Source organism: Polyodon spathula, chromosome 25, assembly GCF_017654505.1.
Source record: "Polyodon spathula isolate WHYD16114869_AA chromosome 25, ASM1765450v1, whole genome shotgun sequence".
In the NCBI taxonomy this organism is placed as follows: domain Eukaryota; kingdom Metazoa; phylum Chordata; class Actinopteri; order Acipenseriformes; family Polyodontidae; genus Polyodon; species Polyodon spathula.
The window spans coordinates 7064724-7175502 of NC_054558.1; the positions used below are offsets into that span (position 1 = coordinate 7064724).

At 41.5% G+C, this 110779-nt stretch overlaps 4 protein-coding genes across 14 annotated transcripts; all 4 read right to left on the bottom strand.

The window, feature by feature from the left end:
• Window positions 1-20136: 20136 nt before the first annotated feature.
• On the bottom strand, window positions 20137-27861 carry LOC121299963 (renin-like). The gene is made up of 9 exons (XM_041228256.1): window positions 27758-27861; window positions 26385-26532; window positions 26130-26253; window positions 25474-25592; window positions 24178-24374; window positions 23626-23748; window positions 23038-23182; window positions 21627-21725; window positions 20137-21344 (listed from the first exon to the last, which is right to left on the bottom strand). Exons 1-9 carry the CDS (start codon window positions 27817-27819, stop codon window positions 21183-21185), a joined length of 1179 nt encoding a protein of 392 aa, XP_041084190.1. The 5' UTR covers window positions 27820-27861; the 3' UTR covers window positions 20137-21182.
• A 6671-nt stretch (window positions 27862-34532) lies between these two features.
• LOC121299969 (metastasis-suppressor KiSS-1-like) lies at window positions 34533-39775 on the bottom strand. The gene is made up of 3 exons (XM_041228265.1): window positions 38199-39775; window positions 36260-36460; window positions 34533-35473 (listed from the first exon to the last, which is right to left on the bottom strand). The coding sequence occupies exons 2-3, from the start codon at window positions 36357-36359 to the stop codon at window positions 35181-35183; spliced, it is 393 nt and encodes a 130-aa protein (XP_041084199.1). The 5' UTR covers window positions 36360-36460; window positions 38199-39775; the 3' UTR covers window positions 34533-35180.
• A 284-nt stretch (window positions 39776-40059) lies between these two features.
• Window positions 40060-43932, bottom strand: LOC121299968 (vesicle transport protein GOT1A-like). Its single transcript, XM_041228264.1, has 5 exons — window positions 42338-43932; window positions 41934-42025; window positions 41430-41608; window positions 41148-41211; window positions 40060-40899 (listed from the first exon to the last, which is right to left on the bottom strand). The coding sequence occupies exons 1-5, from the start codon at window positions 42360-42362 to the stop codon at window positions 40858-40860; spliced, it is 402 nt and encodes a 133-aa protein (XP_041084198.1). The 5' UTR covers window positions 42363-43932; the 3' UTR covers window positions 40060-40857.
• Window positions 43933-44031: 99 nt separating this feature from the next.
• LOC121299959 (pleckstrin homology domain-containing family A member 6-like) lies at window positions 44032-109865 on the bottom strand. 11 transcript variants are annotated; one of them, XM_041228237.1, is made up of 25 exons: window positions 109681-109774; window positions 71946-72029; window positions 70036-70132; window positions 69715-69819; window positions 69183-69255; window positions 65561-65661; window positions 60880-61061; window positions 59495-59947; window positions 58793-59324; window positions 58338-58424; window positions 58095-58148; window positions 56547-56615; window positions 56280-56360; window positions 55881-56030; window positions 55376-55471; window positions 54396-54507; window positions 53727-53866; window positions 51441-51522; window positions 50688-50797; window positions 50382-50558; window positions 49926-50078; window positions 49700-49833; window positions 48479-48621; window positions 47601-47708; window positions 44032-46113 (listed from the first exon to the last, which is right to left on the bottom strand). In XM_041228237.1, the coding sequence occupies exons 1-24, from the start codon at window positions 109719-109721 to the stop codon at window positions 47611-47613; spliced, it is 3354 nt and encodes a 1117-aa protein (XP_041084171.1). In that variant the 5' UTR covers window positions 109722-109774; the 3' UTR covers window positions 44032-46113; window positions 47601-47610. The 11 variants fall into 11 exon arrangements, with proteins under 11 accessions (XP_041084171.1, XP_041084176.1, XP_041084180.1 ...); XM_041228242.1 differs by having other exon boundaries at window positions 60880-60995; window positions 109681-109770; XM_041228246.1 differs by lacking the exon at window positions 109681-109774 and adding an exon at window positions 104706-104995.
• Window positions 109866-110779: the final 914 nt, after the last annotated feature.

Consider the following 110779-nt stretch of genomic DNA (forward strand, 5'->3'; position numbering starts at 1 on the left):
AGACCCTTGAGCAGTATAATTCAAGCTGCAAATAAATGTATTTCCAAAAAATGCAACACTGGCGACATACTGTGTAACCCCCACCTCACTCAACATGTGTTTAAAATATATCTGATTTTTTATTTTATTTTTATAAATGTTACAGCATTTTATCAGCACTGATTTATGTATAGTCTTATGATTAAAAACAATATTTGTTATTTTTTTCTTAATTTCACCAACAACATTAATCAGTTATAATTTATGCACTGTCAACCAACTATTAATTTTAATTTCCTGTTACTGTGGATGACAGACATGATAACAATATTTGTTTATTTGTTTTTCTGCTGGATTTAGTTAACTAGAAAGTGAAAATACATTTGGAGATTTAGTGCTCCTCTGTCGCTATCACTAAAATATTTTTCGGAAGTGTTCAAAAAAATAATAATAACAATGTTTAATACAGCATGTTAAAATATAGGAAGAAAAAATGAGAGAAGAGTGATATAATGAGTTGAACACATGTCTGACCATCCAGTTGATTTTGACACCATGGTTGTGGGCTGCAGATGCATAAAAGATGTTATCGCTGCTTTGGGAATTGCTTTACACAGCACATGTGGGTTTAATTGCTGCTGGCAATCAACCATTTCCTCAGCCTACCATTCAATCTTTCAGAGCTTTACTGAATTTTTAAAGGCAAAAAAAAAACAAAAACTGTTTCTGTAGCCTTGCCCTAAGTCTTCTTGTATGAGTTGAGATAAACGACTCTGTTCTTTTCAGACTCTACCAGCAAAGAGATGAATTTTCATCCAAAAAAAAAAAAAGAAGGTGGGAGGTTCTTCTACGTAAATCTGTTGGCACATTATTTGTGTTTTTCGAATAAGGGCCTGTATGGTGCTTAGATCAACTGCTCACGTCTATGTTTGTCCACTGCATAATTAAAGCTGTTTAGCTTTTGATCCGAGTCAATCTGACAGAATGTAATGATAAAACTGATCTCTGGTTAGTGTAAATGATTGTGTGTCGCCAGTTCTTTAAGATTTCATACCTACATGAATGCCTCTGAATGTACAAATTAGCCACCATCTGTCACATCAAGATGCAGCTGAAGACTTCTCCTCAAATCTAAAGTGAAAAGGTAGCAACATAAAAACAGGAATAGCAAATTGGATTGAATAAAATCACTCTTCAGCTGTATTTGTTGGAGCGAGCCACAGAGGGTGACAGAGCAAAGAGAATGAGAGAAACAGGGCTTCATTATTTCTCATAACTGTACTTTGCCTCCGAACAGACACCTGAAACAATACCAAGCATGGGTAAACAGTGCATTCCTGGCAATGCACAACCAGGAACTGTGCTTTACATACCAAGAATGAGATAAATAGTGAATACCCAGCAATGCACTACCAGCAACTCTGCTTCACACTCACGGACAGTCTAAAAGGTGGCACATACAGATTTAGGGAGCGTTCCACCTAATTCCGGGACAGTAAAACCCAGTTAAGAGAAGTTTCAGTTTTTAAAAATGTGTTTGTTTAACTTTGACCAATCACTCAATGATAACCACAAACTTTATTACACATTCCTCATTGCTGCTGTCTGCTATTATTTTTAGTAAAAATATCACCTAACTATTAAATTGATACATTATTGTTATTTAAACAATTCTGCATTATGCTAAGGTAGTCTGCATTTTGTTTTTAGAGTGATCCACTAGACATATTTCAATCAAAAGCATATTTTTTGCTATTAACAGTTTGAAGTGGGCTGTTTTTGATTATGATTTAACTTTTTGACTGAGAAATAATAGCCCAGCTAGTGCAACAAAATAATAGTCGAACTAACTCACCCTGCACCCTTAGCAATGACGTTTTACTAAATGTGCCACTGAGGACCTTTATTTTGTTGGCTTGTGTTTGTGGCTTGCTGCGTTATTGTAAATCTTTTTTAACCAGCTTGACTGGCTTGATATAACACTTTGTGTTTGAAGAGTGATTTCAAATTCTGTTGCCACCTTAGCCCAAATAGTCATGAGGACACGTTACATGGAGCCACCTGCTCTTTTCAGATAATATCAGGAGACGTGAACCATCTGTACACTCAGTGCATACTGTACTGCACATAGCTGGCAAGAAGATGTTTCAGTCTAGGACAACAGCCTGCTCCCCAAAGTAATCATGTACTTCCCAACGCAGAGTAAGTTAGCAGAATCTGATGTTGTGCGAAGAAATGTAATTGCCTTGTAGAGGGTTTCCTGTGGGGCGCTGGTGTTCCTACAAAGACCTGGGGGAAATTGGGTAGGGGAGAGGAAACCTAGTGCACAGGTGAGACTGAGCACAAACACAATTCAGAAACACTGTGTCCCTAATTACTGTGTATTTACATAGCAGTTACATAGTAAATACATGTGAACTTACACATAATTACAGTGGTAGTGTGCATAGTTACAATGTACTTAACGTCTACATCTTTTTGCATGATAAAGTACACAATTTTATTAGAAAAGGGTTAGGGTTAGGGTTAGGTTTAAGTTAGGTTAGAGTTTGGGTTAGGATAGGGTCAGGGTTAGGCTTAGGATTATATCATAGACAAAAACGCACACCTTAAGTACATTGTAACTATGCTTAATAACTTTGTAATTATGTGTAAGCACACATGCATTTACTATGTACATATTATTTAACTACATGGTAATTAGAGGCATTTAATGTAAAGTTTTACCCACTTTATTTAAGAAATAACAGGCTAGCATGATGAGAATTCGTAAAATTCCTTCATTGGTACTGGGATAAGGAAAAAAACTAGGTCTATAATGCTTTTATAAACATCTTACTGGATCAGTGACTAGTCCAAGATCGGTGCTAACTGCGGACTGCAGAACAATGTTAAATACACCCCTGCATGCCATTAAATCAATTCAAACTATTAACACTTTGAATGAAAACATTTTCTCAAAGCTTCTCTTGTGAAGCACAAGGTACAGCTGCAGTGATCTGTGCATGTGATGAAGCCAGCAAGGCCTGGAATGCTTGGACTGATACAATGTCCCGGACTGGAATCCTCTCAATGTGAGCTTTTTTCCAGAATATTTTATACATTGTGAGTTACACTTTAGTTTAGAGGGGTGCCTTATAAAAAGTTGCATACCATCTAATAATATTAATTTTACTATTAACATGCGTAGGACATGATTAGAAATGAGACCATTTGAATTTGTTTTTCATGTCGGTTTACCTAAATGGGGTTTCATTTAGATTCAGGAATCTGATGCACTCCAGGCTGCCCAGCAGTGAACGGACTGAATCCGCTAAAGATGCTGCTGATTAAAATAAATAAAAACAAGTTATAGAACAAGGAGGGAAGGAAAACAGTTACCTGTAGAACAGTCAGCAGCCCAGGAGACGTGGAAGTTACTGGAAATCACCAGGGTTGGCACTGGTTTGTAAACTCTCTGGTTTCATAATGTCTGGCTGGCATCGTTGAGTGCAGTGATGGGCTCTGTGGTGGACGGCCAGCGCTGTCCCAGAAGATGCTTTGTTTTTGTTGTAGTTCCATTTATTCTGTTAGTTTTGTTCAGAAGGGACAGGTTCACAGTGGGGTTTTTATGCTTTTTAACATAGTTATTTGAATTTACAAAGTTAAAGTTACAAAGTTAATTCACTATCGGTTCATTTATTTTCTGGCTTCTTATATTTGATAGATGATCAGCTGTTGTTGTATTTTACTAAATATATTTCATGTATGTTTAATTACCTGTATGCATTCCATAACAAATGATCATGCTCACATGTTTAAGGCCTGCATTCATGCATGAATTAACAATACTCACAACCCCCGCTGGTGGAAGAGTAATAGGGTATGAATTAGTGAAGAATAAACAGTGGATTAACTAGGAACGAAGTGGAAAGGGAACTGAAATGTTTTTTTTTTTTTTATCACAATGAATTAACAGGGCTGAATTCACAATGAATTGCTTCAGAACTCAGAGGAGGTGCATAAGATTTTTAGGTGTTATTCCTGTGATATTGAGATGGAATTCATTATGAATATGCAGTCATTATTTGAAAGTGTTAATAATCAATAGTGACGGTGAAACAATCCATTTTAACTGCTGTTTGAAACAAGGTCTGTAATGATGAATCAACTGTATTTGACATGCGATCGTTATACAACCCATTCAAGCTGGGTCTACTACAACTCACTGCACACGTTTTTCTTTCTCTGTTTTATAACATTTGAGTTTTATCACATCTCTATGAAACGCAATGAGTTTTGTAAGGATAGTTACATCATTGTAGCTGGTTGCCCTTTGGCCTTTCATCTCCATCATGTGAGTGTTTTCCTTGTAGCTCTCGTTCCAGTATCCGGTCCCTCTCTTCATTAATAATACCCATCTGTATGATCTGCTTGCCCAACAATCCCTATTCATAGAGTTACATCCTCTTTGCTCCTATTAGTCAGCCTCTCAAGGGTTCCTTATGATTAACATGCCTTTCTCCTTTCGATATCATTAATCTGTCCAAATAAATATGGCCAGGAAAGATAAGATGCTTTATCACACAGTTGAATGTTTTTAAATCACATGCATGGCATCCAGATCAAGCCGTGTTTATCCCCATAGAGTCGACTGAAGACAGAAATGGCATCCACTCTTTTCCACAGTATGTTTACTGGTATTCCGGGTTATAAGAAATGCTGAAACGAGGCGTTGGTTTAACAGGGTGATGGTCCCAGCTTACCCACACCCACTATTATTCTCTCTGGAACACGAGGATTCTTGGAATGCAGGAAACAGCAACTTGCTCGTGTTCACAGGCATTAATATTTATTTTGCCGCTGGAAAAATACTTCACACAAATTACAAACAGGTTGTGCACAAAATGACAAGATCCCAAATCAACGAAATGCCCTCCTGCTGACAGGATCCGTTATTCAATAAATTGTTACACCTGGAATGATTTAACACAAATCAACGCTATTATTTAACATTCAGTCCATTTACAGAAAACATTCATGTATTTTACATTAAACATCGCCTGCACGTTACTGTTTAACCTGCATGAATACTGTCGATAAACTGTCACATTAATCTATGTTTACTCGATATCATTATTTGTTTATTTAGCAGGTGCTTTACAAGATATGAGACTAGGGTGTGTGAACTATGCATCAGTATACAATAATGTCTCACCTGAAAGAGCACAGGGAGGTTAAGTGACTTGCTCAGGGTCACACAGTGAGTCAGTGATGAGGCAGGATTTGAACCCGGGACCTCCTGGTTACAAACCCTTTTCTTTAACCACTGGACCACACAGAAGCCTAGGCAGATTGCGAAGAAAAGCTACATTTTTCCACATTTAGACCCATGACAATATAGGAGTTTGCAAATTAAAAGTAAATACAACTGCATTCTCCCAGCATAAATTTCTGGGTCTTCTTCAAATGCAGTCCTGTGCAAACTGATCTCACAGTACAGGAAATCAAGATCTCTTACCAACATGAAAATATTTGATGCTTGTGCTGTGGAAATATTCAGCCATTACAACTTAATTATTGAGCGTTATAGGTTCATCCAATTGCAAAAAAAACCCCAAACAACTGCAAAATAAGGGGAACCTGCCGTGTACCTGGAGCTCAGTGGCTACTGATTAGTAACAAGAATGTTCTGCACACGGTCTCTAGTGATCATGTTTTGTGGTGAGGCGAGAGGGTTACTGGAATGCAGTGATAGTTGGACCGTCAGGTTACTTGCACACAGCGTTGCTTAAATATCAAACAATCTTCCGCAGCTGCAGGGAACAGAAGGGGCTTTATTTTCTGCCTAAGATTATTTAGTTTTATTCTCTCCGGGAAGACAGGCATTTATCTATTTCCTTCCTTCCTTCATTATTAATAAACTTTGAAACTCAACTCCCCCTTGTCCTAATACGCACTAAGATAATAACTATTTCTTTAGACAGCTCTCAAAGGATGAGCTCTGCCAAACAATCAGAAGTTATAGGCTGGTCAACAGTGCGATTATTTTAAGGGCTGCTCTGTGTGACGCGCTCATATATTGCAAGTTTTATAACCTTAATAGTTTATGTAATTTGTGCAAAACCTGCGCAGGGGTGGACATCTGAAATGGAGTGTATGTTTGATTCAGGGAGCAGCATACTGTACTTTATTAGTTACATATATAGTATGTGCAGAAGCTAATGTACAAAGCATATGTATGGGACGCAGTATTATACTGACTGTCACATGACCCATTAGACTTGTATAAGATTTGTGTGAGGATGCAACTATTCGGCAACAATCATGGGAACGCAGAAGGAGCATGACAGTGGATGCAAGTTCAACTGTCTTCTCCCTCAAAGCAGGGGCTGCATTAACCACCGTCAAAACAGAACACCACCACAAGAAAGAACAACTCTGGTCGCAAGAGGGTCATGACTATGAAATCCACAGAGATGAGCAATATACTGTGACAAGCAACAGTGCTATGGTGGCCCACATTGCAAAAACCTTCAACACTGGACAAGATACAGCATTTTCCACATGAACAGGGCCCTGTGAATATTATGGTAACCTTGCTTTCAAACTTTAAACTTTAGGGACTATATTGGCTTTTTATAAACAGCATTGTTCATGTTCCATACATTAGGTTTCTGGGTAAATGAAATGGTTTTAATTATGTTTGTTTCACATGTTACTTTCCAGGAAAACTGGTTTCTTTATTATCAAGCAGCAATGTTTACATTTCTATGGGTTCTGTGCAACACACTGCAGTGGAGCAAATGAAGTTCTTTACAAGTTCAGCGTTCTTTCTTTGGCGATCACTTATGAGTCAATATGCGACTCCCACAATTCAAAGCAATTAATCTGGAAATGAAGGGTGCAATAAAAACAGACTCCTAAAACCCAAGCACACCCTGGCTGCACAGCATAGTTCCAAGAATGTGGGGTAAGCATCGTGAACATTGCATGCAAGGTAAGACTTGTTTTGGAGACACTCTAATCCTGCTTCATTGCCATTTCGCTTCTGTTAACTCCTACAAATTCTGTAAAGTCAAGCCATCAGTGGCAGCCAATTCTCTGTAATCCCTCTTGTTTTATCCTTTCTTTCCATATGTATACTGAGAGGCATGTTTTAGATTCTTGCCTTGGCAGTAGGATCAATCATTTGGCAAATAAACAGCTGCCAAGATTTACAAAAACATATTTTTCCTGCAGAATATTAGGATAATTTTCAGCTGCAAGTGATTTATGATCTTTTAGGCAACAAACTGTCTGGTGCATTCTGCCTTAGTTTACTTTCTTTAAATGGGGATTCATTAAAAGAAGGCAGCACTTGAGTTATTTGCTTGTTCTATCTAGAAGCCGAATAGAAGGGGCAGATCTGAGCAATATACATAGCCCCTGCACCACAGAGATAACACAGACATAAGCAAAGAAGATAGCTGCTTCCGTATCCAGCGCTCAAAGAATATCACAGACATTTGCAGAGCTTTTTGAGATGTTATAGTAATAAAATAATGACTTGGATCGCATTGAGGAGTTTGGTGATAAAGCGATATGTGAAAAAAAACAGTTGGGGCTTGGCTGGAGATGCAGTACTGAGTATCCTTTTGATATGCAGTGCTTTTAAACCTGTTTTACTGTGTTAAATAGCGCATGTAAAATAAACAGCGCATGTGAAAATAAATTGGACCTGACGTGCCTGACAAGCGCTGAATAAATGGACCGCAAAGTCAATGCTTTGATTTAATACCATTTTGGTACCCTTTCTGTTCTGTGCAGACCTAAATGCCTTTATTTTGAAAATGCTTTTTCCATTTCTTGCTGTCAATATGTCAAGTATATACAAACATATAATATATATATATATATATATATATATATATATATATATATATATATATATATATATATATATATTTCTGTTATTTTGTTTCGTTGTGAACTTATGCAACTCCCGGATCTCTTCCAGTGGTTCTAGAATGCCCTGCAGGAAGCCTGGGTTTCTTGTTGCTAATGGATCCTCTCCCGCATCCATATCAGCAACAAGAAATATTGGCAGGTCACTCGTTGCCTTTGAACAAAATCACAAAGCCGAGCTGTGCTGTAATAGTAATTATTACATGCAGGTGATTTATAAAGAAGATTACAGACAGGGTCTTCAATGATCTATAATAGAGGTTTGGTATCCAGTGAAAACTGGAGATATCAGCGTGCATTTATTCAGGAAATACTTTACATGAAGTGTCTCTAATCACTGTGTATTTACATAGTAGTTACTTAGTAGTACTTACACATAAATACAATGTTATTATGCATAGTTACAATGTACTTAATACATATTTTTTTGGCATGATAAACCTTAAACCTTACCCTAATCCCGCCAAAAAGATATACACGGTAAGTACATTGTAACTATACATAATAACATAATCATAAATAAATGCCTCAAATGAATTGCAGCTGGCTTTTTTATCCATGTGATATTACATAACTCAATCAGTGTTTGTTCTTATGATTTATTGTGTAATAACACAGTTGGGTTGAAATATGATCTTCCTCACTTCTGAAGTTTTGTAAAAAGAGAGATACAACTTAATGACTTCATGGAAAACAATTAGTTATTAACAGAAACCCAGATCAGAAATCCAACAATCAGTAGCTGTTTAGGCTTTTCTTCCTCTTTGAACTTCCACCTTGCAATGCTTGTTTAACTTGACAATTATTACCACAGATTTGTTACATATTTCTGAAGTGGAATTCAACGTGTTTTCCCTTCTTGTTTCAATCTGGCAAGGTAAAGCAATACTTTTGTTAGGCCTTGTTTTCTTTCTGTTTTCTTCTGCTTGCTTTCAACAGAAGTGTTTGCAGGACAACCATTTCCAATTGAAATGACTTTCTGACCCAGCCAAGGCATGTAAACAACAATCTGGATTCATCGGTTTTGGGTTGCTACCTTCCTGGTCCGTGATGTCACCACACACGCCACTCAAGCCCACCTGATCATGGGAAACAAAATGCGATTCTAATCTTCACATTTTCCAGTGTATTTAAGGACCACCCCTTGGATTATACGGAGGGGTGAAAGGCAAAGATCATCCCATATGAAGCCATGTTATTGTTGTTCATCGCCAGACTTCAAGCTGGAAACCCCAATTCCATCCCTATAGCGTGTCTGCTGGCTTTGCTATCCGTACCTATATACTTCTTGCTAAGCAGCTGATCTGGCTGTTAATAATATAATTTACAAGATCTAAAACCCTAAAGCTAGAGTGTGAGGATGCTTGTCTGTTCATGGTATCTATTAAATCATAGTGTGTGCCACAGTGCAACTGCTTGTTTCAAGAGTGCTGTTGCATGTTCTTTGAGTGTAACTCTAGCTATCAAGATACCTAACCCAATTATTATTAACTCAAAGTGCTGCCAGTGTAGGAAGGAATTGTATATGCAGAATTGTATTTAGGTGTTTGTGCATCACATTAATGGGTCTATATTTTCTACTAGGGACATGTCACAGGCAAATTTCCCTCTGTATAGAAAATGTAGGACATTTACAATTTTCCCATTGTGCAAAATATGGGCCCATGAAAGCAATAATGACAGGCTCTAATATGGATCAGATTTATAAATAGTAATATATGGGTTCAAAGCTCTAAAAGGCTAGGAATTTCACTTATAACATATCTGACTGATCTGCCATCATTACTGCATGATTTGGGAGTTCTCAGAAAACAACCCTATCTTTAAGTGATGGTAAGTTTTTCCAAAACACAACTATTTAGTCCATAGCCAAATAACACGGCTTTTGGAAACTCCTTAATCTAGTTTTATACTCTGGGTTTTTTTTCCTCTGAACAAACGATAGCTCAAGCCTGTGAAAGCTGAGAGGGAGTTAAACCACAGAAAGCGTTTGATGGGGATATCAGGAGAGTAAATCTCAAACCACAAACCCTCTGTCACAAAGACTGTGGTATAGGAAGGATCATTATTTTGTTTTATTTTATTTATTTATTTTTTTTGCACGATAGCTCACAACCAGATCAAAAAGGTTGTACCAACAATAGCAATGTAATGTTTCACTGTCACAAAGAAATGTGTGGGTAGCCGCTACACAGGTTCTGTTTATACCTCATCCTGTACTGAAACCCTTCTAGGTACAGTCAGTGCTATTTATCGCATGTGTTCCAAAGCTTAATTATTTTCCATAAACCGATGATCAGCTCCTGAGAAGGAAATCATGCAATAAACAGTAGATGGGCAGGGTAGCATTGGTAATCAGCAGTATCTCCAGCATGGATGATGAAATTTAAACAGACAAAAGGCGAATTTAAGAAACCCGTTTTCATTTCTGAGTAGGATAAGAATAGTTCATCTGTGGGGAAAGACTACAGCCAGCACAGCCCTTCATCAATCCGTCCCAAAGCAATAAATACACACCGTGCTCTCCATCATGCTGTATGCATGCCTGATCTACTGTCATCCTCTTCCGATGCTGAAGCTATTTCCCAGGAAGGGAAACCTGTCAGAAAAGCAACACTATTAAGAATAACGTGTTCACAAAAGATCTCAGCAGTCACTTTTTAAGAAAATTGACACAAACAGTGAAATAAGACACTGGACTGGATTTGTGGCTTGGTCAAATGTCTACGTTTTCTTTTTGCTGTCAAGCTGTCAGTCAATAAATTGAACTAGTCTGATGCATTCATGTCAAGACGATCCATGAACCCTGAGAACAATTTTGTAATTGTGACCTAGTAACACCTTTTTCTTCATTTTAACTCAGTTAATGTTACGCATTTAAAGTGCAAAGCTATAAAAAAGAAAATCATTGTGCAGAAAAATAGAGTTACCACTACAGGCAATTCCCAGTATTTAACTTCTGATTATATTTTTAAATAGACCCAGACAATTAAATGATGAATCAGACAGACCCCACCAACAAGAATGCTATCATGTGTATACTTCTATCTATCCTATATTTATACAATGCTTGCCAGCATGTTGAGTTTACTTTTTTTTATCCCCAGTGAGTTGTGGGTGAACCAGTCCATTACTCTTCCTTAATTAACACTGACATTGTGTGTATCTAACAAGCTTACAGTACAAAAAAGAGGAGAAGGTGCCAATACTGTCTCAGACAAAACTCGATGCATGGTCTTTACGTATATTAGATAGGGAGGCATTTACTTATCAGGCAAACCTGGGGTTGGAACTGCTTTTGCCTTTTATATCGTGGTAATCTGTGAATGCTTAGGATATCTGTAAAAGCGATTATGAAGGAGTACATGGACTCACAGAATTATTCACAGGCTGTTAGGAGATGCCTACTCTTTCTCAATCCTGGGAAGGACTGGGTCTGAGGTCTGGAAACTCCCGTCCAGCCCCAGAGTAATATAGCACACTCTGATCAGAACCCCTGGGTTTGTGTCACTCTCTGTTGGCCCTGTGGTGAGATGTTACAGCCCACCCTTGTGAATAAGCAACTGCCGTGCGTCAATTGCATTGCTTTTTGGATCCAACACACATTCCTGGTTTCTTTATGTTGGTTTTCAAAATCTCAAATTACAAATTGCAGATGACAATCAAATCAGGCCTTGGTATTTAGATTGGGAGCGCAGTGTGTTGATGTCATGTGTGATGAAAGTCAACCCGATGTAATGTAGGCAGCCTTTGCATTTGCCTATTGTGATGAAGACTGTACTGCAAGCAGGGTTTTTTGTCTGGCAGGCAAGAATTCTAAAGTTTGCAAATGATAAGCTATATGGAGAAGAAGAAAAAAAGGTGTTTTTGTTGCAAAAAAAAAGAACTCTCTATATATAAAACACACAATACAAAGCGCTCTCCTGTTCTATGTACTGTAACTACATATGCTAAGATGCGACATCTATGACTAAGAACATTTTAAAAAAATGACACTCCATACAGAAAAGACCAAAAAACGAACGCTCTTAAGAACAACAGCGTCGCCGCTCCTGTTCATTAGACTAGTCGACCCACCACTGGTATTGTTCAAACCGAAAGATTATGTTAAAACACGGCAGGGCAAAGGTTGGCAAGCAGCTCCCAAAACCCCAATCCACATGGAGATGAGAACATGAAGCATATGTGGGAGCTTCTGTAAATCAAGGGCAGTACATTAGGTCATTAGTTCTAGGGAACCAAAATGAAAATTATCCCGAATTGTCATCATGACCCACGTTATACCATCAGACACTTCATCTTCATCACCTCCAGCGGTACCAAACACAGACAGAGCTCTTTGAAAGAAAGCCCCTTCAGAATGCATATGAAGGATGATTATTGGGGCGCAGAAGATAGAATACGTACCAACACTCTTCAAAAATACACAACGTGATCAGCAAGGCAATACTGCTAGTCATTTTGGAGCATGTTTGCGAGGCCTTCCACATCCGTTAATATTTTTCATTTTATGATTAACTATTCAAACCTTTTCCATTTGGACGTCTCCCTGTATTTTAAACATTGTCACTCTTGCTGTATAGCTGGTTTCACAGTTTGTTTTTAACACGCTCAACTCTCTAACAGTCTTACCCTGTTCTGAAGTAATGAGCACTAGCCAATCAAACAATCAATTAAATTGTTTATTTATCCAGTTGAATCAATTGAGAAAGTTGTCATTTACAGTAAGGACCTGGCTAGAGGCTCACAACACCACAGCGAACAACATGAAAAGCACATGAGCAATCAGTCTTAAGCTGTACAGTGAAGAAGAACTTTCCAGTCTAAAGTCTGAAGGGTTCATTCTCAGGTTTACAGCACTGCCATCCTCTGTCTAAACATTTCTCATCTCTCCAGTGTTGGCTTTACTCAGCACTTTTATAATGAGTGTAGTGTAAACACTCCAGTCTGAGCTCTCCAGAGCTTTCATTAACAATGACATACATATTCTACCCCCTCCAGCAGCATAACCCTTTAAGATTAACTGCACATACTGGTGCTGCACGTTCACCACAAATTCTTGGCAAAACAAAGTGGAAAAAATGTGTTCTCAAGCATCTAATTTTGGCACTTTATTTGAAACTTAACATTTTTTTTTAAATGAACAGTAATTACAGCTGTTTGTATAGAGAGCAGTGCTTTAACAAAACCCGCTTCAATGAACAAATGCAAATCAATAATAAGGATATCTAAACATTGGATAATTGAATCTATGCTTCATATTACAAGTGCAAAATGGTATGCAGTGTATCCCTTCTGCAGGCTTTCCAGCAGGTGAGCTGCAAGACCAAACCAAACTTCTGATGCAACTTAACAAAGCAGTAGCACACTGTGCTGGTCACATATATTTGCACATGTTGGAACACTTGTTAGCCAATGAGACTGCTGCTTCTATTCGTGTCATTTTATAACACACGGTACAGTATCCCATGGTCCCTGCTGAAACTGGATTCTTTCTTGAACTTTGACAATCATAACATTCTCAGAACTCAATCACACCACTTCCTTCGCTCAACTCCCTTTTAGTTTATTATTTGAGATGGTTTCATTTATTGTGAAGACAGTGTGTATTGTTGAACTCTCTGGTAAAAGATTGTTATTTTTTTAGAGCCCTGAAGAGCCTGGGCATTAGTTGCAATATTTAATGTGATTATATCTGTATTGAAGATATATAAGATTGTCTGAGAGTTTCACGTATAGACTTGCTTCATCCATCTGTAAGAGATTCTGTGGTGCCTTTGTGTGATTGCCTTTAGTTTCCAAATATGGCATCATTATAGCATCAGCAGCAACCGACCTTGTTGCGTGTCCCACTGTTTTTCCAATGTCATGTGCCTTGAAGATATTGGCATATCTCAGTAGGTACAAGTGAAGTTTCCATTTCTTGGGAATATTGGACACACATGTACAGTATGTTGGTACAGTAACGCCATGCGGGTGGCAAAAAACAAAAGCTGTTTAGTGTTGTACAGTTCTGCCCAAAACTCATTTCACCCTCAACTTTTTTTTGTAAATGTAGATTTTTGTTTGTCACTGCGGTTCGTACTTATAAAGATGACGCTTCCCATGGGATACATATCACCATCTACATTACACGCTTCTTGAATATGAAATCATTATGGGCTTTTTGTGTAATACTCCATTAAAATGTGTTGTTTGTTAGGTAACTACTATTATGTGTTTTATGTTGGAGTGGTTAATAAAATAGGATATAACGTAGGTTTAAAAATATATATATATTGATTCACCTTTACTCTTTTGGAGGTGCTTCCCGCCAGGTTTTGGTGATGGTTGAACTGCATGCTAACACAATGTTTAGCCAGAGCTGGAGCTTTGTTGTGCTGGAGCACATATGACTCAGTGAAAGTACATGACAGATGGTAAAGCCACATTTTATAGCATGATTCGTAATTCACAGCCCAGACTGTGTATAATGAGTCACTGTAGTCATCCGGCCTCATTATACATGAAAAACCCTTGGGTGGCCAAACTGCGTGTCACAGAGTGCCACTGTCACAGACTTTTTTTCCTTGCATATCATCCTCCACGTACCCTCCAGTTTTCACGATGCTCTGACAATGCTGCACGAATTATGAATCGTCCTGTGTTACACGACCGATCGTTTTGCATGCAGTATCATAACACTCGTTTAGTTTTCTCTTGAGAAAAAAAAAAGTCTCAGTGGCAAAAATCGTTTTAGCCTCTCTAGTTTATATATAATAAACTGACAATCCCTTCCAATCCGGTTTACATGGTGCTGCATACATGCTTGCGGCCCTTTCCACAAACATTTGAACAGAGAGGAACCTTGTTAATCTGATGAGCCATGGCAAGACATCTAAATGTTCCTGCTCCAGGAACTCTATTTCATGTACTGATGTGTTGGGATTCTGTATGCCAGCTCATATTGGACAACCATGTTACAGTGGGATTTGCATTATTAAAAAGGAAATCAGTTGTCTCGTTGCATGTGCTATCTCCCATGTGTGAACACTGAGATGGAGCAGACTCAATTTTCTGGTCCGAGGTCGCCTCTGTTTTAATGAGTTGTTGATGCCTGCGTCGCCCAGGGCTCCTGATTCTAGAAGACATTTGATGCAAGCTAGCCTGACGTATCTTTCCTTACAGCCCCACCCCAAGAATTTGGCATGGTCTTGATGCTAAATGTTGATTCAATCAGATGCAGGAGTTGACAGAGTAGTAATAGCAGTTTATATGCAGTGCAGTAACTGAGGAATCATGGACTTTACTGCAGGACACAATGCAAGGCTTGAAGAGAACACAGAGCTCATTTTAGATTTGATTCAGCATTTATAATAGCTTTTTAAGGGTAAGGTCTGTGTTGGCATCCTTGTCCAAATCCATGCCGTGTTTTACACCCTCCACGTATGCAAGATCTAAGTTTTGTTTCTTCATTCTGTTTCTATTTCTCTCTTTCTGTGCTTTTACGGGAAATTAAGACAGGAAATAGTGGCTAGAACAAAAGCACCTGCCATTGCTGACGACATTCAACGGTTACTTCAGGATTAGCGGTGTTGTCTTAAATCGAAAGATACCGAAAGATAGATTTTCTTAACCAAGAATCATCAGACACATTTTATTTGCATACTGAACTTCTAGTAACACATATAGTACGTAATGCATTTGTCTCATTTCTACAAGTATTTCCACAAAGTGTCTTTCTCCTTCTTGTTGGAATGTTTTACTTTAAGACAGAGCTGTATGTTTTATATTTTTCCTAAATAAGAATCACATTGTTAATACTGTTGTTAGTGCACTGTACAAGTGCTGCTGTGAGAATCATCAAGCAGACTAACAGTTAGATTGCACAAGACTATGCAACACTGCAGCAAAATTCAGAGCACAAATAATGATCATTCCTAACACATCCAAATCTTAGCAATACATTTGTGACTGGGTGTAACAATCTGGAGGTACATGCTTCACACTGTAAGGGAACAGTAGGTGGTCTGCATTGTTTTGTAGACCTACAGACATGTCATTGCCTAAGCATATATTATTTTTTTCTTGTAGGAATGCAATCTGGTGCAGGTGGAGAAGGCAAAACATTAGGGTAACATGTGTAATAGATAATAATAAAAAAGGGGGAAATATGCACTGTATGCTCACAAAGTTTCAAATGCAAATGGTGTAAAAGCTTTTCTCATGGAGTAGATGTTATAAAATGTAAGCAGTTTGTCTAGTGAAATCAGATGAAAGTCACCACATGTATGTTTCTTTCTTATTTTACAGCCAACTATAGTGATTTATTTAGGCTTGTGGTGTTTTTAGTTATATTATGTTGTGTGTTGTTGCTGATGAGAACCGCACTGGTGCCACTCCGTCTCTGACTCGGGAATTGCAGCCTCGCTGCTCACACGCTGGATCTGCTGCTGATTAGTGATGTCACTGCCTGTTCCGTCTCTGACTCGGGAATTGCAGCCTCGCTGCTCACATGCTGTGTCTGCTGCTGACTAGTGATGTCACTGCCTGTTCTGTCTCTGACTCGGGAATTGCAGCCTCGCTGCTCACACGCTGTGCCTGCTGCTGACTAGTGATGTCACTGCCTGTTCCGTCTCTGACTCGGGAATTGCAGCCTCGCTGCTCACATGCTGTGTCTGCTGCTGATTAGTGATGTCACTGCCTGTTCCGTCTCTGACTCGGGAATTGCAGCCTCGCTGCTCACATGCTGTGTCTGCTGCTGATTAGTGATGTCACTGCCTGTTCCGTCTCTCTCTCTGCCTCGCTGCTCATGCTGTGTCTGCTGCTGATTAGTGATGTCACTGCCTCGTCTCTGCTCGGGAATTGCAGCCTCGCTGCTGCTGTGTCTGCTGCTGATTAGTGATGTCACTGCCTGTTCCGTCTCTGACTCGGGAATTGCAGCCTCGCTGCTCACATGCTGTGTCTGCTGCTGACTAGTGATGTCACTGCCTGTTCTGTCTCTGACTCGGGAATTGCAGCCTCGCTGCTCACATGCTGTGTCTGCTGCTGACTAGTGATGTCACTGCCTGTTCTGTCTCTGACTCGGGAATTGCAGCCTCGCTGCTCACATGCTGTGCCTGCTGCTGACTAGTGATGTCACTGCCTGTCTCTGACTCGGGAATTGCAGCCTCGCTGCTCACATGCTGTGCCTGCTGTTGATTAGTGATGTCACTGCCTGTTCTGTCTCTGACTCGGGAATTGCAGCCTCGCTGCTCACATGCTGTGCCTGCTGTTGATTAGTGATGTCACTGCCTGTTCTGTCTCTGTCTCGGGAATTGCAGCCTCGCTGCTCACATGCTGTGCCTGCTGTTGATTAGTGATGTCACTGCCTGTTCACATGCTGTCTCTGTCACTGCCTCGGGAATTGCAGCCTCGCTGCTCACATGCTGTGCCTGCTGTTGATTAGTGATGTCACTGCCTGTTCCGTCTCTGACTCGGGAATTGCAGCCTCGCTGCTCACATGCTGTGTCTGCTGCTGATTAGTGATGTCACTGCCTGTTGTCTCTGACTCGGGAATTGCAGCCTCGCTGCTCACATGCTGTGCCTGCTGCCTAGTGATGTCACTGCCTGTTGTCTCTGACTCGGGAATTGCAGCCTCGCTGCTCACATGCTGTGTCTGCTGCTGACTAGTGATGTCACTGCCTGTTCTGTCTCTGACTCGGGAATTGCAGCCTCGCTGCTCACAGCCTCGCTGCTCACATGCTGCTGATTAGTGATGTCACTGCCTGTTCTGTCTCTGACTCAGGAATTGCAGCCTCGCTGCTCCTGCTGTGCCTGCTGTTGATTAGTGATGTCACTCGGGAATTGCAGCCTCGCTGCTCACATGCTGTGTCTGCTGCTGATTAGTGATGTCACTGCCTGTGTCTCTGACTCGGGAATTGCAGCCTCGCTGCTGCTGTGCCTGCTGTTGCTAGTGATGTCACTGCCTGTTCTGTCTTGACTCAGGAATTGCAACCTCGCTGCTTACAACTGTAGCTGCTTTGTGATGACTCCATAGCAAATACTTACAATGCTTACAAAATACTACTACTATATTGACATGATGATGAATGATGATGACGACGACTCATGTAGCGACCCTAACGTCGAATTGAACACAATGTTGATCTCGTTAAACACCTGATGTACGTTTATGAATGTTATACTAATACTAATAATAATAATAATAATAATAATAATAATAATAATAATAATCAAAGTTAGGATTTAGATTTTTTTTATAGTTTTGTTTTTCACTCTCTTACAGGGGGAAGCAAGCAGAAGTCATTGAAATGATATCACACTCCTAATGATTAAAATGCCAAACTCCACATAGTTAAGCATATTTTGGAACAGTGTAATTTGCCCATCATTCAGGATGGATGTGAATGCAGAATATATTCCAAAATAAGATATGAAATTATTTAATGCTAGACAAGCAACATACACCTCATACTGGACAAAGACAGTAGAGTTTCATATTAAACTTTAATGGACTCATAAAAACAGACTAAGTGAAATCAGCAATTGGATTGACACCAGCTGGAGATGCTCCCTCGGAAGAAAAATTCCAAATATTTTGGAAACACTTTGAGAGTGAAGTAAACTCTTGGCGGTTCGGCTTTTTATAAACACCAGGGCCTCATTTCCAAAGGAATATGTTACATTCTGTGATTCAGAAAATGACTTCCATAGCTAAAGCTACACGAATGTGTAGATGCCTCTGTGTTTCATTGTGCTCACATGTGCCTCAGTTCTTTCAGCTACAAGCACTGGACTGGCATCTAATCATTTGGATTTTGTTCTTGTTATTATTAAAACTGTAGGTTGTCTGGCTCACTGGTAAAATAACTACATTTCTACTTTTCTCATACACTTCATATTTCTATGGGTTTGCATGCTGGCATGATGTACCATCATATAGTAGAGATCTGATTAATGGCAGATAATTAGACCTAATATAAGATGGGATGCCTTTGTAATTGATATAATAATTCCACCACAGTCCGAATCGTTGGACATTTAAAATTTGGGGTTGCAAAACATGAATAAAACTGAAAAAAATTAAATGAAAACTATTTATTTAACAACTCTAGACCTGTTTAATGAATATCGTTAATATTTTAATAAATCCAATATGTTAGTATCCATTGTTTGTTCCTAAGCCTCCAGATTTATCACACACAGATAAGCCCAGTACCAACAGGAAAACTACAGCTTATGACTTAATAAAAATCACAGTTTGCTGAGCCAAAATCCTGTTCTTGTGTAGAGAGCAGCTCCATCTAGAGGTAAAATGTGGAACTCCATCACTTGATAAATTACTCTTAAAATTCCATTCTATTCCACATGATCTTGCAATCCTTCCCTATGATCCAGCAAACGCACATGCACATGCACAAGCACAAGATTCCCATGGGGATATGATTCAGGCATCCTTTATGGGTGGGACAGGGTTTTACTGCTGTGCAAACCCATCTGCAGCCTCCTTCTGTCCAAAAATGCAACAGTCCAAGATTCAGTTCAAATAACACTAACACATACCTTAATGATAACACACCCCACCCCAACTGCACATCAGAATCCAATCACAGACAGTCGGATCTACAGCAATGCAAATGGACAGTGGCAAAGATTTGACTGAGTGCCAGAACGGTTCACTTTTGTCTGCTTCTCAGCTTTGCAACTTACATTCTTGCATTTTCTAAAGCCTGTCACAGGGTTCGTGAAACTGGAGTGGATTAAAGTCTGAGTGATGTTCAATATAATGACAACAATAATAATTGTTCTGAATTTGCTCCAAAAGGCTTTTCAATATGTTGCTACAGTCAGAACCCCTGTATTTGCTTATAAAAACGTACTTCACGAAATGACGGCCACAATAGAATTAACACATTTTGCATCTTAAAGCTGAATGAAACCAGCTAGATAATGTTACGTTAAAATATTGAATTGCATTGTAGTTGTCCATAGTATTTAACGAAAAAAATGACAAAAATTGACATTTTGAAATCTAACATGAAATACTATGCTACTATTATGGCTTTTGGTAGAATTTTGCGATATAATTTTGTAGTTTCTTTGATTACATGATGTTAATAAAAGCTCTAAATTATGTTTATATAGTTTTTATAGTTTCAAGCCTAAAATTCTAGGTGATGCAAAACTTTTGGCCATAGCTGTAGATCTACATTTTTGCAGGTAAGCCAGTTTGGAATTAAAATTGTGCTAGTGTGGTTTTGTTGAGAAGTGACCAAAGAACGAACACCCCTGAGCTTTCAGATTGAGCCCAGCATTAGAGACCATCTTGAAACTGTGTAGATAACAAGTCTCCATTGAGCTTTGTGCAAGTGCAAGTTTGCTGAAAATATCTGGGTGTAAGTGCTGTTTCAAAATTTTATTTGCTGTTATATACAATCGATCAAATTAACCCAAGACACTGCTTCAAACTTAGCACAGAGAGAAGAACAAGAAATGAAAGTTTAGAACAGAAGGTAGGAAGAACTTTTTTTTTTTTAGTGATGAAAGCTTAGCATAGCCTACAGGTGAAGTAGTAACGTTACGTTCTGAATAAATTAAATGGTACAATAATGGTCAAAAACAAGTATCTAATTCTAATAGTCATTGATAGAACTGGGCCTGTGACAAGGTGGAGGGTGGGGCAGCTTGAATTGAATAAAGATTGTAGAGAGACCAGGAGAAAGAAGAGAAAGTGATATATGGGTGACGTGATATAGAGAGGGGCAAAAGAAGCCAGCTTTCTGATTGTTTTCATACCATTATCATAGCATTTAAGTAATTTAATTGAACAATTTATTACATATGGGAATCACCATTTTTTTTAACTAATACTTAAATAAGTTAGCATGTTAGTTTTCATAGCAAAGCACTGAAATGTAATATTCTAACTGAGCAGGTATATTAAATATTGTCAACATAAGTATTACAAAAGACTCTGCAAAATCAAAAAGCTTAGCAGTGCATTCTATTCTAGGTATACTAAGAGCCCAATTCAGTGAGCTCTCAGCTTCTGTGAGAGAACAAGATAATGACAACAAGCCTAATACCACGGGATGTTTTCAGCACAGTTGTTTTGTTTGGTTATTTAGCATCGCTATAATGACAGTAGTGCCACAATTCCAATTTAATCTAAGGGGAAAACATGGACTAAGATGGTCTGCTCCGAGCACATTAGAGGAAGACTCTAAGAGAGGAAGGAGGTTGTGACAGCGAGAGGGTTGTTTTATTTTAATTCCAGAGGGAAGGTTCCTCTCCTCTCAGACAGCCCGAGCAAAGCCGATTCGGTTGTTCCTCCGGTCGAACTCCACATAGTAGCGGCTGATGAAGTTGGCACCGAGGACCCAGATGGGACCAGTGGGCGGGGGCACGTCCAGACCTGAAAAAGTCACCACACACAAGTCCTCCCCAAACTTGGAATGCTGTTGGCAAGGAGGGGACAGGGAGGCAGTCAGTTTCACATAGAGACGAGCAGAGACTGTTAAAACTGTCCTCAATGCTACTCAGCTCTATAGCATGCTTATAGTGAGTCCTAGTCTAAAGACTCCATTCTCAGCTCTCCAGCACTGTCATTACCAGCACCTTAATAATGAGCACTAGTCAAAACAGTCCATTCTCAGCTCTCCAGCACTGTCATTTGCCCTGCACCTGAACAGTGAGAGAACTATAAGAAGGAGAAACTAGGTTCAGTAGCATCAACATACCCAGTGAATGTAATCTTCTCCAGTCAGTTCATAGTCATGGCCTCCGAAGCTGAAGAAGATACTGGGCAGGGACTTCACTCTGCCACAGTCTACCGTGTACTGTAAACAGGAGAGGGCAGAAAGATAAGCAAGCAGTCCTGGACACAATAACACAATGATACAACAAATTATACAACTTATCAGGAACGCTAAAGAAGGCAGAGCCAGGACTGACAAATGCCTGCTTGTCCACAACTTTCACCTTCAAATTTATGACTTAATCTATGAATTTATGAATGGGTCCATTAGTATTCAGAATACACAATCCACTACTTTGCATATCCAGTGTAATGCATAGCGTAGCGTATTCAAAAGTTATGTTCTTCCCTGGGGAGTGTGAAGCACTGAGTGCAGCGCTTTGATTGGCTGAGCCTCCTCTTTTTTCTATGTTACTGCTCACAGACACTTTTCGCTCTCTACACTTATGCACATCAGTTACAGATTGTTTTCATGTTTATGAACTGAAGTTTGGCACAGTGGTGGAATGGGACCTTATGTGAACAGAGATCCGTCATAGTTTATGGAAATGAATGCGTAGCTCTTCAACAGATCCCTGCAAGGAGAAACCTCCGTCTCATCAAGCGCTGAGCTGTGAAACCAAACGGTTGATCCAGGAGGCCAGCACGCAAAATGAAAGCTCCCTTTCACAGCAAACCCACATTCTGGTAAAAGATTTCTAAAGCCCAGTACAACTGTAGGGATTAGAGAGCCTCCAAAAGTGACAAATTAACAGGTACACTTACTATAGAGGGCTGTTGTAAAAAGGAAAGGGGCCATGATATATTTATTCAACTACTTTCCCAGTGAGTTATTTAAAAAACACCCTAACCTCCACAATAACAGAGCTCATATTTATTCTGAGATGATGTATTCTTTTTATTATTTAAGGAATTTACCCATGACCAGAAAGATGTGTTAATTATTTACATTTATTAAACAAGCCCTTTGGCATTCTGGCACCTCCTTCTATTACAAAGATGAACTTTGTTGATAATAATTCATGGACCTGCAAAGGCTTAGGGTTTAATTAATAAGGTGCTGTTATTAAAGCAATGATGCCAGAAATAACAAGCATTGTTAAACAACTTGACTATGATTGATGAGTAATGGCTGTCATTCTGCCGCTATGAAGCAGCTTTACATGTACTATACCATGCATGTATGTGCTTATTACTGAAGGCTTTTGATATACTCTATTACAATTTCCAATGATTTTAGGGTGCACCAGATTATACACCAGCTAATTTGCTTCTCAAATCTAAATCTGTATTGTTCCATGGTCGCTCGGGTAATTGTACGACTGTTTTGCAATTCCTAAAATGTTCCCATAGAGCTACTTGAAAGAGTCGCTTGAATTGCCCTTTTCGCTGACCTCTCCCTCTGCCAGTTCACTCGCTCCAATGGTTTCCATTAGGATTGACACGGAGGAGGCGGGGCCTGTAATGTAGGAGGAGCCGGTGTCAATCACAGCCGTGCAGCCTCCTTTACAGAACAACAACTCCATGCCCACTGACACCCTGCAAGAGAGGGGGACAGGATGTGTCAGAGGGAGAGAGAGAGAGAGGGAGAGAAGGTATGAGAGAGGGGGGAGAGGGAAGAGGCTGAGGGACTGGGGCCAAAGAGATAGTGTCTGAAACAATGTGAGAGAAAGGGGGAGAAAAAGGCCTGTTTGAGATAATAGATCAAGTGCTTTTGCAGCATTTTGTGAAAGATCAAAATGGCGGTCTGCGTTGCAAAACTAGCTGCAAACAACACTTCGTATACTAACTTTCCAAGTTGCTTGTTACTAGTTTTGTGTCATCTTAAGTTACCAAACTCGTAACAAAAGGGTGTATATGAAAGGTTGCAGAAAAGACCGTGGTAAACCAGCAGGTTAAAAAGGAAGAGTTTGACAGTGAGAGCGCTGAGTGATTTATGGAAGCTGCTGTTGATATAGTACCTATATCAAAGTGTCTCCTACCCTTTCATCTGGATCTCCCACTTTCCTTTCTTGCTGGTGCTGAGGTAGTTGAATTCTCCAGTGTAATAGTTGGGGTCCGTGCCCCCCAGCACAATCTCTCCACCTGGCTTTTTGTGGGGGTCCCTGCCACACATGTGAAAACATTTTTTTTTTTTTTACAAGCCTCTTTTTGGAATGCATATTGCTTGTGTTTGAGGTTTAAACTCTATAGGGGGTGACTCTGTTTTAACCGCCAACTCACTGCGGAATGGGATTGACCCTGGGAAACCCACACAGTTCCCAAGAGTGGTTTGGATGCTATCAAATTCAATCTAACAATTTTAAAAAAATCATGTTTCAATTATTAGCTTGAACACATTATTTAATACATTATTTTAAGATAATTTCTATATTTCACTGCAGCATTTGTAATGTCAAAATAGCACAGTTCGCTTATAATTAATATTGTTTTTAATGTTATAACTTGTACTCACTAAGAGTTATGCCCTAAAGACAATGTGGTTTTGTAGGAAGCTATCTTGACAAGTAATCATAGAGGAATGTTAAACATACCTGCTATAATACACTGAAAAGACCTCCTCTTTGAGGCTGTGCTGAGACAGGATCTGGTCGAAAACAGGGGTGATCCCGTCAATGGCCGAGTTGGGGTATCCCATCCCCAGAACTCCATCAAACTTGGCAAAGATGAAGGGCAGAGCTGGTAGAACCGTAACTTCGGCAAACACCTGGATGACAGGGATACCTCCCACCTGAAGGGGGCGACAGGGAGTCGTGAGAAACATTACCCTTTTCACAATAATTAATGTACCTTATGCATATATATATATATATATAAATTTATAATTTCTCGAAAACAAATAACTTTAGGAAAAATCTTTTGTAGCAAAAGTTTTGTTTTTATGGATGAGGAAAACAAGTTACAAGAAATAGATATACTGTACAAATATTTATTTCAGCCTTTTTTTTTTTTTAACAAAACTCCAAAAACTCCAGAAGTTTCTAGAAATTATACATTTCCACTGGGATATGCAACCTTTGACTACAAGTGTGCATACAGTATATAGTGTGTGTAGTGCGTTAACTGAAAATAGCATTTGTAAAGTGTTCTAGACTACTGTTGGTTTATTGTCAAGAAAACCAAACTTGATTTAATTCATTAAAAACCTCAAAACTTTCCTAAATGCTGCTAAAAAATAAAGTTTTCCTCTGACACTGGCTTGTTAGACAGAGTCGATGGTAGCAGCTAATACTTCATTCTGACTGGATCCCCTGTCTATAATTTTTCCAAGTACCCTTGGTATGCTTTTCGCTTTGCACACGGGTATTGTCAAGGAATAGTTAAGATGATGATGCCAGGTGTTGCCTGCAGAGGTCAGGAACGACCTGACAGTAAAATATTGAACTCCACAGTAAATTCACGTATAACCCCACAAAGGTTAAGTTTTATGCGTTTTTAAATGTTATCACTACAGATTAAAACTTGCATATGTACTAATCATTAATAAAGTATTGACGATATAAATGAAAGCTTGGCATGGACCTTTGATTTGAGACCCTTCAAATAGAAAGTACGAGCAAGACATCTGAAATATTTTAACGCAGTGCTCTCTGTATTGCTTCAATGTGTGCAGACTGTGACAAGGTAGAGGCTGGGAACGAACCGGCTGCCCTGCGCACCGCAAGTGCGCGTCTTGACCACAATGCAAAAACGCTGGGGAAGCGTGAATAAAATCACCAGTCTGGATTGTGGAGATGAATGCATCGGCACAGCAGGACAATACAGGGTACAACAAAGGCGATAGAATAAATTCCATGCGTTTTGGGACCCTTTCAAGTTTCTCCGCTTACCACCACCAGGTCTTGACTGAGGAAGCCCCTGACGTTGCCAGAGCCGTACTGAATAGAGAAAGCCGTCCCGTTCGCTATGTGTGTGTTAGACTTGGAGGAGTCGTATCTGTTGTGTGAAACTGGGGAAAGCAAACACATTCCAGTTATTGATTTACTCAGGACTAGTGACACGGTAGATTGCAGATCCTTAAAATCTTTCAAATCTACAAATAAATCCAACATCCTGACCGATTTGCATAGTATATGGAATATGCATTTCGTAAAATACCTTATGTCACCCAATACTGCTCTCTAGGGGTAATTGGGGGTAAATGGCCGTAACTAATAAAACACAGTACTGTGTTTCACAGTATTTGAGCGTATCTTTCTAACACATAATGAATGGAAATGCACACCTATTGTGTCAGACGTTACACGGTGTTATGTTGAGCACTCAGTATAGATAGCAGTCTGTGGGACTCGTGTGTGTGTGTGTGTGTGTGTGTGTGTGTGTGTGTGTGTGTGTGTGTGTGTGTGTGTGTGTGTGTGTGTGTGTGTGTGTGTGTGTGTGTGTGTGTGTGTGTGTGTGTGTGTGTGTGTGTGTGTGTGTGTGTGTCAGTCTCTCTTATGTGTATCGGTATGGGCGGTGTGTGCAGCTGTGCTGTATGAGGACTCACAGCAGGCAGTGTACAGGGGAGAGCAGCTGTAAGAGGGCACCCACAGGTTGGAGGAACCGGTATCAAATACCACGTTGAAAATCTGGGGCGGGGAGCCGATACTAATCTCTCCGAAATACTGAGTCTGGAGCAAAGGGGAGAAAAAGAGAGGGACGGAGGGAGGGATCAGATTTAATACCTACATTTACAAACCTCTGTGATTTTTAAAATAAAGTTATTACAAAAGTAGCGAGAATAGCAGGTTTATCCTCTTACATCATAGTAGTTGGTGAGCGGGGTAGTCCCGTTGCTAGGGTGTGGATTCACGGCTTCCTTCAAGCGCAGTTCCGCAAAGACCTCAGCTGGCGTCACTCCCATGACGCGCAGGGTCTCCCGCACTGAGGGCATCTTCCTCAGAGCGATCCTGGAGAGTGAGGGGGAGAGGGGCTTGGGCAGGGGGTTAGGACCTGGCTAAGCATGCTGCTCGAAACGACAGTGAGACAGCTATTGCTTAGATCCGGAAGGTATTTGCTGTATTCCCAATTCCATCCAGGTCTCAAAGTAGTTCATTATTTCACTATACTGTATCTGTAAACCCTGGTATTATAAAAGGGCATATACTTCTGTTAACTATAAATATAATGTAGTCTAGATATGAGATGTACAGCCACACTAGCACAATTTTAATAATATAATTTAGTTCTTTTATTTAACAGCATGTAATCAAATACACTACAAAGTGATATCGCAAAAGTGTACCTGAAGCCATAATAGTAGTACAATAGTCCATGTTAGATTTCGAGAGGTCACATTTTTTAATTTGTCAGGTTTTTTGTTAAGTATAGGGGAACTACAAAGAGGTATGTAATTCAATATGTAAACATAACATTATTCAGCAGGCTTCATTCAACTTTATGATTAGTTAATTCTATAGGGTGATGCAAAACCTTTGGCCCTAGCTGTATTTCAGTTTGCTTGCATTGTAATACCAACAGGTGTCAATATAATACTGTATCAATACTGATTAGGATCGTCCAGACTGACTGTAAGCTGCCAACAGTACTTTTCCCTGTGCAATGTGTGTGATTTTTTTTTTTTTTATATGCCCTTCAAAATGTAAAATATAAAACAGTTCTCTCATCACATCACCCAAACAGTCTTCTCCAGCCTAAATCATTTTTAAAGGATAAAACAAAAAAAGAAAGAAAAAAAATTCTCTTTTGGGGTTAAAAATTAAATATTCTGAGATTGTGCGTTTGCTTTGGTCACATTCACTGCTGATGCTGCACATCTGTAAAACTACTCAAGGTTGATTTGTTCTGGAATCCCATTTGGTCTTGTGGAGTACGGCTGACTGTGCTGCTTACCTCCCAGTCCCTCGGCTCTAATCATCTAGGCCAGGGGTACACAATCTCGCTCTTTTGAAATTCAGGGCTCCCCTGGTCTTTGCCCCTCTCATATCCTATATTACACCATTAAATAAACATCCTTCAAGGTCTTAATCAGTTCATTTATATTTTACTTCAATCACAGCCTGGGAATGAGCTCAATACACTCCTCCAGTGTCTTGCAGTATTTCACTTTATAAAACCAGCAGCATGCAGATACACCTCTAAATGATTTGGATATAAATTAACAAATGCCCTTACCTTGTGATGGCTTGGCTTGAGCTTATCACCAGCGCCAGCAGAAAAGCAGCCCAGCAGCGCATTGCAGTTTGAGTTTGCAGTGTAAAGATTCAGAATTACCAAGATCCAACAGTCTGCGTCTCTGAAAACTGCCTTTCACGCTCTTCCTTTTATACCATCTCCTGAGTTTGACTGTGACCCGCAGGCCCAAGTTTTAGTGTGCCCCCCCCCAAACACCAGCCCCTCCTTGCTGGATCAGGCCCAGAGCAGGGCAACCTAGGGGTCGTGCTGAGACAGAAAGCAGTGACAGAGAGACCTGTCAGTGAGGTCCAGAGAGTGCACTGCTTCAACGGGAGGTACCCCTCATCACCTGGGGTTGGGGAGCTGGCAGTGAAACAGTGAAGTCAAAAAGAGATTGAGAGAAATGGATATTTTTTACCCCAAATGACCAACAGCCCAGAGGCGAAAGAGCTATTGCTTTTAAAGCTAGTGGTTAGAGCTGAGGGACTGGGAGGGTAGCAGTGTGGTCTAGTGGTTAGAGCTGAGGGACTGGGAGGGTAGCAGTGTGGTCTAGTGGTTAGAGCTGAGGGACTGGGAGGATAGCAGTGTGGTCTAGTGGTTAGAGCTGAGGGACTGGGAAAGTAGCAGTGTGGCCTAGTGGTTAGAGCTGAGGGACTGGGAGGGTAGCAGTGTGGTCTAGTGGTTAGAGCTGAGGGACTGGGAGGGTAGCAGTGTGGTCTAGTGGTTAGAGCTGAGGGACTGGGAGGGTAGCAGTGTGGTCTAGTGGTTAGAGCAGAGGGACTGGGAGGGTAGCAGTGTGGTCTAGTGGTTAGAGCTGAGGTACTGGTAGGGTAGCAATGCGGTCTAGTGGTTAGAGCTGAGGGACTGGGAGGGTAGCAGTGTGGTCTAGTGGTTAGAGCAGAGGGACTGGTAGGGTAGCAGTGTAGTTTCTGTGATTAGAGCTTAAGGACTGGGGCTTGGGGGTAACAGTCTGGTTTCTATGATTAGAGTTTAGGGACTGGGACTGGAGGGTAGCAGTGTGGTCTCTTTGATTAGAGCTTAGGGACTCGTAATCCAGACAGATTCTGCATTCCCCTAACTGAAGGTACATGGCTGTTGCCAGTAGCAATAACTTTACCAGGACTAAACAAACACTGTCTCCTCAGATGCATTGCTCTCTGGGCTGTCCCATGTAATACAGGGTTCCTGGGAGGGGTCTCAGTCTTGTTCTCACAGCTGAGCAGCTTTCTACTGGGATTAATCACAGGGCCTGCAGCTAGAAGGAGCTTGGCTTCATAGTCCTCTGATGCACAACACAAACTGGTATTATTCTGCTGATGTTACAGAAAGAGGAATATCAGGCTGTTTGTGTAACTTCTGGTACATGTCATGCTATCTTCTTCAGGAGCAACACAAAGACCCATATTTATTTCTACATGCTGGAGTCTTGTTTCACAAGTATTATATATATATATATATATATATATATATATATATATATATATATATATATATAATGTAGACATTTCCAAAAAATATGTAATAAAAGCAAACAGTTCAGCTGCACATGAGTAGATTTTAAAACTTTAGGAAGATTGAGCATGCTTGTATTAGAGGATCCATCCAGTGTTTTGTCCTCATTGTTTTCCAGTGAGGACAAAATGAATCCACTTAATTGCCCCTCTTAATCTTGTGCTGTGTGTGATGAATGAATGGCTTGTTTCTTGAATTACGGTGTTTCTCTGTTCCAGAGATCTGGAGTAACTTGAGTGCTCTGCAGAAGGAGCGAAGGCTGTTGTTTAGATTATGCAGACAGCCTGGATAAGTAGAGATTAAATAAAACAAGAACATAGAGGAGGCACACAATGAAGCATTTCCAGACTTTGTCCCTCTCACACTGGCACTCCTACCCGGGTCTGGACCCGGGCCCTGGTGTGAAACTGCGTACATGGGTCATACCCGGGTTGACCAGGGTTCCAGCAACCTACCTTAGGATGTGGGTCGACACGCTTTGAGACAAAATGTTTGACAGCTGTTCTTTACCTGATGAAATAACAAACAGCCATGCCTGCGTGAAGGTTTCACTTCTGCAAGGAACTTTTCTGTTTAGCCATATTTGTGTTGCTTGAGACACACCATGAGCCAGATCGCAGCAGGGGTGAAGAAACAGTTGCTCTAATCAACATTTGGGCCGACAGTTCAATCCACAGAAGCTTGGATGGAAGCGTCAGTAGCAAGCTGCATTGATACATGCATTGTTTACTTGCGTCTGTCACCCAGGTCAAAACTGCTTCATCAAAAGCAGTGTGAAATCAAGTAACCAACCCGCATGGGTCCTGATCTGGGTAGGTTCCGACCCAGGTAGAGCATGCCAGTGTGAAAGGGGATCGTTGATATATGAAATGGTAGCTGTATCAGTCCAGCGATGATAGACAGAGGGAAAGAGATGGGATACCTTTTATTGCACTAAATAAACAACAATTAATCACAAGTTTTCAAGACCTCAAAGGTATCTCATACAAGTGAAAATAGGAAAGACAGATTGATGTTTAAATGATAGTACAAATTAAATAAAAGTTTTATTGTTTGAAATAGCTGGAACCACCGAATTTTCTGCACTCACTCACTCACACTCTCTCTCTCTTTCTCTCTCTCGCTCTCTCTCGCTCTCTCTTTCTCTCTCTCTCTCTCTTTCACTCATCTAATTCCTGTGAGTTAGACTCAGTTCCCACAGCTCGCCCAAAGGTCAAACCCAAGGTCAGCGTTGTGTACACAAGCCTGCTCCGCTCCGACGAAAAGATGTTAATCTTCACGTCAAAGAGATGCAATAACAGCAGGGGCAAAGATTGCATCTACGCGCGGCAGTCTTTCCCACTGCCAAACAGTTCCAGACAAGCGGGGCAACAGTACAGAGAAACTGACTTTAACGAAACTTGAAGAACTCACATCTTCAACCAAAGAGCAAACACAACAACAACAACAACAGCCAGTATCCATGGACTGCATGCCCCAGAGGGGAACACTGTATATTATATAGCTTCCAAAACATGCTTATATTTTAAAGCATTTATTAGACCCAGCGGAAATACTGACTATCATTGGGCCTGGAATTCAGTGTAATGAGTATGGCTCGTTTAGATAGATCATTGCAGACTATAGATCGATTTCATTACTCCAAATAATTTAAGATTACTTTGAAAGAGAAAATTGCTCGTCTTTTCAATCTGACATAAACCACTCAACTGTTTCTGCTCTCTGGCAGGACACATGACACATAAACAAAGGAATTGTGGTCTAGTAACAAGGGCAGTTTTCAGTAGAAACGTTACTGCTTAATAAGCAAAGATCACTGAAACTATTATACTGGAATTAAAACACTGTGTCTCTTGTGACTTGAAAATATGTTATATATGGTGTGTCACTGTACAGCTTCCCAGACTGACTGAAGTATGTCAAGGCAATAACTAAGAAGTTTGGCTCTGAAAAATGATGCTGAATAATTCAACACTCTTACGAGATGTGGACCGGACTTAATATCTTATGGAGTGAGGGATTGCCATGATGAATAACCTGTATTAACTAAAGAATGAATTATAAATCCAAACAACAGGCTGTAAACCAAAATAATAGGTTTTAGTCGGCATTTGAATTTGAAGAATTTGCATGTTACTTAGCATTCTGTTTAAGCAGATGTCATTGATAACTGTTCAATCCCTTCTCCAAATCCATTCTGCCCATTCCAGGTTGTCGGAGACCGTTAGCCAGATGGCCAGTGTGAGGATTGCAGTGAGAGCATGTTTTTGGAAGGCAGAGAGTGGCACTTATGAGCCATCCTGTGACCCCAGGTCCCATGTGGCCCCAGGAGCTGGTTTCCCACAGTTAGAGCTTTGAAAGACCCAGGGAGCAAATCACAGAGGACACAGGCTCTGCGTCACTCCCCTGCACCGGCACACGCTGCCCAGACACTGCCCGCGGGCGTGGGAAAACACAGGGGGTTGGGGAGACGAGGTGAGCCTGCTTACCAAACCAACCCAACAAGACTGGAGAAGTGCCACAATAAAACACTTACATTGCATTCAGTAAACAATATACAGTACTGTACTGCATCACAAATTATGTCCCTGGAAAAATCACCTTAAAGAATCATATTTTAAATTCTATTTTATATTTTTGTAGTCTAATAATCTACCTGTATACATTTAATATAAGTACATTATTATTATTATTATTATTATTATTATTATTATTATTATTATTATTATTATTATTATTATTATTATCTAAAACATTTCTAATGTCTGAGTACTAGTATGTGAGATTAAGCAAAAATGTAGGACTATTCTATTATTCTATTTTTATATCCTTGGACAATTTTGGATTACCTTGTGTAAAGGCTTGACGATTGCCTACATCCTAAAGCCAAAATACTGTCTCTGATCTCCGGCTTTCTACATGACTTACACTGTGTGTCTGCCTTCTGTGCTCAGCAGAGAAGTGAGGACAGCGATCCTCCAAAGGCCAAGGCATTGGAGACAAAACCAGCCCTCGCATGTTTACATGTCTTAATAGAATATTAAACAAATTGTTCAGTAAAGGCTAAGGTATGTCTCATTCCCAGGGTCAGAAGTTTCAGAATTGCTCATTCTGAAATTGCTTTGTGATTGATAGCAATCTTAAACAGATGGGTGCACAGAAAATGACAAGGCCATTGCAAGGCTATGCTTACTAAACGTATGCAGTCCTTTTCTTCCATGTATTCATTCATTTCTTTTTTAAATTAAAATGAATAATGTACTTGGTCTCTCGAATTGAGGATCTTAAAAATAACCAGTTATGAAAACTCTTTCTAGTATTCTTGTCTGTACAAATATAAAATCTAAAAATAAAAAATCCACAGGGGGTGGTCATGTTTTAATAAATGAAATGATGTCAGTATTTTTGTAGATGTATACATCTGTATATTTTGTATAATGCTTACTCTCTGTAGTTTGGTTGTAAAACTAAACTGTATTTTGTGGGATAATAAAATAGCTGGAAATGGAGGATTGGGCTTATTCATTGACGGTGTAGCAACTCTGAAGCAGTTAAAATAAGTATATATTAACAATCGTCAATAAACACCGAGTGAATATATGTGAATACAAAATAGCTAAAACAGAACGATTTCACAATTTTACTGTTTCTGAGCGAGACAAAAAATGAAGGCTGGTCACCTCATGCTTATTTCTAATGGCTGCTTAGAATGAGTCGGATTTCTAGGGAGTGCACTGTGAAAAAGAGGACCGGTTTTTATTTAGCTAATCAAAGGGATCACCTTGACATGAACTTGCCGAAGAGTTCTCCGGTCAATAAAATAATGATCACAACAGCTAAGCCTATGTTAATCCTACTACCAGAGTACTGTCTGAAAATGGAGAAACATGTTAATATTTTATTGAGTGGCAATGCTGTGATAACATGCTTTACAGCCTGTTTACATACATGTCAATACAATTGTTGCTTTTAGCAGCTGTCCAATTGAGTCACATTCTCACAGAACCCCCCGATTGAGAAAGCGCTATACGAGCCAAGTGTAATCCGGGAAATATGATTCCTTGGTTCTGGAAACAAATAAAAGGAATGGCTTTCCTGGAAACATGTCTCCTTGTTTGTAATGAGATGTACAGTAACATTCATTATAATAAAAGAAAACATAATATTTAGTTCCATTGTGTATAAAACAGACTGGATCTACCATCGTGGGGATAAATCATTTCAGAAACAACAGGGAGATAACTGTATTCTCAGTGAATACAATCCACAGTCATGTTTTTTATACTAGTGAGGAAGGAAGTTGTTCTGCTAGATGTGTCCTCTTGTTGTAGCTGTTGTGTGAGAAGAAATACTGGACGTCACTTTTTAATGTCCTTGTTTTGAATTAGAAAAGAAATAACGGAAAACCAAGCATGTGTCATCCAGTGGCAGGCTGTGCTGTGCATCAACTGGAGCCTTTGTGATGTTCCACTTGTACATTGGTTCTGAGGATTAAGGGCTCATCTACAATTTTTTTTTTTTTTTTAAGGTGGTCAACAGATAAACCACTCAATCAAACATTTGGTAAAACTGTGTATCCGTCCTTGTTTCCGAGATTTCTTTTTTTTTCCGGCTGCTCCTTCCAGATTTTATTAATCCTATTCAGGACATCATATCTGAATTTCCATCTCTATAGTAGCAATGCCTATGGCTCTGATTGAAGTGGAAATGCTAGCTCAAGGTAAACTACACTGTTGTGACTCATTAGTAAAATGGTGCCACATGGCAGCTTTTTTTCATTGTGTTTGATAGTACAATACACACTATGCTATATAACAAAATAATAGGTTTTAGTCTGAGCAATTTGCATGTTACTTAGCAGTCTGTTTAAGCAGATGTCATTGATAATTCCCTTCTCCAAATCCATTCCGCCCATTCCAGGTTATCGGAGACCAACAGCCAGTGCTGATTAAAACACAGGCTTTATAATGTTTCAAACGTTACCCTGCGTGGTGTTGTTGACCAGGGCACGTCCTACTGTATGTAGATAAAGTTTAGTGGTAGTAGTTTGAAAACATAACTGGGGCACTGTCACGGATGGCTGGTGGATGACATCAGATCAGGAAGAGACAGACACTAGTATTGCGGGTTTGAAGCGCTGAGCACATATTTATTAAATAAAACAAAATTATTTGACAAACAAAACACCAACCAGCTGAACACAGTTTCCTTCATTTTTATTTTTTAATTCAGCAATTACAGTAGAAAAAAAAAACCAAAACATTTTTATCAATGTTGGACTGGGATAAACATTTTAAAAAACACACAGGGTGGTTATTCTGCGCTGACAGTGATAGAAAGCAGGACTTCTTATTTAAGAGGTAGCGCTGAAGAGCTAAATGTCTGATATGCATGCATAGGCACTGGAATGAGAGATCACCTATAAAAAACTTTTTTTTTTAAACTAAAAAACAAAATATTTAATGACTTCAAAATTGCTCTGCATTTAAGGGCACGGCATCCTACTAAAACTCAGCAAAACTAGTCCAGTTCCAATCAGGTGCAAAAAAATAAAAGCTTTGCTATAACTTCTGTTGAAGTGCCACATTTGTGAGCAGAATTTGAACTTTAATACATGCAGCATTACCACAGTGACCACTGTGAGTGCACAGACTGGCAGCCAGCTCTTTAAAAAGCTGTATTTAAGGGGCCTGACTTCAGGTAATACAGTCATGGGGGTGGTCTTTAGAATCAATCAGACTGTAGTTTTATGAAAACTGGCAAGGTTCTGTACAAAATGCAAGTGTGCCATTTTCTTTAGAACATTGTGGAACTATTTAAGGAGTGTACATTTGGGTTTAAAACCAGGGGATAAGAGTGGAGAACCAGTGTTGCAGTTTGAATGTAGTAGCAGCCACAGCTAAGGGACAGGTCAATTTGGGTTTGGGTTGGCCTCTGCTGCTCTCTGTGCTAGCAGGCCGGCTTGACGCTTCCCGTAGCGGAGACCGAATGAGTTCCAGTTGTAGGAGGACATGTCCTTCTCCCGCTTCTCTGCTGGGGGGAGGGGCCTCACCGGAGTGGGGAGTTCTTTCAGGGGTAGCTCCGCCCTGAACAGCAGGCTGGCCAATGACATGGGAGCTCTTCCAGGGGACAGGGGAGTCCCCCAGGAAAACGGGATCTTTTTCTCGCTCAACATGTCCCGCATAAGGAGTTTTAGCAGCTCTCCTGGAAACAAGAAAAATGTATTTACTTTATATTATTATTATTATTATTATTATTATTATTATTATTATTATTATTATTATTATTATTATTATTGTTATTATTATTATTAATTGGGGTTATTACTCCCTGAGGTTACAAGTCTCAATTACAGGGCAGATGACTGCAATCTAAAACAGATATAGATAAAGTACAGATATAGATTCAAGTACAATAATAAATCCCTCTTGCTTTGCTAGTGCTAGTTTATTGCTGTATTTTCATTTGCCCCACAAAACCAGTGTGTAAAACTCAACCCTGTCTCGATACAATATCAAACTGAGGCTACTGCTAGTTCCATATGTCTCAATCTGCAACCGGACATTGCACAAATGCATCATTGTTTTGTGTGATTGCTATTTAATACAGCAACCTGTGCATCTTTTGCAGTTGGAGTTATAAAACCCTTGTGCCCAGTACAATGTAAGCGCAATAGGTGACCTTCACTCTCAGCTTGAGTTCTACCACGAGTTCGAACCGGGACTGAGGGAGTCCCAATTGAAATGGATCTGATCTCAGATCTGCTGCTGATGGAAAAATCTCAAATGGCTTTCGTCAGCCCTTGAGGAAGATTCAAACTTAACATATGACTCTCAGGGTGACCATCTGGCTTTCCTTTCTCTATCTGTCTTGGTTTAGCTAGTCGATCGCGGATATTCTGGGTTAAAAGTATCCACTATGGAAGGGGTACCTGTGGCAGAGGCAAAGACCCATAGCTGCGTTCTGGGTTTGAAAGGTTTGTGGACCTACCTGCAGGTTTGGGATAGCTGATTGGTGGTGCAGCTCCCAGGGGATCTCCTTGCTGGGCTCTGACCAGCAACACCAACAGTGGGAGCACCAGTAAACTCATAACAGAGCCTGGGAAGGGCGTGGAGGTCCGCTGGTCGGTCTTGGTCTGGTCGGTCTTGGTCTGGTCGGTTTGGATAATCTGCTGCTCAGATCGTGTATTTCCTTGTAGACAAAATTCAGATACAAGCTAAACTCATAAGCACTTGTAATGTTTTGAATTTTCACAAAACAGAGAATTTTTTTTAGGTGGTCTTCCTGACATTAAATTGATCCTTTTTACCATTGCTGCAAACAGTCAAATCACAGATTCTATGGTGAAACTTCAAGTAAATGTTCCTGTACTAACCTTACATACCCAAACAACAGGGATACAGTCTTTATATATAACACTTTAGCCTTTATCTTGAGAGCATGGTTAGAAATAATATGCATTGGAAATCGTTTAACTATCCTAACAAGTTTTTCCATGCCCCAGTACAATCTCATTGTTGAGCGTTTGTGGGTTTTGTTCAGAGCAATGACAGAATACAACCAGTTAGAGTTGATCTCTTGGTAAAGTTTAATGAGAGTACACCAGTCTGAGCAAGCATTTTACAGTGTGGAGCTAGAGGCACTGTGAAGAAGAAAAAAGGGATCAAACATCACCTACTGCATCCAGTTTTGCATCACCCTATATGATTAACTTAGTTTGCTTCAGAAAGTCGAATGAAACCTGCTGAATAATGTTACATTAACATATGAACTGACACACCGCTTTGTAGTTTTCCCTATACTTAACAAAACACTGACACAAATTGAAAAATGTGACATTTCGAAATCCAACATGAAATACTGATGGAAAAATCTGTGCTACAGTTATGGCTTCTGTTATGCAATATAATTTTGTAGTTTCTTTGATTACATGATGTTAAATAAAATATTTAAATTATGTTCATATCATTTCATATCTCAATCCTAAAATTCTAGGTGATGCGAAACTGCATGCAGTGAAGGGTTTGAAGATTCCATGAGCTTACAGAAAAGATGATAACACCGCTAATCTCCTATTATATTACAAACCAGGCATTCCCTACCTTTTAAAAGACCTTGAAGTGTTTCTAAGTAACCCTAACGTGTATGCGTTACAGACTGCAGTAAAGCCCTTTGAGAATTGACCCACACTGGGCACACTGGGAAATTTCCCATATGAAGGCAGCACATCAAGCTGTGGCCAGCTGGCTGTGAAGATGAAAGAGACTATGGCCACGGCCACCCTGCTCACCTGGGAGCAGGGAGGCAAGGAGAGAAGGTCATATCAATTGAGAAGGGGAGAACAGCGCCGGTAGATGAAAGTAGTTCCCAGTGGGAGGGTAGGCACTCTTCCACCTCTAAAACGCACATCAAAAGGATATGCGTCACTAGACTGAAGGTCGATTTTACACCCTCCATACTACAGATCCATTTGTCTAGCTATAAAAAAATAGCCCTGCTCACTATTGGTGGCTTTTTGTTTTGGTGATTATTTATTTAGCTGGCATAAATTAACACAGATGAGGTCTACCAAATCACAAAAACCCTTTCATGTTTTTTTTTTTTTTTTTTTAAACTCAAATCTAGTGGCACCTGTTTTATAGAAACAAACTTTGCTGAACTTTTAAATCAGTTTAAATTCAATAGGAAGAGCATAGTGAATATACTTGATCAGCACTGGTACCCTTGAGAAAGTTTCACTCTACCTATGCAATACCTACAAGTGATCATTGCACTGTACTGTTGCAATGGCTGTCACTGCACTTCATCATTATTTTCTATACAAATGCTGTCACTCTTCTCCACTATACTTGCTTGCTTGCAGAACATACAAGAGAGCGAATATGAAGAACATGCACTTTGCAGATACCTGGTAGAGATGAGTGCTTACCTTTGTCCTTGTCTGCTTGGAGTACAGGGGGAGCCTCTTTCTCTCTCTGCAGCTGAGTCAATCTTTAGATCTCACACAGGATTCAGAACTGGCGTTTATCTCTGAAATGGGCTCCCTTTTTATATCTGCCCCAGCTTTGCGTCACTCCTGCTAGACCCTTCTTTGATTTGTCCACCGCTCTCATTTTTTCCCAGGGACTCATTTCGTTGCACTTGTTTTACAATTTGCTTGGCTTCTTTCTCCGAACAGGTTGAAACAGTGAATAGCGGATTGAAATAAACCTTTTTGAGTCTTCATAAAAAGCAAACAGATAAAATACCATAAAGTGTTGTTTCATCTCCATTTCTTTTTATAGCACCATACAGAGTTACTTTTAGTTACTATTGGATTGCAGACTGCAGTTTCTTTTAGTTATTTACACAGTGAGTGAATAAGTATTAGCTGAAGTGGTATTCGAACCCAGGACCTGCTTACATCTGTGGGTTTGTGATGGCTCTGCCCATGGGTGTCATCCATGACAGTCCTGATGTGAGTTACAGTTCTGATACTAACTAATAAAACCGAGAGAAATGGAGTGCCTTCTCTTAGCCTGAGCTCCCATTACTTCTGCCCCATTGGTTTGATACCTCCAGGGTTGCAGCTGGCTTGATGTTATACAGACGAGTGACATGGACGGAGGTGGTGTTTCTCAGCCCATGAAACTGTTAGTTGCAATGCCATAAACCTTATTGCTTTCTCTCTCATTCTGGAAGAATCATTTTTGACCATTTTTTTTTCTTTCTAATAATAACATAATAAAATGAAGGCCTGTCTTGCACTTTCAGTAAAACCGTCCAAAGGGAAAATAGAGGACTAGCCACGGTGGTTCCTAACTGCTGTACCTTCAGTGACTCTTCAAAAGGAACAGATATGCATTTACTACAAGTGGGTCCATTTTAAGCCTTGTGGGGACGTGTATAAAAGACCAGAGTTCTGTCACAATTTCAAAAGAAACTATATTTTATTGGCAGCGTCAAGCACCAGATCTCTGAGCTTATTAAGCCCCAAAAGCTTGTAGAGAGACATAGGGGAAAAGCAACATAAATGACTAGTGCATAAACAAATAATATGAGAGGGAAGCAGGGTCTTTACACTGTCACACTGCACAGTCGAAAGGATAGCTGTGTAAAGGGTAATGGAAGGTGGGAAAAGGCTATGTTAATACTACAGAAATAGTGAGATGTTTTCCACAGCATTTTACAGTGCTCTGTGGGAGGGGGGTGATCAGTCTCCCCACAGCTCTCTCTGCTGTAGTATTTGTTCCCACTCCCAGAAAGACAAATCAAAGAGGACACATTCAAAGTTTAATGACGCAGGTTAACACATTTGTGTATTAGAAATCACGTATGAGAAATCAGTTAAAGATTTGTCAACAATCCAGTTAATCTTGTGTTTAACCCTTTCATGCATGACAAAAACAGTTGGAAAAAAATAGTTTTGAACATAAAAAATATACTTTTTTATTGACATTTTTGTTTCTATTTCTTTTGCTTTTATGGAGAAAAAATTGCATCCTCATATACAGCTCTGGCCAAAAGTTTTGCATTACCCTATAGAATTAACAATTATTATTTTGTTTCATAAAGTCCAATGAAACCTGATGAATAATGTTAAGTTAACATACTGAATTATATATCGCTTTGTAGTTTTCCCTATACAAAATACTGACAAATTAAAAAATGAGACATTTCAAAATGTAACATGAAACATTGTACTGCTATATTGGCTTCCAGTAGACTTTTGCAAAATCCTTAGATGATGTTAAATAAAAGATCTAAATTATGTTCATATGATTTTTTTTTTTTTTTAATTATGTCTCAATTTTTCTATTCTAGATGATGCAAAACTTTGGCCACAGCTGTGAGGCTATGCAGTTGTGTCTTCCATATGTCCCCCAAGACTGGAAGAGGGTTATCTGTCCCCATATGAGGTCAAGATGCATGAAAAGGTTACATGTCATCCTGTGCTTAGAACATACAACATAGTTTAGATTTTTTATATGTGTTTAATGGTAGTTCTGGATACAATCTCTGGTTTTGCAGTTTATAATAATACGTTTATAATAAGTATTCACTTGACGTGGTTACATTAGTCAGGTTTTAAAAATCATTTTGCGACCTGGTTCTTATTTTGCCCCTTTTGAAAATCATGCTGTGTGTGTAGGGTTTTTTGTTACAACAGAAATAACAGCACAGACTGGGCAGACTGCACCAGATGACACTAAGAGACACCCCGTACACAAGGCATTAAATAACAGCGGAGCACAGTGAACAGTGCCACAGGTCTCTGTCGTCCACGACTGCTCCATCGCAGGACACAATCTGACACTTGCTCGACTCTCTGCTCGAAAGAGTCATTGGTTTTGTCATTTTTATTGTTTTAGGTTTATTTCGGATTCTTTTATGGATTCATCTTCTTTTTTTGAAGGCTTGGAGAAGTGCAGCTCCATGTTTCATTCTTCAACTGTCAAATTAAATAAAGTCACCCCTTCAATTCCCCATTCGTTATGAAGAGAGTGTATCTCAGTGTGCCTATCCTTCCTCTAATAGTAACAGCACCAGTTCTTCTTTTACGATGATGCTCTTTTCTTTGGTACTGCACTAGGTTCTTGTGGTCCAGGTCACACCATGGAGCTGCTGTTCCCTGCTAGCTTGTTAAACAGCTGGAGAGAAACAGAGGAAAGCTGGCGCTAGCCTGGTGCATGGTACAGTAACTACTGCTACAGGTACCATTCTGAAATGATGAGGAAAGCAAGCTTAACATAGAGAATCCAGTATGCAAAGAGCGCACACCAGTGCCACCTGGTGGTTACTTAGCAGCTCCTTGAAAAATCTCCACTGTTATTTTTCAAACAGCCTGGGCAGAGGAGAAGATTGAAACTCATCAGAATAAAATTTAAAAATCACTTACCAAGCTGAGGAATGGAATATTAACCAGCGAGCCAAGGAATCCAAATGCCACTGGGAAGAAGGTCCTTTGGGTTAAAACAAAGAGAAACTGAAAAGGGGAGATTCAGTCTTTTCAAATGTAACCCCTTAACTAATTGATTTAACAGTGACCACACTGCTGTGGTGCCCTTGTCCTCAACAGTTACAGCCGCAATCCATGAGACCAGGCTCATGTCAGCACTGTTTACCCACTCCGGGTCCTCCTCCCAGACCCTGAGTGAAACTGGAGACCCCTCTCACTCACTTGAAGAGCTGCACGAAGCCGTAGGTCTCTATCACCATACCGACAATGGGCCAGCGCAGCAGCACCAAGGCCACACCCCCCAGGAAGAAGGCGGAGCCTCTCAGTTTGGAGCGCTGGAAGAAGAAGTTGAACGTGCGATGCAGTCCGATGATCACAGCAAGCCCCGCCAGGAAGAGGATCTGCAAAAGCAGGCAGGAATCTCGTCGTTCCTTACTCAATATATTTGAGTACTACTGCTGCTCTATGTTTGTTAACAAGTTTAACTTAAAACACCTTCTGTTACAATGTTAATTGTTACAGGTGCCATTTTAAGAAGGGTTACCTACGCAAGTTGCAAGTAAGTTCGACTACACGCTTTCTGAGGTGTACTGGCAGTTCAGTAGGATAAAACAAATGAGAACACTTACAGTAATGGTAATCCCAATATAAATTATGAAATTGTGGGGCTGGCCGTACAAAGATCAGGCCCCAGGTATGGGGCTGGCAAACAAAGCAGTGACTTACGTTTCCAAAAGCCAGCAGGACTGAGTCGAAGTACAGCAACACGCCAAACAGAAGGAAAAACACACCGAACCCCATGAACCCCACACCCACCTCTGAAAGACATAGGGAGGGGCAAGGGGTAAAACACAGAATAGAGGGAGGTGCAAACAGACTGGAAAACTGCACCTTAATAATGCGCTCTGTCTTAACACACCAGTCCTTAACCAACTCCTTAATAATGATCACTTCTCAGCTCTCCAACACAGCACCTTAGCAAGCATTCCACTGGATAAGGGCTAGGGGAAGTGTATCATTTTTTAATGGATCGACAAGAACAGTCTTGGATGTGAAGACCAGCAGTGAAGTAACAAAAACGACGAGTGAAACTAAAACAAAGATTAACAAGAAGCGAGGGGAGTACTTACTCTGAAATTCTGTTATTGAAATCATTCTGATTTCAGTTCCTTGGAGAGAGTAGTGCTGCGTCGACACCCACAAACCACAGCTCTTGCACTCTGGCCCCCGGTGCTGTCATCAGCACACCTGGCCAATGATTAACCAGCACAGGGCAAGCCCTGATAGAGGGCTGTGGATGAAGAACCGGTGGAAGAGGCGAGGAACCATGGTTTGTTTCCCAGGCTATTTATTTTCACTTTGACTATGGGGAAGTTCATTTTTCTTGCCACAACACTATATATTCACTTCCTGTGCAGCAGGTAATATGACTTGTATCTGCTCACTGGCTTTATTGATTATAGCCTTTGCAATAAAATACATAAATCATTTGATAAATGCAAAAAATGATTGTTGTTCTTGGTGAAAAGCATTGTTTGTTTTTGTTAAACCAAATTTCAGTGATTTCACAGCCCCCCCTTGTGCCCATTCTGTAAAGGAACGCTAAGTAGTAAAACATATCTTTAAACGAGCAGAACTGGGCCTGCATGCACAAACATACCCTGGTCTAAGGTGAAACAGCTTCCTTAGTAAACATGGCTGTCACTTGTAGGCAAAATCTCTATCTCAGACCCTTGTCCTTTTAGCTTTCCTTTCTTTTTGCAAGAAGACAGTTCAATCGATACTCTTCCAGACACACAGAACACCTTAAAACAAAGAGAGACAAATTATTTTTTTCAACGCTTTTACCAAATCTGGTTCTGAGACCTACCCAAGAGTTGTTATTTTTGTGCCACTGTCCATTTAGCAGCTTTAATAAAGGAATACATTACAAAAATGCAATGCCAACGCTGCATACAATCACAATACACATAATTGCCTTCATCAAAGTTGTGGTTTTTACTCTGCTAGAAGGATTGTGGCTTTAGAATTGAGAACTCATACCACTGAATTGGGATTGATTTGTTTAAAATGTTCTGTTCCTTGATGAAGCAAGGAAATGCCACTCACTTGCACAGCTTTTTCAAAACTCACAATTAATGTTTGAAGCCGTTATTATCCACCTCCAAAACTAGAATGCCATTAGATGCCACAATATCATTTGCATACATCTTTGTGGAGAGCCTTTTTCTAAAGAGAAACATACAGTAGATTGATCATGTCAATGTCATATACATGAAGGGGTATTATATTTAGACACATCATATTGTACAAATACATGGAGATGTGCTGTCAACACTCTATATACATGGTGTGTATGCGTGAATGGAAGTATCTAGCGCCCCTGTGTGTGTGTGTGTCTAATATATATATATATATATATATATATATATATATATATATATATATATATATATATATATATATATATATATATATATATATATATAGCAATTTGGTCCTTTTTGCATTCTGAACCGATACTTTGTTATGGCTGTTTTTCATTTTTCATAAATACACTAATGGATGTATGTATGTGCAATGTTCAGCATATAGTATATTCAATACAAGTTGTACTATTGTATATATGATTTGTTATGCCATGGTCCTGGTTTAAAGCATTGAGAAGAACATATCCATGCTGAATGCTGTAGATTTAAATGTGATGTGTGCTTACCCATGATATGCATTCTAATTACAGCCTTGTACGAATGGTGCATGCATATGGTTTATGCTCTCATACATTATCTAGTAATTTAGATACAACACTGGGCACATGAGAGTGTTAAGGTTTGCTGCTATGATTTATTAAAACTCCTTCAAAAATAAAAATAATAATAAGGAATTTGTTTTGCTTTTAAATACGTACATCTTCAGGTTAGCTATAAACAATGAAAGTATTCACAGGAATTTAAAGACGACAGCTCTTTTCAATGTGACAGGTAGGCAAGTCAGCACACCAGAAGGGAAACAGAAATGGAGAATGCAGTTTAAACCCAACAGTTAAAACGTTGGACCTACGCCTGAGTTTTAGAATTGCTTTGCCTGGATTACAAAGGAATGGTTTTGGATTTAGGATAGGCCAACAGCTTAATTGCAAAGGTCACAGATGAACTGTCCGCAACAGGCATGGGGCTACTGTTGCAATATCTCATTTTTAGAGATCGCCTTTTTAAAATAATTCACTTTTCAATACCAGATTATTTTATTTTACCACTAAATCAGTGATGTCAGCTGGTTTGCACTAATCAGGGTTTGTGAATCTTGAGTTGTTTCTTCCACTTACAATATTTCTAGTCAGGCTTTGCTGACAAGTTGACAGGACTGTAGAAGTTGAAAGAGTAGCGTTATGGAAATGCTTCGGCCAGGGTTAAGTGGCGGTTTCTCCTTTTGTCCTTCCTTATACACTGACGATAGGTCTTTGAATGTAAGGATAAGGCAGATGAAGCCCAAGACAGCAGCCAAAAGCATTGACAAGCTTGTCGCTATTAACTCAGGTACTTGGAATGTAAGCTGGTGACCCATCTCGGAGTTAACATAAAACTGACGTCATCACAGGAGACCATTAATGATCAACATAAAACAATGCATCTTTATAGAGCAGGCGTTGGTATAATTATATCACTGAACTAGCAAGCTTAATATTCTAAGGTCACTTCTTTTTCACTCCTTTTCTTTTACAGCAATTAGCAATAACATCATGTTTGTAGCTTATTGTTATTAGTTACTGCTGTAACATGTGCACTGTGTAACATCAAGACTGCTTCAATGCAAAAGATACGTATATAATTATATTCTATTATAGCTCTATATGTTTTATCATTATAGACTTATGAAAGAAAGTGCTGGGAGGTGCTGCATGGACATCAACAAACATTCACAGTTGGCAACAAGCCCTATTTAACGTGAAAGCCTTAGACTTGAGAGATCTAGATGTGTATAAAAGAGCACTGAGCAAATCACCTCCCGCACACACACACACAACTGAAGCTGGAATGGACAGGTTCAGTCTGTGCTTATGCAGTTGCTACAGTCTGCATTTTGCATTATGTTCCAGTCAACGAGACTGAACCCATGGCTGCTGGTGTGTTGGTACCAGTAGAAAAAGGACTGGGGGGCAGTTTGCACACTGGTTCAGTTTCAATCCTGTTTGTAAAGCTCATTTACCAAGAAAGCACAGCCAAAGCTCTGGTCTAGAGTACACGAAGGACTGGGATGCATATTGTGCGGTCAGAGGTCCACAGAGATGCTGGGTGCATTTAGTTGACTCCAAAGTTTTTCATCCCAGAGTGAGACAGACAGTACTGCACCTTTCACAGGGAGCCCCACTAACCCTAATTCAGCTTCGTAGTCAGAATATGCGATTCCAGACTTTAAGGACGGGGTCTGCATGAAAAATTTTCCCGCTACTTCAAAAGTTTTGGGGGACAAATTGCGCGTTCAAATCTCTCCACAGAAAAACAGGGGGAGCTTGTAGTTCTCAAACCAAATATCTTACTCCCAACTGCAAACCATTTCTAAAGCAGATGTAGATCCCTCCAGTCTGGCTGGTTTCTTGTACGGTAAGAGACCAAAAAGGCAGGATAGCTGTACCAGACGATTCTGGTGCCCCCTTGTGGTGGGAGGGACAGCATGACAAGCAGTTCCTCCTGCTTCCCAGTTTATAAGGTTCGAAGTCTCCTGGGCTTCCAGGTGTTGAGATTGTTTTTAAAATTCTCGTACAGCTGTAAAATAAATGAATGAAAAAATATACTCTCTCTGGAAAAAAGGGTTTGTTCTTTTCATTTTGCTTCTTTTGTTTTTTTTTGGCGATCTTTAAGCGCTCAGAACGTTGATCCGTGGAACTTCACAGCAGACAGGGCCTGAGCTGAAAAGAGAGGAGGCGTGTTACAGATTTCCCAGTGAGTTCCAGTGGAATACTGCTGGCAAGGCTGCTCGCTAAAGCTTTATAGTTTCTTGCTTTCTAGACTGGAGGAGGTGATCACTCAAATCGCCATATACAACTAGATTCAAACTGACAGATCTGTGAGGTGCTCCTGAGTGCTGCGAACCACACTGTGACATTTCAAAATATGCATACGTTTTGTTTTATAACCAAAACTTTGGCCACTTCAGTAAAAAGATCACCATCGTCCTGATTCTCTCTTATTGACAGCAATATAAAGCTACCTTTTGATATTATTGCCACTCTTCTATTCACTATTAAGACCACCATCTGCAGTCTCAAACAAATCAAAGCAGTGTTAAATCGCCTCTCTAATAAGACCAACATGCTGTAACCTACCAAACCCTCTGCAAACTTGGATACAACTAATTTGCACTTTTGGTTTAGATTAAAAATAAATAACTATAAGAAATCAAGACAGTAAATTGGATTGGTATGCATGGAAGAAAACTACAAGAAGTAACATTGCAATGACTTGACAAATGCTATGATTATGTATCTTCAATATTAAGGCCACCACCCAATTAAGACACATGTTGTTGGTTCTTTGATTGACCTTTATAGTGAGCACAAAGGTCAAGGAAGGGTCCATACGACCCTCCGGTATGGTTTTCTAATAACAGTATAATGAGATTGATTCATTTGTCTGTTGTGTTTTGGCGGTTTGGGTTAGTCAGTGCTAGTCAATGCACACACAAAGCAGTAGACAGTGCTTTGTGTAAGTGTTGTGTTGTGTCTAGAATCGTTTGAACTGTGATATGTTTTTCCCATGGTGTACTGCAGTACACTTTCAAAAGGGGTGCTTTGACTTTATCTGAGATTAACAGCTGTCAGTTACTGATTGACGTACAGGGACTTGGAGTTCACAAACTTGAAAAATGTGAGCGGAGAATCAGTAATTTAATATATGTGTTATTTAAAGGAAGGCGAAGATTTGTGGTCTAAAATAAACAGTTCCCCAGGCAGTGATTTCCAAAGTATTTGGCTAATGAAAACTGGCAGTCTTCAACTAGAAACATCCTGTGGATTATGTTTATAGCTCTGGAAACAAGAATTAATTCTTCATTTCTAGCAGTCTGTGGTAAAAACAGTTCACTGGGTGGGGCAGTGAGGGAGGGAGAGGTTTAGAGAGATGATTCGACCAATAATAATAACAACAACAACAACAACAACAATAATAATAATAATAATAATAATAATAATAATAATAATAATAATAATAATAATAATAATAATAATAATAATACATCCTTTTAGTGTAGTTATACATGTAATGGCCTTCGTTCAGTCGTGGAAACCAATGACATTTTTTAGGCATGCTCTTTTAATCCAGGATGAACGGGATGACCCAATCACTGAATTTGTTATCCTCTACTATGTCCTGCCTCAGTGTGGTGGGCGGGACTCACCTGTGCAGACTTAGACCTTCATGAAGTTGGAGGAGTCAGTGAGGTCAGCGATAGGGGGAGGGGCCGGGTCAGTCGGGGAGGTTGGAGGGCTGGGGGTAACGCATTGAGCTGGAATGGAATGGTATGGAATCAAACCCAACAAAATATAAAATAAAAAATAAACATGTCATGTGTGAGCACCACCGCTACCCAAACAGAGTTGACTGTACTCTACTTTACAGGTAGAGTACAGTCAACACACTGTCAGAACAATCAGAAAGGATGACAAATTGGAGTTTTAAAAAGGTCTCCTAGCAACTGAAGAAAGGCACCGTTGTGTATGTGGTTTCTTTTGGTTGCAAATATTTGTACAAATCATGAGATGAAGGAAATGGATTGCATGGATATATAACTGAATTCAGTCTCTCTTTTTGTTTTTCTGTCTAGACTGCAATCAGAAGATATAAAGGGTGAACGGCTGCCATTATAGTACAGTGGAGTACACAAAACAAAATCACGTCTCAAAAGAGGAAAGGGTACACAATATGTGAACTGGGTTATTCTGCTGTAATGTTTTCACATTACCACACCTGTTACCAGCAGTGCACACCAATTTAAATACATTTTAAAAGGCATAATTCACGTTGTTTATGGCCGACTTGAAAAAATACTGCAGAATTACTCAATTGTTCGACTGCACTCTCTCAGCTCTGCTTTGATTCAGTCCGCTCTGCCATGGGGCCCGTGTCATTGTTTTGTCTGGAAGTGCCCTGAATTCAGACTCAAAAATGAACTCCTGCTTTGCGAGCCAGATTGGGTCTGAACCACAGAAGGGAATCCTAAGTGGAGAGGCTCTCCGGATAGAGGCCAGTCTGTTTAAAGCTGACTCGTCTCCTCACCAGAGAGCAGGCGACTGCGTCGGGACGCCTCAGTAGCAAGAGCACACGAGATCTCGATCCGCTTCTCCTGCTCCTGCCGCTGCTGCTCTGTGTCGGCTTGCCCATCCGCTGGGCCGTCCAGCAGAGGCACGATGTTCTGTAAACTGATGACAGGAGGGAGGGGGGCGGAATGGGGAGATCATAGGAGGGACGGGAGCGGAATGGGGTGAGAACAGGAGAGAGGGGAACGGAATGGGATGATCACAGGAGGGAGGGGGGCGGAATGGGGTGAGAACAGGAGGGAGGGGAGCGGAATGGGGTGATCACAGGAGGGAGGGGAGCGGAATGGGATGATCACAGGAGGGAGGGGAGCGGAATGGGGTGATCACAGGAGGGAGGGGAGCGGAATGGGGTGAGAACAGGAGGGAGAGGAGAGGAATGGGGTGAGAACAGGAGGGAGGGGAGCGGAATGGGGTGATCACAGGAGGGAGGGGAGCGGAATGGGGTGATCACAGGAGGGAGGGGAGCGGAATGGGATGATCACAGGAGGGAGGGGCGCGGAATGGGGTGATCATAGGAGAGAGGGGAGCGGAATGGGGTGAGAACAGGAGGGAGGGGAGCGGAATGGGGTGATCACAGGAGGGAGGGGAGCGGAATGGGGTGAGAACAGGAGGGAGGGGAGCGGAATGGGGTGATCACAGGAGGGAGGGGAGAGGAATGGGGTTATACATCCACAACTTCAATCCTCTAATCCTAATATCGGATGAAACTGAAGATAAAAAATTCAAGTCATGTATAACAAACTTAAGTGAATTTGTCAAAGAATATAAATTTAATATAATACATCTATGGCCATTTTGCAATCACCTAGACTTTTACGATTGAGACATAATAAAAAATAAAAATAAAACATTATCAACACAATTTAGATGTTTTATTTAACATCAAAGAAACTACAAAATGATATTGCAAAAATCTACCGGAAGCCATAATAGTAGTACAGTATTTCATGTTAGATTTTGAAATGTCACATTTTTCAATTTATGTCAGTTTTTCGTAAATGAAAAAATACAAAGCCGTATGTAATTTAATACGTTAACGTAACATTATTCAGCAGGCTTCATTTGACTTTACGAAGCAAAATTCTATAAGGTGATGCAAAACCTTTGGCCCTAGCTGTACATGTAGGTGCAGAGTAAATGGTAGCAGAGTGATGCCGTTTGTGTTAAAAGTGCAGCATACTTGGACTTGGCGATGAGGGTCTTGATGCGCTGCACCTTCTTCTTCTTCTCGCGGATTTCATCTGGACTGAGGGGTAGGTCAGGGTCACTATCCAGGTATCGCTCTGGAATGGGGACTTTGTCTGGCGTCGATAGCTGGGGAGAGAGGGGTCTGTCAGTGCTACACGTCATCCAAATGAAGTCAATCGTCAAGGTCAGTCAGATCCATGAGTATCCCCGACACTAACCTCTCTGCTGATGTCCACGTTGTAGTGCTCGGGTTCGATCTCCACCCGGCGCAGTCGAGCGATCTCCTCCCGCGGAGACTCCATCCCCTGCCCTCGCACCGCTGCCTCCAGGTCCTTGATGTCCACCTCGTGAGAGGTCAGCCGTCGCCGCACCTGCGCCAGAGCAAGCCAGTCAGATAGGGGCAAGGGAGCACAGGCACCAATGACAGCGCAGCAGGGAACTTCGCCTACCAATCATTTCTGGCCAACAGAGGACCCCCCACAAAACAGGGAGGACAGGCACAAGTAAGAAGCAGATAGAGAACATCTACCAACCAGAGCAAGAAAGAAAGCAAAGAAAGGTCTTCTTTTGTGGGGCAGAAAGAGAGCTTGGGTGTCTACTGTGCAGTTTAATGCTAAGAGAAGGAGGAGAGGTAACCAGCCTGTGCAAGATGAAGGAGGGATCTCAACTCGTACCACTCTGTAGTTGACGGCAGGCTTGATCCCATCAATCTGCTGGTTATTAGAAAGCTGCAGGCTGTTTCTCTTCTCACGCATTGAGCTGCTCTGGTGTCGCTTGATCCTCTCATTCTGCTCCTTCACGCTCATCTTCATCTTCACCTCGGCAGGGAACACAGCGCTCTTTGGGCGCTCCTGTAGGGTAAATAAATAAACCATTGCAGGGTACATATTTCAAACTGGACCATGGGATTGCTCTGTGGGTTCTGATACCACCCTCTAGTGTTAGATGGTAGTATTGCACTGTGGGTCAGCATGTCTTACCTGAGAGATGTGTCCATTGTGCAGTTTGATGTTGTCGCGTCTGCGGTTGAGAGACGGAGAGCTTGTCTCCTCTTTGAAAGGAGACTTGGTCCTGGGAGGAATAACACCCGCTGCAGACAGCAGGGAGATAAGCAGTTGTCGTTACTATGCAACAACTATACACACACATAGTTAAAATGTAAAAGTAAAGCCTGTAAGCTGTGTAACAAAGTGCAGGTAAAAGTATAGTATATATTCCACCGCAGATTGTACACAATAGCTGTGTGCTGCAAAGGAAAGTGTAGTTCACTTGTCATAGAACCCTGAACTACATTTCCCAGGATACCATACATGTCCAAACAGGTACTTACCTGGTGTTAATTAAAAACAGTTAAGGTAGGTACTTAAGCAGGGTTGAAGCAACAGCGCTGGGTCTTTGACAAGGCTCAGTCCTTCCCACAGACCCAGTGTGCTGCAGCAAACTCCAAGGTATCATTTCTACTCTTTATTAAAGACAGACACAAAGTGTATTTGGCTCCTGCTGTTGCGAGTCTCCTTTGTTTACACTAGAAGACCGTGGTAAAGAACCGACAACGGAGACTAAAAGCGCCCCACTTTGTCCCAGTTGGTATAGGTTGGCATAATAGTTAAGGCAGGAATGCAGACAATCCAAATATCAGAATTTAAAATACTGTTATTACTTTGCAATAGCGCAATTGTTCTTTAAGAAAATTCCCAATTGAAAAATGCCATTATTTTTTTGCCCACTCCTACCTTTGTTCTGATTGTTCAGCTCTGACTCTCCAGGGCTGGGTTTCTCTGCTGGCGGAGTATCTGATCGGAAACTGAACTTCGACTGCAAACAAAAAAGAAAGAAGCACTAAAGGCTCAGTGTGTGGACAGCTAGGGAGTGCTGGTGTGAGCGCAGTTCACAGGGTAGTGTATAGTAGTCTTTTTGGTGGAATTGAATCTGGCTGCATGGCCCCGGTGCAGGGGGGCTAGGATTCCTGAAATGTGCAAAGCTCTGCTCTGTAGCGAGTGTTCCACTCCCATACCAGGTGTGGCGAACAAGATCATCGGGCTTTTGTGAACGAGAAGCATTCAGTTATTTCTATCAGTCAAACAGGAAAGAAAACAAGGAGTGGAGCGCTGGGTCCCACATGCAGTCATGGGAAGTCTTGAAATCAGGGAGGGACGTTTTCAGTTATATAATTTTATCATTAAAATGTTCTTCTGGTTATTTTAGGTCTGTATGCAACATATGCATTCTGGACTGTTATTGATAATATTCTGTATTATTATATTATGTGTAAGGATTCAGTAACAGGCAGCCAAATTCAACCCAGAGCTGTTTCTAAACACAAACACACACACACACACACACACACACACACACATTAGACAGATCACCACAAGGACACACAAAAATAAATTAAAAAAATGAGTATAGAGCGAGGGGGTTGGACAGCACCTCCTACCAACCCACAGCCCTTTCCGTAAACTATCAAGTGCTGTGTACAATGACAATGCTGCTGTGTACAATGACAACGTTGCAGTGTACAATGACAACGCTGCAGTGTACAATGACAACGCTGCAGTGAACAATGACAACGCTGCAGTGTACAATGACAACGCTGCAGTGTACAATGACAACGCTGCAGTGTACAATGACAACGCTGCAGTGTACAATGACAACGCTGCAGTGAACAATGACAACGCTGCAGTGAACAATGACAACGCTGCAGTGTACAATGACAACGCTGCAGTGTACAATGACAACGCTGCAGTGTACAATGACAATGCTGCAGTGTACAATGACAACGCTGCTGTGTACAATGACAATGCTGCAGTGTACAATGACAAAGCTTGCTGCATCTGCCAATATGTTTTACTCTGACGCACTTTATTATACCAGTTTGAAGGGACCAGCGTAGTAAAGCTTGTTTCTTTAACAACCTTATATTGGTCTCATCCCGTTTACTCTTCCTGGACCCATGGATTTAAAAGGTGATCAATTACATAAGGAGACAGGGTGGTGGTGAACGAATGAGCATAAAGAATCCAGTACAGAAATGAAGTGGTGAGCTGGGGGATGAGCGGGAGATGGCGGGGTTGTGGTGGGAGTCGAGGCTGGTGTTGGTGTGTCCGGTCCGGGTCGGTACCTCTCCCAGTCCGCGCTCCTCCTCATTCTCACTGTTGGGCCGCAGTCTGGCTCTGCTGCTGAGCCACAGGGTGTTTTCGAGGGGCAGGGGTGGGACGGAGGGGGGGGTGATAAGGAGGGACTCCAGGGGGAGGTAAGATTTGGGGAGCGGGGGTCGAGGAGGGCCCATGTCCTAAAGCAGAGAAAGAAGGTGACAGAGACAGATAGAGATAAAGCAGAGAGTGTTAAGTAGCCAAGCCAAGCTGGACACAAAGCAGAGACATAGAGGAGGTAGGCTTTTGGGTAGGTGGGGGTTAGATCTGGTAGGGTCCTTCCATTGCTTGACTGTGATGGATGTGCAATTCAAGTGTCCTTAATACAACCCCAAACCCACACTTATCTGTATTTCAACAAGAGGGACTGTTTCAGAATTTCTGTGATTTTCCAACAGTGCAAAATGTCTAATAAGTTTTCATGTTTTGATATAATGTAGTGCCAACCCTATGAACAAACCTCTAAAATAAGTCAAGAGTTTGCATTTGACATAGCTGAGCTCCTGCGACCCTGGAAGTAAAAGAAAACGTCATAATATAATTGGATGGACATCGATTTATTCATTTTTTCCCTGTAATGATCTAGTAACATCGGGGATGGTAGATATTTTTATAACTGAAATGTCTGGAAAGTAAGCAGCAAGCAAGCAAGAAAGCAAGCAAGCACATGTGAAACATGAAAAACAAAGAACAAGAAAAAAACAACATAAACAGAAGATTTTCTCCAGGACCTTGAGCCTACAAGAACCGAACTACAAGGTATCCTTGTCTTGAGGGGTTAAAATGCTCACATGTGATCCCAGGAGAGCCGAGTGAAGGCAGTATCAGAAAGTTGTGAGAGTGTGAATCTAAGCAGGCGCTACTCACCTCAATGATGACCTGCTTGATGGGGGAGCCCTGAGACCCCGAGACTGGAGAGAAGGGACTCAACGGGCTGGTCAGGCTGACGGAGCTGAGAGGGCTGGCTGGGCTGTTCGTGCTGAAGGACCCAGATGCCCCGCTGGTCGCTGAGAGACAGAAACAGAGAGGATGTACTACCCAAATGGTTTATCATGAGTACCCCATTCTGCCTCTTTAAACTAATCAATCTGAGACCTTGTTCTCCTTAAATGCCGCTATTGTCAAACTTTTCACCCCCTTTAGGGTAGACCTGGTATACTGTGCATTGTAGATGCAGTGTTTGGGTGGATACGGTCTCTGGTTGGCAACAGAATAAAGGATCTTTACAAAGTGCCAGGAAATGGAGATAAGAAAGGTGTTGCTTGCATATTTCTTCACAAAAACAAAGAAAACAATACGTCATTCTTTAACTGCTGCAGCACTCTGTCACAAGAATCAGTGAGGCTTGAACTAAGCCAACTAGGATTGATATTGCACCAAATATATCTTAACTTAAACCAACCTTCTCCAATGCAATGTGTCCTCTCAACTTCTAGGTCCCCGGTCCCTTCACGACTGGCCCCAATACCTCCCGATTTATCACTAGTTATGGCCCTGGTGCCCAGTTTGTCCCTGTCTGTCCTCAAGTCCCGTTACCTCTGTACTTGGCGGTGTCAGTCCCCCGGGAGGGGTTGTTCTTGTGTAGACCCTCTAGCACATCCTGGATCCTCCAGAACTCCTTCTGTGTGTGTCTGTGAAGGAGTTCGTTCTGAAACGAGGAGCTGTTAGGTTGAACACTGAACACAAAAGAAAAAGCCCAGGAACCACCATCCTTGACCGGTCATATGACACAAGCGATGGAGAAAGGGTATTGGGACGCTAGGGTCACAGAGATATGTAGGACAGGCATCTCACCAATATGATGGAACACAGTGCCAGCCAGTGCAATAAACTGCAATAGGGTGTCTTAAGACTAGATTATTTATATACAAAAATGCATCCAGACAAACACAGACACAGCCTTTTGCACCTGAACAAAGTGAAAGCTTACTGCCCATTATCAACCCTGTGACAGCGCAATCTGAAATCCAGAAACAAGCTTGAATGACTTGCTATCATCCCAATCAAAGTGAGACCTCGGCAGATGTGGTAATCAAACCCACACAATGATCCTGGAACATACACACTGCCTCAGTCTCTTATAAACGACACAATCGCACTGTCTATTGTTAATACATATCAGTATTACACTGCTGTTCCACTGCTATTTTCATTCACAAGACCTCCCACAGTCAATTTAAAAAAAAAAACTGTAATTAACCACATCGAAAATACACATACTGGATTAATGCATTAGTGATGAGCGCTTTAAATAATTCAGGCATAGTTGGTGAATAATTGATTTGGAAAGCCTGTTGTAAAGAGTTATGACCTCAGGTAATTATCAAAGCAATGAGAAACATCCTGCCTCTGCCTTAACACAACATCAAAGCAGCCAAAACAGGGAGCTGCATTTCATATCCAGGTTAACAGTTAGTGTTTCTGTATTATCGTGCGCGAAGGTGGGCAAAAAGAAAAGGGGGGTATGCTCTGGAGTCTTTGTGAAGCCCTGTAAGGCAGGTTAGCTGTCAGTTTACCTGCCCTCCTGCATGAAGCTGCTCCCAGAGATCGCTGTGCACGGCCCCCACCTCGTCCTCCAGAACCTCAAACTCCATCTGTGCCGTCGCCAGAACCTGTGGGTGTGGCATTGAGCACAGTGAGCACTGCACTACACAAACGCCATTCACACCCACTTACAACACCGTCCGCTACCCCCATCTGTCAGTACAAGCCAGTCTCTTCCATTGCTGGCAACTACCTAGCTGGACTGTTTCACCAAAGAAGACCTGACCCCAGTACAGACCCCCTACTATTCCCCATCAATACAGTCCGATCACAGCTACCCTGGGATCTTAATCGCCAGGTATTTCAGGGATTCTTTGACTAGTACAGATCCCCAAATTCTAGGCTCTGGTACAGTAAAGTTCAGTAATTCAGGGACTCTTTCATCAAAGGAGGGCTGGCTACAGTACATAACCCCGAAGCCTAGTCTCTTCAATCACACCCTAACCCTTGGCTCCAAGTCTCCCTGTCTCTTCTTACACTGGAGGCCTGTGACAGCTCCCCACGGATGTTGATCAACTGGTTCTGTAGAGCCTCTTTCTTGAGCTGCAGCTTGTCTACGATGCTTGGCTGATTCCGGTACAGGTCCAGCTCTTGGTGAGTGGCAACCAGAGCTCCTTCCAGACCATCCTAAGGAAGAATAAACAAACCCAATGTTCACTGTTCCGGAACTGTCTGTTCCTTACCTCTGCAGTTGTTCCCTCTGCTGTACACCGGTCCCTTTATCTGTGGGCATTCATCTTATGCAAGTAGATTTGCTTACTGATGACATTTTATCATAAAGGAAGGCTGAAAAGACTATCCAATAGAATTGGTCCACTGGGCGCTATGTTGTTGGTTCAAAGGGGTGGGTTGTTAGAGTTCTCTGAGTCTGGTTACCTTGTCTACTCGCAGGCTCTGCACAGTTGCCTCCTTGTCTTTTAGGATCCGGTTCTGTTCACACAGCTGGCCCAGGAGTTTCTGAAGGAGAGACAGAGTGCGAGAGAGAGAGAGAGAGAGAGAGAGAGAGAGAGAGAGAGAGAGAGAGAGAGAGAGAGAGAGAGAGAGAATCAGAAACAAGGGCAGTCTGAATCCACACATTTATGTGAAATTCTTCTGCAGTTTCATACAAGACGGACAGAGACGTGTGGGGGGGGGGGTTCTTACATCAATATCAATTTCGTTGGTCTTGTAGGCTGGCAGCATGTCCCTGTAGACTTCGTGATATGGAGAAACCTACATGAATACAGAGAATTCAATCATTAAAAATCCCTCCTAAACCATACTGTTTCATAGGGAAACCTAACCTCACACTCTCTGTTCTATGTCTCCTTTCTTTCTGTGAGTCTGCAGCTCTCTATCACTGTTCTCCATCTCTATCCATTATTATCTCAATCCACCCATTAGGGAAGCACGCTTGTCCTTGGTGAGAATGATGACTGCCAGCATCTTACAATGCTGACCAGATGGTTGTGCCCCAATGTCCTTTTGTATCCCGCAGATTTGTACAGCAATATGAACAATTCTTTTGGTGGTATAACATGCTAAAGTGGCATACTTATTGTATTATTCACACCACAGGTGCAGGTATTGTGCATGTTTATTAAATGAGAAAGAGACTCTTGCACTTAATACTGATCAGCGGCTGACTTCTTATCCATCATGTCGGTATGTTGAGTACCTGAGAGTCACTTGTTAGCTACAGTAGCACAGGATACACAAAAGGCACAGTATTGATGTGTTTCATGTGAGCTGTCCACAGTGATCCATCACAGTGATTTATGCAGTATGAAACAGGCTATATGTTATAATACCTCACTGCTGTGGATCCACTGTTAGTGATCTAATAAGATCCATCTTATTAGTGATATGGAAAGATGACACACAGAGAAAAGGCATGATAGGAATGAGTTCATTCTACACCACAGTGTCAGTCATGGCTGACTGACCACGCCCCTCCCCCGAATTCTGCACCAGACTGTCCGTGTCTCACCAGGGGTCAGGGTGCTAACACTTCACATATATAATGAGAGATTTGGGGAACAGAAAGAGACATGCAGGCTTTTAGGATACTCAATAGTCCAGATGAACAGCTTCAGTCACAGCACTATATGTTCAGCGCCTTTTATTCCCAGTGGGCTGCACATCACCTAGGACGTGACACTGCCCATATGAGGAGCTTTACAGTCTTCCAAGCAGATAGGAGCACATGGACAGACTTCTCACAGTATCGCCACACACCATGAGTGTGTGGAGATGGGCACAATGTCCAGGGGAGTGAGGGTTTGAGCAAGCTTGCCACCCTGGTGAAGAACCTTTCTTGGGTCACTGGGTACATATACGGTGTGAGATATATTTTATATTATATATATATATATATATATATATATATATATATATATATATATATACACACACACACACACACACACACACACACAGTATATATAGTGTATACCTTATATACTATGCAACAAGTATATATACACTACCATTGTTTCAATATATAGAGCATATATGTTTGCTTTTACTGCAGCATTTAAGTTTAAATGTACAGTTAGACCTGTCTATTGTTAGCACTTAGGAACGCAACAGGAGCACGAAGCACAGGCTCATCTGTACATATTAACGTTTTCTTATTCACCTTTCATTACGCAAAGCGAGTGGGGCATGCACTGTTTATTTTTATTGTCTCTGCTGTTGGGGGAGGCCTACCTGCTGATCAAGGTATTCCAGATTTCTCTGCAACTGCAGGTCTAGGATATCCTCCTGAGCCCAGCAGCCACGAGAAACAGACACAAAGAAACAGTGAGGCGAAGGGAGCAATCTGAGTCGCAAGCGTTGTGCACTTTATAAAAGGCAGCAGTGAAACGAAAAGGTTACAACAAGAGAAAAGCAGGAGTCCTCTGTGCATGATTGCCTCGTGTCCCGAATTGTGGGCTGAGACTAGACACTTACCATTTTGTCCTGCAAAGACGGGGAGGCAGGGTAGTTGTAGCGGTACATTTCCTGGGTTATTGACCTTCTGTCCCGGGGATACTCGTACTAGACAGAGAAAGACAAAAAGAGAATAAAACAGGGCAGTAACATGCCAACCAATAGGAGAAACATCACCTATCTTCAAGTGAAGTGTGGTGATGGGCATATCATGGGCATATCACTTGTAATCTGTGTAAATCATTAATAAAATAAGACAACTGAAACCACCAACCTATTTCCATGCACCCAAAACATGAATGTTCCACACTAAACACATATCAACATGTCAAGTTGCTATCCAGCTCATCCGAAGGTTATTATATATAAAATGTAACCACATTTTGCCACTTGCAATTACTATCCAATTCTGTAGTCGCTTAATAATCTTAATGGTAAGATTGAGAGCCGCTGCTTCAAACACAGCGTGTAATTACCTTTGGTGAGCTGATGGATCGCCTCATGGTGTGAGCAGCTGGGTCTGCGTATATGTGGCCATCTCTGTGGTGGCCCCTCTCGAAGCGGGCGCTGGGGGAACGCACGGGGGAGAAGGTTCGGGAGCCAGGGGGGTAAGGACCCTGAGAGGAGGAGGCTGAGCGGGGCACAGAGCGTGAGCGAGGATGCAGGGAGAGGTGATGCAGGGAGCTCTGTGCAGACTGCAACTGAGCATAGTAGGCAGGGTGCTGGGCAGGAGACACTGCGGCCGGGTTGGGGGCTGTCCAGACGTATCCTCCCCTGACCCCCACCTCCCGTGTACGCTCCTGGGGGTACATGGCTCCGTCCCGCAGAGATCGACGCCGATCCTCCATGGCCCAGCGGGGAGGGACCCCCTCGAAGCCAGACTCTGAGCAGATGCTGTCTGGGCGCACCCCTGGTGGGTACATCCCATACTCGTTCACAAACTGGGGGCCATACACCCCATAATACTCAGTCGGGGTACCAGGGCTCATAGAGTAGTAACGGGTTGGACTACAGGACAGAGGCAGAGAGATGGAGAGAGAGAGAGAAAAAGAGTTTAATTTCTCAAAAGACAGTAACCCAAAGTTTGTGTTATTATAATTAATTCCCCTTAACTGGGACCCTGGGGGGGGGGGGTGAAATATCAATGCATGTAAAAGACTCCTGGTTCACCCTCTTACCTATGCAGGTCCCCTGGAGGTGGAACAATCCTTCGCTCGTTCACCCACTGCTGCAGCTTAGTCATAGAGCTCTTCCTTTGTGCAAGCCTTTCTGGCTGTGTGCGAGGCACAAACCCTCTCCGCAGCACAGTAGCCTCGCGGGAGTCGCGAAGGTCCCGGGGTGCCTGAGGCCGGAAGGCTGAGGTATGTGGGGCGTGTCCCCCCCAACCGTTGGGCTGGCACTGCCTTCTTTCTCCCCTCTCCTTCCCTCTGCCATCAAGTTCAGGGGTCATGGGCGACCTAGGTGTCGGGGGTGTCATGGCCTCTGCAGGGATCGCCCCGTTGAGCTCTCGCTTGCTGGACTCTCGAATCTCCGCCCCCCGGCCGTCACCCTCCCCTCGCTGCCGAGGCTCCGCCCCCTTTGCCACAATCACCATATTGTCAACCGCTGGGGGGATGTTCTCCGAGTTGTTGCTGAAGAAGGGAGAAGAAAACTAATTGTTACATTTCAGCGCTCAGCTCTTCCCATTTAAAGAGAAAGAAATAATTCAGCTTCCCGCAATCTGTTTCAGCTGATCTCGCAAGAGCCTGGTTTCTCAGATTGATGGCACCCGACCTTAATCAAAACTTGGTTCTGGTCAAGCGGATTTACCCATGCAGCAAAATCCTCTTCTTACATAGACTTCCCTACTGAATTTATATTTGCACATAAGCCAACAGGAACTTCATTGATAGCCACAACACATTTCCTCAGTGCAGGGAAGAAAGACAGTTCCTAGCTGTGTCTCTGTAGCCTCTCTGGGGTTAAGAAAGAAGATCAGCTTCACGAGGAAAACAATGAGCAGCTTTTTTTTTAATGCTAAATTAATGTTTTTTTGATTTTTAACGTAATGTATGCATCACTGCCGTGTGCTGTTTGCCAGGGTGCACTTGCCAAAGAGATGTTACAGGTGGGTGTCCTGTGCTACAGATAAATAATAACATCAACCAAAGAGGATCAAACCGCTGTCACACTGCCTAGCAAGGCCAGTGCAGGGCCAGCTACGAGAGCTGATTACACACCATTATTCCTCAATGAATTAGGTCAGCATGGAAAGAACCTCAGTACAAATATTATGTGCACTGGGGATGAATGTATTCTTGTGTAAGTGAGTGTACAAAGAGTGTACCTCTGTAGGCGAGTGTAAATGCGTGTGCGCATGTAGGGCAACCGTGTACCTGTTGGTGTATTTGCCCAGCCTTTTTACAGAAAATATGTATTTTTTTTTTAACTTGGTATCAATTGTTAATTCAAATATGATTTTCACTAAAAGTACAGCAATTTACTTTCTTTTAAGCATTAAATACCCAGCAGTTGGAGGTGCTGTAACAGCTCATGGGTTCGTTCTGAGTGTTGCTGCTTGTACCTCTGTGTCGGCTGGATGTGGACCTGGGCAGCTTCACTCATCGCTCGGACCCAGGTCTCCTGCTCCTCCTGGCTCTCCGCGCTGAAGAAGTAGGTCCTGACCCCGGCGTGCTCAGCCTGCGGACAAAGCGAGGAGCTCCCGTTACTGTGGCCGTATCCCTCCGCCTCCCGGCACCACGAGGCCTGCAACAGAAACAAGGAACAAGCATTAGACAGGCAGTGCAGCCAGGCAAGGACAATCAACCTACGAGTGCAGTGTGCTTCGTAACACTAACATGTAGGTTTATCAGTGGTATAGATAGTTTTCCTGCATGCGACAGACCGACTATCCAATACCATTGTCTGGTCCATTACGGACTGAATTGAAATCAACGTGGCAGTGAACGTATTTCCTATATTTAAATGATTTAGACTGTGCAAATGGGATCTTTGGAACCTTTAAGCAAGATCATTTACCCCCAGTTGCATTTTCGTTTTCTTTCCCAGTTTATTTGGAGTTCAAACTACCCTCAACATCACGGATGCCTTATTTAGTGGACTCACAGTTCTTTGGTATTGCTATAGGTTCTAATTCAATAATTGTTTAGCAAGAGAAAATAACAAACATTCAGGGAAAATATAAATTGAAGAAATAGCTGAACATGGGGCAGTAGGTACCTTGATATTCAAATTAATACTGTTTCATATTTAACCATAATTATTGGCATAGATTTATATCTAAAAAGTTAATTGAATCAAACCCCTGTGCTAATGGTGATTACCAGTCAAGGGCAGCAATTTTCAAATAAGCTTAACGTTTTAATTACTGGTGAATAGATCTGAGACAGATTTACTAAGCGTGCATCATTCCAATACAGAATAATAATTAAAAAACAACAAGTAAAAGCAGTCAATGTTTGAAAATGACAGATATTCACAAATCCCTTCACTGAAGAAAAGTTGCTGCTTGATGATTCTGACATGCAGCTGAAATAGAAAAAAATAACAAAAGACAAGAAAAAAAAGATACATCACCTACAGTAAGGGGAGCTCATCTTGAAATTCAGACAGGCACACTGAAGGACGCTGCTCAGGGGTCCTCGCACAACAGGAGTGGACAGAAAAGAAGAGAGAATAACGAAAGTCAAAGAAGAGCACCCAGCTAGCAGCAGAAGTGTGGCCGAGGGCTCTGACACCTGGCTAATCTTTCACCTGGAGCGATGCACATTTTCATTTTGATTCAAGTTCTGGTCATGTTCCTGACAGCATCGCAGCTGATATATTGCAGTTCCTTTCCTGGAACTGCTAGTACTCAGTTTAGCACAGTCATTTAGCATTTTTCCAAAACGTTTCTCATGGTTACACTTTACATTTTTAATATGAGATTATATATTTTTTAAAATCCCAAACACTATTGTGTTTCCTGATTTTCCAAGCATTATCTCACTGCAGAAAGATATAAAACATTACCAATAATCTCAAATTCGAACCACAGGGCAGCACTGTTAGCTTGTTTATTTTATTTTTATTTTAGTACAGGCCAAGGTGGAAGGACCGACAGGTGTAATAAATAACAATCGAAAACTTCACCCAAGTACATTAACTCTGCAGGGAGGTAAGGCATCATTTGTGAAGATTTTACATTCAACAAAGCGCAGGCAGGAGATACAGTGCATACTCTAACGATCATACATTTTGCAACCTACTATTTAAGGTAATAAAGACACAAGACTATTCATGTGAGAATGGGCAAATCTCTTTAGACAATGCACTTGAGATAGGATGGACTGGTATAGGCACAGTCATCTTCAAGTTCCATTGCCAAAATAGAGGCTTTGCACCTTGGTGGATTTGGAGTGTTCACTTCTAAAAATGACTAGTATTGCTGCTAACCAGCAAACTCTAAACAGAGTGCCCTGGTTCAGTCTGGATACAGATAATACTAATATATAGCCCTCTATAGAAAAAACTTCAGTCACATGAGTGATTTAAAACTGTGAAGATTGCACGGCAATTTCGATCCATTCCCGCTCCATGGCGACAGGTGAACCTGACAGGATTGCAGGTGGATCTATTAAGCTTACAAGAGTGTTTCAAACTGCTGTGCTTTTGATATTTTAATAATCCCAGAATAATTAAATAATATTTGAGTAATAATGGTAATTAACCACTGAGGTGCTGCCGTGTTCTGTACAGCTACAGTATGAGGAGAGTGGTGAGGAGGTATTCGCGAGGAGGTGTGGAACAGCACGCACGATAAACTGTAACTGCTCACGGGTTTACTGGTCCTGTAGGTATGACATATGAACCTTCCAATTCACAATTCCAAAACAGCAGAAGTGGTTAGAACTAGTCAAAATCCAACTGAATCTTCTCAAAGTCAATTCAGTTCATCCTTTTCAAGAGTGCCATAAATGTGGAAGTTGTTCAGTTAACAACTGGTTTATATTTTTATCAGTATTGTTTCAGTATTGTTTCATCCAAAGGCCCACCCTCTATGAAACTGGGACTTTGATGAATTAGCTTTTCCCATTTATATGCTCATGTGCCCTGTATAACAATTGTATATATTTTTTTTATGGTTTGTGTACTTCTCTGTTCTTTCACATGCTCGCCCATGCTATCACTGTACTGCACTCCACTTTGCCGGAGTTTCACCAGGGTACACCACAGTCTTTTTTATAGGGGTGGAGCTGTTTTTTAAAATAAAACCAGCTATTGTACTCTAACCTGGGAAACAGGGACACAAAGAAAGATACAGAGAGGGGGTCCAATTCAACATGTCAAAAGAACGTGGGCGACATTCCTAAAGCTATTTACTCAGCACTGCCATTAGCGCATTTTGTTCTTCGTAAACAATAAAAACCCAATTACAAAATGGAATGGAAACCACATAACTTTCAAAGCTAAAACGAATGCTTGTTTTGTCATGGTTTGACCACTTTATTTTTGCGTGATTTTATCTTGCTGTTGACGATTTGAGGTAAATAGCTTTGAAAATGTCGACCTATGTCTGAAGTTTTCGATTTTTTTTTTTCCTTTACAAGTTAGGGCTATATTTTCAAAGTATATACTCCAGCTTTTCTCATTTTGTAACTTTAACTTAATTAAAGAATGGCGGAACCGCTCTGAAAATATGGTCCTTGGTTTGGATTTCTGTTTGTTGAGTAGCAATGCAGATGGGTGTAATGTAAACAGCTGCAGATCATGTAAAACCCAAAGTTAACATACAAGAGCAGTTTGTGCACTCAATATGCCAGTGTGTTGACTCTGGCAGGTGGACAGCTGTGTTTGGGTACATGATGACAGGTAATGTGGGCCAGCAACAAGACACCCCGACTTCAGCTAGTCATGTGGAACCTTTTAACAGACGTGAACACAACCCGGCATTAGCCACAAAAAAAAAAAAAAAACATGTCTTCTATAAATACCGCATGTCTAAAATGACTTTGATATGACTTTGTTTCAAGTGAGAATGATACATTGTAATTCTGAAAATCCCTGTTCTATTATTGTTGAATCCTAACAGTAGAAAGATGTCTCCAGAACATTTGTGTTATAAAAACAAAAATGCTGCACCATGCCGGTAGACAAACAGCCAAGGTTATTCAACAACCTACAGATAACCCACCACGGTACAGCTCTTCCTGCGGGCCGCAGAGGGAGGGGGGTTGAAGGAGTTAACAGGCTCTGGGGGGGATAGAGCAGTCACACCGTGCACAGTGCAGAGCTGTGACTGCAACAGTACGGCTATCCAGGAGGAAAACAACTCATTTTTCATGTATGAGCTGCGATGCATGAATTATACTTCTTCCAAAAAATGGTAACAGAGTGGCAGCCCTTAAGACGGCAGAGTCTGCTTAATAATTTACAAGCTGCTCGTTCTGTTTAACATCAGTGGGAGCTTGGTGAGAAAAAAAAAAAAAAGCCTTTTAAAAGAACTGAACCCTCTCCCTCAATTTTATTATACCATAACCTAAACAGTCCTTTAGAAATCCGAGCACAGCTGTTAGCTATCACACCCACTGGGGATCTGAAACAAACAGCGTTCAGTGGTCCTGATAAAGCACTGCAATGCTTTACCTGGATCCAGTTCTATCCACTGTCATATGACTGAAAACATCACCACTGTGTACTGGTGTAGATGCCTTTGTGCTGCCATTTCCCCTCAGTACAGAACCATTGCCATCCTAGTGCCACTCCATAGAAGATCATTTGGAAAGGATTGGGCTAGTATTGAGGTGTAGGGTCTCTCAGTGGAGAGATGTAAATGGTAAATTTTTTTATAGTGCACTTGAAGTAGTGGCTCTGCTTGCTTTCTTTCTGCTAGATCAAGTTGAACTGACAACTGCTGGAAAACACTGCTGAGAAAGTCTACCGCTGAGCTTACCAGAACTTCTAACCACGTTCATAATGCAAAACTGCCACCAGGGGGGCCAGTGCTCCTGGACACAAGAGCAAAGGTGAGGTTTACAGAAACAATGCGAAAGGGAGGGGAACAGAGTTTGGGATACCCTTGTTTCCACTATCCCTGCAGGGAGATCTGATTGCACAGTGCTTACAGCATTGCAGGCACTGCAATATCAAGGCAGAAAAGGCAGTAATTACTCCCCGTTATATAACCCCCCCCCCACACACACACACACCCACACCCACACCCACACTCACACCCACACCCAAGGACCCCAGATTGACTGACTGACCTTAAAGGCGTGTTTCCGGTTGATGTTGTCTGATGGCTGGAGCAAAGATATCCAAAAGCTGAGCAGAGGGATGCTTCCCAAAACGGCTTCCTCCTTCTCGTCTGGATGGCAAACCAAAAAATGAAAAGGCAGATTTAGATTAACTCCGACAGTGACAGCAGAAGCTGGTGATGCAGTCCTCTGCGTGAAAAACTTCCACGCAGCTACCTATGCTTGCCGTAGAAACCTCTCCCATAAAAATGTTATTGTAGATTTTCAAAACCGAATATCAGGGTGCCAGCGTAGAGTAAAGCTTGCAGCAGGTTGAAGGTATTGTACAGTGTGCGGATGTGTATCAGCTCAAAGGTTAACACAGAAGAATGAGACTGCACGGTAATAATCTGCAGAGTGTTGCTGAGCTGTTCTCCCTTTCCTTCTCTCTCTCCCTCTCCTGCAAGCAGTGTGTTGAGAATGAGCTCACTACATGCTCTGCTGATGTGTTTTCTGCTGTGCAGCGTGACTGCAATCAGCCCTTGTGACTCAGTGTTTTTGGAATCCGGGCCTGGCCCCTTGCCAGTAATACCTGTGCGGCCACAGTCGAGTGCACAGCTCATCTGAAAACAGACAGCTCTGTCACAGATGTACACACACACACACACAGACATACACAGACGCACACGCAAGCACGCACACACACACACACACCCAAATACAAAGACAGTCAGACAGACACACACACACACACACACACACACACACACACACACACACACACACTATCGGAGTTGCTTTTAATATGGAGGATTCACAAACCTCCCAACCTCACTGTGACCCTGACACTACCCAAAGTTGTATATATATTATTTTTATTATCTCAGAAGCAGCCAATCTTCTTTGACCCCTTTTTTAACATGACTAATTACAACAAAAAATAAAAGGGGAAAAAGGTCCTGCGATTACACTGCCATCATTCATCTACACTTCTAAAGATTTAGACTGACAGCAGAAAAACAGATGGACATGCACTGCATTGTTGTCAAAAGCCACCTGAGGCACACAGGTACCTGGTGACATTGCTACGCTTGTCAAATCAACAAAGCCACATAGTACAGCTCAAGCACTTAGTCACGTTCATCAAAACAACAACAATTACTCTTTATAGGTTTCTGGAGCCTTAATGCAGTCTTACGCCTTGCTATTCTCAACTTTTACAATTCCCTTGCCCAACAAAAAAAAAATTACCCCCAAAAGGTAAACAAATAAATATAGACACAAAGCACCATTCCATAAAACTGACTAACCCTAAAAAAATGTCACCTGCTGTTTTTGTTCAAATGTTGCTTTGCCAGGACTAAACGGTCCTAACTGAAGCAGACAAGTAGACACACACACACACACACACACACACACACACACACACACACACACATTCCTCAGGCTACTGTCAGCTTACACCTATACAGCATGTGAATCTGGACCACAAATACAGTCCCACCAATCAGAGATCTATGTTTTGATTTACAGTCAAATCTGTTTGTTTCCACCTTCTTGCAGACTGACACGGAATCACGAACAAAGACACACATGATAAACTGCATGAGAATGTTAGTTAATACTGCATTGGAAAACAACATTTGGTAGAGTGAGAAGAGACAGTAGAGCAAATACTTCAGCAAATATAATTTGCTGGTAACTTCAATGGCATCTTACAGGCATGCCCTGGTCATGTGATGCTGTTCTGTTCCATGTGCATCTTTTACTGTCCTGTTAAATACTTTTGAACTAGCTTGCTCAACTAATCTATTTTTTTTTTTAAATCACCCTGTTAAACATCATATATAAATAAGACACTGCATGCACGCGCACACTGCTTTTCTTTAAGCAAAGTGGCCTCTATTTCAAATCCTTACAGAGAACCATTTAAAAAGTCAACACTCCAGTGAAGAAATGACTTAATAGCTAAGAACCTCCAGGCTGCTTCTCGGTGTTTCGTAAATTTACCAGTTTTGTTTTCAGTTAACAAAAATGGGTGTAAACCAGTAAAAAGCTTTTATAACTGGCAGTTCAGCAAGTCATTGTCAACAGTTTCTGTACTCAATGGTTATTTGTCATAAACACAGTTTTAATAGACCGCTACGGTGTGTGTATGAAGACAAAGGGAGGGCGGTAAGGCAGGGACAGACACAGAACCTATATTTAAGCTGATGCTTGTAACCAAGCCCATGTCACACTGGGTCGCGACCTGGTGTCATGCGGGTCGGTTAAGCGTTTTTTTTTGAAGAAGCAGGGCCAACCCGGGTAAAAGAAGCAAGTATGCAATGCCCCAGAAGCAGCAACAATGACTTGACCACACTTTCATCTGCTTTTAATCCGTCTCTGCACTGGACTGGCATCCTGTGAAATCCTTCAGCCAGCCTCTCGCTAACTGCTTCTTACAGACGCTTCCATACAACCTTCTCTAGATTGAATTGTCGGCCAAAATGTCGATTAGAGCAAATGTTTCTTTAAGTCACGCCACGCCATCCCTGTAGTAATCTGGCTCAGGGTGTGTCTCAAGCAATAAACTATGAATAAACAGAAGTGTTTCTCAAGTTCCTTGCGGAAGTGAAAAGTTTATGCAGGCGTGGCTGTGTTACTTTTGATTACAAGCACCCACCATGCGTTTTGTATCAGTCGACCCGGGTTAAACCTTGTTGACCCACATCCTGAGGTGGGTCACTTGATAACCTGGGTCGAACTAAGATCGAACCGGGTATGTGGTTTCACACTATGCAGGATTGTGACCTGGTTCGCCAGAACCCGGGTTTAGACCCAGGTAAGATCGCCAGTGTGAAGGGGCTTAAGGGACATTTTTCTTTTATTGTATGCTGTGCACCATTGTACTGAACTAGCCTGCTGGGTAAACATGACTCGACTTACTGAAAAATAAGCTTTCTCCCGTTACTTAAAACTCTGTTCCAGTTATTTCATATCTCTTCTGTAGTGTTCTCATTTGTATCAGAGGTTCTAGTACTGTTGTCACGTGCCAGTGCCTGTCATCGTCCTTTCAGAATGACACATCTTTATCTACATCTGTGTCTTGAAAAATGCATTATAAAACAAAACATAATTGAAGGGTGTGTTGAAAAACCTCTGCAAGTTAGATCAGAACGCTGCACCCAAAAAAAAAAAAAAAAGTTAACAAAACAAAGAAACATTAACACAAAGCCACATCTGATTAGCACCTTGTTAAAAAGCTGTTATCAATATCCCTGGCTTGGCAGGGATGTGTGTGGGCTGGAGGATGAATCAAACACAAACCTGCCGCAGTTTCAGGCAAGCACTGCAGCCAGGCAGTCAGCCGGCTTCCTTCTTTACTGAACTACAGTATTCTCTACCCTCAGTGCTCTCCATTTCATTAGTGACTAGATCATAGAGTCCGGGCTTCACTGTGGAACAAACTAGACACACCTGCTGTTGTAATTCCATGCTGAATAAAGCACATCTGTGACTAAACTCACTGTAAAACCTTAACGTCTGCTCTCTTACATACCTATAACCCTGCTACTCTAAACCCTCTGATAAGCTTGTCCCATATATGCCCAGTCCTAGTCAGTTGTAAGCACCCGTATTTCAAAGCGAATTACTGAATTACATTGCGTACCTTTGTAGTAAAAGAGACAGCGGTCCGTCAAGACAAACCAGCGCTTATTCCACTGCTTCACTCCATTGCTGGCCTACAAGAGACAGGGATAGAGACTTTGTAAACCATGGGTATACAGCACAGCTAATCCAAATGGGCATTTGAAAGACACAGCAGTCTCAGAAGAAACACAACGCAGCCAATAAAGTCTGTAACACTTTGTTGTGTCTCTAATTACTGTGTATTTACAGAATAGTTACTTAGTAAATACATGTTAATTTACACAACTACATTGTTATTACGCATAGCTACAATGTACTTAATGTATAAATCCTTTTGCACAGCAAATGGTTAGTGGTTAGGGTTGGGGGGGTACGGTTAGGGTTAGAGCTATATCATACATGTACAGATTAAGTACATTGTAACTTTGCATAATACCACTGTAATTATGTATAAGTACACATGTATTTACTAAGTAAGTACTATGTAAATACACAGCAATTAGAGGCAATTAATCTAAAGTGTTACCAGAAGCAAAGGATTACTGAGGTACCTGTTTGTAGAGCCAGCCCTGCTTCATGACCTCTGCCTTGGGGTTCCTACGCATGGAATTGGAGCGCTTCCCAAAAGTGACGGCTTTCTTCGAGGAGCGTGAGGCCTGGGGGGGGGGGGGGGGGGGGGACCAACTTCCTTTACTGTTTTCAATACTTTCTATTATTCCCCACCTAAAACTCACATAGGCACTCCCAAAAAGAAGCATCAGTGTAATGCATTATACTAATTCAAAACAGAACAAAGACAAAGGCAGCTGTTTTACACTGATAACGTAATACATTTACTCTGGAGGTAGGGGAAAGACATTGAGATTGCTCACCCTGCCATTGGGCTCCAGGTCTGATACCATGCCGTGACTGGATGTGCTCTCACTGGTGATGCTTACTGGCCGATTACCACTCATGTCCGGGTTCGAGCTGTGAGACACACGTGTAGGACAAGTGACTTCACACAAGCACTTCTACACACAACAGAGCTGCCTATAGGCTAAAATACACTCTGTTAATTCACAATTAGGACATGTTGACAGTACATGTACTATACTTTACTGTATATGGACTCTTCACTAATTCACCAGTTTGAATATTTCACAATGTATTTAAAGAATTTTTTGATATAGGTTATAGGACGGTAAGCGCGCTTTTTAAGAGAATGTCAGTTTTTCGCCTGTTTCTCTTTAATGAATATGCAGTCCTCAGAAGCATAGCCAAAGAACTAGAAATTCTAGGTTAAGAGTGTTTTTTTTTCTTGTTGTTTTTATTTTTAAAATGGTTGGAGTCTGTTTCTTTTAAAACAAGTTTACGAGGAGTATTTCAATTAACACCCTCAGGCAAAACATTCAGCTGAAACATCCGCTCTCATCCAACAGAACGTGGAGCCCAGGAATGCGAATGAGTCTTGAGCTGACGAGCAACAACACGAACCCCCTAGAGGAGGGGGTGGGTTATGGTTAGGGTTTGGGGGGGGTACATTTCAGTGTGCTCGGGTAACTAAGTAACAGGATGCACATGGATCTGGCAGAGTGCGTCTATTCATTCGGCATGTCTAAATATATGTCTATAATATGACTTTGATACCTTCGTATAACTGTGTATAAAATTCATCATCTCTGTCACACAAGAGACTGCAAGGGGATCCATTCTCAACAGGATTAGAGTCAGGCATCAAACACTCGTAAAGAAGCCTATTCAGGTATTTTTAGGGCATGCAAACATTTCTAATGCAATGAGATACACATATTAACTGCTGCACGCTGGTACCTTTGCTGTAGGTCACATGGTCTGATTGTAGATAGACTATTTGAGAGATTTTGAACTACAAGACTGAAGTGATTCAGTACCACAGCAACTTTTACACTATAGCATTGTCGTTTTAATGCCAAGCTTTTACAATGTCCTATTGTTAGCGAGTCTGCATATAATGCACAGTTCATAGCCTACCTCTGTAGAGCGCTTTGTGATGGTGGTCCACTATGAAAGGCGCTATATAAAAATATATTATTATTATTATTATTATTATTATTATTATTATTATTATTATTATTATTATTATTATTATTATTATTAATAAAGTGTTGAATCTGTAAAAAGGATTCAGTGTCAATTGTTGCTCGGCACAGCTCAATGTAAGGAGCTACCAGGGTATTTAAATAAGCCTTTTATTCTTCAGGATTATTAACCAGTTATTATATTTAAAGATGGTCTTAGTAGTTAATAAACTGCTAACTCTGCATATTCCTATTCGTTTGTTAAAGATCAGAAAATGCAGAACTCTTAGACGTTCCAAAAAATGTGTCTTAAAGGCTGAAATTTTTGCTGCTGCGCTCCTCGTGTGTGGAACTCTCTTCCAGCTGACATTAGGCAATTTGAAACATTGTACTCTTTTAAGCCTGAATTGAAAACATCCTTTTTTTCAGGTGCTTTTATATAACTGGCTGTAGCTGGAGTGTACTACACATGTGAGCTCTCTCGTTTTGTTTTTAACTCTGTACTGTGCCCTGGGTTGCTATAGCGTCAAGGTCACTATGTAAAAATACATTTGTATTTTATTATATTGTATTAAGAGACCGGTTAACAGGCTTCTTCCAATGAACAAGATCATTTTTTTTTCCTTTCTGGAGAATACTTTGGCGCTAAACTGCTTCAGTGTAATTCATGTATTTATTTATTATCAGTAAAGGTGTGTGATTTTAGTTGCTGCTGTTGTTTTTTCTTTGTCTTGTGAACTCACAGTAGTTGCTGCTGCAGTTTGTGTGTCTCCTCTGTGTTGAGGTGGTTCACTGGGTGTCTAAACGTGCTGCTCCGGTCATTGTGGCTGCAAGGAAATACAACAAGCAATCAGTACATTATATTATAATTCACCACCTGCTCCCTCAGGCTGCTCCAAACCGGCCATTGACAGAGATTCACACTGCTTGTTTTGCATTAAGTCAATATCTGCACTCGTGACTTACACAAGAGAGGGGAAATTCATAAAAGAAAATTGAATTACTCATGTTAAGAGCCAACACAACACCACCAAAACATGTGCACGTGTAACATACAGCCTGCCTCACAGAATCCCCCATGCTTCTACAGTGCTGGCCAGTGAAACGTTTACTATCAGCCCTCAGCCAAAGTCTGCCAGATCTGCTGTCTTACCCATTCTGACTGAAAGTGCCTTGCAAGAGGGAGATGCAGATTTCAAATATTACAGAATACATTTTAGTGAAACCATTTGCATCACATCTGTCATGACACGCGATACAGCCCATGTACACAATAGGGCATGCTAGATATTGCTGGCGATTCTAGTTGTTTGTCTCTTTATACACCCACAACAGATGGAAAGCTGTGCCTTGCTGTAAATACAATGGGGTGAATGTGGACCCTTTGTGGCCGTACTCATTTACAGTGGAGCTCAGTTTTACCACTGGCCCCGAGCGATGGCTTTAAGATGTAATGCTCGCTCGCACGACAAGGTAATAAACATTTGCATTACAGGACAGATTTATGAGTGGGAGGCAGGTGAGAGGGTGGGGTTTTCAAAATACCTGCTGCATACAGTACCCTGGACGCCCCGAGGCAGCCATGTCCCCAACACCCACCTCCAAAAATTCATCACACCCAGTGCTATGAGCAGTAATCTGTGGGGTCAATTGAACCGTACAGCAGAGGAGTGAAATTATGTAACCGTTCTTCAAAACAAAAAAGGTCCCATCTACAATTGTACACGTACGCAGGACACTAAAGAGACTTCCATTACTGTCAGATGGTGTTTCGATGATATTTAAAAATACTGCTGCTCTAAATGTATTAATCTAGTGAGGGTTTCCGCCCTGGTGTTATTTACTGATCCACTTATTAACATGCATACTATAAAAAGAAAAAGGTGGCGATGTGTCAATCACGCACTCGCAAACAGACACATTTTCAGGAACACGCGCTTGTCTCCTCACTCTCACAAACACACGCACATGCAGAAAACCACTGTGCGATTACACACTGACAAAAATGTGACGTCTAACTCCTTTCCAAATGAAAACTGTGCCAGCATGCTTGCTGCCCTACACACACACAGCATGTGCCTGCAGCTTGCTTACAAACACACATATATCCACAACCTGCTGTATAACATAACTGCACCACATGGCAGCCCTTCTTCTTTGCTACAGACACAAACACATTCATACTCTCAGGATAGATTAACAATTCCATTAGCGTGGTCTCTCCAAGCACGCACATACTGTACACACACCTCCACCAAACACACAAGCTGCTAGCTCCTACCAGCACTGCATTGCAGTAATCACTGACCTGCAGCTCCTTTATTCAGTTCACACCGCAGCTGCTAACCAGCTCTTAATGATAAACGTCTCCCTATTGCTGTTCATAACCCTGCAGAGGCAATGACTGACCTACCTACAAACCCAACTACCTACCTCACTCTCCGGTCTGCGCGAAACTTCAGCATCTTCTTCTTTTAATTACACAAACCAAAAAAATAAAAAATAAAAACAGACAAACAGATTGAAGGAGAGGAGGTTTAGATGGAACTGAGGATGGGACCTGTTTATCTGAATTGTTACTGCTTGTCTTTCTTTATCTCCTTTGAGTTTGTGTGCTCCAGCCAGTCTCCCTTTCTCTCGTCTCTCCTGTCTCTCTCTCGCTCCCTCTCCCGCTTCACTCTCTCTCTCTCTCTCTCTCTCTAGAACTGTGGGGCTCAGCTGAATTGGTTACTGGGTCTCTCAGTTTCTCTGTCTTTCTTGCCCCCCCCCCCCGTAGGGATCAGTGAAGAAGGGAGACACACATTGCAGGCCTGCAGATTGAGCCCCGTGTCTGGAGTAGAGCTACAGTAAGCTACAGACATGCAGGCAGGCAGGCAGACTGCGCTGTGTGAGGATTTGCAGCCCGGCCTACCTTAAAAGGGGACGGGGGTAAAGGTGGAGGACACAAATCAGTCAGGTGCTGTGCTTCCATCCTCCCTCCATCTCTCTCCCTCACAGGCTATAAGAGGACAGCTACTTGTAACACGCACAGGGGCTGGAGCACTAGAATTAAGCCCTGGCTCTCAGTGCTGGATGTTATCAGTAATTTCAGGGGAGGGATACAGATCAAAAAGGGGGGTCGCCAGCACACACTGCTTAAAAATGATGTGGCTCCTAAATAATATGTTTGACGAGTGCAGGTCACTCCTAGGCCCAATTGTCTTGTCATTTCTGTACTTTATTAATCTGTCACAGATACCAAATCGTGTTTTCATTTCAACCAACACATACACAACCACAAGCCTGTCTTTGCCTCAAAGCTGCACCCTTCCAATCTCCCTACCATACAAACCACTGGAAATCTGCCAGGCTCACAGAGCAGATGTGAGGGAGTTTAGAACGGAGAACATATCATCCATACATCACCCTGACCTCCAGAAAGTAAAATAGGGACAGTGTACACAATGTCTTACTGGGGGCTAGTGAATATATCTCAGCACTTCTTATACTAACTACGTACCTGTAGTTTCATATCATATTATGCGTGCTCTCAGTCTATGTGAATTGGCTACAGGGTCGGCTTCTGAAAAGGTCGCTGAAGCGGAGTTTCTGTAGTGAAATCACAGAAATGACAGCTGCACACCCCTCGCTGCCACTTCAGAAATTTAGGCTTTTAGGTGTCTTTAAGAATCATCCCATGGTTGAAACAGGACTTTACTGAGTGATCCTGGTAAGAAGTGACCTGAACAGAATCAGAGAATGATAGAGGACTCCTCTCCCTCACACACTCTCAGTGCCTGGCCCTGCAGAACTTGTTTGGCGATTTTGAATGCTATTTATCACAGACCCTCCATTGCCTCACGGCGCTGCACAGATAGCTCCTCTTCACCTTCCCCAGTAGTTCATCCTTAGCCTGTTGTTTTTTAAGAGACCGCCTCCCTTCTGTGCCTCTTTACCTCAGCCTTCCTACCACATGTTGGGGCTTTTCTTATTTCCTAACTGGATGTATTTTTAGCCAAATGAAAAACTTCTCAACAAAGCACTCCAGCCCCAGTGTTTCCCATCCTCTGTGGGCAGGAATCTCAAACTCAATTACATCTCGGAAACGAAGAGATCCTTGTTATTCTAGCAGGATCATATGACTTCTTTCAAGTCAGTCGGGGGCCATACAACAGAAAAAAAATAAAATAAACTGACCACATTTAGTTTTTTGTTCAACATATCAGACTCAAAAAGACGTCCATTACTAAGCTGTATTACTGTATTGAAATGGCTGTCTCTTGGATCCCCAGTACTGAATTCTCTGTATTTGACAACTCAGTGATACATTCCAATCCTCTACACAGTGTTTTGAAGCTGTGCTGCATTGCATTAGATGGAATATACTTCCAACCCGATTTTCTATATGGTCCACATAATTGCTACTTGTAAGGCTCTCATCATGACAAGGCAGTCTCCTCTCCCTCTCCCACACTGTGCTCTTTATGCCCCAGCTGTACACGCAGGTTTTGGGTTGTGTGTTTCTCTTTGTTTCTTGAAAGCCGTTGACAGGGAGGGGTGGACTGTATTTTAGTCTCAGGTAGGTGTGCCTCTGGTAAGGAAACAACATGTTTATTTCCCAAGCTTCCCCAGGAACGAATCCACGGGCCTCAACTGTTATGTAACAAGCTATATATCTCCCTGTCATGCCCAAGCACCTCTGCGGTAAATTAGGATTCCTGCATCTCCGTGCTGAATTGCATTGGCTCAGGAGGGACAGAGAGAGACAAACAGAGATAGAGAGACGTGCATCTGTATGTTAACAGGATAACAGCAACATTGTCTTAATATTTGTGTATGCACTACCTGTTTAGAAATGTTTTTAGAAATGACTGCTAGGGGTGTTTAGATACAATTTCCAAATGGATTCTATTTGTAAACTGCTTGCACACTAATTAATTGACTGACCAGCGATTCTGCTGTGCTTTGCTCTGAATCATCTGAATTATTATCCAGTTACAGCACCATTACATTGTAATGGGTTCTCGCACTGAATCCCAGTGCGTTCTCAACGCACAGTGACACCCGGCATTCCGATAAAGTAGGGCTCATCATTTATTTATACACTACACTGATCTGAACCTCTTGTGCAGGATGAATACAATGTAAAAAACATAAGCTGAAATAGCATCCTCGGGCCCCGCACTTAGCAGGAAGGATGCAAGATGCACGCTCTTTCCCCCATTCCCTTCTGTCTGCTCACTAGGTTATGTAACTGCCTATTCAGGAGTGCTGCTATCTCTCTCCACCCTCTCTGAGAAATCAGTGGTGGTGGCGAAGAACAGAACCAGACATACCATCTCTGAACTTGTCAGGGAGGAGTTGGTACCTTCATACGAGGTAGCAAGCTTTTTTTAAATTCTTTCTTCTTTCTGCTTCTCTTCAGCTGGCTTCCGTCCAGAAGGAGAGGCTTCGCTGTCCTACGGTCACCTTGAACTGAAAGCTTGCAGCGGGGAGCTCGCTGTAACCTACACCAGCAAGCCCAGAGACATCCACCCAAACACATCGAACCCTGGTGCAGTCACAACAACCTGCAGACTGCCACGCTCAGCTGGGACCTCACTTCAGCTCCCACCGCTGCCTGAGTCTATCAGCCAGGTGGGCCGTGAACGACAGCGCTGTGCTATTCCATCAGTGTCACTGCTAGGTCATCAGGGGACTGTGGTCTCAGCACCAAGTATAAAGCCAGCCCCTCGTGGTGTAAGCCTGTGTTCTTGCATTCTGTTTGGCCAACCAAAGAGCTCACAGGAAGACATACTGTACAATTAAAGATAGAGAAAACATAACATATCAACATGCATCTATTAGTGAGAGAATATTACTGCACTGTTCTTTCCATGTGGCTCTGGACCTGTCCCTTTGCGTGGCTCCACCTCTAACCCAAGTGCTCCCCTCCAGACACTGCATGTGTTGTAAAGCTGTCAGGATCTCCTGGACAGACAACACTGTTGTTTGTTTAATGCAAAGCCTTCCCGGAGTACCTGCATCTTGACTCCCTCAAACATGCTCTCTAAATCCCAGGCCAAGACCAAGACTTCTCAATGAGCCGCCGGAGGTCATCCTGACGCTGTGTGGATGGCACGACAACTGCAGCAGAGCAAACTCCCACAGCGGTGCAGAAATTCACTTCAAAAGTTGAAAGGAGGGCAGACTGCCAGTTAAGATCGGATCTGAGATCAAACCTGTTCCTTTCATGTAGCGGCAAACTGCGTCAGTCATGGAATCAGCTGAGGCTCCTCAGTCCTCAGCCAGCCTCTGAACCCCCCACTGCCTAGATGTTTCAGCTATTCAAGGTGAGCTCAGACACAGACAACACGAGCATCTTTTCAGAAATCGCTCAGTTGCGTTCTCACACTCACAATATCAGAACCTGTGCAATTTAAAACCCATATATGACTTGTTTGATTTACAGGAACTAGATTATTGTTCGGCAAATACATTGCAACGAATCACTAGGAGTTTATTGCAACAGCCATTTTAGATTCACAATGTAAGAGCAGGACAGTAGGGAACAAGTTGTTTATTTAAATACCAACACAGTCCAAGTCAAAAAAGCATTATTTCATTCAACTTCATGCATTTCTGCAGTTTTATTTTTTGTTGTTACAATTCATTTTCTGCATACCGATTGTGCTACGAATACCATGACGTGCGGCTCCTTTGACAGTGTCACAGAGGAATGTGTTACAGAGCAACGGCAGTGCTGAATTCCATTGTGACAATCAGCTCTAGATCTCACACAGTACCTCGACACAGAGGCAGTCTACCGGCATACACATTGCAAACCTTAGGGAGATAAGTTGGGTGTAATTCTCTACTGGGACGGTAATCTTAAAGTTCATGGGGTCTATTTACTGATCTGAAACAATAGCAGATCTTTATGACAGGGATTACTGAAGGCCACACCTATATACCACACTTTGTTTTCACGAAAATGAAATCACCCCTGTAATGGTGCTTACGTGCCATTACGGGTAAATTACCAGACTGTCTTACCAGTGCGTTGAGATGTAGCAGCACCTAAAGACTAGTATCAGAGTAAAGCACTGCTCAAGGTTTATGAATCTCGTATACTGTGCAGTTGCCATAGTTTACCCTGGTTTGCCATGCTTACACTAATATGCCTCACTATTCTTTACCATGCCTTTGCTATGCTTTTACCATGGTCAACTTTTATAAAGGATACTTCACTCCTTGATCAAGAACTTTGTTGGTTTAAAAAGGCCCCTTCTTGGTACCTTGATATTACCTAAGGAGAGTATATTGGAAACTAGATCATTGAGATGGTTCAGATATTGTTAGGAGATTATAATAGCCTGGCTAGGCTAAGAGCTGTGTATATATGTACATGTAATGGACTACAGGATATCAGCTGTGGGTGTGTACGATGTCACGGAGCAACAACGTGATCTTAGCTACGGCTCTCTTTCAAAACAGAACGTAATGGGATTTCCAAGTTAAGTAAAGGTTTTGAATCTGCCCCCGGCCCCCTTAAAAATCACCTCAAACATGCAATCCCTCAGCATTCCTGAAACTGTTCCGATATCTTTCATTAAGAGCATTCCGAAAGTGCGCCGACATTCCGAACACACGCCACTAAAGGTTAATGACAGACTGCAAAACAGGTAGGCGACGTGAAGGCGCTGGGACGCTCTCTAGTGTGTGCACTGTACAGTATGCTCTACATGAGCACCAGCTATACAGACCAGCTCTTTTAAAGTAGTGGGTGCAAACGTCTAGACTGAAGCTCATATACAGTTCAAATTGACTAAGGTACTATTATTAGTATTATTAATTTCAATGAAGGAAGGTGACAAATACACCATCACTATTCTTCATACCAAGGTAGTGCCTCAGTGTTATAATTGGATTTCTATAACAGGTATAACATTGTTTAAACAACAGGTATTGAGAACAACCTGTCATGGACACTAGAGACTAATCCACCCAGAAAGTAGACGGGGTGGATAAGCAACAGTGCCAGAGCAGGTGGGGTTTGCTGGAAAACAGAAACCTTGTCACGTTCCGAAATCTCAAGCATGGAATTCACAAAATTAGAGTGTTCCACATGCAGACATGCCCCCTTTCCCCAAACATTAACCAGGGCCATGGATCCTTTAGGAATGCAGAGTAAATGTACACGTACTTAAATCAGCTGGGTTCACCTTGGACGACCTTAGATAATGTGAACGTGTAATCAGTAATGATAAAATCTTATTGTGGTTTGCCTACTAAAACAGTTGCCAGTTCTGTACCTGGCTGTAACCTAAGGTTCTCCTATTCTAGACAAGTTGTAACTCCATTCCAGTTGCTGCAAGCGAATACAGAAGCTCCTGTATCATCAGCCTCTACAAGTCCTGACTGACTCCCTGCCAAAGGAATTCAGTGACTTGGACAGATTCTCCAAGACAACACCATGTGTGCACCACCATGTGTACTGAAGCACTCTTAAATCTTATTTCTCGTGTGAAATGTGCAAACTGGACAGAAGCAGCTTTACCAGCTCCCAGACCCCGCTGCAAAGCTCATTCGATGTGCCCGTTTATGAGAGTGATACATTCCTAACAAATAAGTCACAAGAAAAGAGCAGATCAGGTGCTGATTTATGTTTTTAGGCTCAATACCAGAAACAAAACTAAACAGGATTGAAAAAAAAAAAAGATAAAAAGGTAACAGTGTCTTGTTATCATAAACAACGCTTGTAACTTTTATCAACTCTGCTGCTCCTCTCCCACAGGAAACACCGGACGCTGTGGATACAGTTACACACACTGTTACATATTGCTCCTGTTTGTATTCTTTCCAGCTGCACTCATTAACTGTAAAGGTATTCCATACTGCATACATGCATTGATCCCCACAGCCAGAAGAGTTATAACGAAATGCATGTCTTACATTAAAAGATTAAAAAAATAAATAAATAAATTGCGTTTCGCAAAAAATCGGCTTAAACCAGCGAGGTCTGCATTGTAAGTTTTGCCCGTGCTTTTCTATACTAGCCAGGAATATTCCACAGTCGCACACATCCGCAGCCCCACCCTACAGCACACATTGCACACCCTTGTATGCAGCCAGGTACCACGCTGTTTGGCTGAGGATCTGAGTTCAAACACCTGCGGTGTAAATCACATTGACTGTAATTATGTAGAACACTGAAAGAAGTCATTTTCATAAAAGGAGCTGTGTAGCAATTTGTACACTGCTTCAATCCTCAATCATGTTTGTTTTATTATTATTTCTTTAAAATATATAAAGAAAAATCTTAATAAAATCACCTTTAATTTTTTATATTTTGCAGTCCATTGTCAGTAGACTGACAAGTACCCTACTACCTGTATTTACACTTTTGTACTGCCCATAAAGTCCAAAATAAGGCATAATACTGCAGTCTATGTTTAAGGCAGACACAGTACTCTTGCCTGTCACTCACCAGACACAGTGGTTGTACAGTTCAAGTTCCGGGTCTCTCTGCGTTCTGCCTCGCTCCTCTTATTTGTTTAAAACTACCTCTCAGGAGTCCTGCGGGGAGGGAGGGGCTGTCAACAGTGAAGCTGCACCCACCCGCCAGCACCCCCCACAACCAACCAAACAAGACCAGCGGAGCAGCAAAAGATTCACTTTGAAGCACATGTCTGTAATGAACTGGATTTACTGATTGAGCCATTTTAAATACATTTTTGAAACAGCCGCATTTGCGAATGCACAATCCCACTGACAAGCAATGCACCCGTATCCAGAGGAAAATGTTTTAATCCCTTCAAAAAATCTAATGAACGAGTAATACAACCAAACTGCTACACTAAAACCTTCATTTGTGTTTTTTTGGCAGGTTTCTGTATTTTAGCACTGACCTTGTCAATCAAGTGAACCGTGTAGTCACGTTGGAAAACCGATCGCCTCCCTCTTTATTAGTGATACGGTAAACATGTCAAGTTTTTTTGAAAGCTCTAACCTTCTTCGTCAAGTCACCTCTCCTCCCGTACAATGGTAGAATATATATATATATATATATATATATATATATATATATATATATATATATATATATATATATATATATATATTTTCTACTGCCACACAGTAGTCCGCAATACCCAATTAAACACAATAACCCAAACAGTGATTGCAGACAATGAGCAAGCTGCTTCAGCTAGAACAGTCTCACTGGTAGAGTGTGGCTGTTTTCAAACAGCAAAATCAAATGAAAAATAACTTGACACAGGCTAATTTCAAAAGATTCTCTTTAATCCAGGGAACTACATGCCAGGGGACTGCCACCACAAACACCCCCTCCTTCCCTTTAGCTTCTATAAATCACAGCCTGCTCTCAGTGAGTCTGGTTACTGTTGCTGATGTCCTGTCTCTGTGCGTTTTGCAAATGTTTAAGCAGTTATGAGGTTTTGGGGTTTTTTTGCAATAACACTGTAGTTTACTTCTCCTGTCTTTTCGTTTCTGCCTCGCTGCGTGATGCGCTGAACTCAGGACCGCACAGCAAACTGCTGCACGCTCAGTTTTCCTCTGAGTCCAGTCAGAATGCCTAAAAAACAATACCTTGCCAAGCACAGTAAGAGTTTCCCTCCTTCCACTTCTGTATGATGATAACCTAGAGTCACCATTGCATATATATCACAGACATGCACATGCAACACATTGAGTAACATGCTTAAAAAAAAACACAGGACAAACCTTTCAGCAGGCTCTCTCTCGCTCTCTCCTTCCTCTCTCTACCTCCCTCCCTCTGGCTCTCTGCACCTCAAGAAAAATGCAGGACCAGTCCAGTATGTGAGGAATTTAAACAAAAACACTGAAACAACCCCTTTGTTGCTGCAATTTCTTTTCTTCTTGAACAGCTGAACTTTCACACATATGGATTGGATTCCCGAGCAGCTGGACTGGAGCTAAAGGCAGCAGTCATGTTTCCAGACTGCCTGTTCTACACACAAACACTACTTCTCAACACACATTCCCTTCAATGATTAACTGATAGAGAGATAGGTCAGTCAGTAACCCCTTCAGCGCTGCACCTGAACAGATGTGCTGGCTCTCAGCTAAGACAAGGCAGTGTTGTGTTATTCTGAGTGTATCTGAAGGTGGATTGAAGAAGAGGTGGGTAGATTAAACTTTCTGCATTTTTATGACTTGCTTGTTAAATATTTGAAAAACCACTGCTTGAGATGGATTCTGGGGCAAAAATGAAAAAGTTCCTATTTGTTCAAATAACAGAATTTAGAAAAGTGGCTGTATTAAAAAAAGGCAAAGATCAGTAATGCAGAAATTATCTTAAAAGAAAATAAAGAGCACACCTACATTAAAAATTAGTTACAGCACTATTTAAAATGTTAGAAGAAAAGTTGCTCACTCCCATCAATCTGCAAAGCCTCCTGCACCTACCTTTTTCACACAGGTTTTGTACAGATGAACATTATTCACAGTGTTTTAAGGGACTGGTGTAGAGTGCAGTTTAATAATTTAATAATAATGAATGAAAAAGTATTGCCAGTACTAATAAACATACACCTACAACAACTAGTACTAATGCGACAACTAAACAAACACCAAATAAACAACGAAGGCAAATAAAAGTCTCCCTCCTAGGACAATGAGACCTGGTTCCCCCGACACCTCCGCACAATGTGGAAGCTTTGAAGGTCAACGGCAGTTTGCGTGATGCACTGCCAGAGAAGCCCAGACTGGAAGAACGTGTAAAGTGTTCACAAAGCACAGTGCGTGTCTCGGTGATTACAGAGGGGTTCGAAGCCTGTTCAAACACCCAGTCCGACCAAGTCTCTGCCCAAGACTAAATTGACGGTTGGTTGCTTCTGTGAGCTGCTGCATTAGATTTATGATGTAATCTTTAAAATTACACCGTTGAGGGAATTTTTGAAGTCGTGCTTTTCTCCCTAGTCACTATTTGCTGTCTACTTTGTAGTTATTATTATTTTTTTTATTTACTGTCTACATTTACAATAAACAGCAAAGGGGTTTTATTATTAACAAGTGCAGGTTTGCTGAGGTGGCACTGAGAAGGTTATGGAAACACATTCCTCTCACCAGTGTGCTGATGTTTGTACAGTATAGAGGCAGCTTAGAGCTCTGGAGAACACACTGAATTCAAGCCACCTGAATCACACCTGAATAGGGCTGTAATGGGCTTGCCAGTTGTTAAGTCTTTCAACACTGCTTACCTGCCACAGGACTATAAAGGTCAACTGCATTCAAAACTGCAGTATAGGGAAGATAACGGCAGGTGAAACAGCAGATCAGTATTCCTGCATCTGCCTACTGTTGTATATATTCACGCTTATTATAATAGACTGAAGCCATTTAATTGGTTATCACAGGGTTATTATATTTCTGTTTCAGTGCTTTAAGAATTGAGGTTGCTGTCTGGGCAGTCAAAATGTTTGCCACAGTATGCTTTAAAATTGTATGTACCAAAAAAAAAAAAAAAAAAAAAAAAAAAAAAAACCCAGCAACAATCATAATTCTATTTAGAAAGTAATTTGTTGTAAAACACTAGAACAAAATCACTGTTTTCCTAGTCTGTGTTGTTCACATCGCAATTTCTTTTATAATAGTCCCTCTTTCTGAGGTAAGGCATCTGAGAGTGCTTTTGAAAACCATTCCCACACAAAATGCATTCATCAGTGCAGACAGACAAATGAGAAAGCCATAATGCTTCAGCAGCACCCCACACAAAAACAACAGAGATGCAAACAATTTCATGTTGATTTTATTCCTAGCTTTTTCATGTTTGGTGCCAGTTGTTGGTTATTAGGGCTGTGTTTAGTAATTGTCTATCTGAGATGCTGCCAAGCATTGCCAGCCCAATGGATTGATCCCTCTATCCAGCAGAGCTCAATCCTCTTTGCTTTCAGCTGGCTTGAGTGGTGAAGTCCACTGGTCTCCCCTGCAAGGACATTGTATGCCATGCCAAGCAGGCTGCAGCTGCAGGGGCAGAGCGGGACCCAAACAAGAAAGGGAGGGAGAGGACAGGGTGTTCCTCCACCAGCCTGGACCGTGAGCAGATCAGAACATGAGTAAAAGGGCAAAGACACAAACACCTGATCCAACATTACTACCCGGGGCAACTGGAGAATTCCAGAAGACCATTCTGGATTAAACGTTGGTGTACACGCATTACTAAGTTGAAATAAGCAGTAGCGCTGTACAGTATATCTCATGATCTTAAAAGAGCCACGTAATATAGTCATCTTACTGTTCAGTTTCACTGGGTGAATCAGAAAACACCCCCTGTGTCCTCAATAGAGCTCTAGAACATGTCATCTCTCTAAGCACCACTGGTATATCAGAGTGTAACTATGAAACTGTCCTCTGGCAACACTGATACTTCAGGCCAGTACTAAGTTGCTTGTTAAACTGCAGTATTGTCTATTTCTTAATATTTTAGCATGCATGAAATGAAAAGATGCAGTGGTACATTACAAAACAGAGGGGGTGAGCCTTATGCACCACGTTTTACAGTAGATGATACGAAGGGCAGACAGACAGCACATCAGTCCACGTCTCACAATAGAAAGCTTTATTTCAGGTCCAGCTCCCAGCTGGTTTATCTGCCTCTGCTCCACACACAGCTGGTATGTTTACAAACACGCCATTGCCAGACTCAAGGACTCGGAAACTCTTGGCAGGGATCCCCCGGCAACACAACAGCAACAGAAAAACTGGAACTTGTGTTAGGGTATGTCTGTCTGTAACATTCCAGTGCGTCCATTTACTGAATCTGAGTCAGAGAAACGAAGTAAAAGTCAAGACTAACTTTATCACAGTTTGTACACAGTATGTTCAATTCAATTTCTAAAGCTATTCTTTGTCTGATGGCCCCAATGCTTTGCATTGCAATTCTTCTCTCTCAATATACTTTGTCCATTCATTTTGGGTGCAGTTATAAGGGCAAGGTTTCAACATGGGGTTTCAATAGGTGGTCTCTGATATTTGGTATAGAGTGGGATCCTTGACCTGATCCTGCACTGAAGTTATATGGCGAACACTGGGGGTGGGGGGTGGGGGGGTAGTAGTTTCCTTAACAGTGTAACTAACAGAAATGTGATAAAATTGTCAACTTTTTTGACGAAAAAGCCAATGTCTCTCCGTCTTTAGTGTCACATGACGCTGACCAACGCTGCTAATCACTGATTGATTGATTGACTGATTTAAGGCTAATATAAGGAATTTTAACTGACTCAAAGAACTGACTCTTAATCTTATAAAATTTCCAGCACCAGATTTGAAGCTGGAAGATCAGTAATTATTTTTTTTTTTTTTTAATATTAGCTTCCTGTAAATACCTGTACATGAAAATCAGTCTCCCAGGTCATTTTTGGGGGTTTTTGATTTTTTTGGTTTTTTGTACCAATTCCTGGACAGTTGTTTGACTACTTTCAAACACATGGGTACTCTGGGCTGGGTTGATTTGCCCAAAACTGGGATTAAACTTGTCTGCATCACCACTTTCGTTATGTCAGAACGGCTCTGGCTGAACCATGTGTTAGTAATCCGAGTATCAGCCTGCCACCCTATCACACAGCAGGAACGATGGACATTGCAAACATCACTCCATGCAGCATCACTCTCTCAAGTTCTGTACAACAAACTGAGGTACCTAGGGACTGCCACCCAAGGAAATCTGCTCTCCCACTCCCACTCCCAGATAAATATGTTTGTTCTGGAAGAGAAACCGTCCATCTGGAGAGGGAGATAGAGACAGATCTAGCAGCTGGAAAACTTCACACTAATCTTGCATCACCCACACAACCCTACATACACACACTCGAGTTGAGTGACCAGACCAGACCAGACCAGGCTGCAGAAAAGGGGCTTTTTACACTGATTTTTATTTATTGGTTTCAGGTCATCAGCTTACGAGAACTAGTAGTCACCCCTTCCGTCTCAGCCAATCAAAACACTTCATTAGCAAACAGTCTGATAAATCTTAGTTTGTCAGAGCAAGATGTGCCTTCTCAAGGACAAACAGCAACTGGAACAAATTCAACATCAACCACATTTTTCACTGGGGAGGGGGTTTGTAATACTGTCAGGGAATACAGCTTTGAATTGTCATCAAAATATGCACAGTATTTATCTTCCTCCTTTTTTAAATAAAGATGATTTATTAATATTTGTCTTCAACACAACCAAAGTGCAACTAGTCATTAATAAATGGACAATAGGAAACTCGATCCAGTATGTGTTATTAATTTACAGTGACAGTGCTGGAGGGCAGAGAATGAAGAGTTGAGGAAGAGAACTGGGTTCCATTACCATGTGCTCTGCAGGGCAACTACTGTTACCTCTCTAATGAAACTTGGATCTCCCCCCCTCCCTCATTTTACCTGCAAGCCCTCCCTCTCCTTCGTCTTTGCAATGGAAACAGCACATCATTAAAACGCTGGCTTTCTCAAAAAAGAAAAAAAAAAAACAGCTGGTGTGAAGAGAACAGCAACATCCCTGAATGGAACTGCTTTATCCTGGAATATTGCATTGGATAGCGGCTGTGGATTGGGTCTGATAATCGGCTTCTCCAGCAATCAAATGCTTCAGAACTGAGATTCTCGAAACTGTTTTTCTAAAACGGACTTCAGGTTCTGATTGAGTTCCTATATATATGCCCAGGGCTCTCACGTCCTCTGGTTTGGCTTTGAGCTCCGTGCCACCTGCAAGCCCCCCTTTAGCCCAGTGGGGAGAGAGTGAAGGGAGTCTCCGCCCTGGAATAAAGAAAGAAAGGCTTCTATTGTCTGAGTATCATCCTCTAGGTATTCAGCCATGGCTCTGCCAAACCTCACAGAACAGAACTTCTGACATCCCTACCTCACAGAGCGCTGCAAGCACAGCCCCACGAAGTTGCTATGAAGAGTCTGCTTAGAGACGCAGACCCACTGAGGTGGCAAGGAGACAGGTGCAGCTTTTCAAAAAGCGCCCCTGCTGTTCTTCATGCTCACAACTGTTCTGGAGGAAATATTTCCCTCTCTAACCTGTCCAACAGTTGAAACTGAAAAACGCCATGCTAGCGTAATTATTAGGGGGAGAAGGAACCGTTGCGTGAGGAGGAACAAGGAAGAGAGTGGCACTTAAAAAAAAAAAAAACTTCTGTCCATTTCTAGCGGCGCATCACTGTCCGTTCCTAGCACTCCCCTGCAAGATCACAGTGCCAGTAACCCTCTGTCTGATCCTGCTGTGTCTACACTCCTCTGCTGTAATACAGACAACAGGCAGGATAACGGTTTTGCCATAGCAAAACAACAATGAAATAGTTTTACTCTGCAAGACCTCCAGCAGCTGTGCTCTGCCCAAGTTCCAATAAATGTTGGTATCAGCCATATTCAATGGTACTACAGGATTAGCTTGCGGAATTGGAAACTGACAATCATTCCTGATGCAGAGAGGAAAATTGGAGCCCAACGGATTGCTTTATATCAAACACGTCTAGCTAAATTTAGATACCATGTCCGTCCCTGTAGGAATGTCCAAATCAGATGCAGCATGTCTTTTCCACTGTTTGTGTCTGATAGAGGTGCTTCTGCGGCCAAATGTAACAGCTGTAGGGCGAAGCACTGAGGTGGAATTCAAATCCTTGTACACTCGCTCCCAGTCCTTAGCTATAACCACAAGGCCATTTATTATCGTGAATGTATGCTAATTCTACCTGCCAGCATGCACATAATACAATACATGGATCTTTAACACTAACTATTATTTTTCAGTCCTAATCGTGACAGCTTTTGAGAGCTCATGCTGATTCCAAAGTGATAGAAATTGATGTTATGATGAAGCCCTCTGGTTTTAGGCTACATGCATTGATTTTAAACTGCTCAGCGCTGATTTTTAAGCTGCATCAACTCGATGGTAAATGAGACAATGGATGGGAAATACAGCCGGCCACTTCAGAAAACAGCGTATTGATTTTGAACACTACATATTGAGATTGGCAAGCTAAAAAACTTTAAGAGGAAGCCAATTGGCATTTATCATTTTGTAAAATGAAAAATAATGTGTAATTTAAGGTAGAGGTAACGGAAAATTGTCAGATACAGACAAAGACACTTTGAATCTTGAGACTGCCTTCATTTTAATATAACCGAATGCACTGTGATTTAGATTGACAGCATAATATATCATAAATCAATCATCACTGCAATATTAATACACTGCTATTTTCAGATTGCAGTCAGGCGCACACTGCTGTGTAAAAACTTGCCTGTGAAATGCACACGGAAATATATGCCTGTTTTTTTTCTTTGCCCAAAATATATTGTTACCTTAGCAAACACATTTTTCTAATCACAATAGATGCAAACAATAACAAAATCAAACCATAAAATACCTTACTGATTTAAATTTGTGAACTGTAATTTTTTTTCCGATGGTGTTCTCAACTCTTTTAAAAAAGAAAAAAAAAAAAATCCCAAAACAGGTCACTCCATAGGTATTTTTTCTATTAAAAACACACACATATTGTACCTGTGAGGCCCTACCTCTACACACACACACACACACACACACACACACACACAGTTTCTAACCTGCTACATTACAGCCTGCTTATAGAAGTGACACGTTCCCCACTGTTTTAAAAACGGAGAAAGCCTGAAGAAAACAAATGGGAATTGGAAACCTTTTTTTTGTCTTTTCTTTTTAGTCGTCCCGACAGGAACACAAAGCATGTAGTCCGATGTTTCTCTCGCTCTCTTTCACTCCTTGCAGTCCACGCAGGCTCCTGTTTGTGATCTCCTAGAATACAGTGTGACGAGATACAGTGTGACGAGAGAGAGAGAGAGAGAGAGAGAGAGAGTGCTGCAGGGCAGAAAAGACAGACAAGAAACCTGAAACCACAGGTTGTCTTCAAACACTCTCTCTCTCTCTCTCTCTCTCTCTCTCTCCCCCTGACATCATATAATTTTTCAAGAAGAAAAGTCTTTCTTCATCTTAACATTGTTTCCCCGCCTAAAAGAAAATAAACTACAAACTCTATGTGATATACCAAAACAAAGAGAACAAAATCAAAAGCCACACTTTTCAAAAAACATTAATGAAAGACAGCCTTCTTACCAGAACTTTTTTATTTATAAGCTTTCAATCTCTCTTTCTCTCCCGAGAGCACTTTAAAACACCTTTCCGTCTAACTGGCTTTACACCAGGGGTCTCCAGCCCTGGTCCTGGAGAGCCCCTATCCAGCAGGTTTTATAGGTGTCTTTACATCATCAGTGGCTAAAGATCTGGAACACCTGTTAATCTTGACTAATTAAGCTAATAATTGGTTCAATTAAGTAACAGAGATTGATTGAAACTGAAAACAGAAGCCCCAGTAGCTCTCCAAGACCAGGGTTGGAAACCCCTGCTCTACACTCTATTGACAGCAATACAAAAGTCATGTCTTCCCATTCAATCCTATCAATCTACCTACATCCAAACACCCTAGAAATCAGCACACAACATGTGTTACTCGGTTTCAGCAGTGTCTCGCCCAAAACCCAGAACTAAATCTGGTATGACTAGGAGCTATTGCTACACAGGTCTATTTCAGTGGCATGAATAACAGACCCTTTTGATCTTTAGATTGATTTCCAGCTTGAAGAGATTACACTGCAGACGGTTTTCCAATTACACCACAACGTTTACATGGAACCAGGGCAATCTTTGGAAAGGGCTTGATTCCTCCTTATTTCAGTCTGTCTCGTTGTTTGAAGTTGATACTTGCTGCCTCTTGCCCTGGATCTGAATGAGACATTCTTAGTGTGTAATACCCAGGTAAAAAATGTTAGCAAAATTACAATGAACACTTCTCTACGAAACACCATTGAACACTGGACAGCAGCAATCAAAAACAGATTTCCTTTTTAAATGCTTGCTTTTGCCTCATTTTGTTGGGCTGGGAGGACAATGCCAAAAATTGCATATTTCTAACTTATTCTGAACTAAACTACCTCCCAGTCCCCTAGCTCTAACCACTAGGCCACACAGTAGCAGTCAATTCCATTTCAGCGTGTCTGTGGTATGCAATTTGGACAAGCAGAGAGGGCAGCAATCAGGTTTCATAGTTTACTTTTCCCAGGAACATACTAAAGTATGCACTATGCATATTTGGCCACATAATATATTTCAACTGTTAAATCGCCAAGTGCAGATTTGCACAAGAATATGTTAACATACAACATTATTTTCCTTGTTCCAAGAATACATGAATGTAATATTTCATTGAACAAAACCAACCAGGTTTATTATCATGACCCACTATGTCATACAATAATTAAGAGCTTAGAGTTACCAAATTACATTGGTTTACTGGTCAGCTGTTTTGATTGGAGTTACATTTTTCAACAGTGCCACAGAGGTCTGCATTTTTGAGTGGAGTAATCTTTCGTAGACCTGAATAGAGGTCAGTGGTGTTGAAAAGGAGAATGTTCACTGCAAGGCTGTTAGTAAACACTTCCCTGTGAGCCAGTGGTCAGGGGACCTCCCTGAACCTGAATGGTTATAATAGTAAACAGCAGGCTTTCAACAAATCTCTCCAGCGCAGGATGACGGCAGCGTAATGACTCCTCACTGAGTGACAGGACAATGGGGCTGTTTGGAGTCGACTGCCAAGGTCACGAAGGCTGAAGGCTGGTAGAAATTATGTGTAATTACCCTGTTTCCCACTTGAGAAACTTTACTTAAACAGTCTAAATCATTCCTAAATGCCCTTTAAGTTTCTTTAACCTGAGCCTCAGCATGATATGAACAAGGGTGTCTATCTGTATGACATGCAGGCTGTGTGTGCCCCTGGTCATCTTAGTGACATCACTGCACTGTCTTGGGATCATTCCAGGAGCTTGCTGCATAGTATTTCTCTGTAATAAATAATAATCTAATTTGTAATTGTGTTGCACTTGAATGATTTGAAACTGGCATTACCATGCATTAGTGATGACACAAGAGAGCATACGTATTTTCCAAGGCATAGAGGGCATAGAATAGAGAGGTTCATTTGCTGCTGCCCCTGCCCCTGATCAATATTAATACACTTAGGGGAAACATGCCTCATATTTTAACTTCCTGCATCAACCCTGTTTTAAAGAGCAGGTATTGTATAAGGAACATGTATGCACCTTTCTGTGATAGCTCTGGGTTTGACTATGTTTTCTCAGGGTTTGGCTTGTTCATCAGCCACAATGGGAGACTTCTAAACCCTGATCACCTTGAAACCGCCTAACTTAAGGAGGAGTCAAGAGAAAAAATCACTGATTTTGAAATTCTGGAAGTTAAGATCAAACAAAACAAGGAAAATATATTTGCTGCAGTAGTTGTTGAAATCAACATTCAACTGGTACTGCATTTTATGCGTGCCACACCAAAGCATTTCAGATTTTTGGCAAAACACAGTATTTTAAAAGCACAGTGAAATTGGCATTTTCCACCCTCTGTCAATCACTTTATCCAATTCTGGATCAAAAAAGTGGTGCACAATTCCTGTCTCTGCACAAGGAGTAATGGGCAGAGTATTTTCCACCTGGGAGATTACAAAGCATTCACTGTATACAGCCTGGTTAATTACGCAATTGCATTTTTTAAACAGGTAACCCATCACTAGGAGAGTCAACAGATTACACAATGTATAGTTTGCAAAAGGCAGGGAGGGTCACAGCGAAATCCTTTCAATGAGCTTTTAATAACTCAGAAACAGGTGCAACCGGAGATCAATGCAGGTCCAAAGGTAAAGCCCTAACAAAACATTCAGAGTGACGAGAGTTTAGGAGGTAACAGGATTAATCGAGAAACATGACAGATGCAGTAGGAATGAAATCAGACTGAGATCTGCAGTAGTGTCCTGCCAGAACAACCTGCACTCCAAGGACAGCTGCTGACAGAACCAAGCAGCCAGACAGGACCGTCAGACATGGTTAGTATCACAGTAATACCTTAATAAAGATTTAATAAGCACCTTATAAATGAGCACCAGTTTCCACTCTCTTCGGCCCTGTCACTTTGCATCTTAATCATGAGTACTTGAAGCTCTATCCCTCTTCTAGCAGATCTAATATATCTAAAGCCCCAGTTCAATAGTTCGCTGTACAGCACAACAATAGCACAACAGTGTGAAAAATAAAGGATGTGGGAATGGGAACGGAAAGGTTCTTTGACAGTGCTAATAAAATATAGTCCTTGCTCAGCCTTGGAAACCTACGTGAAATGAACCAGAAGTCAATTAGGTGTCAAGTTTCATGTGAGCACACATGCAAGCAGCTCAGAGACCAAGCCCCCTTGCTGATCAGCTGCAGACAGAGGCAGAGCTCCATGCCGTTACCTAGATACTGAAGCAGGGCTACAGCAATGACTGGGCGTAGTTACTGGAAAAGGGTCCATGAGGCGTGCACAGCTGACACTTCCCTGGCACAGATGAGAGGAGCCAGAAGGGATGATCAGATTTAACAATCAGGCAGCATGGCACATTTCACCTCTACTGTACACTGCCTAACCAAACCATAACCTTAACCCTAACCCAAACCCATTGCAATAGTCTGTATTTGTATTTAACGGCTCTGAGACTGAACATTGGGGTCTTCAGTTCATCCGTCTTTTTGTGGATTCAGTTTATGGGCTGAAAAAGGCAAAGAGTCACCACACAAGCTAAGGGCAGAGTCAAAAGAGTGACATATGTCATAAATCATGACTGGCATGCTTGCCTGCATGAGATCCACACCCGTTTCCTTTACAAAGTTCCAGTAAGTGCACTGTGACTAATGCACAGCTGTTCCATAGCTGGTGGAAGGTACTGTAGATGCAGGAGACTGCAAAGGATGCTTATTTGTTGTTTCTTGGTTCTGGACCAAAACCTGTAGCAATGGTGCTTGCAAGAGGAATGGCTCTGAGATCAACAAGCTCATTCTACATTTAAGATGAGTTGGCAATCAAACCCAGGATTCTACAGTTTTTTGTTTTTTTTTTGTTATTAAATGAAAAGCACAAAAAATAATCCCAAGAGGTTCCAAAAAACTTCATATCACTGCTGAGAATTTCCCAGTGATCTGAAGACCCTCAATTCTCATGCATTCAGGGAAATTAAACTGGGCTCTGCAGCGATGGGACGGTGGGAATGCAGTTGCAAGAGCCGGGCTTTCCAAATAAAAACCCAGCCGCAATGAGGCAGTGGGATGCCCTTTTTATTTGCACACTTCTGACAAACCTAATGCACTAGAGACAGCCTTCCTTTCCGTCCCAGAGACTCTGCAGAGACGACCGACGTGAACACAGAGACGTTACAGGACTGCATTCCTCACTGCCGTTTTACACTCACACTACTTCAGCATGTATTCACTGATTACCTTTTACAGTACAGCAGACAATGCATGAAAAGGAACAATACAACAACATGGTAGAACTGCAGAACTTATACATTAAAAAAAAATCATAGGAGATTTCTATAGTCTGTGTTTTTGTTCAGTCTCCCAAAACAGCGCCAAACACAATTCCCTTGCGAATGATCTGATTGGCGCGTGGTGGAAATGATAATGGTCATTCAACCATTTGGTGCTCATTGTTAAGGTTCAAGGTGGCAAATGATGCTGGATTGTTGGCTTACAGAAGGTTCAGGGGTCTGAAGCAAAACTAGCACTCAACAGTGTACACTTCTGTCTACACCCACACCTCCATGTTCACAAAGCCCCAGTTTCTGCTCTAATAATCCACTAACCACTTTCTTAAATTACAGGGTGGTGTCTGTGCTGTCAGTGCCAACATTGCATTTCACAATCACCCTATATGCAGTGCAATTTAAGCTGTACTATTGATATAAGTTACTGCGGTCAACACAGCACTTTACAATCTAGAAGCTCTCCAGAAACAAGCTTTTCTTAAAACAACATGAGCCTTTTTAGCCCATAGGGCAAAACTACACTTTCCAAAATGTCTCAAAACTACACTTTCCAAAATGTCTCTGCAACAAGACTGTTGTCTTGTTGCAGATAATTACATTTCATTACCGTGAATTATTAATGGATAATAGTGGCATACCCAGTGAATGCAAGAGAACATTAACCACGCGTGCAGCACGAATGTTTAAGGGTTAGACAGTGGTCTTGAACATGCGTTACATGCTACTGGAAATTAATATCAATAGCTGGACTGGCATGACATTCATCCCAGAGTAAGACAGATCGACAGGTAGAGAGGGACGCAGGCTGCTGGCTGTGCCACGTGGCAGGTTGCAGAGAGTGACAATGCAGACAAAGGAAAGGGAGAGCACTGTGAAGAATGAGATCCCAGGGGAAGGCTTGTGCCTGAATCTTGTAATCATCTCCTTTTAGTGTAATCCGTCTCCGGAACGCCATCCAGAGAGACATAAACTCTACAGGCAAGAGCTGGGCATCTCTGTGTAGCGGCAATGGATTACCAAGAATCCCTTTAATGACGTGCAAGGCAAATAAAAAGCTTCTGGTTATCATTAACCTGTCAACCTAAAGACCACGCCAAATCTCAACGTGTGTTCCCTAGTCTCAATGAATAACATGTTCTGTCATTGATCTGAAGATCTTCATGGCTTATCTGATGGACGCATTCCAGGCCATAGGGACACTGAAGTGAACATGATCTACTGTATAAAACAGCTCTGTTCTATGCAGTATATATTTAATTTCTTACATGTTTAATATTGTATTATATGTGCTCTGTATGTCTATCTTGTGTTTATATGCTTGGATCTTTATTTGTCAAATTTGTTATTCCAGCAAGCACTGTTTCTGAAAAGACTCCTCATGGCACATTGTGTGTACGTGAGGTGGGGGAGCTTATTAGCATTGTTCTGTGCACTGAAGCGCATAGGTGGAGCCTTGTGCACTGAACCCATTAGAGATTCACCGCAACATTCGTATCCACTTTGAAAATATATAATGCAATTCAACTTAGCTTGCCTGATTGCATGAAGTTTTCAAATACAAAAACCTGGACATTGGTGCAGGATTTTAGTCTTTGGAACTCAATTCCTTTGTCACATCAGATTACTTGAAATTGTCCTTACTGTTAGTTAGCTTCTGATTGCAAAGCTCCTTGAGATGGTGTGTGAAAACTATAGGAGAGTTATAGTTGTACTTCGAGGTCACCAGTTCAAATACAGCCAGAGGCAAACAAGTCAAAATCCATTTGGGGCTTGTCAGTTATGTGTAGACTGGAATGCATTGAATAAACCTGGTGGATAGGTGTCGTTTCAATGATGACTGCCAGCAGTCTTTGAATTTAGAATGAGCCTAGTTTCTAACGGACAGGTAATTACAGCACAGAAATGGAACTACTTAGGCACCTTTGCAAACCATGTTAAAAGGGGCTTTTCAAATAGCTGATTTCCACATCTGTTGAAAATTGAAGTATGGTTCAGTCCATTGGCAGGCACCAGACTTCTCAATGTGAAACCAAACGCACTTAGCTTGATTGCAAATGAACCACACTAAACTGCAGGGAGCTCTTCAGCCCTGTCTACACTGTTATTATAAATTCCCCATCCCTCCATCCATTTAAGGACAGGAACCTTTGCTAGCATCCCACACAACGCAGCCTGTACCAGACGCGCAGGTTAACTGAATCACCCCGAGCAACACGGCTGCGCTGCCCACCAGTATACACAAGATCAAACAGCAAGCCTTGATTACTCCACAGTAAGAACGGTTCTGCATGTGCCCAGCGATCACATCCTCACTATCATGGAATCAGCTGTTATGTCTTGTCTGTTTTCAGACAGCAGTGTAGTTGGAGATTGTTTTTCTCTCTCTAGAAGACAGGCAGTTGTGGTTTGCAAATTGGAGTAGAACTTTAATCGTCCTTTCTTTTGGTCCAATGCTATACTACACTACCACTATGTATTCTGTGATCTGGAGAAAGTACCAGTACTATGTCAGTTATGCCTAGACAATGCACACAATACGCATTCTTGTAAAAGCCTAAAAGTAACAAAATGTGATTCATTAAAAAAAAAAAAAAAAACCTTGATGCATTTCATATACACTGTTTCATAGGGTTGGCTCAGAGAGATAAACTGAAAGCACCACCAATACCCATTATAAAGAAAGCGTGTTTTCGGAGCAGTCACTGCCTGCTCAGACCTGCAGCAATCAAGAAGCCCAGAGCTGAGCTTGAATGATTTATTATCAGGGATTATTAAGGTGTTGGCTCGCAAACAAACTGGTGTCCTTAAACAATAAACTAATACAAAATTTAAAAAAGGCTTACCTGAAAGAATTCTGGCAGCAGCTGCCACTGTGAACCAGTCACACCTTGTCTTGAAGGTAAAGAATTCTGATTCTTGCATTTCTTTATCCTTCCCCCTCCCTCACACACACATACACACACAGAAGCTCAGGTGTGCCAGTTTGAATCAGCCAATCACCTGGGAGTGTACAAATCCTAGCTGACAGCCAAGGGGCAAGCAGACAAGACCCAGGAGACAGCCAGAGTCTGGAGAGATTGAACCATGCAGAAAGCAGGCATGGGTTACTGTATGGAGCCAGGCAGGTAGAGTTCTCTGTTTGGGCTTCTCAGAGCTGCTATCTGTAATGGACAAACCTGCCTGACAAGCAGAAGATGAGGAAAGGGACTGGAAGATATTTTCACACACAGGTTTCAGCATTGTCAAGGGTTCTCCCAGCTAACGCAACAGCCTAAGGACACCGCTATCATACACTAATTCCAAACGCATCAGATCACTAGATAAGTAATATGTTCCAGCGTAAAGCTTATTACGCTATATCTAAACTTATTTATATATCGTTCTTTCTTCAGGGCCCTTAGTAACTGTGTTATGTAAGGCATTGGTATTATCTTGGCTAAATGATCCCACAAAACGTTCACGATAACTGTAGTTATGCCATTCGAGCCTGGCGTTTCCGATACAGCATCTACCAGTCCTCCCACAGGGTTTATTCATTATACAAGCTGGCCTGATCCTTTATTTTTGTCCATTTCTACTCTTTGCTTGGTCACATTAATCCCCTTTACCCTGTCCAGTGGACTGGTTCTCAGCCATGTAGAACACTGAGATTAGGATTAGTCAACAGAACGATTCAGAAAAGGTCAAGAATGTCTTGTAGATATGTGTACTTTATTATTGTGGTCAATTCCCAATGCAGACACAATGCTGGAGGCACTGGAAACACAACTATTAAAGGGGTTCATGCACTTGGCCCAGTCAGATTTGATCAAATTAAAATCCTTAAGGAAACCAACATCTCTGTTAAAGCAAAGTATAAGCTCTGCTAATGCAGGAAGTAAAATCAGGCTTACTGTGCGTCTCTGAGGATCAGAGCACACGCTACAGGTCAAATGATTTAATGATTGCCAATTTCGGGCAACCTCTGCCAACTTTGTCATTCGTGGACTTGCCAAATTAGTGAATGAATACTTCGGAAATAATCCAAAATGAATCCAGGAAATGAGGAAGTCTGTAAAAGACCATGCAAAAATAATACATTACATGAGTTAAAAAAAAAAAAAAAAAACTACTGGAATAAGCATAGAAAAAGGGGTTCTTAAGCTTAACCGACAAAAGTTCAGGGCTGGTTCAGTGTGTGCCGGAGCAGGGAGGAGGTCTTTGTGTCATCTTTATACATTCTGACGCTGGTGCCAAGTGCACTCTAATTTACAGTAAAGGGGAGCGGAGCAGTGCTGGGAATAGCTGGCCTCCCATAGACCCTCGCACAGAGAGACAGAGACTGAGGATTTGAATAGCGTTTCAAGAAAGAAGAAATAGAGATTCACTTTTTATATACAGTGCTCCCTAGCCATTTCACAGTTTGATAATTCATTAATTCCCAGTAAGACCATGCTGATCGTGGCTGGAATCTCATGAGCGGGTTCAGTTTGAGTGTGTCTGGACAGATCAGGTAATGATATCTCCCTTCATTCAGACACACACACACATCTCACACTCAGCTACAGTTACAGGCCTTGAGTTACTCACTAGGAGAACATGCACAATGTGTTGTAACCTTGTCTCTGCAGTGAAGAAAGACACAAACATCACACTGAGGGCACATTTCCTGTATTCCTGTCAATATGAGAACCACAAGCTCTCAGAATTACTGTGTCTCGGTCTCCAATAACAATGAATGTAAATTAAATTTTAAAAAAAATGTCTTGAAAAGTAAGGAAAACAGTTACAAAACAACTCAGAAATGTAACAAATCTCTTCGTTTCACCATCCCGCCCACCTCCTTTTTAGACCTTTATAGATCTGCCTGGTCCATAGCTTCTAAAACAAATATTTGTCTAAAAAAATGTAAATAAAAAACAGGTACATTAACGACAAGTAGTTACGCTGTAGAGACAGTTTGCTTGCTCTCCATACAAGACCATGAGTTTATTTGTATTTTTTACAGATCATATCATTTTGCATCTACGGTGTAATGACTATACCTGTATTTTGAAGTGTACGCCAAATATGCATGCTTTATTGTTCCCAACAAATTAAAAACAGATGCTTTGTAAGAGTCTCCCAGAAGTTGAGCTCACACCCACACAAAGCAAAAGAAACTGCACTAAGCAGCCTGCAATAATTACGGATGGGTGCGATATCACTGTACAAAAAGAGGATCTACTCTCTCCACACAACTAACCCGGCTCTTGTTAGTGCATCGTTGCATAGATGATTGGAAGCTTGCCCAACTTGGTATTCAGATGCATAAAGTTTGCTTCCTCAATGGGATCAGCTCATAAACCAGAATAATCCTGACTTGAACTCCATGCCAGGCGTGTAAAACTGTGCCAAATGATTTGGTGATACTGTGATGTTAAACTGAGGACTCAGTTAAGACCACAAGACTCTTTTCACTTATCCAGACTCAGACACAGGACTTGAGAGAAACCCATTCTGCCACCAAAAAAAAAAAAAAAAAAAAACCCAAAAAACAGCATATCAGAAAATAGAAACAAACGTGTGCTACACAGCCACTATTTACCGCTGCAAAAGTCAATACCGTGATTAAAGTTGTTTGTTCATGAAGAAACAATTTGATAGAAACTGCAATAAAGTGTCTCTTTGTGTTTCTATTAGAGGAATCTGCTATTGTTAATTTGCAGATTAAAACAAGGGCTGGAGCACAATAACCCGCCCTAACCAATCAGCCGACACCAGAGAATCCCACTGGCCCTGCTGCCTGCTCAGACGGGCGGGGTTGCTCAGTGGGGTGTGGCTGCTCAGACGGGCGGGGTTGCTCAGTGGGGTGTGGCTGCTCAGGGGGGGTGTGGCTGCTCAGACGGGCGGGGTTGCTCAGTGGGGTGTGGCTGCTCAGGGGGGGTGTGGCTGCTCAGACGGGCGGGGTTGCTCAGTGGGGTGTGGCTGCTCAGGGGGGGTGTGGCTGCTCAGACGGGCGGGGTTGCTCAGTGGGGTGTGGCTGCTCAGGGGGGGTGTGGCTGCTCAGACGGGCAGGGTTTCTCAGTGGGGTGTGGCTGCTCAGGGGGGGTGTGGCTGCTCAGACGGGCGGGGTTGCTCAGTGGGGTGTGGCTGCTCGGGGGGGGTGTGGCTGCTCAGACGGGCGGGGTTGCTCAGTGGGGTGTGGCTGCTCAGGGGGGGTGTGGCTGCTCAGACGGGCAGGGTTGCTCAGTGGGGTGTGGCTGCTCAGGGGGGGTGTGGCTGCTCAGACGGGCAGGGTTGCTCAGATGGGTGTGGTTGCTCAGGGGGTGTGGCTGCTCAGCGGTGCTGTGTGATCCAGACATCAGCAGTCCAGTGGGAGCGCTGTTCACGTGCTCATAGTATCTGTAATTTGCTTGCTTTTCTTGAATGAGCGCACAAGGTCTCGCTATGATTAGATTAGCCGGGACCCTGGAACCCACTCCATTACAGCACAGAGCATCTGGAAGGCAAACGTGGATCACACATGTAGAGGAAGCATTTAGTAGGCTCAGCTAGCCCTTAGTGGACAGTAATCCAAAGAAGACATCACACAACTGGAGATTGCTTAAGTGATCTCGACACATCACTTACTGTTGATTATTACCTGTGATATCTGATTAGGAAATTGATTCCTGATGGCACCTCTTCATTCAATTACACCTCATTAGAAGCCTTTAAATAGTTTGTGTCTTACATGAAATACTGTTGTACAAACATGACATGACATGACATGCCCAAGACCAGGCCTGGTTAACCGGTCTGCTGTGTTGAGTTCTTTTTCCCAAACTGTCACTGCTGTTTGAGTGGGGTTATTTTTATGACAGCGTTTTGCAGGTCTGCATTGTCGAAAGAGCTGCAGCAAAGGCTTACATTTCTCTGATTAAGGCTGGATTCCCTCAGCCTAATCAAATCAACCGACATCTCATTTCTGAAGAGCACAGATTGAAAATATTTAATTGGTGTCAATTTAAACTAAATATACATGCTTCAATCCGCATTGCCATGCATTAATAAAAATACAACAAAGAAAAAACAGACTTAATGAAGTCTTATTATTGGAACCAAGTCTGAATCCATAAAATTCAGACATGCTCATGAATGCTGCTGTTTCTCATAACCTGGTCGTGTTTAAAAAACTAAAACATGGACGGCGATTAAAAATAGAGCTTGGGTCTTAATAGAACTTCAGTGACGGTTAAAAGAGTGTGATGCATATCTGATTATTTCATTTTGGCCCGTTCTAACCCTTGTCCATTTTTCAGTGGACACAAAAAGACAAATGTCAAACATATATAGCTGAAAGGGCTGTGTTTTTTAATGTAGCTGGTTTTGTTGGTACTGTACTATATTTCCAACAGAAGCAGTATTTTAATTCAGAACGATATGATTTTGAAAATATCTCTTACCAAATGAGACGGCTGTGGACACGTGGACTGTAATACAGGACATACTTTTAAATCCGGTACGTATTGTAGCAGTCTGTAAAATTCCCTGTTAACGACCCAACAGCAAAATGAAATCAGAATGTTACACATGCACAGAACTGCGTAAAATGTAAAAGGCAATGCAATTTAGAAAAAGATTAAAAAATAATTAAAACAGTATCCAAAGTCAGTATTCAAAATTGCACAATACGGTGCTTGAAAAAATAAAACTTGGGTTGCAGAATTGCTGTGACATTCGCCTTGTGGTTTAATGATGTCACAGAACCCCTTGATGCAATTGCTTTCTTATACTTCCCTGCAGCCCATCTATTATACTAAGTGTATATATCACCGTACAATGCTGTTAGATCAGTAAAATAGGTCTGATACTGAGCACCAGCTCTTTAAACTTGCTGCAGATTGAAGCTTGATGCTGGATGTACAACCATGTAACAATGGTAAGAGTCTAAGGGATCTTGCTTCCCCGCTATTTATTATGAACTTGACTTTGTGACAGTGAGAGAGCCTTGTGCAGTGTATCTACCTATTAATAAATAACACTGCAATAAACTGCATTCATTCTGGAAAACACAGATGGACTCCATGTATAAACAATTCAGAACAGAGAATGTTTTTTTTTCTCTCTCTCTCTCTCTCTTCATAACTACATTTAAATTGCAGATCAAGTTCTGTTTGTCCAGAATGTTTGGTTTAGTTCCCAGACAGAAAACTTAATAATAAATATGATCATTGTACCAACTTGTTTTCTGTATAGATTAATGAAAGCATGCATACATTGAGGTTTTAAATGGGCAAGCATCCCACGTCTGAAACAATGATTCCTGGTGCAGAGGAACCAACCCTTCAGGACACATTTTCAAAGCCATTTACTTCAAAACATCAGGAGCACCATTTTTGTCTGAATCGTAAAAATAAAACACAATTTACAGTTCTAAACTGTAGGTTCCTTCATATACTGAAGTGGATTTTATGATCATGTAGATCTTTGATCCACAACACTTACTACTACTAAATACTAAAAAAAAACAAATTCATTTAAAAACGTATAAGAAACACCTTCTGATTACTCACAAGCCACTAAGTTACTTTATTTCTGGTTTGGCATCTTTATTGAGTGTGTTTTTACTATCTGTAAAAAAAACACAACCTGACAATCAAGCCCATTATCAGTTAATACAGAGTTGCACACATAAAGGGATTATAACCTCTGGTCGACCCTAGCAGGCTCTCTCTCCCCACCTGCTTCAATACAATCTGATACAATGCTGCTCCATTTTGGACTCACAGACTATTCATTTATTGCAAAAACCCCTAAGGTTGTGTGCTTCTGTTATCTTATTAGCTCAGGCAACACAAACACTCTGATCTCAGCCTATTCCCTGTCTCTCGGCTCACTCTCTGTAACCCCCCTCCTTCTCTCTCGCCATCCCTCTTTCACACCCAAGGCTGGCCGAAGTCAATTACTTATTGGTTGCCGCGGAAACCCAGCAGGCCACTTATGGCCACTAGGCCCGTTTATTTATCAGCAAGGTGAGCGAGTTAACCCTATAACCTCAGCGAGTTATTACTCGTTGGCCTGTCCACTACCAGGAAACAACGAAGAAAATGCTCCTGTGCCTAGCTTGAATGCTACGGCTTTGTATAAAATTAAAGAAATGCCAGAGCAACTGTAGACTATAAAGAACTGGAAAAATATTCCAGTTAAAATGGTTAATGCCCATATTCTGAATCACCCAGACAAATGCACATAGGTCTGGTCAATTCCCTGTGGAGAATAGAAAATTGCTCAGGGAAGACTTTATATGTATTCAAGCTTCCCCACTAAGCAGTTGTAATACCAATAGATCCTAATAACCTAAATCCATGCATGCCTGACTGCCTGGCTGTACTGCCACTGGGATCAGGCTGCACAACAGCCAACCTGCAAAGGAGAGAGCTTGATGAGTGGGGCTGGGGCTGGACTCCATCATAGAATCCATCTCTCTCTAGCTTGCCCTTGAAGTCTGGTTAGATGAGACTGACACCCGACTAATCACCATGCCAGGGTCTGGAAGATTAATCCGCCTGCCGGGGAGCTGGATCTTAATGTTAACACTGAATCTGGTTTCGTTCACATTCGGCGCACATTCAAGGTGGCAATTCTGAACCATTTCATGTGAATTTTTATGTAATGTTATAAAAGCAGCAAGAAACTGCTTAGATTTCTTCTGCTCTTTATCATAAATAGTCTTGTCAGCTCATAGTTATTCATCAAATTCCACCCCCCCCCCAAATCTAATAAGCATTCTATGCATAATACATGAGTAACAATGGCTCCTTAAAACAAACAGTTACGCTAATGGTAATTCCATTGTTTGAGCCGCTGAATCGCTACGACAGAACAAGCAGCGAAAACGATGAGCTTTGATTCAATGCAATAGCGACATCCCACTGGACTGATATCCCAAGATGTAAGCGTGAAACATCACAACGCTTGTGATCTGATATTAACATCAACAATCCGTAGAACAAAGCAGGAACAGCAACTCAGGAGAATGTTAGAAGAACACGAGGAGTTCTATTATGCTTTGACTTCTAATCACTCACTTCCAATGCCAGCAGCAAGGAGCGAGTCCCTGAGCTACACAGACGATTACTGCAGACAGACGGCAAACACACACACACACATACATACATACACACACACACACACACACACAAACACCAATTAAAAAAACAGAAACTGCAGAAGCGCAGTCCTATCAGCTAGAATGAACTAGCATGGAGGGGAATACAAAAGTCTCTCATTATTCTGCTCAGCAATACAATTGAGTTTATTAGAAAAAAAGTGTTACACAAAAGAAAAAAAAAAAAAAAAAAATAATATATATATATATATTATTTTACTTCATCTCCTATTAACATTTATTTTTACATAATTATCTTTACATTTCATTCAAACCTGCTAGATACATGTCACAGTAAAGATTGTTTTAATGCGGTTTACTCAAGCATAATGCTTTTTCCTCATACCTCTTGCTATTGACATGAAAATGAACACAAATGATTTCATACATACATGGATTGTATTGAATTCTGACCGTTTCCCTGAAAGTCAAATCCTAACCTCTGGACTGAGATTGCAGTACTCTCTCGCCTGCTTTACTGCTGCTGTTCCAGAGCGAATCTGCATCCCATGCATTTTTAAACAGGGCTTCCAATCTCTCTGCATAGACACACACACACAGACCCTGGCAGCCTCTGCACACATGGTCCAGAGTAGCACTGCGATTCAGAGAGGAGCAAAACAGTCACTAGAGGACTGCAGGTGGCTGTTTATTAGCACAGACAACACCATCTTTATAGCGTGCAAATTATATACTGTGCATGAGCTGCAAGCATTTACATGATGTGGAAAAAAAACCATCTGGACAATACTGACTATACAATATACCCAGCCCTGCTGAAAAAAAATGAATACATCCCATTATATTTTGAACAAGGTATTGCAATCATGTACCATATTATTTTCTCTTAACATATACTATATATACATTGCAGATAGCTAGCTAGACAGATACAGTAGATACATATGCAGTAGATAGACAGATAGATGCACATTGCACAGTGTTAAACATGCCCCCTGTCTTAATCAAACCCCTTTCTAAGACCGAATTCATCAGCAGACTTACCCAGCCACCTGCTGTTCCTTCCTATTGCTTCGTAAGGTGCAGTACTTTAGAATTAAAATCCCTTTTCCCAGACAGCGTTGATCAGATCCAACATAGACAGGTACGGAGAGTCCCTCTCTGGAATGGACAGCAGCAGCCGCTAAGGAAACTGCAGGAGAGCTGCAAGAGTCTAGCGACAGATCCAACTGGAGAGGGATGCTGCACACAAACAAGCATCCTTTAGAGGAAATAGAGAGAGGAGGGAGGGCAGGCAGCACTACTGAGCATGCCCGGAGAAAATCCCAAGGTATTTAAATGTCACATGACACTGCCAGAGCTGTCAGCGGAGAGGGAAGGGACACCGGTTAACCCCGCAAATGCCTAAGTGGAAAATCAATCCTTCAGCCATCGCAGATGAAAAGATCTCTAATCAGCGACACACACCCCCAACTCCACCCCACCACCATGAACACTGTCAGTCAGGGTGGGTGTTTTTATTGGTTACATTAGGGTGAGCTTGATTAACCCCTTCACTGTCACAGGCCTCTCATCATATTCTCATCACTTAATGAAAGCTGTTAGGACACAGGATCCTGATAAGAAAAATTGCAAAAAAAGATGGATTCATGATATCCTAAAGATCTAAAACGATCTGCCATTATCAAGCTGTTGTTTTCTTCACTAATTACAATTAAAAACGCAATGGAAAGATGTGGCGTTTCAAAAGGGAAACAGATCTCTGCCTGTATGTCTGGTCAACAGGTGTGTAGGACTCAACTTGACGTGACTTGTAGGTTGTAAGATTCAACTTGACTGTTTCCGTAAAACAGGCATGGATCTATTGCAATGTTGTACTTATCACAAATTACTACTAAATGTTTTGGGTATTTTTTTCTTCTTTTTTAATATATCATTGAGGTTTTATAGGAAACCACCATGAACACACACACACACACACGGATATATATATATATATATATATATATATATATATATATATATATATATCCGTGTGTGTTCATGGTGGTTTCCTATAAAACCTCATATACAAATATAAGTTAAGGGTTGTTTTTTTTTGTTTGTTTGTTTGTTGTTTTTTTATGAAAATAAGATTTGAAAAATACAACTCCTCTTGTCCTGTCAAGGCTGTTGCGAAAGTGCGTATTGAGTACAGTATACAGTAATGAAAATGGATAAAACAAGTCGTGATCATGTGGAAAAGAGTGGATTGAAAAGGGGCCAAGTATCAATGGGATTACAAAGAAGTTATGATGTAATTTTTAAGATCACGGTTACCAGAGAAGCAATTATCGTGCTGCTGAAAAATTCGTGTCACCTAAAACGACACAGGCGGGGACAAAATAACTGCTATCGCACAGGCTCTCAGGGGAAAGCGTTTTGTGCACTGTGTGCGTTATCTGTGTTTCTTCATTTTCTTGCTTACCTAACGGTTACGTAAGTTAACAGTATTTCAGTTACATTACTGTTTTGGACAGAAACTTACAGTCATAATATCGGCACTTGCTTTTAAAATTATATGGAGACGTTAATTATTGTGTGTGAATCATCAGGATACAAAACATGTAAATAGTTGTTATGGCATTACCATATTGGAATATAAACCTGTATTTCTGGATTGCCTGATCAACTACATCGATGTCACTAAAATTATTTTGAAAAGTAAAGAAACGTTTATTTTTCCATATTCATTGCTTAAGTTGTCTTATCTGCTTACTATAATGCCATCTTATCAATCCTTGTGTCCACTGTACATTATTATGTTTGTAGTTTATTGTTTTTGAAAAGATTTCAGTGTCATCGTCAGTGGCCTGTGAACACAGACAAAATATGACAGAAACGGGTATTATAGGCCATAACAAACAACCACTAAACTAATATAAACTAATTACAGAGTATAGATACTAAAGCATATATTCTTGGTGATCAAACACATTACAGTTTTGTTAATTACACTCCTCATTCAGTGTTGCCGATCCGTACAGGTTTTGCAAGGTCCACAGCTCTATTTCTTGTCGATCCCCATTTAGTCGCTGCCTCTGTCGATCAGTGGGATCCCGCTGCTTCTCCAGCAGTTAAAAAATGTACGGTTGTCTTCCATGTTTTCAGCGACAGTTGCCGTGTGTGCAGTTTCATACGTAACTTCCGGTTTTATTTCGGCCCGTCCGATTTTTGAGTGGGTGTGGCCATACACCCCTCAAAATCCATCATATCTTGGTTGTTTAACCGCATGAAATCTATACAGAAATGTACTGGTGTGTTTGACCTGCAAGATACACTGAGATTCACTCAGCTCAATATGATTGTGAGCGTCTATAGGCATGCAACTGTACCTCAAAACAATACAACTACTACAGAGCTGACTATAAGCCACATACAGTATGAGTGCCAGTACTGTTACTGTATTTCAAAGCTTTTATGCTGGACTGCATAAAACATGCATGGTAATAAACTTGAAATCTCATATTTCACAGGTATGTTACCATGACCTTATTACGATTCCCAAAGATCAACTATTGCATCAGCAGCATCCACAGAAGTAGTCAGCAAATGCAATGATTCGAGATGCTCCCTGCTAAACCACTAACACTGTCACGTAACCCAGGCAGTTACAAAACTATCCACCTGTGTATACCTCCCAGGCAGACAAACACAGGCAATGTCCGCTAGTGGCAAACTACGGCACACCAGAAAACTCAGCGGCTCAGCTCACATTATGTGCACTGTTTAATGTTCTCAATCAGAAGCTGTACTTGAACCATTTTTTACACAGACCTCATTTTATTCAAAACACCCAGGATGCTAAGCAAAGCATCATGCAAATGCCGTTCCCTCCAACACTGAGCTCTCCTGTCCGAGCCAGACTCCAGTCCTTCTATCACAATCAGCATGTCTCTGTGGCAGGAACACGGGACACTAGCCCTGTCTCTCAAGCCCCCTAACCTCTGTGCCTGCCTTGGCTCGCTGCCTGTGTTGTAACACAGGGAGAGGGAATACAACGACCGGGCTTCTATATGCAACGTCAACCAGATTGTCTGAAGAAGCAGCTATTTTAGTTCCCCTGATGGAGTTACTACTGTAGTTTAGCAGCTGGTGATGAGAAGATGTGGAATTGAAAGATCCCACTCTACCACCATATTTAGGCCATGCAATTTGAACGCACCTTCTCACCATTCCCTGAGCATGCTCCTTTGGGATTCCTGTTTCCTCCGCAGCACCAGGGATTCTGCCAAGCTCCCACGTAATCAGCTTTCAGTAGGGAAACTAGACTGTCAGTCTTCTGATGTCCTGGCATGATAAGCCTCTATCAAAGTTGACGTTGATGTTTTAGCTGCTCCCATGATACCCACCTCCAGCTATGGATCTCAATGTCAGCCAGGTGCGGGGGGTGGGGGGGTGGGGGGTTGATAGACAGTGACATTCCTCTGAATGTTTCCGGTTTCAGTGAATGCAGCTGCATGGGGGTTCAACACAATCGAACAGTATGATTCTTAGCCTCTGGAATGTACAGTAACTGGAATATAACAATACAGCAACATCTCAAAACAACCCCTATCAGATTTAGACTGAGCTCAGAGCCTTACTTGAAGTATGATTGGGACTGATCTCAGTATAATGCAATGGGTACAGTAACTATGAATGAGGTTCATTTTACTACAACACAGCAGTACTTGAATCATCAACGTCAGATTACCCAAGCCATACTATCCTGACTGTTAACTACCACTATTTTAGGCTTAGATCTATGAACAGACATACGACTTCTGAGCTGGAAGGGATTGTACTTGTCTGACATCAGTCCTAGTAATTAAAACTACATCGATGTCACTAAAATTATCAGGACTGTGCCAGCAGCAAGCAGGTCTTAACTGAACTGACTGGAGTTATTGCAGGAGTTAGCCAGTATGTAACAAGTCTCACACCAGTATGTATGATTACATATCTTTATGCGGGGAACAATAGGGCAGTTCCAGTAATCCTGATGACTAGTATTTCTCAGTAAAGTCACATGTCTCACTTCCTCAGAAGGCTTACCTCACGTTAAAGAATCCCACCAGCATTCTACAACACATTCCGTGGGCTGGTGACTGCTTGAGAACAGCGCCCCCTTTTGGATACCTGTAATCACTACATCACTTTGCACAGTGTTACAAAAACACTAAGCCAAGGACTCCATTAACTTCATGGCTGGAGGGGAGGATTTGAGAAATGACTGTAATTTACACGTTGAAATATGGTGCCAAACACTGGTGGAATTTAATGAAGGGCTACCTCAGTGAAAGGGATAATTAAATTCTATTGTAACTCTCTGTCAATGTTTAGGTTTGGATTATTGTCACCCCTGGCTGGTACAGTATCTTGTTTAGGTTTTGATTATGGTCACCCCTGGCTGGTATCTTCAAGATTGTCAGTTGTTGTTGTTGTTGTAGTGTATGAGCTGGCTGTGCTGTCACTATGATGAACATCTGGGAAGGAAGTGTGCAGGAATGCATTGTTCAGCCTTCCTGAAAGGGGTTTGTTTGGGGTTTAAGGGAGGTTATGTTATAGATAAAGGAAAAGCTACTTGTTAGGAATTTCTGGGAACTTTTGTGGAACAGATTTACATTTTTGTATCATTTTTGTTATTACTAAAACTTATGTTTCCAAATAAATTAGAAGATTAACATTCAAAATTGCTTATACCTAGTTTAGGAGCAACACAGTAAATCTCAATACTGTAATGTTTTTTTTAGAGAAATAAGCTAGGGGTTATATGGAGGTCAGCTAATTTAAGTGTTTGGTTAGAGCTAGCGCGGTACTGTGGACAGATCTGTACCAAGTAGAACAATTGCACTGTGCGTTTTTCACGTAATCAGTGTTGCAACGCTTCACCCCCAGTGATCTGTAATTTACCAGGGCTGACACCATGCTTCTGATAAGTCTTTGCTATAATTTGGTATGCTTTTGCCATATGGGCTGTATGAAGCCCTCTGCTTACCTGGTACATGAAGTTTCACAATGCAAAGGTATCCGGCGCATAGCGTGGTGATCCCAGTGGTCTTGTCAGTTCTGAAACTGGCTGTTGTTCCACTCTTCAGGATGCAGTCAGCAGGTGCAAGATGCTTTAGCCACTACAGACCCTCATTCCCTGGATAATAAGGTCGCTTGAAACACTTAAGACAGGTTGCAACCCTACCTGGAACTAATGTAGAGACTCCGTTTCAATTTTCTGTTTTCTCTCGATCTAATCCTGTTATACCGGTATACCGACTTGTAATTAGTTTATTTTTCTACTTAACGTTGCTCTATTTCATGAAGCCACAAGAGGGCGCCAATGATCCACTAAATGGATTTTCTATGCAACTGTACATCTGCTCCAGTTAATGGTTCGGGTAGCATTTATGTTTATTTTGTTTAAAAATATGTCTCAGATATATATATATATATATATATATATATATATATATATATATATATCTAATAAGAAATTCTAAACCGAAACAAGGTGGCATAACAGCCTACATAGATATATACTATGATATAGTGAGGTCATATAATATAGCTACACACACTGATTCACATGACCACATTCGTAATACGGAGCGTACACTCTATATATCTATTCACACACACATATATATATTGCATAATGTGTGCAGTAATTTAGCACAAATACATGTTATGTAGCAGTGGACTCATTATTTTCCTGTAATTAAAATGACGTAATTTTACGTAATTACATGCATTGATTTTTTTTTGCAATGTTACCACCCTTACAATAATATATATATATATATATATATATATATATATATATATATATATATATATATATATATATATTAATGACTTAAATATTATTAAGTCAAATAAAGACTGCAACCTGTTATGCTTCTGTTTTACACGGCTGGGTCAAGAGTTTAGACTAGAACTCCTACACGCAACTACCTTTCTGTTTAATTTTGTCTGGAAATAAACACAGAACCAAAAGTAAAAGGGTGAATTCATTTTGATTGCTGTTTTTCATTTGTATATAAATACAATACATATAAATCTTTGAAACCAGAATAATCCCCTGGTTTTTATGTCTCTATTTA

Bases quoted from the DNA above. Each gene is read 5' to 3' on its own strand.
- LOC121299963 (XM_041228256.1), bottom strand. From the start codon at position 27,819: ATGCGCTGCTGGGCTGCTTTTCTGCTGGCGCTGGTGATAAGCTCAAGC. The intron at 26,533-27,757 runs GTAAGGGCATTT...CTCACTCTCCAG, and splicing joins TCAAGCCAAGCCATCACAAG to GATCGCTCTGAGGAAGATGC. The intron at 25,593-26,129 runs GTGAGTCCTCAT...TGCTTTCCCCAG, and splicing joins TCCCCTGTACACTGCCTGCT to TTTCACACAACAGATACGAC.
- LOC121299969 (XM_041228265.1), bottom strand. From the start codon at position 36,359: ATGAGTTTACTGGTGCTCCCACTGTTGGTGTTGCTGGTCAGAGCCCAG. The intron at 35,474-36,259 runs GTAGGTCCACAA...TCTTGTTTCCAG, and splicing joins CAGCTATCCCAAACCTGCAG to GAGAGCTGCTAAAACTCCTT.
- LOC121299968 (XM_041228264.1), bottom strand. From the start codon at position 42,362: ATGATTTCAATAACAGAATTTCAGA. The intron at 41,609-41,933 runs GTAAGTCACTGC...CTGCTTTTGCAG, and splicing joins TCCTGCTGGCTTTTGGAAAC to ATCCTCTTCCTGGCGGGGCT. The intron at 40,900-41,147 runs GTAAGTGATTTT...GTTTCTCTCCAG, and splicing joins ATATTCCATTCCTCAGCTTG to CTGTTTAACAAGCTAGCAGG.
- LOC121299959 (XM_041228237.1), bottom strand. From the start codon at position 109,721: ATGCGCCGGATACCTTTGCATTGTGAAACTTCATGTACCAG. The intron at 56,361-56,546 runs GTAAGAACCCCC...TCTCTCCTTCAG, and splicing joins CCAACGAAATTGATATTGAT to AAACTCCTGGGCCAGCTGTG. The intron at 54,508-55,375 runs GTAAACTGACAG...TCCTCGTTTCAG, and splicing joins AGCTTCATGCAGGAGGGCAG to AACGAACTCCTTCACAGACA.